The 144,179-nt window shown below is 40.2% G+C and overlaps 1 protein-coding gene across 3 annotated transcripts; it reads left to right on the forward strand.

Moving 5' to 3' along the window:
* Positions 1–21,684: 21,684 nt before the first annotated feature.
* Positions 21,685–118,542, forward strand: RAB28 (RAB28, member RAS oncogene family). 3 transcript variants are annotated; one of them, XM_050948065.1, is made up of 7 exons: positions 21,685–22,081; positions 32,272–32,368; positions 37,979–38,067; positions 48,150–48,279; positions 106,690–106,793; positions 109,203–109,280; positions 116,411–117,873. In XM_050948065.1, exons 1-7 carry the CDS (start codon positions 22,007–22,009, stop codon positions 116,504–116,506), a joined length of 669 nt encoding a protein of 222 aa, XP_050804022.1. In that variant the 5' UTR covers positions 21,685–22,006; the 3' UTR covers positions 116,507–117,873. The 3 variants fall into 3 exon arrangements, with proteins under 3 accessions (XP_050804022.1, XP_050804024.1, XP_050804025.1); XM_050948067.1 differs by lacking the exon at positions 116,411–117,873 and adding an exon at positions 117,880–118,542 and having other exon boundaries at positions 21,687–22,081; XM_050948068.1 differs by lacking the exon at positions 116,411–117,873 and adding an exon at positions 113,812–116,404 and having other exon boundaries at positions 21,687–22,081.
* The last annotated feature ends 25,637 nt before the right edge of the window (positions 118,543–144,179 follow it).

Genomic DNA, 144,179 nt, shown 5'->3' on the forward strand with positions numbered 1-144,179 from the left:
AGACACTGCAATTCCCTTTCAGGCACCTATAACAACTTTTATTTAGGTTATTAAAAGCCAAGGGAATGCCGCAACACCATTGCTAAAACAGGGTGAGGCTGAAGTGCCTCTCTGTGGTTTGGGCATTCAGAGGGCCTGTAGGAAACCCTGGACCAAGTCCTCAGGCCACCTCATCTGGAGCAGGGATTTGAGCTTGGATCTTTCACATTGTAGGGGAGTACCTCTAAATCTCTCCTTTTGGAGCTGTTCCACTACATCAGTGGGTCTCAAACTTTTGTATTGGTGACCCCTACAGCAAACCTATGAGAGTGATTCTCCCTCCCCCTTATAAGTTAAAACCACTTTTTTATATTTAACACCATTATAAATGCTGGAGGTAAAGCAGGGTTTGGGGGTGGAGGCTGACAGCTCATGACCTGCCCCCCCCCATGTAATAACCTTGTGACCCCCTAAGGGTGACTACATCATTAAGTATTTGCTGGGGCAGTGACTGGGATCCAGATGAGTCCCCAAATACCAGACTATAGAGTCATTCTCACTTCCTGATCCATGTATATTTAATTCAGCAAATTGACTATGCATGCAGAAAACTTCACACAGCTGGTGATCTAACTGGGTCTCTCATTTCTATGCATGCTGAGAAGCCAATAATCAAGCCTTCTTCATAGCACTGGATGAGATGCAACAACCTGGGTGTTTTCTGCAGCACCTAATGACTTACGCATGCAAATCCCATTTACTTTCAATGTGACGTGCCCCTAAAGCTCTTTGGCACTTCTGAAAAGCCCGATCTCGATGTTCACTCCAAATGGAGCTACCAATTTTAAGATAATGGAATGTGTGTATTCACATGAGCAAAGTCTGCCAGGTTCTCCTTCATCGGAAACATCAATTTTTCCCTTGCACCCACAAGAATGATCTGCAACTGCACCTCCTGGGATTTGTCCTCTTTCAAAGAGGTCCCATAATATTGGGAAATCATAGCCCAGATCCTGAAGCCTTCGTGGACTGAGGTTGGACTGAGTAAGGAATGACTATAGTGTTAGCAATCAGGACCTACAGCAGAACAGTCTCCAGGCAGCTTCATTAGTACAGTGGGCCTGCAACTGCCTGCCTGGCTGCAGAGGCCAGCAGGCCAGCTCTTATACCACCAGCAGCAGCTCTTATACCACCAGCAGGCCAGCTCTTATACCACCAGCAGGCCAGCTCTTATACCACCACCAGCAGCAGCTCTTATACCACCAGCAGCAGCTCTTATTCCACCAGCAGGCCAGCTCTTATACCACCAGCAGCAGCAGCTCTTATACCACCAGCAGGCCAGCTCTTATACCACCAGCAGCAGCAGCAGCTCCTCACTGGTTTCTCAGTGTTCATGCCCTTCACTGTACCTGCTCCTATGTTACCTTGTTCTGGTTGTTCCTGCCTTGCATCCAGTGTTGCATACTGCCTTGAACCTCTCCCTGCCTGATACCCTGCTTGCTCCAGTTCATGCCCTCTAGACCCTTGGCTCTGGCTCCTGATGATGGACTCTGGCTCAACTCTTGGCTCTGGTATCCAGTTCCTGCCTTCCAGTTTGGCCCTTGGCTCTGGATCCTCACTACTGACTGTGGTCCTAATCCTAGCTACTAAGCCTGATGCCCGCTCTGACCTCTAGACTAAATCACCCTCATCCCGGTCAGCTGACATATAGGTGCTTTTGGACATGGCAAGATATGGCTTTCATGTATTTATCTTGTATCCTCTTCATATTTAAACTCTAGGCATATGCCAATGCCTGAATTAAATGATGTCTTGGCAGATGTCTGACAGACTTGTACGGCAGGCAATTGAAATGGATATGATTTGCAGTTAGACATATACAGGGCCAAAAGGTACATCAGTGGGAATAGTCCCAGCAAAGTTTGGCCCTCAACCAATAACCAGCTACAAAGTTATTTTAAAAGGATTAAGTCTCACTCTTCCTAGGTTTAGGAGCAGTCTAACTTAACTCAATGTCTCTGTTCATCTGAGTGAGGTTTAACTGCACACCTATTGTCTGATTCAGCAAACTCTTGCCCAGTGAACCCTCTATACTCACAACTGCTAGTCTACTGACTTCAGTGGGAGAACTGGTCTACTCACCAATGAATGGTTTGCGGTATGGGCCCTGGAGTTTAAAAAACCAACTCTTGTACTGAAGGCTATAATGAGTGTGCGCATGGTGTTGGTGGAGGAATACTAGGAATGTCTAGGCAGAGAGATAGATCCTTGGAACAAACTACAACAAAAATCTTTGCACTTAGCATTCTGAAAAGCATGGTGAGATACAGTATTTTCTAATAACCGATTTCTATTTAATTTAACTGTTCTTTATTATTGTAAAGCTTATATATATCTATATATAGTATGTATATTGTATATATTACATAGACATGCACAAAAATATGTCAGATTCCTATGTTTAAAATACTGGGAAGCAGCTTTTGCTGTGTAAAATAAGTATCTGGTGGGGTTCCTTTTTCTGTTACTTACACGTTTGGGTCAAATCAATGGGACTATATTCAAGAGTATAAGGATTATTCCCCTTAAGCTGCCTGTATTCAAGAAATGGAATTCAATAGAAATCATACTTCGGTGAGAATAGCAGGATTAAAGGCCCAGTCCTGCACCCACTGACATCAACTGGCATATTGCCATTGATTTCAATTGGAGAAAGACGGGGCCTCAGGTCCATTAAAGGGCTAGAAAGATAAGTGCACCAAGTGCTCACTGGAATGGCACTAGTTAATTTCTTTTCCTTGTACTGAACTTCATGAAACAAGTAATAAAACTAAAACATGGTGTTTAAAAATTGTAAACATATTTTCTATGTCTTTTAAGGGGATTTGGCCCTCAGTTAGTAAACTTATTGCTCCCTTATTCTGATATTGAAGATAGGTGATTTATAGATCTGAAGAAAGTATGAGTAAAAGCGCGTCCTTCAAACAATTATGGAAGAGTAGGGTGAGGATTCTGCCACAGAATTTTCCTACATTTCCTCTCTTGGTGGGAGGAGACTGTGGGGCAAATGACTTTGGAAGACACATACCCTCCCTAGCCCTGCACAGAAACAAGAGATGTCCTGTAGGGAATACTGCTTCTCTGTTAGCCTACCCTTCTTCTGCAGGATCCATTCTGCAAATGACTGCGAGCCCCTGCAGCTGCTCAGAGGGAAGTAATGGACCACAGAATTGGACTACCTCCTACCTAGATTTGCATGGATAGTGTCATGAAAAGTGCTGTGCTGCCTGCTCCCAATCCTGTTCCTCAAATGTTGAACTGAACCAACTTCTGGTACCTTGTCAAGTTGGCACTGCTTTTCTGTGCTTGCCATCTTGTGCTCTAGAATTTAAGCTGCTATTTAAAAACTGAAAATCTCCAGCCCTTTGTGTTACAGACAAAAATTTCTAAATGTGTAACTGATGCCTGAGTCTGCAGATTGCCCAAAACAATAGACGTGAGAAAGGTATTAAGTCGTTCATTTCAAGGGGTGTTTATTTTGAAGCATAATAACAACTTAAATGTCAACTTTAAGTGTCTTGTTGCAACATATGGTATGGCGACATTCATCCTGGCTCAGAAGGCCTATTCAATGTCCTCTATACAGCTTATTGGAACCTCTGATACAGACACAGCCAAGCTAAGTCTTAAGCATTGGGAAACCTGTCTAATGGGCCAGCAACACGGTAAAATGGAATTAGACTTTTGGTTGGGGGAAAAAATTAAAGAGTATAGTATAATAGTAGTAAGAGATTCTAGGTTATTGTGAAGGATTTACTAATGTATTCCTAATGAGTCTGAAGCATGAAGACACAACACATCCAGGTAGAACAGGCATATTTATATGCTGTAATCATCATTCATGACTCATGAGGCAATCATATGTAATATCTAGTCTCCTTTGTGTAATGAATTTTAAAATGGTTCATACTAATCTATTGCACAGCTCTGTCCCCTTTGCCATTAAGTCTATGCTGAATTTGGAGATGCAATATTTACCACTGAGGAACTTTAGAAAACACAACGTGTCCTTGCATAGACAGCTGCTGCAGTTCATACAATATGTAGTGAGTTGTGCCTTCAGAAAAGGAAAGAGCTCGGAAACTCTGTATACAATGATCTTTCAAACAGTGTGAGCATTTTTCTGGAGAATTGCATTGAGACACTGTGCCTGTGATACTGGTGATACTAACACAGTTTTGAGAGTTCTGTGGTTTTGGACCTAATTGTGTTATCAGTTGGTTTGATAGGTTACAACAAGGTTTTGTAGAACACTTTATGACCTGGTTGGACCCACTCTCCACTGATTTCTGAAGCTTTCTGAGAAGCACGTTTTTCACAAATTGAGTTCTTCATGAAGAAGCTAACATGGTTTGAAAACTTGTAGACAGAGACAAGACCGTGTTCACAGTTTAAAAATATTTCCACCCTTGCTCCTATCAATGGGACTCCCTTGTCCATATCAAAGTGGGAGCGCTCGTTTCGTCAGGGTAAAATGCCATTTAGCCAAACTCGAGCAACTCAGACAACACAGGTTAAAATGCCAGCAGCCATCTGTGGCCTGTCCACATTTGTGGCTCCCAACATTGCTCCTGCCAGCCAAGTTGTACCAATGAGACATGTTAAGAAAAACAGTCCTGTCTACACTAGATGACACATATAACAAAGCTAGACTCCTGTCCACGCTATAATGACAACCATTTTCAACACTCACATTGGGGGAAGTGAGGGAGCAGCAGTGTTTGATATCCAGTATCAAACACAGGAGCTTCTTTACTGTAGAGCCTCAATGTGTGCGGAACTGCAGAATGTCTACAAAACCATTACTTTATCTTTAAATAATTTCACTTTCTCTCAAATGCCAGGCCCAGTGGTGTGTAAAGAATGGTGAACCAATGTTTATTTTACATTTCCTGTTGGGTTTTTTGGGGGGTGGTTGAGGTGAGGCTGTTACAACCTCAAGGTTACTTAAACAATGTTTTGTTTTTAATTAAACAAAGTATAGACTGTAATTCATTGTATTCTTTTTAGAGTAGTAGAAGACTTTGTAATTAGAGTAAGTGATGACAAATTTCTGGTAGGGATTCCAAAACGTATGAGATTGTTAGTGAAAACACGAGGGAAGTGTTGCAAATAGTGTTAATTTAAAAAGTCCATGTGTAGTCCCTTCGAGGGCATGTGAATAAATAATATCTAATACAGTTTCTATAGGAGTCTCCGTTTATGCTGAAAATGAGGAAGTCCTTGTAATACATAACTATTAGGAAGCCTTTATGAAAGGTATTTCTCACATTTCATCCTGGAAACCATTAAATAACCTGTTTTTATTATACAGAGCCAAACATTTGGTTTGATATTTTATTTTAGAAAAGACCACAAATCATAGGGATATTAGCCCTCTCATAATTTTTAGGGGTGTCTTAAAACCATGTTCGTTTATTCCTGGCTTGAGAGTTTCCTAAAGTTACAATCTTTGATCCTTGTTCTCCAAAAAACATTACCCAAGATGCACATAAAACAGGCATTAAAGGGGTTTCCTACCCTATGTTTCTTCATTAACCATCTACCTTACCACCCACCAATGCTGTGGATTTAAGAGAGTCTACATAATTGAGTCCATAAATTAACAAAAACCCAGACAGCTGCTGAAATGAAGCAATAGATGGGACATTGGCCCTAATGTTCTCGTATTAGCACATTAAACAAGCAAAAGGGGAACTCTTAATTACACCTTACTTTATGGGAACATGATAAATTCCTTTTGCTGACCTTTCTGCAAAGTCAATGGATTTTTGTGTGCCAGTGTTGAATTAATAGAGATAACAAAAGTGCTTGAGCTGAAGGATTATTTTGAGTATCTGAGAAACATTATAAGTAGGTAGTAATGAACCTCAAACACAACCCAAACTGCTGTTCACCCTTCTAAACTACCAGTTATTCAACATTTCAAACTGACAGCTTGTAAATGTACATTTTATTAAATGCACAGCAATAAAAATTTGTAGGTTTCTGTCACTTTGAATTTTAGTGGCTCAAAATGAGGCCTCTAGCCTTTTAAATTGTAGTTTGTATAAGCACAGCTCAGAACCATTCACCATTCTTAAACTGGTGCTTTTTAAAGCTCCATTATTTACATTTGCTCACATAATATCCTTGTCAGAACCCAGGTAAGCATGTCTCATGTCACTGATAGGCTGACTGGCTTGTGTTTTCAGTTGCTTTTATATTGTAGACTATACATATTTTTTCTTACAAAGTTCTAGAAAGTCAAAAAATAAAATAAAGCAAGCAGTGATGTCACACAGTCCAGTCTACTCTGCTCTGGAGCCAAATGTGGCTCTGTTGATCTCAGTGGAACTCCTTTCTTGAGTAAGGTGAACAGGATTTGGCCCAAGGGCCAGCTGACTGAGCTTGATATTGATGTTGAAAGTTGCAGGCTGAGTGAAAATGTTGGCACATGGCAGTTAATACCACAATACAGCAGGAAATGTTTTGGAAAAATTCTTGTGGAACTAAATGACAACAGGTGTCTGCTCATATTTGAATGGCACTGTTGGGCCTGATGCAATGGCAGTTTTGCCTGAGTGAGGATTGCAGGAAATGGTTCGAAGGGTACATACATTTCTTTTTGCCAGATGTTTTAAATCAGAGTTTAGTTCCCACTTTGGAACCTAAGAAGTGACCAGATTTTCAAAACTGCACAGCATCCAATACATCCCACTATTGTCAGTAGGCGCTGCTGGGCATTGAGGATAAATGAAAATCTAGCCGCTTCATTTAGGTGCCTAAATGAAATCTGTGCTCTTTTGAAAATCTGGCCCTTAGATACTAAATTCAGATATGACTGTAGTGACTCTGTGCTTTTAACCTATAAACCATTGAATACATATAATTTCTCTACCACGTAATAAATATGATGTTTGTAAAAATGCAAAGGAGCTGATCTTTTGGACATGAGAATTTTTTTTGCAAAAATGCTGTCAACTGTTTAGTATTTATATGCATGCATACAAACACACATACCATTATTTTAACTTACTGAAAAAAAATCAGTCATTTAGCTGTGATGTAAACTCAGGTCATGCCTATGCGTGGATACTAACATGTTTTTGCCAGAACAGTGGTTTTACCCTTGTGCTCTGAATACATTCCAGTTTGGTAGCTATATTTCTGTCTTAAATTCTCCTTGTAGTTCTAATTGAATTTTGAATTCTTTGTCACTTTCTATCCTAAACTATTATGTAGCATTTCAAGAGTTTTTTCTATTGAAAAGTTGCTACATTTCAGAGGTGGGTGGAATAGAAGCACTCCAACCTCTGGAAGTGTGATGATGTCAGTAGGCTTCAGAATACTGGCCTTAATCCCATCATGTACTTTGCTTATTCTTGGCAAATTTAAAAAAAATAATTTTGATGGATAATATAAAATTTTATTTTAAAGCAGTTAAAATATTTTTACTGATCTTAAATTTTTACAGTTGTGCGAAATTATGGGGGAACCAGACAATTATTTAATGACAGTAGACATTGAGATTCTAAAAGTTAGAGCTTTATAAACTGTTAAAACACAAATTGTTCGCATCTCATGTCAAAATATACAAAGTAAATATCCTTTAATCAACAAATCATACCTGTTTTTACTACTGATTTGCTAGTCCCCTTGTAACAAGCCTCATTCAAAATTTTAAATAAGTGGATTTGGACTCCAATTAATTCTTAAGCAGTGTTTTTCTTATTTTGCCTACCTCTAAACTTTGATTGTAGTTGGAAATACTTTTTTTGTTGGTTTGTGTGCGTATAGCGAAGCTGATTTTTACTGACATTTATGATAAAAATCGAACCCTTCCAAGCCTAACTATGCTGTACATGTATGTTTTTAAAAAGACACTGTCAACTTGAAAATTATATTTACATTTGCAAAAATGTGTACTCTCAGTGATTACAAGTAACTATAGCAGTGCACTCCAGCCAATGCACCATGGGCTGCAGCGGGGGAGACTCCAGAGTCTGCAAAGCTAGTTCTATGCTTGCATCTCAGTTTTCATGCTTTACCTGACAGAGGTGTATTTTTAGTGGTATTCCACCAGTTTAATGGCAGATGAAGGTACTTAAGTATTGACACTGGTTGTGAATGCTATTTATTTTTAATATATGACTGGACCAAATCTGAACTCCTCCAATAGTTTTTATTAAGTCCGTACCTAGGTCAATGGGACCTTTGCCTGAATTTGGACAGAGTAAAAACTTCAGGGATTTGGCCCATTATTCAACACCCATATAGTATGTGATGAGTGCTTTGATTTATTAGATATTTCATTAAAATTAATAATCTGTTTAGTCACAACATTTTTTTAACGTAACTTTAAAATTGCAGTTATCAACTCCATTTTCACTTGTAAAATCAAGGGTGTTAGTAACAATGGCCTGATTCTCCCTTCACTTTCCCTGGTGTAATTTCACTGATTTCAGTGGAGGTAATCCTTGTTTACAGAAGTATATGATTATCAAAGTTATAGAGATGCATTTTTAAAGTAACAGAGGCTGTTCTAACATTTTAAGATGTGTTGTTCCTAACAATATTTTCTTTCTTCTCTCTCTTTATTCTGTACATCCATCAAACTGCTAACTCTCCTCTACAGGTTAGATGCACATTAGGTCTACATGCACAGCCCACTGAAGACAACCCAATCTCTGTCAAAAATGCCTGAAATTTTGACTGTTCTAAATTACCCCCAAATAGATCCAAAACTTCCCTGGGAAAATCAGTTTTTTTTATACACAAAATAGCACCAAAATAAAACGCTTAGTAGGAGTTATGCTATTAAATCTTCTGATAACACACCCAAACAGATTGAATGCAAGTTTTGACAATGAAAGTTCATAACACTTTGACTCAGACATCTAATTTTGCAAATCATATTTGCTTAGGAAGTAACTACACATAATCCCTATTTTAGTTTCTTTTATATAGCAGGGAAAGAATGGAAAATGTGCCTTAAATTCTAGCCCTTTACCATCCAAGTCAAGAAACAATACCCATTGCATGGTGAGCTTTTACAATATTAGTAAGAATTGTTCAGTAAATGCTTGCAAATGCAATGTGCTTGTTCGTAACACTGGGCAGTGACAAAAATAACCATCCAACATAACACTTCAAAACGAAATAATGACAAGTTACACACCTGCATCTAGTTATTGAATGTCTCTCCTATCGCTGATCATCTCCTGACAATGCACATTGACTTCTCTGGTACTTCTGTCATCTCTGCCTTATGCTCTGGCATTTCGAGGTGAAGCGGCCCAGCTGATATGGAGCTTCTTGGGATGGTGGAAGAAACATTGGGCCTGATCCTCCATTCCCCTACACCAGTGCACAGTGTGTAGTGAAGGATACTAAATCAGAATGCATTTCACATTCATTTCATATTTACCTTGCAGTAGGGTAAATGACCACACAAGAGAATCAGATCCATGGTGTCCATACTCAATGCAGTTTTTCCTCTTACTGAGTGACAGGAAATGCTGCATTCAATGGAGTGGTTTCAGCTTGATGTGCATCAGTTAGATAAACAGATGGAGCAATGAAGCCTCAACAGTGCTTGGGAGGAGAGGGGCATTACTGTCTCACCTTTGGGGATGTGAGGATTGAGATTTAAGGAGCTGTGACCCTGGTAGCAGATATTTTCCATAAGCTATGGGGTTCAACCTCAGCACACAACACTACATGGATTCGCTTCAGAAAAGCAGCTGCTTGGCCAAAGGCTCATTTATCCAGTGGATCATGGCTCAGAACATTTTCCTACCCCATCTATAGGCTATTTAAACAAAAGTGAGGTGCCTGGGGAGCTAATTAGGAAGGAATGGCCCTTCAGTCTTGATTTTAACAACTCTCAGCAAATACATGATTTACTGGGCTCAAGTCAGGACTGAACTCAACAGCATGGTAGCATGCACTGCAGCAGAGATGGATTAGCTATATATTGGGCCAGAAATAAAAAGACTGTAAGATAGTGTGTGACGCTATAGGCTGGTAGTGAGGGCTCCCACATGGGAGATGCAGGGTCTAGTTCCCCTACTACTATGGCTCTTTAATTATATATCCACAGTGAAACAGTTTCAACAGAAGAGATTAATGGATGCCCACATCAGAATAATTCAGTACTCAATGGCTAAAGCACTTTCCTGAGACCACTGTTCAAATCCTTTTGACCATCAGGCAGAAGGAGGAACTGAATCTGGGTCTCCCACGTTCCAGGTGAGTGCTCTGCCCATTGGGCTAAAAATTATAAGGTGGGTAGTGGCACCTCCTCTTCCATCCAGATTTTGAATGGGAACTAGTCTGGTAGGAAGCTTCAGAGCACACCTACCAGCTCAGACCCCACAAATGAAATAGGTACTGCTTTATCCTTCCCCAATTTGTGGATGGCATTGGGGCTTAGGTGGGAGACAGGTCTTTGGATGCCTAGAGTGAGGCAGCAGCATGCATGTTCAGAGGCAGAAACTTAGGGGCTGAGGGAACTTTTACAGTGGAGGTTTAGGCACCAAGTGAGTTCAAGCAGCTACAGGGTTAGGTGGCAGCTGAGCAGTGGTGTGTGGATCATAATGGCTCCTAATACTAGGACTTAGGTGCCTAAGGTACCTTTGTGAATCTGGCCCTTTGTCTTTGTAAAAAAGGATGACAGTACTATGATTTCTTTCACAGGATGCTAGGTGAGTCAGTTATCTCATACTTGTACAGTGCTTTGGGTATGGAAATTATAAAGAATTACTATTGCTGCTGTGACAGATATAGCAATTTCCTGCCATATCCTTAGAAGAGTTATTAAATTAATATAAGTATTTTTGGGGTCCATTGTATTAAATTAATTGCTTATGCATCTTGGCATGGGGTTATACTAGATGACCTTTGTGGTCCCTTGTAACCCTATGATTCTATGTATTTTTGTGAGTCAGAATTGCATGAAACCCCTCAAGGATCCGTGTGTGACAAATGTGAGACCTAGGAGTTCAAAGTGCTATTGTGAACAATGCGCCAGGCAAGAATGTACTTCTGGAACAAGAAGTCGTAAGTGGTTTTTCTGAGGGATATCTAGTGGGAGGTGAATGCAAAACTAGCCTTTTGAAGCTATGCCCTGAGGAGTGGGTCATTGTCTGCTGATCACCTGTTACATGAGGCCAAGATTAAAGGCCCAAATTGTATAAGGGAAAGATTGAACTATCCATCGTTGTTCTGGTTCTGAATCTGAGACAGTTATGAACTTGTAACCATTGGGAAAACCCAGTTATGGATTTTGAAGCAGTGACACGTACCAGAGACCAAGATAGGAGTTTGGGTGACCTCTGCTAAGCTTTTTAGCTTGTGAGAAGGTTCTTTTATTGTTTTTAATGTGTTTTCTATAATGCTTTCACCTTAAGAATAAATGTGCTTGCTTATAAAGAGCTGTGTGGTAACATAACTGTGGGTAATTACTCTGTTCATAACTTCTGAAGAGAAATCCAAGTATAGATGCTGGCCTTTTAGGTGATCTGGCATGCTGGGGATATCACAGTATAGGCAGGCAACTACGCAGCCTGGGGAAAAAACAGTCATGAGGGAGAGAGGTGTGGGTCTACGTCCAAAAGAGGCAATGGTTGGGAGCCAGAGGCCTAAAAGTAGGTGTCCTTGGTAGACCATGGAAGGGGAACACAGGTGCAGTTGCCCTGAACTCTGACAGCTGCAAAAGGTGATCATAGAAAAAATGACTAACCTATGACCCATTATCATGACAGCTGGGTAAATAATACATAATGAATAATTCATTCAACTGCTTTTGCTGCTTTTCCTTTTAGTGAAATGTTCACAAACAGATCACTATTTTCTCAGATTGATTTATTATTGATAGGAGATATTCGGCTTGTTTGTCTATCTACACAACTGTAGAACAGATGTCCAGTGTGGGTTCTTTATGGTATCTCAGATTAGAATTGCTGTTTCAGTCCTAACTATTGGCCCTGTGTTATCCAGTTACCAACCTGCTGTGTTTTGCGCAGTGCATGGAAGATTTCAGTGTCTTGTACAGAAAAAAGCCACCTCCTGTCTTTACATCTGTAACAAGTAATTCTCTTCCATTTCCACTCAGTTGTCAATCTGGTCAATTTTATTGTTTACAATATTTAATTTAATATCAAAAGAATCAAATTACCCCCCCCCAAATGCGCACAGATTTAAAACTGATTCAGTAGAGACGTTAGAGATGGTAACTGATGAAGTGGAAACAGATTTTTTATATATGCAAGTCTCTAATGTACTGAGAGTTAAGGGAGAAAAGGGGTTAGACCAACACAAAACCGTAAATGGATCTGTGGACTAAGGGAGTTTTCTAATGGAGCTCCCTCCCAATTTTTCTGTTTGGGCTTTGATTTTTTTCCAAAGGTGAGAATACCATTGGTGAAACACATGTAGTGAATGTTCTATCTGCCAGAGGAAGAATGGATATGGTTCCCAATGGAACTTGTCAACACTGCATTGAATGTCCCCTTGTGGCCTCAGGGTCTTCTATGGACTTTAAATCAGTGTCTAGCTGCAGAGCGAAAGAGATCATTATGGAGCAGCGGGATTCTGGTTGAAATGGTGAGTGTACTAGCTCTGCAGAAAAAACTAGGGAAAATAGCTCAGGACTGAAATACTGATCCCCTGACTCAATCTCTCTTTGTTCACTTTGAATGATGAGCCAGATCATGACTACTTTGCACTTTCTCTAATAGTGGTTAACTTATCCCACACATGGAGTGTGTATCATTCTGCTTTGATGACCCTCTTGTTGCGGTGAGGTTTGTGGAAGGACATCTAAAGTAGAGCCAGATGGAATGGGGACACAAGTGACTCATTCTTGTTACAACCACTCCACATGAAGGATGTGCTCATACCCTGTTTATATATGTATTTTCACACTGAAAATGCTTACTTTGTACCCTGCATGTTCACACACAAACCCTGATTTGCTTGTGACCACCTAGTCATGTGTTTTCACATGCAAAGTGTATGCATTTACTTATGAAGAAATACACGTCTAAATAGATAGCAAGGATTGAAAATGAGCCCTAAATTGTGGAAGCCGCAATCATTTAGTGTAGCTTATTTAGCATGCAGAAATGGGAGACTAGATATTTTAGAAGATTGGTATTCGCTCTTCCTCCTCTGGCCCCTCAGATAAAATCCAGACAGGTCAATAGTCACTGGCAGTCATTACCATTTAAAGGTTATTTGGTGGCCTGTGTGAAATAAGATAGTCTTAATTCAACTGGTAGCAGAAAATGTACACATGGCAAAATCAACGATCATAGGGGAAAACAAAGTTACAGGCCAAAGACTGAATGAGAATGGAGACTAAATTACCCTCTCACATGGAGAGCTGGTCACTCCAGGTTAAGGCTAAGGCATATTCATGGAGTTTACACTTCTGTCTTTTCTGTGCATAAACAGAGGTTTTTCAGGACTATCAATAAAGCCCTTTTACAAGGAAATTCAAATAACATTTAAACAGAGAGTAAAACAAAAATGGAACAAGTATCACAATTAAGACTGGATTTTACAATAAACAAAACACTTGTAAGTAAAAGTTCCATTCAAGCTCTCTCTTCTGAGATTCTTCCCTAGTGTTCGCAAAGATGCATAAAATGAGTTTGACTATGAGGATTAGGTGTACCTACCAGACATGAGAAAAGACACTTCTGCAAAATGTACTCAGTTTGTTAATTTCAGTTCTTCTCAGTATGCCCTATATTTTCCTTTTCATCTTTTAAATAGCAAGTTATTTGGGGCAGACACTGACTTTACTTTGTGTCTTATGCAGCATTCTTGATGCATAGAAAATAATAAACAGGATAAAAGGGTGAAAAATGATGAAAACATTTCAGTTCCAAAGTTACCCTGGAAGGGACACACTGATAACAATAAGTCACGCAGTACAAAACTTAATTAGTTTGCTTAACATGAACAACTAAGTTGCATAAGGATTTGGAGCTTGCTTCTCCACTCCATTGCACTAAAGTAAAATGTAAAAGGAGTGTAACAGAGTGAAGAATCTGTTTTTGATTTTATTAAAACTTGTTACCACTTTAACATCATAATGCAACTTGGACATTTGTATGACATACTCTTTCGCTGAGCCACATTTTGTTTGTTTGTTGGTTTGCTTTTTTAATTTTATGGGCATGTTTTAAAATGCAAAATGAGGAATTGAGCATGTCACCGACTTTCACGTAGCTAGTAATCATAATAGGTCTATTGAGATGTGAGTTGTCTAGTTGTATCCATATTGTATGCCTCCTGCTGCCAGTTTTCACAGGTCTTTAGAGGTTACTAATGAACGGGTTTGCCTTTTAACACACAGACTAATATATTGTTTTCCCAGTATTTGCATAATATTGATTTTTAATCCTATTTTAATTACAGCTATTAAGCAAATCAGAAGTATGTACTCAAGGCACTGTTAAATTAATGAAGATGGTAAGAGTTGGGGCTACATGGTTTTTCTCACTCTGTTGTTCACTTTCTTAGAGCAAGAGTATTCATACCTTAAATATACTCAAGCTAAAAGAACTCATAAAGGAAACTGAAAGAAAAGGAATGAACTACAAAGGAAAATTGTACGTGTAAGATCTATCTATTGTGGTATTAAGAGTTATGTCATTTTTTGGTGTGTGTTTTCAATACTGGCATTGACCCTTTTTTCCCCTGTCTGTTCCTCTATCCCAGATCTACGTATTCACCTGCTTCCATTCATTCTCTCTTACTGTCACACACACACTGTCTTTGGTTGCCTCCCACACCCTGCTTCTACTCTTCCTATCTCTCACCCCTCTCCTTGTTTCCCCTTTCCGTTACCCTTCTCTCATGCATGGCAGAATATCTTCTCCCCTCCCAACTGGTCCATTCCTTTCCTACCCTGTCCTCCCCTCCCCTTGCTGCTCCACTGCTTTTCCCCTATTCCTGATTGAAGTAAAGCACCTAAATGAAAATAAACAGCTGTTAGCGGGTAGTGGGAGCACTTCAGTGTTGTCTAATTTAACTCTCCCTATCTCATAGTGCAGGAACAGACCATGGAGTGAAATTAACCAGCTGAGGTGGGCTTCCACCAATTTCACTGCTGCTTATCTTAAATTAGTTGCTCTCATCTGCACAGGAGCATGCAAAAGGAGGTGCAGTGTGCAAAGAAGACAGTCATACCATGCACCATCAAAGTCTTCCATATAATGTTTCTCTATTATACTTGTGGTAGTAAACTTTATGGTTAAGGCTCAGAAGTATTTCCATTCCAGTCCCCTGTATTTGTTCACACACTTTCTGAAATCTCTTCTCTAGGGGCTCAAACCTTCTGTTCTCCAAAGGTGAATTTTTTGAGAAATGTTGAGCAACTGTTTTTCAGTTATTTAGAAGATGGGGAAAGAAGAACCTGTGTAGTTAAATTGCTGTGCACATGTGTGTTGAACACAAGATAACTGTCCATGTGAAGTTCACATTTGGTAGGACCGTAATCCTCAAGGAGGAAAAAATATTAAACTAATCATTTTGTGGAAAAACATTTCAAAAGTAATAAAGGTTCAGAAATCTGTGTTGTGCATGAACAGTATAAGCAGCTATGCTACGTTAGGACCATACTATTCTTTATTAACAGTTCTAGTATAAGAAAAAATTATTAAAATATGGTTATGTAAACATATTCTGGGAAGTATATTTTTCTTCTTCTGATCACTAATCCAGAACCAGTGTTCAGAAAAGTTTACTGGACCCAAGAACATTTGTACTGGTCTGCCAGACTGTTTCTCAGTCCTGGGTGAGTCATGAAACACTTGCCTTATAGTGTAAGTGTTAACTACCTTAGTACATTCATTTTCAATGTTATTTAGTGTTAATCATACAAAACTTCAATAAAGTAGCAAAGCATAAAAGAAAGTCCATGTTTGTCTCAGTTCCTTTCCTTTCCCTGTTTAAGTCCTATTCAGATACTGACCACTCAGAAGTTGGATAGGTCAATCAGAGTCACCACAGCCCAATTAAGTTAATGGCGACCTGCACAGGAAAATAGAAGGGGTATGCGATTTTTTACTTCTTTCTGATGTATGAGAAAATTTTCAGATTTTTCTCTGCTTGTCTTTTTACACTAAAAATTCAGGTCTTGTCTATCTTTTTTTTTTTTCCCCACGTAAACTCTCGATTATTGGAGAACTAGTAACTATTAGCTCTGATTCTGCAAACACTGGAGTATATTAATAACTTTATCAGCATGAGTAGTCCCCTTGAACTCACTGGGGTTATAATGTGTGTATATGGAGGATTGAAGCTTTTATGACCCCACAATTACCAAGGAAAGAAGAAATGATTTTTTATTCAGATTTTTTAAATTTTGGTTATAAAAAGGACATTGTCAACCTGTCATCTCATTGGTTAAAAAATATAACTGTTTAGTTTCAGTTACTATACCTGCCCTTGAGTCCCTCTGCCAATTTTTGTTTTACAATTATATTTTCCAATTTTTTAAAAAAATGTTTATCGTCTCTGTTGCTGTGTGAAAGACCCAAACAAACAAGGGAAACTAGCTATGACACTGAAATCACTGAGGCAGATTCCTGCAGTCTGTGTGATTGCAGGACTGGGGCCTGACAATCCAGGAGACATGGTGAAACTGTACAAAATGTGCTACTCAGTGCACAAAATAAAATAAATATACATTTTCTCTAATCTTCCACATACAATAATTTTAGGTGTTACTTCTAATAGGAAGTAAAACAAAACATCAGACAAAACTGTTATTTTTAAGTTGACTGTGTCCCTTTAGCATCTGTTTAGTTGGGTTCCTGATTCTCATTTAGAGATAAAGCTTTTTTGTCAAAGACTGAATACTTTAAATTAAGGGTTGAGATATGCCCCAGTCCACATCCCTGAGTCCTTGAAAGGAATCCATCCAATACAGCAGGAAAGACTAGACGATATTCCAGATATTATTTTAAACTCTACAGGTTACCTCCCCCATCTTAAGGCCTTGTCTAATGTTGTTGTTGTTTGTTAGCCACCAAGTGGCTACATGAATGTAACTGCATCAGTGCAAGCCCCTAACATACACGGTGCAATGGTGTAAGCACTGACTTGTTCTGATGCTGCTTACATCAGTACACTACACTGACAATAAAGGTTGGTACTAGTACAGCAACATCGATGTGGCTACATAAGTGGCTAATAATCCCAGTGTTGACAAAGTCCAACATTTTTGCCAGTTAGCTAATTGGGCAGTTGTAACTCCTCTTGAAGAGGCAAACAAGAAGTGTTTATGTTGATACCATAACAGAAAGAATCATCATCCAGATACAAATAGTGATATAAACAAATGCTACATAACATTAACTGACAAGAAAACAGCTGGGGAGGTGGAGAATTAATTAGATGGTGCCTATACTTAAAAATCAGATAATTTTGATTACTGATTTTTTTCTAACCAAAATTTGTTATTCAGATATGATTTCACCAACCACTACTCTCACAAGCCCAGTGTTAGAGTAATGCATAACTCCATTTGAAATATGGCATTATAAATTTCAAATGGTATACAGCATTAGGTCTATTTCTAACAGTTTTCAAGATAGTGGCTGCAGAAATCAGGCTGGAATTGAAGTTGAGAGAAAGAAGCAAGAATGTAATTGGAATAATGAGAAGTTAAGGTGTAGTATGTTGTAAATTGCAAAGTTGATATGGCATTATAAGGATAAACACATGGAAGATTATGAATCACTTTTGTGATCTATTGATGAAGAGCACTACATAAGACCTCAGTATTATAGAATCATAGTCTTTAAGGTCAGAAGGGACCATTATGATCATCTAGTCTGACCTCCTGCACAATGCAGGCCACAGAATCTCACCCACCCACTCCTGTATCAAACCTGTGTCTGAGCCATTGAAGTCCTCTAATCATGGTTTAAAGACTTCAAGGTGCAGAGAATCTTCCAGCAAGTGACCCATGTCCCATGCTGCAGAGGAAGACGAAACCCCCCCAGGGCTTCTGCCAATTTGCCCTGGAGGAAAATTCCTTCCCAACCCCAAATATGGCGATCAGCTAAACCCTAAGCATGTGGGCAAGACTCACCAGCCAGACACCCAGGAAAGAATTCTCTGTAGTAACTCAGATCCCACCCCATATAACATCCCATCACAAGCCATTGGGCATATTTACCGCTAGCAGTCGAAGACAAATTAATTGCCAAAATTAGGCTATCCCATTATACCATCCCCTCCATAAACTTATCAAGCTTAGTCTTGAAGTCAGATATGTCTTTTGCCCCCACTACTCCCCTGGGAAGGCTGTTCCAGAACTTCCAGGAAACTCAGATTCCCAGTCTTCCTGTGGAGGTTAGCATTAGTTTATCTCTTTGGTGGTTTGCAGGGTACTGTACCATGAAGTGGTCATGTAAACTAGGCAAAAATACAGGCCAGGCCATGGACAATTGCCAGCTAGGCAGCATCCCATGTATTCTGGGCCAATACATCCTTGCCACTGAATCTTCATTATTGGTAATAACATACAAGAACCCAGATTAGCTCTCAGATCCTAGGCTGAGTCTGCAGGAGCGGCAGTAAGAAAAAAACCTTATGTAAACTGAGCAAATTTTTACTGGAAATCATTGTGAGATGGAAAATGGGACCCTTAGATGCCATTTTAACCATCAGTTTTCAGAAAGGAATGCTTTAAAGAAGTGCACAAATGTGCTTCTTACAATGCACACAATGGGAATACCTCCTCTTTGAACTCCATATATGCAAGCTAGCCGCTTGCTATGCAAACTCACACAGAGGTCTAGAGACAGGAAACATCCTTTATTCTGTTTGTACAGTGCCGAAAATAGGCACTGCCATAGTCTATATAAAAAGATTCTGGGATTGTAACTGAAGCCTAGAATGTCTGTTGAGTCAGTGTGAAGCAATGGAAATACCTACACACAGGGCTGAGAGCTCTTTTTGTTTAGAGTATCACCATGTTAAATAATCACTAGGATTCACAGTCTGTTAGCATCCAATTTGTCAGTTCTCAGCCATTTTTGACTTACACTTATATGACAGCACAGATGATTTCACTAGTCCCATAAAGAAAAGAATCAAGATAGATATTTTGAGTATTTTCCTCATCCATGTTGTGTATGTATCATCTGTGATGTTGCACTCTGTATGATTTTATGAAAGTATGCTGAATGTGAATATAATGTAACTAAAATATACTTCATGCAAAAGGTCTCTTGTAAGGTATCATTACAAAGTTTATAGTCTATTGAGTGTGATCATCCTATTTGTATAAATGTATCACTCTTGTGTCTGAAACTAGAAATATGAAATATAACTCTGAGGTCCTATTGTAGTTATGCAAAGTGTGGACCATTAAAGGTGGTTTGGAATCTTAATGGCTCCCATTAACCAGGATAATTGACTGTTGATGGCTCTGTTTTACTTTTAAGTCTTCCTGTATATGTGTGTGCTAGCAAGTGGGTAATGAAGTCTTAGGCCTTGGCTACACTGAGGCTTTACAGCGCTGCAACTTTCTCGCTCAGGGGTGTGAAAAAAACACCCCCCTAAGCGCTGCAAGATACAGCGCTGTAAAGCGCCAGTGTAAACAGTGCCGCAGCGCTGGGAGCATGGTTCCCAGCGCTGCAAGCTAATCCCCATGAGGAGGTGGCCAGCGCTGGCGCTGCGACCACACTCATACTTCAAAGAGCTGCCGCGGCAGCGCTCCCGCTGCAGCGCTTTGAAGTTTCAAGTGTAGCCAAGCCCTTACAGTGGCATGTGATCATGTCATCTGAACTGGAATCTACCTTTAACCTGGTGCATTTCTGTTGAGGAGTGGGAACCCAGAGGGACAAAGGATTTCCACCTTATGCAAAAGATATATAAGTGGGTGGAACAGAACAAATTAGGTAGCCATCATGAGAAATCCCCTAGCTACCACCTGAGCTAGAACAAGGGCTGTATCAGGGGAAAGGATTGTGTCCAGATTAGGAAGCCGTCCAGTCTGTGAAAGAAACTTATTGAGGGTGAGATTGTATCTGTATTCAGTTTTATTACTGTACTAGGCTTAGACTTGCATGTTTTATTTTATTTTGCTTGGTAATTCACTTTGTTCTGTCTGTTACTACTTGGAACCACTTAAATCCTTTCTGTATTTAATAAAATCACTTTTTATTAATTAACTCAGAGTATGTATTAATACCGGGGGAGGGAGGGAACAGCTATGCATAACTTTCTATCAGTGTTATAGAGGGTGAACAATTTATGACTTTACCTTGTATAAACTTTATACAGGGTAAAACGCATTTATTTGGAGTTTGGACCCCATTGGGAGCTGAGCGTCTGAGTGTTAAAGATAGGAACACTTCTTAAGGTGCTTTCAGTTAAGTCTGCAGCTTTGGGGCACGTGGTTCAGACCTTGGGTCTGGGTTGGAGCAGACTGGCGTGTCTGGCTCAACGAGACAGGGTGCTGGAGTCCCAAGCTGGCAGGGAAAGCAGGGGCAGAAGTAGTCTTGACACATCGGTTGGCAGTTCCCAAGGGGGTTTCTGTGTTCCAACCCGCCACATCATCATCAAAGAGTGTCCAGTCAGACCTTAGTGAGCAATTCACATAGCTGCCGGACATAAGGGAGGGGGGCACCTCTGTGTGAGGTGAGGACCTTTGGCACCTCTCCCTTTTTTAGAACAGAGCCAGCCATGCCATGACCCCCACATCTGAGAACCTACTCTGCAAGTGTATGGTGAGGGAGGGGCACCAGCAGGCCTCCCCTTGGCCTCTGACCAGAGCTGGTTGAGTACTTGTAGAGCCCCTTCCCTGCTGGCATGACAGAGGGAGTGGCTGGGCTAAACCTGAGCCAGAGAGAGACATCGGGACCTGGCACACAGGGTCACCACGCCATTCGAATTTGGCCCTGTTTAATGGTTTCCCCCAGGCGGAGTCCTTAACCCTTCCTGTGTGCAGGTCGCAGTAAGGGCCGGCCCAGGCTCTCAGCTGCGTTGTAGGGGAGCAGTGCCTCACAAGCACGTTAGTCTTTGGTGGCTGGAGCCAGAAACACAGGGCCTGAGCTCAGGCCCTGGAGGGGCTTCTTCCTTTGGGGGGGGAGGAGGCTGCCTGCCTCCCTGGGAGCGCTTCAAAGCAGGGGGCCGCGCCTCTGAACCACTGAGACAAAGGGGAGAAGTGATCTTACAGCCCCAGCTCCTCAGCCTGGGCAGCAGTACAGAAAGGGGGGTGAGTGGGGAGGGTGGCGCTGCTTGATCTCCCCCGGGGCAGCTCCAGCCCCGCTCTCGTTTGGACTCCGCCAACGGCAGTAGCCTGGGGTCACCGTTGCTTCCACCGCTTCCTGGGGGCCTCTGCACGGCCTAGGAAAAGGACCCGCTGCTCCCTCTCTTCGCCCAGCGCTCGGCTGGAAGGGAGTAGATGCCGCCACGCCCCTGAGCGGGGGGGGGCGAAAAACTCCCATGCGCCGCCCCCGCCGATCCACCTCCAGAACAGAGGGCAAAGAGTCAGCGCGCTCTGCTGGGGCAGCAGAACAGAGGGCGGGAAATCCCCTAAACCCCGCCCCCCGGGGAAAGGAGAAGGAGGAGCTAGTTGTGGCGCTCCCAGCCCTGTGTGACCTTTCACCCCACGGTCCTTAGTTACCACGCAGGGCGTCACTAAGGGATTAAACCATTGAAGCTCTCAGAATTCCAGGCCAGGCCACTATCGCGCTGGGAGGGGGAGAGAGGCTGTGAGGGTGCAGGGACGCGGAGGGCCCAGCGAGCTGATTCCCTCGCCGGGGAGCGGTCGCTGGGTCCGCAGCCCCGTCTCTCTCGCCCTCCTCCGGTTCGGCCTCGCGGTGGTCTTGCCCAGACTCGGCCTTAGCGACAGCGGCCGCATCAAGGGAAGATGGCGGCTCCGGCCTCTGTGCCGGTCCAGGTGTCGTGAGAGCGGCACTCGCTCCCCGCCCCGCCCGGCGCAGGGACCATGTCGGACTCGGAGGAGGAGAGTCCGGACCGGCAGCTCAAGCTAGTGGTGTTAGGGGACGGCACCTCCGGCAAGGTCAGTGCCGGGGCCCGTCTGCCCCCGCTCCTCGCTGCCGGGGCTGCACCCCAACCCTCCCCGGGATGTTCTCTGTCCCCTCCCGCCGCGGAATGTCCCCGCACCGGGCCCGCCTACTTCGCCCCCCAGCTGGCCCCAGTCTGTGCTAGGGCCCCAGCCCCGGCTAGCGGCGCGTGCAGCTCAAACAGCCGAGGCCCTGCCCCCGTCACTAGTGGCTGTCGCGCCTGGCGTTGTCGCCACATCTGGCCAGTGACTGACAGGCGATTCTCGGTGGCTGCCGGACCGGCAGTTGTCCCTAGCCACGTCCCTGGGAGACCAGCGACCTCGGACTCGAGGCCGACAGCGCGGTGGTGCTCGGGGGTGGAACAACCGCACCATGAGCGGCCTCTCCGTCGGGTCTCCAGAGACCTTTGGAGGCAGCGAATGGCAGAGATGAGGGTTCCTCGCTGTCAGACAGCGCAGCCCCCCAAGACAGACAGTGGGAGGGGAGGCTGCTGTGGCCAACCCCATCTGTCTTGTGGGGCGCAAGGTGCCGTGGCCCTAGGCTGCCTCCTAGACCCTCCTTCCCGCCCCCCCGGACTGGCACCCAAACTCTGGCAAGGTCCCTGCCTCCTGCTGCCCTCTGGTGCAGCAAACTAGGAATTCTGAACTGGCTTAACATCAAGTATAAAAGTCCTTAATAAAGGTAAAAGCTAATAATACAATCACTACAGGCCTTTGTGGTGTTTATTTTGACATTAAAGCCAATTTATCCTATGTTGTTCCCATATTTTAAGTGTTTTGCACACTTTGTGTTGGCAAGGCATAGTAACAGCATAGAAGTTGTATGGGGAAGCGGCAGATTTTGGCATCTGGACTGGCATTGGGAAAGGATTTGGGGCTCTGGTAAGGCAGAGGGAGGGAATGTGGGTTTCAGGGACAAACATACTAGCTGGATGTTGCTGCCGATATAATCAAAAGTGACCTATGTTGCTATTCAACTTGTGTTCTTAAGATTTCAAAAACTACTAGACTACTGACACGAACGAGGCAACTTTATATCTGTCAGAACTATTATTTCAGAGTATGGGAAGTCACCAGTGTGGTGTTTTAATTTTGCTTCACATTTTCAAGGTTTTCTTTCTGTGAAGGTTAGGAATGTAATTAACAAACACCATGGTTATAGAATTGTGAACTACATGAAGTCCATTACTAGCATAATGCTAAATAAGGCAAAGCAAGGGTCACTATGTACCAAAGAAGACAACAAAAAGTAATCATAATGTATGTATTCAGGTTTCAAAAAGGAGTAGCCATGTTAGTCTGTATTAGTAAAAATAACAAGGAGTCCTTGTGGCACCTTAGAGACGAACAGATGTATTTGGGCGTAAGCTTTCATGGGATATAACCCACTTCATCAGTTGCATAGAGTGGAAAACACAGTAGGCAGGTATAAATATACAGTATGTGTAAAGATGGGAGTTGCCTTACCAAGTGTGTGTAGGGGTCAGTGCTAACGATGCAAATTAAATTAGGGTGGAAGTGGCCCATTCCCAGCAGTTGACAAGAAGGTGCGAGTATCAACAGAGAGAAAATTATTTTTTGTAGTGACCCAACCACTCCCAGTCTTTATTCAGGCCTAATTTTATGGTGTCAAGTTTGCTAATTAATTCCAGTTCTGCAGTTTCTCATTGAAGTCTGACCCATGGGGAGGAGGCCGTTGAGGAATCCCACCTGGATTTCAACAATTTCCACCCCACCATCAACCTCAGCTTGGACCAGTCCACACAAGAGATCCACTTCTGGATGCTACAGTACAAATAAGCAATGGTCATATAAACACCATCCTATACCAGGAACCTACTGACCACTATACTTACCTACATGTCTCCAGCTTTCATCCGGACCACATCACATGATCCATTGTTTACAGTCAAGCTCTCAGATATAACCACATTTGTTCCAATCCCTAGAGAGAGACAAACTCCTACAGGATCTCTATCAAGCATTCTTAGAACTACAGTACCCACCTGGTGAAGTGAAGAAACTGATTGACAGAGCCAGAAGGGTACCCAGACTACAGAACAGGCCCAACAAAGAAAGTAAAAGAACGCCACTAGCCATCACCTTCAGCCCCCAACTAAAACATCTCCAGCACATCATCAAGGATCTACAGTCTATCCTGAAGGACGGTCCCTCACTCTCACAGACCTTGGGAGACAGGCCAGTCCTCGCTTATAGACAGCCTCCCAACCTGAAGCAAATACCAGCAACTACACACCACAGAACAGAAACACTAACTCAGGAACCAACCCCTGCAACAAACCCTGTTGCCAAGTCTGTCTGCATATCTGTTCAAGGGACACCATCATAGGACCCAACCACATCAGCCACACCATCAAGGGCTTGTTCACCTACACATCTACCAATGTAATGTATGCCATCATGTGCCAGCAATGCTCCTCTGCTATATACATTGGCCAAACTGGACAGTCTCTACTCAAAAGAATAAATGGACACAAATCAGACATCAAGAATTGTAACATTCAAAAACCAGTAGGAGAGCAGTTCAGTCTCCCTGGACACTCAATAACAACATTCTTCAACAAAAAAACTTCAGAAACAGACTTCAATGAAAAACTGCAGAACTGTAATTTAATTTGCAAACTTGACACCATCAAGTTAGGCCTGAATAAAGACTGGGAGTGGCTGGGTCACTACAAATTTTTTTTCCCTCTGTTGATACTCCTTGTCAGCTGCTGAGAATGGGCCACTCCCACCCTAATTGAAATGGCCTCATTAGCACTGACCCTCCCACACTTGGTAAGGCAACTCTCATCTTTTCATGTGCTGTATATTTATACCTGCTTACTGTATTTTCCACTCCATGCATCTGATGAAGTGGATTATATCCCATGAAAGCTTATGCCCAAATACATCTGTTAGTCTCTAAGGTGCCACAAGGACTCCTTAGTGTATGTATTATTACACATATTTTGAATGTGTTAATGAGACATACCTGATAATCTCCATCATGAATGTGAATCTCAAAAGTACAATTTCTCCTTTGTTACTGACTTTTTAGTAGGAAATTTAAAAATTCGGTCACAGAATAACTGGTTTACATATGATTCAGGTGAAAAACCAAGACTTCATATAGTTTGCAGGTGTTGGAAAATCTGCTTTCCATTGATAAGTAGGAAAATTCTCTGTGCTGAAAAAGGCATGTGGCTAAATATAGACTTTACTCTTTTCTTTAAATTAAAGAGATCTAGCTCTAATGGTTGTAAAGAAAACCTTTTATGCCGTGAAAGTGGTGTTATATTTTAATCAATGGATCAATGATTCCAAGTGGCAATCTAAGGAGTGTATTATAAATGCTCAAGATAGCTCTAGTCTTTTGCTCTTAGCTTTTCCAGTATACAAATCAAACTAAGAAGTCCTTTTCACTGCTGCTGTTCAGCACCTTATGGCAAGACCTCTTACCATATCTGGAATTACAAGCATTGGTGCATTTTGATGTTTTTTCCTGGTTGCATCCCTGAATCCTCAGTGCAGGTTACATTGATTGGGGGCTGCTTTGCTTTCCTCACACTCAGGGCTTTGGAGCGGAGCTGGAGCGCAGAGCAGTAGGTTTTTGCCTGGAGCTGGAGCGGAGCAATTCAAAAATTTAATTGATCTAAATCCCTGCACTCCCTCCTAGCCTAGATAGTGCTATTAGAGAGGCTTCTTCCAGCCATATTGGTGCCTAGAAGGCCCAGTTGCACCTTTGGGCCTTGCAGGAAAATCTTGCAAAAGTAAAAGAGGTCTGACAACCTGAATGGGTCGGGGGGGATACAGCTTTGGGGCCAGTTCAGGTGCATTTGGAGACCTCTTAAGACCAAACCATTTGAGTTCCCTCTCCTGTGTTGTCACTTGTTCCCCTTAGTTCTTAAAACAGTGTGTGTATAAGCATAAGTTTCTTTTCCCCCACCCAGCCTCCCTCTTGTGTATGTTTCTCATCCAGCCTCCTTTGTGCACATACTCAGCCCCCATTCACTGTACACATTCCCCTCTCTGCAGGAGTTATGATCTGTCTTCAGTCAATGGAGAGGAATAGGAATAGCGGCAGAAGATATAGTCTCCCATTCCCTTCTGAGATCCAGAGCTTCATATTTTCCTTTTCTTCCTCCAGGCCAACCAATGGCAACACTGGTCTCCTGCCTCTTGAGGAACAATGGTTCAGCCAGCTTACAAGAAGGCAGCAAACTTGCATGTCTTCTGGTGTCACGCCTGGGAGAGAGGGGGAATGATTTAAACTCTATGGAACTGCTTGCAGTAGTTTAAAAACAAAACTGTTCAGACAGCTTCATGGCAGTTCCAGTCCAGGACAGTGTTTCCATTTCTCTTCCCGAGTAGTGGCCCCATTCATGATGCAGGGAGCAGTGCTTCACTCCCATTCACTTTTTTAGAAAATTTCTTGACAGAGATGTGGGAAAAAACTCATGGAAGTCATGGAAAGGTCACTAAGTGTCTTTTGCTACATAAACATCCACAAGAGTAGAGTGGGGGTGCTGAAAGATGAGACTTGGAGGGGAGGGTTGGAGAGTGAGCCCATCTAGCACTCAGTGCACAGCAGTGGCATTGAGACCTGTAAGATGGTGTCACAGTGCTACTCAGATTAGGACCGTCAACCCCTCCATAGATGGAGATGGAGGGATGGATGGGCTAAACCTGACTGGTGACGTGGCAGAGTGGCAAGGGAAATGGGAATGATTCAGGTTAGCTGTGGAGTCTAAATCAGGTTGACCTGAGTGGAAGTGCTGCTCCTGGAGGAGAGGAGTAATGGTAACAGCATAATAGAAATGGAGGAGCGACTGATAGAAATACAAAGACACAGACCAGAAGAAAAACAATATACTAAAATGGAGAAAATAAAGAAAAGATTAAAATTTTAAAAAAATGCTAAGAAAATATTAAAAAGGAAAAAAATAGGAAAAACAGTGCACAACCTGAGGAAAAAAATGATGATTAAAAAAGGGTTGGAATGAGTTAGACAAAAATAAGGAAGATAGATTAAACCAGATGATCAAAAGAAATCTGAAACAGAAAAGGAGGATTGAGTTAAGCAAAAATAAACAGAAGTATAAAAGAAAAGGCTTTCTTTTATAGGAAGGAAGAGGAGGGAAAGAGAGAAGGGAACAAACTTCAGGAACCAGAGTTTTTGTCAAACCCCTCCCTTCCAGACACTAAACCAAACTTTTTTTAAATTAGTGACATTAATATAGATTGAAAAAATGGTGTCAGTCTCTGGATGTTGCTTCTACATCTTTCCACACACTCATTGGTTTGCATGTTGAGAAACTTGGCAGTAGTGAAACTAACAAAAACCACACTAGTTTTGCTCTGCTGCTGCTCGGGAAAGCTGTCCTTCTGTGGAACTAGGTTCTGGAGCTATTCATGGGCAAGGAGGTCTTGGAAAAATAAAGGTCATGTGGGTGGGTAGAGCAGCAGAAATGTACCATCCCTTTACCTACTGGGAGGTTGGAGGAAGAATAGAATAGCTGGATTCCCCCCCCCACCCAAAGTTAGAAGGCTTCAGAGCTGGAGATAAGGGGCAGTGCGCATTCCTTCTCTCCCTTCCAGTTGAGTGTGGGACTTGAATTTATCGGACATGTACTCTCGCGGTTGATACAAAAGGTGGAACTTAACTGTGTCTTGCCCCCGGTAGGAATCCTAAAACCCTCTTTCCCTACATCAGCTTTGAGATGACCTTCTCAAATGTGTATTGCTCCTGGATCTTTCCCCTCCCCCCCCTTTTTTTTAAATTTTGGATTGATCTGTGGGTAATGAGATGCTATTTTCAAATTCTACAACCTCAATGATCAACATAATTTCAGACTTCATTATTGTTGATCTCTGAGGAAGTAAATCTTTGCTTGCTCATCACATAACTATTTTCAGCCATTAATGAACTGGAATTTCCTTCTCTGGCTAAAAAGTATTTAGCATTTATAGCCTCGCTACCCACCTAATACTTTGTACTTCTATAGCACCATTCATTTGAAGATTGCAAAGTGCTTCATAAACGTTAATTAAATTTCACTTCACCACTATCATTTAGATTACTATCGTCTTCTCCATTTTGCAAATGGAGGAGCTATTCAGAGATCCACATTCAGGCTTGCAAACCTAGATAATAAAAATAAATAAGTTGTCTGTAAACATTTATCAGCCACTTTTTCTTTTAAAGGACAGTTTTTCATTATTGAGTTGCGGTGGAGTGGGAAGGCCAAAAAATCAAAATTATAAAATTATTTGCTTTGTAAACTAGGAATAAGCAAAATTTTAGATCAATGTGTTTTTATAAACTAGACTCTTCTTTGAAAATTTATCCATATTTGAGTTACTCCATAACCAGTACAAAAATTAAAGCATTTTCTGCCCTACAGTTTCCTATCATTTTGTGCACCTAAGATTCTTACAATTTGGTGCTGGTGCAGATTGTGGTCCAGTGTGGATTGTTACTATAAATAGAGAGTTGACATGATAAATTGGAAGGGGTGGGGTGAGAGGGGATACAGATTAATTTTTAGATGGCGATAGTAAATTTCTCAATGGGTTTAGTAAAGTGGAAACCTTTGATGGAAAACCTTATTGTTGGATCCAGAGGTAACAGCCAAAGTCCCACTGGCACTTCTGAAAAATTTACCTCCTAGGGAGGCAAAGGCAAGTAGGGCAGCCTTTGGGAAGTTCCTACTCTTGCTCTACAAATACCCACAAAATGGCTAGTAAGAAAGCATGACTGACACTGTCTGGATGTCATTGCATATATCATGACTTGCCATCTAACATTTGACAGATGGCAACTTTTTTTTCAGACATAGTCTGATTTTTTGTTTGTCGGTCTGTAAATGAATGTTTGCAGTGGTGGTGTAGCCTTGTTTGTCCCAGGATAGGAGAGAGACAAGGTAATATCTTTTAATAGACCAAGTTCTGTTGTGAAAGAGACAAGCTTTTGAGCTGGAGAGCTCTTTTTCAGGACAATTTATGGACAATTTCCAGCACAGCTGATAGAACTAGTTGGTGATTGATCTAAAATTATAAGCAAGCAGTCTTCTCCTCTGCTTCACTGCTTACATGAAACTGTATCCTGGTTTGTAGGGAATTCCCCCATAATCACTCATTCTTAAAATTGCTGCTTTGGCTTTTAAGCTCTTTGTGGTTCTTATACTTTTATGATTTCATTAGATTAATTGCTAATTCAGCACCCTAAGAACTTTAGCTGAAAGGGGAGGGGCTGGGCTGCTAAATAAATATTATCAGGCATATGCATTAAGACCCAGATTCAGTCAGCCATCCGTATTCAGCAAAGCACTTATGCATATGCTTATATTTAGGCAAGTGCTTAAATGCTTTGCTGAACTGGGGCCTAAATAGAGAGAGAGAGTCTATCAACACAATGGTTGGCAGTCATAGTAGAGAGGTCATGTAATGAGACCCAGTCTGTTACAAAATTGTTCTCCAGATTCATGAAACTTTTTGGATGGGGAAAATCTTGTTTAAAACTATCACAGAAAATGTTTTTTTGAGCTAGAATGGCTTTCATCAACCATTGGAATGAAAAATAATTTACCTTGACCACACAGGCTATGGCTGATGCCAAAATTGTTACCTAAAACTTTTCTCAAGAACCCTTCTAGAGAGCAATTTTAGGATCGTAGGGAGCTTTTGCATTGTGGATGGACCTGAATGGGCATGGAGACAACTTTTCCATGTGTAGAGGACTTGAACTGCTGCTGTCAGTGTTCTTGTGGATAAATACTTGTTCTGTGAATGAATAGAGAACTCCAGTCTTCAGGGCTGGCAATCTTACACCTTTCGTGAGCGCTAACGTTCATTTAAAAAAAATTAAAAGAGTTAGTCAATGATTTTCTGCAATAAATTCCTTTGCATTCAGGAGAGTGGAGGAAAGCTATTTAAGAGAACTTTGCCATGCTGTTGATTACTTGTTGCTCTTATTGGTTGGCTGTTAATTGAATGTGTTGTTTATTTTTATTAACACCCTTAGAAACCTTTTGGGAATATCAAGTGTCACAGAGTGATGAAGTTAGTATTTACTGTATCCTTAAAACGGGAGCGTTTGCTTATTTATCATGGATCTAAATTAGGATTTTATATTTTCCAAAACTGACCATATTATAGGGTTTATAGTTTGTTCTGCATCCCAGGTGCTAGTTATTAATCACTAATGAAAGGGGAAATTACAAGGGAAAAGTTCCTATTTTGTAATTCAACATTTAGTTTACAGGAAAAGAGGCCTACCTATATGGTGCACTTCTGCACTTTGTTTATACTTGCCTACATCTGAGGTGGTGGTAGATTTTTTTTAAAATGATCAAATGCTCAATGTTAGATTACAAAAATAATGTGAATGAGTTAGCGGTATGCCAATCAACATTTTTACTCAATTTTATTTTGAACATGTACTTAAAAATAATTGTCAGATAGCTTTGTGGTGGCAGATGGATTCTCATCCTCTGTGATCCTCAACCTTTTCACTGCCAAATGTGGTACAGATGGCATGAATATGCTTATTTAATTATAGTTTGCTTGTTTTCATTTATTTTCTTAATTTTCTATGGGCCTGAGTCCACTAGAGTAAATTAAACGATTCTCATTAATTTAATTGGGTTTTGGATCTGGTTTAATAATATCTTCTGAGTTCAAGACACCTATTAATCCCTGATAGTGATGGGAATATGAATGGTACAATCAAGCAACTGTTAAGTCTTGTATTATTTCCTTCACAAATAACTTTCTGGATCAGTATTTCCCTATTCATGCTTGATTTTTAATTGTGGAGTCCTTTGGTGGTGGTAGTGTATAAATAACTTCTCATGAAAAGGGGTACAAGCTGTTGTAGAAAAAGAGCAAGCATTACAGTGCCCCCCCCTCACATTAGTAGTGTAACATGTCTGTTTACAGTAACAGGACTATTTGTATTATTGTAATGTATTGTATGTTAACTGGATATCCTCTACTACTCATTTTTAATAATGCTTGATGTCATTCAGTGTTTTATTAAAGATTGGCTAGATTCCTATTTGCTCACTTTGGATGTCAGTCTCTGGCAGTGTAGGGGCTTTGTGGAGCTGTTACCTGATATTTTTTTTTCCTTACCGATAGAGGCAGAAATATGGCTAATTTCTGCAGTTTGTAGATGTCATGTTAACAAGAGACTGATAAATGCTTGGCAATTATTTGATATAGGATACATTCTTTTAGCAACATCACACTAATTTTTAAGGCATCATGTTATTTTTTTCAACAGTTCTAGGAATTCATATAACTGGTGTTTTCTGTTCTTTTGTATCCTTTTTACATTATATCATATATTTTTATTGTCTTTGATAAAGGAATTACAACTGGTCATGAAGAAACAGAAAATACATACTTCGTTACTTTCTGCATATTAAAGTCATTAGAAGCATGCCCTTTTTGAGGTTCCTAGTAAAAAGTGAGAGATCTCTGTTATTTCAAAAGGCAGCCCAATGTATCAGTGTACATTCATGATGACATAACTTTGTGAAATTTAACACTAGGAAAACAATTTCCAACATACTATTTGACACAATACATGCAAAACTTCATGTGTGTAGCCTCAATAGGCATATAAATGCAGGATCAGGCACTAGGTTAGTCCCCAGGTAGGCCCTTATCCTGCAGTTCTTGTGCTGGAAGTGGATCTCTGCAACCATACAGAGTTGCAGTGTGGATCTGTGTGAGAGTAGTCGTCCAGTGTTGAAGGTTTGTGATTAGTGATGTATACATGTTCCCATGTTGTAGAAATCAGGACTTTCTTTTTAATAATTGTAAACCCTATGGGGTAAGGACCATATCACCTTATGTTTGTATGGAGCAGAGTGCACTATTGGCACTGAATTAAAAATGTAATACAATTCTGCATTTTTAATATCAGAATATTTTTTAAAATATAGAGGAAGCATGCTGAATGTTTTACTCTTTGTTTTTTGCCGACATAACTTGCCGTTATCATCTACTTCTATTATATTTTAAGCTGGCCAGAAAGCTTGTCTGCCATCAGAGAATATTGTTAGCTGGCATTGATTAAAAAATTGCTTACCTTTGTTTTATAAGATTTAGGACTGGTTTAAATTGGGTTTGCAGCCTTTAAAATACCAAATAATTTGATATGGTTCTGTTTTTAGACATCTTTAGCCACACGTTTTGCCCAAGAAGCTTTTGGGAAACAGTACAAACAGACTGTAGGACTGGACTTCTTTTTGAAAAGAATAACATTACCAGGTAAGAGAATAAAGAGTCTTAGATTGAAAGTGGTGGCAATAGTAAAACTTACAGAGACAAGGTCTTGAGAATGAAATACATAACGTAAGCTAGTGCTTTTCATGCAGATGTTTTTAAATAGAACAATTAATTTGGCTATGAGGGTAGTTTCTCTCAGAATTTTTTATTATGTAGACACCAAGTGAAAAAGGATTGTGTATTGGTTGTTTATTTCTTTAAAGATAAAACATTATTTTCCTAGAACCATTATTAGCCACATTTAAAAAAAATATTACTTAAGATTAACCTCTTCAAGTGGATAGTAGTACAATACATAACATAAACAAAATATAATTATGTATTAACTGAAAATATCTTTGCATTTTGAAATAAATCTAATTTTTTAGCTAAAATACACTGAACTTGTATTTGGGTTGTCGGGGAGAAGTATAATGTACCTATGGAATCGCTGTGCTCTAATATGTGAATGCTGTTTTATACAAGGCAGCATGAAATTGCTGGCATTTAATAGACCACTAAAATTTAAGGTCCCTCGGCACTCATAAAAATACAGTTTGAGCATTCAAGATGTTTCAGTTCACGACGGCAAAGAAACTATTTAGATGCCAGTTGCACACACTGCATGGAAAATGCAAAAAATAATAAAAAAGAATGGTTAGTGCTTAAAGTTTGTTTCTGAACAATTGGGGGTATAAAAAGAACCATTCATTCATTGTGGCTGTTCAATTTGTAAGCATGAAAGTATTCCATTAAAAGCAATTTACCATGGTGAGCTTAATAAATGAAAGCTGGAAAAAGCGCTTTTAAGTATTAAGTTGCAATCAGGTATGATAAAGTTGATGCAAGTTCTATATTTATTTTGGTAACCTACTAGTAGCAAACTAGAAATGAAATCTGCAATCTTTCATGAAAACATGCAGTGTTCTGAATGTTATTTTGTTGAAACTATATTGCCAATTATTTCTAATTATTATGTTATTTTTCCCCCAAGTTGTATAGAATGCAGGAATACATAAAAGGATTATGTTCTTTAAGATTATTTTGAGTTATTCCACTGTACTCTTTTGTGTATGACTTGACACATGTTCCAACTCCGTGTGCTTATTTTTGTATAAAATGGATAGAGTATTTTTTTATTGTCCTGCCTGCTCCTCTAGAAATACAAGTATGCAGAATACTTACAGCAGCACTTGTCAATGGAATGTGTACACAAATCCTGCAGCATGTATGCTCAGAACTTGTACTTTTGCAAGTTTTTTTCCAGCTGTTAAACATACAGAAGCTATTAGCACATTATTAGGTTTCTAAATATTCTTTTTGGGTGAAAAACTTCGAGAAGTGTCATACTTTTGTCCCCATTCATAATTGTTATGTTCCATAATTATATTTCATTATAAGAGTGTAGGTGTAAATCACACCCAAACATATAGAATAGTGACTGCCTATGTATATTTTCTTATTTCTGTGTTTGTAAAATATAAATACTTCTTATATCAAGAAAGATGCATTTCCTCCTGGATTCCTCACTGTGTCCCTTTGTCTCTAGAGGGATAAATTTGTATGGAAAAGTCAGATTTTTGGGGGGAAGAGTTTTAAAGTTCAAAAAGTAACTATGGAATGCACTCCCTCAGTAAATATATTCTTTTAATTTGTTGATTACAAATATTAGTTTTGCTTATTCAAAGTTACTAATATTTCTCTAAATGTGAATTCATATAACTAGACAAAAGTATGCAAATATCAGTAGAAAAACATGCACTAGTTTGCATTTTTTAGTAGGACAGGTGGTAGATAACTGACTTTGGAATAGCGCTAACTTATGTTTTGATTTTAAATGTAAGCAGATTTTTCAAAATTGAAATGATAGTTTAAAAACCAAACAGAAATATATATTTTTCTATCCTCATAAAATATATTAGGATTTATTTATAGTACAAATAGTAACTTAATATTAGTAGATAAAAATGAAATGTTGTTTTGGAATGTTTGTATATCCAGTATAGTCTTATACTTTTCAGTTTTTTTAGTAACTGGTATAGTTTTACAGTAGGAAGTGGAATATCATTTTACCAGTTGATTAGTCCAATAAAATAACAATTTAATACACATTGCAAGTATTTTTGACTAGTTTAATTGTGAACAATATGATTTTTAGTGTTCAGCTACTCAAATTCTCTCCATGAAATTTTTTCCAGGTAATTATTTTCCAAATATTGATCCATTTCAGTATATTTAATGATCCAATATGCTGTAAAGTCGATGCAATCACTCTTCAGATTTTATGGCTTAAAATAGTGTATCTGCTAGCCAGAGGTTCTGCTGATAGAGCTTCTTAAGAGCCATAGTCAAAATACTTTCAGGGAGGTTGGGTACAGTTCACTAAACAGGGTTCTACTGTGAAAATGATTTTTTAAGTCTTCAGTACAAGAAGTGGGCAGACTTGTGTTTTTAGTTTTATCTTGACTGTGCAGCACTTTAAGTAAGGTTAACCAATGCACCAAGCGTACTTTTATAAACGTCACTGTTGAATCCTCTTAGTGGCTTCAGTTCAGACCAAAAGCAACCTATATACTAAGTTCTCATTTACTCATTTTTTGCATCCCATTGCATGCCATTTTCTACTATGTGTGTGTAAACCAAATGAATAAACAAACAGAAAAACTCTATTCAAATTTTCTTGTTTGTCATCAATGGACTGTATGCAATTTCTCTGGAATTCTTCAACTATAATTGTTTACTGGTTCATTAATTTTGGTGCATAGAGAAAGGATACTATAGCTGTAAAAAGTGAACTGTTGACATTTTTCTTCATGTGTAGTTAAACTTTTTTTTTGCTATTGACATTCAGAGTTAATATACACTTCCTTTAAATTGGTCAGTAGATAGAATACATTTTATGCCAAAAGTAAAATTTAATGTTACCATATCTAATATTTGAATTTTAAATAGTCATATTGTTCAGATTTTTTTCTACTGTCATAGCTATCCTAAAGAGTTGATCACAAAATAGATACTACACAACATGGAATAATCTTGCAAAAAACATATGAAGCAGTATAGGGTTAATACTAATTTATCACTTAGATAATCAGTATGAATTTCAGTAACTGCTCTAGTTTAATTTAAGATAGGAGTCCCCTTAACATGAATGAAACAATCAAGCTTTATTTAGACAAACAAGATTTTATTTTCTATAATCTTCATAGAAGGGGAAAACTTCATATTTTTTTAAGACTATAAGAGACCTAGATCATCTAGTCTGACCTCCTGTGTAACACAGGCCAGAGAAGGTCACCCAGTTACCCCTATAATGAGCCCAATAACTTCTGTTTGTCTCCAACGTTGGATAGTAATCAATTTGGAAACATTTTAACACACACACGATTCTAAAATTTCTTTGTTTTAAAAAGTTATACTATTTCTAATATATTTTTCCATATACCTAGCATGAATGAAATGGTAAATTAGCAATAGAACAAATACAGTGAAGTTAGATATGGGACACTGCAGAATGCATTGTTTGGTGGGCTTTTGGGTATGTTTAATTTGGTTAGCCTCTGAAGAAGAATAGTTGCTTCCTAGTACTGATTCGCTAGTTTGTTCATGCCACATATATGTTTATGAAAGACTTATTCTTGTGTTATCTGTAGTCACTATAGATTTATGCTCTAGGTTTTAAAAGCAACACTTAAGAATTGGTCAATGCCTTGTGAAAACAGATATGTTTCTTATTACAGGTGAAAAGTTATTTTTGAGTATTGAACAGAAATGCACTGTTTCCATAAATATTCTTTGTTTTTAAGAAGGGGATTTCATAAATTTAAAAACAGATTAATAAGTAAGGCTTGTTTTTAGTAGTCTGCATAGATTGAATCTTTTAGTAAGTACATGAAATATTCATGTACATCTGAGACATACATACCAATTTAAAAAGATTTGGTTAAAAAGTCAGAATACTTAACCAAAAGAAAACAAAATGTGTTATAAAAATGTAATTGTTACACTTTGTAGCCCAAGCACAGTATCTCCATGTATATGTTTGTAATTTACTATGTACTGTCACAAAGCGGTAGAATAAATTTTCATCGAGAAGTGGGGTTTTCACTTGTGTAACTCATTTAATGCGAATGAAAGTTCTACATGTAAATACTCTGTTTCTTTATGGGTGAATAGATAGCATTTTGCTCAAGAACATAAAGTTTGTAATATAATAATAAATATCCAGTTTAAGGGTAAAATTCTCTAACCAATAATATTTTGCTCTTTCCTCCCCCATTACCTACCACACTATTAGTATGAGTTAAGAAATGTCAGATTTAAATTTTATGACATGTGAAATTTGTCACTTTATTGCATTTTTGTCTAGAAATAAAAATTAATTGGAAGTTATAGTTTTGTATACATACAAAGTATTATTAATGCATGCATTGTAGTTAGATCGGTGAAAATTTGTATTGAACTTTACTGTACTAGAGTTTGATGCTTCCTGACAATCAGTTTTGTACTGTAGAAGTTATCTGATCATAAAAGATGACAGTCAAGTTATGCGTGTGTGTGTGTGTGTTACAGTTTGGCATAGATCTATGTGTGTATATATTTTGTGTGCTAATTTGGATTGTTTGCTCATAGAATACATCTGTTTCATTACATCTAAAAATGACTCAGTGGACAATTGAGTTCTTTAGATGCAATGGACTTTAACAACTATATGAATGATTGAATTGGCAGGTCTGCATGGACTGTAGATTTTTTTTTTAATGTCTCAGCATATTTTGGTATTTCTGTTTGTTGGGTTTTTTTTAGGGGTTGTGGAACAAACAAACAATATTATCTACAGTATAGAGTAATGGTCTTCAAAACTGAACGTAAAGTTACTTGGAGTTGTGTACCAAAAAGGATGGTCTGTTGATTGATTTAAAAAAATAACTGAGGCTGAGAATTTGTAAGCCAAGTCAGGTTTATGGCTGAGTGCCTCTTTGAAGTGGGGAGGGCAGAGGAGGAAGGATTTTGTACCCTGAAAATAGGATTGTGTTAACGTTTCCATTATACTCACCTAACTGTACAGTAGTATTGGTAACATCTCTCCCAAAATGCAGTGTTACTCTGTGCATGTATCCCAGTTTTAAATGTTTAAGACAGTTGAACAGGCGCATGGGAGTTAAAATATGTGGTTAGGTTGATATTACTAGAAATAAAGGACAATGCAACTATTATGGTATAAAGATTTGTTTTGTTAAGCTTCTTTTCAGATTACTTCACTAAAATACATTATTAAACTTTGACTTAGGAAAATTGTACCTTATACCATTCTAATTCTTTTCCTCCAAAGAACACTTACAATGAGATGCAGTGCATGTCTAGCTGTATTCTTACTAGATCTTAATGAGTGTAATTTAAAAGGGATTAACTTTTTTTCCCAGTTGATTTGTTCATCTACGTATTTGGACCAAATATTTATTAGGTGTACAAGAAAGTGTTTGCAAAAGGTATTTACAGATATGCTGGAATTATATCAACTGCTTTAATGTTACATTTTGAATGTAGTTGCATCTAACTTCATCAAATCAGTGTCTTCAAAGAAATCAGCTTCTGCATATTTTTCTTTTTCAGGAAACTTGAATGTTACTCTTCAAGTGTGGGATATCGGGGGGCAAACAATAGGAGGCAAGATGTTGGATAAATACATCTATGGAGCCCAGGTACAGTAAAAACAAATAAAAAATGATCAACTTTGCTTTCATAATCATACTCTTTCAGAAAACACTTTTAGTCCCAAAATTAAACATCTGCTTAATTTAAAATTTATTTTAGCATTGATTTATGTGCAAGTTTTATTTTTGGATATAGTGAGGTTTGAGTTGGGCTTAAAAAAAAAAACAGCAAAGGTGCTAGTTTGCAGATCCCTAACAACTCTCAAAAAACAGATGTATGTTTCCGTGCATTGTGGCTTGAGTTGAGAAAAGCAATCACAGTAAACAGTAAAGGCTGTTGGATATCCACATGGTATAGCAGATATACTGGCTGCTTCGAGAGCAGATGCCCCCTGAGGGGAAAAAGTAGAAGGAGGAAATTAAGAGCAATCCTACGCCATTAAGCTCATACAAGCAAGTGTGGTTATACGAGGGCAAACAAAAGGAGGCAACCAGGTAGCTAAATATTTTTTGCAGAACTTGCATACAGTGAAAATTAATTTTGTGCCAAAAGCTTATGAAGCAACTTTAATTGAATGCTAGGACTAAACAAAATATTGCAACAACATGTAGATGTATGAGATGCAGTTTTGGAATGATGTGCACATAATTGGGCTGTCAAGCGAGTTAAAAAAAATCATGATTAATCACACTGTTTAAACAATAATAGGATACCATTTATTTAAATAGTTTTGGATATTTTTTACATTTTCAAATATATTGTTTTCAGTTAAACAGAATATAAAGTGTACAGTGCTCACTTTATATTTATTTTTGATTACAAATGTTTGCATTGTAAAAAACAAAAAAAATAGTATTTTTCAATTTACCTAATACAAGTACTGCAGTGCAATCTCTTTATCATGAAAGTTGAACATACAAATGTAGAATTATGTACAAAAAATAACTGCATTCAAAAAGTAAAATTTTAGAGCCTACAAGTCCACTCAGTCCTACTTCTTGTTCAGCCAATTGCTCAGACAAAGAAGTTTGTTTACGTTTGCAGGAGATAATGCTGCCTGCTTGTTGTTTACAATATCACCTGAAAGTGAAAACAGACATTTGCATGGCATTGTTGCAGCCAGCGTTGCAAGATATTTATGTGCCAGATGCACTAAAGATTCATATGTCCCTTCATGCTTCAACCACCGTTTCAGAGGACATGTGTCCATGCTGATAATGTGTTCTGCTCAATAACCATCCAAAGCAGCGCAGACCAATGCATGTTCACTTTCATCATCTGAGTCAGATGCCACCAGCAGATAGGTTGATTTTCTCTTTTGGTGGTTCAGGTTCTGCAGTTTATGCATTGGAGTGTTGCTCTTTTTAAAACTTCTGAAAGCATTCTTTACACCTCGTCTCTCTCAGATTTTGGAAGACACTTCAGATTCTTAAATCTTGGGTTGTGTGATGTAGCTATCTTTAGAAATCTCACATTGATACCTTCTTTGTGTATTGTCAAATCTGTAGTGAAAGCGTTCTTAAAATGAACAGCATGTGCTGGGTCATCGTCTGAGACTGCTATAACATGAAATATATGGCAGAATGCTGGTAAAACAGAGTAGGAGACATACAATTCTCCCCCAAGGAGTTCAGTCACAAATTTAATGCGTTATTTTTTTTAATGGGCATCATCAGCATGGAAGCATGTTCCTAGAATGGTGGCTGAAGCATGAAGAGGCATACGACTGTTTAGCATAACTGGGACGTAAATACCTTGCAATGCTGGCTACAAAAGTGCCATGCAAATGGCTGTTCTCGCTTTCAGGTGACATTGTGAATAAGAAGCAGCCAGCATTATCTCCCGTAAATGTAAACAAATTATTTGTCTTATCAATTGGCTGAACAAGAAGTAGGTCTGAGTGGACTTGTAGGTTCTAAAGTTTTGCATTGTTTTGTTTTTGGGTGCAGTTATGTAACAAAAATCTACGTTTGTAAATTGTACTTACACAATAAAGAGATTGATGCACTACAGTACTTGTATGAGGTGAATTGAAAAATACTATTTCTTCTGTTTGCCATTTTTACAGTGCAAATATTTGTAATAAAAATAATATAAAATGAACACTGTCAAGCATTGTAATTGAAATCAATATATTTAAAAATGTAGAAAAACATCCAATTGAATAAATTTAAATTGGTATTCTATTGTTTAACAGTGATGAAAACTATGATTAATTTTTTTGAGTTAATCGCGTGAGTTAACGGCAATTAATAGCCCTAGCACATATTTTTATTTTTGACTTAGTAACATCAAACTAAGTACTACATTCTTTTATTTTTGGCAGTTGCAATAGGAACAATAGACAATGTATACAATAAAATGTATTGTTTTCATGTATTTTTTCTTTTTACTTCTATTTTCTGCTCTCTACTTCTCATATTAAAGGGAAGAATATGGCTCTAGGACTTGGACAAGAGCAGAGGCGTGGCATCACACTAATAAATATAGAGCAGGGGCTGCTAATTAAAGTGACTCTAGGATTTGCAAATTCATAGAGTAAAAAAACTGACCTCGTTGTCTTAAAATTTAGTCAATTTCTAAAAAAAGCTAAGTAGTTTAAGTATTACACCTGACATCAGAGTCACCCTGGTAATGTCTGTGGTTTTACAACCACACTTACTTATTTAAAAAAAAAAAAAAAAGATTTTTCTCTCTCCTTTGAAAAACCTACCAAGGAACAGGTGAAACTGACTATTCAGTGCTCCCAATGAACACTAATACTTTTTCTTCTATTGTTTTCACTGATGATTTTAGGAGTTTCTTGTAGCAATAGTAGGTCCAAAAAATTCAGACCAAAGTGTGATTTTTATAAAGTTGATTGTGTTCTTTTAAATCATAGTAATCTGTAATTTAGCAGCATTGAGTGATCTAGTAACATTTCCATTAAAATAACTAAGAATGGCAAAAGCTACTTTTATTTGATAAACAAACAACACTAGTTGCAACTTTCTAATAAATTAGTGTCAGTTTCCCTCTCCTTAATTCTAGTAAGTGTTATGCCAAGATGTCTGTCCTTCCAGGGCTGGTCTGAACACTTTCTTAGCATTCGCTTCCCAGCAGCCTCCATGACGAACGAATGAAACAGAATGGATAATTCTGGAAGAATCTGTAGTCTGTTCTCTTCCAGACTAAAAGTTGCTTCAGTGTAGGGAATCTTAAGATGTAATGGAAACAAAAAAGGGGAAGATCTAAATAGGGCACCATGTGGAATTTGAAGGGAAGAATCCTAGTCTAAGTACATAGCAAAATTCTTGGGAGCAGGCAATATAGTGAAGTACAAAGAAAGGGAGTAGATAGGCAGAGCATATAGCTGCATACACCTGCATTCTAACACAGCAGGCAGTTGAAATTGCTGGTGTTACTCACCTTGTCACCAACAACTATAAGAAGTCACCTTAATTCAGACCCAAAACTAACTGCTCTTTAAAGATACAATCAGGTTGTTCAGAGGGATGAAATGGGCAAATCCATCTGCACTCTGACTTGATCTGTTTTTGCCTAAAGAGATTTTTGTACTTTGGTAACCTGCTACGAGATATGCTAAAGTCTAACTTTAAAAAGTGCAAATAGAAATACTGCATCCTGATCAGTTGCTTTGTTTGTTGGACCCATGTGTATATCTTGGAATTAAGTAATGTGAAAATATAATGCATATTGAATATTAAGGTAAGGTTTCAGCCCTGGATCTTTTATTTCATAGATAAAATGATTTAATTATTGAATAATGTATTTGATCATTATAATAAGCCAAAGCTAGATATTTAATTAAGACAAAATATATGATGATATTTGTGAAGCAAAAAATTAATAAGGAATTATTACCTACAGGGCTTTGGAGTGGAGCTTGGAGCTGGAGCGCAGAGCAATAGTTTTTTGCCCAGAGCTGGAGCGGAGCAATTCAAAAATTTGATTGCTCCAAATCCCTGATTACCTACTTACTTAGTGTCTTTAAATATGCTACTGCTCCAGTTTCCATTTACTAGAGGCAGATTAGCAAAAGTATTTAAACGCCTAAGAATGCAGATAGGTATCTAATAGGATTTACAAAAGTATGTAAGCAGGGTAGACACCTAATTCCCATTGAAAAGTCAATGGGATTCTGTCTCCTAAGTGCCAAAATTATTTTTGAATAAGTGACTTAAGTCCCTAAATCACCAATGTGGTTTTCAAAATGTTGCCGTTTAGTTCTTTTAATCTTTCCTCAAGTCAGCCCCTTCACATCCAATCACTTTTATGTGTGAGTTCATAAATTCCAGATCATTAGGCATCAAATTTACAAAGATTTACGTAAAGATGCAGATAGGTGCCTTGTAAATCTCACTAGGTGCCTATATTCATCTTTACGTGCCTAAATACCTTTGAAAATCTGGCCCTTAATGCCTTGTTAACTGTGAAATGGATGTATGACCTAAGCAATCATATACTGCATAAATATCTATCCAGAATATTATATTGAGGTTCTATTAAGTGTGCAAAAGGCAATAATTTCAGTTCTTAAGGCAGATGATGTAATGTGTCATTTGCATAGAACTAATTATTAAGTATTGGTAGTTTTCTTGTTGCTTTGTCCCCTTCCCCAAGGAACTTAACCATGTCAAGCTCTGATTCTTCAACTTCTTGTACTTGAATGGACTATTTTGCCTGTGTAAGTCAAATGGACGCCACATGGGTGCAGAGGTCTACCCATATGCATCATTTTCATGGATTGGGGCCTATGATAGATACAGATTCTATACAAGCCATTGTAAACAATATATCCTGTACCTATGTCATCTTAATCTGTGATCTGGTCAGATGACATAATCAGACAGTTGGGTGTGCTTAATACTTGGATGAGGAGCATCCAAAGAAATTCTAGGCGCTGCAGAAGATGGCATTAGTGGCTCCCTTCTTTCTGAGTCAGAATAGAATCAACTTTCCAGGATGGAAGTTAGGGTTATGGTACTTTTAGAGATGCCATCTTGTGGCTGAGGCATAGAACAGAGCTCCAGGTTTCCTATGTCACGTTTTGCAATCAGAGTGGTATTAACCTTGGTGTCTCAGTCTATTTTCAATGTAACTACCTAATTTCCCATGTACTTTTAGCTGAAAAAGTTTGTAATTTACTTCCCCTCCTAAAACTGTTGTTTTAGTGTTGCTAGCCCAGAATGATGTGGTTGCTGCATTCCACCTCAGAGGTGGCTGAATTTTGTGGTGGCTGAAATGATTCTAGCAGACAGTAAAGAGCTTTGGGATCTTTCTGAACGAAAGGTGCTATGTAAATATTATTTAAACAGCCGGGTTGAGGCACCCTTTAAAAGCTAACTTAGATTTTTGTTTAATGTATTATTGTGATAATTATCACTATAAGGAACTTGTATGTACCTATGTTAACAATGGGAAAACTTATTAAGAAATTTACAAAAGAAGGTGCAAGTAGATAAAGGATATTAGCTTAGATTGATTGGCTGCTTTTTGTCCTTTTGTGAGCTGTGTAGTTTGCATCTAGTCCCTAGTGAGAATATGGCCACATCACAGAATTGCCAATCTTGGCAACCTTTTTGTCAGTCTCTCCAGAGAAGCTGATGATTAATAGGCATAGACATGAACTACGTTCTTACCTGTAAGCATGAGTGTTCTCTGCATGTTTGTAGGGGGAAGCTGCCGCTTATTGAACTATGTATGTTCTGTGGCTAGAAGATTTCAGTGTCTATTACTTTTAATCTAAGGCATTTTATGAGCATTAAATTAAATTTAATAATTTCAAATTAAAATTTAATCGGCTCTTTCATAATCATACCTATCATTTGGATAGGGCTATAATTTAAAAGCATTGAGAATAAAAATATTTAAACTATGAAAGTATTGGATTAGCATTTTCTTTAATCTTTTTAATATTAGGGAGTAGCTGTGTTAGTCTGTAGCCACAAAAACAACTAGGAGTCCGGTGGCACCTTAAAGACTGACAGATTTATTTGGGCATAAGCTTTCGTGGGTTAAAAAAACACTTCTTCAAATGTACTTCTCTTCATGTGTCATTATATAATGTCTGTATCAGTAATTTTCACTCCATGCATCTGAAGAAGTACTTTTTTTACCCATGAAAGCTTATGCCCAAATAAATCTGTTAATCTTGAAGGTGCCACCAGACTCCTTGTTGTTGTAAATATTAAAACTTCTTAACTTTTGGTTTTTCTAGTGTCAAATTATGTATCATTCTATTTAATACTGTTATAAAACATTTAGAATTGCAGTTCTACCATTTATGCTGTAAATATGTTTTAGACCAACTCCCATCTCTGAGCTGTAAAACTGAAGACCCTATCCATATCTCTAGTGTAAAGTATCCTTCAGAGTTGGCATATGCTACTTCATAAATTAGCTTGTTAATAGAATAAGAATAGTGCGGACCATACCTTCTCTAGAGACCAGCAAAACATTTCTGCAGTACACTCAGCTTCCAGTGGACTATTTTTGCAAATATTCTACTATTCAGAAACAAAAAGCACTCACATGTACAGTAAGGTAGGCATAATGTCTCAATTGCCAGAATGTTGTTATGCAAGCAGGGAATATGTGCTGGAGAGTAGAGAATTAACATACTGTTCACATCGTGGTATCCTCTGTCAGTTCTCAAACATTTTTCTTTTTCATGATGGGGCAATGTGCTACTTCTGTGTTACCAGGCTAATTTTTAATTGTTTTTCTTTCTAAATTTGTATCCATTAAAAATGCCTCCTTTCTAAGTATCAGAGGGGTAACCGTGTTAGTCTGGATCTGTAAAAGCAGCAAAGACTCCTGTGGCACCTTATAGACTAACAGACGTTTTGGAGCATGAGCTGACGAAGTGGGTATTCACCCACGAAAGCTCATGTTCCTAAACGTCTGTTAGTCTATAAGGTTCCACAGGAATCTTTGCTCCTTTCTAAGTGTATTTCATGTGCATGTTGGGGAAATAACAATTATTGAATTTTATATCTGTTCTCTCTGTACTTAAAGTATTGTAAATTTGGGGAGGATACACTGTATTCTTTCAAAGAAAATGAAGGTTAAATCTCTGCTTTAGTAGAAAACAGAACTAAATCTTAAATATGAAGTTGTGACCAGAACTTTCGTAATTGTAAAGTTCAGAATAAATCATTGATAGAGTATTTTACATCATCTTTTGGTTGGGGCCAAAAATAAGATTACAGATTAGTGTTTAGTGTAAAGGCCATAAATGCAGTCTGTCCTTGTCTTCTATTGCATCCCTCCCAGCCCAACTCTCAAATAATAGTTTCATTGATATAAAACCTGGGTAACCCATTGTGGAAGCAGGCCCAATGCTGTCTTCAAATATCAATTTGTGGATATCCTGAGTTGCAGTCAAAGTAAGCCCCAAGTGATGAAAGGAGAGAGTAGTAAACACTGTCAATCCTATATAATTTCCATTAGTTCAGACAGCAGCATCTGCTTCTGTTGTTTAATTAAGAAGAGGGTGTGATCTCCTAGTTCATGCATACGGGGTAACCTGGAAAAAAGTCTAAAGATTAGAGTGGGAGAAAGAGAAACAGCAGGGAGAGGTCGGTATTGTTAGAGGTGTGTGTGTGTGTGCACGCGCGTGCGTGCACGGGCAGGTAGGCAGGCCATAGCAAAATTGTGCAGGACCTTAGGAGTAAGTACCAAGAATTTAAACTTGTTGTGTGGGACAATCATTGAAAGGATTCAAAAACAGGGAATGATTGAGGAAAGTACATCATTTTTAAGGCAGTGTTGGAGATGGCCTGGAAGGTGATAGTAAGGTCACTGGGGAGTTACAGTTGCTAAAACTCACTTCAAGAGTATCTTCCATGAAACCTCTGTGGTGGGATTCCTTTTCTCCTAAGTGGGAGCAGGGGCTAATGCTTGGCTTTAAGCCCTGAAACAGCACAATGATGGTCTGAAGAGATACCGGAAACAGCCAGCCCATCATGATAGGTATAAACATTTTAAAAATATGTTACTCTGCATTAATTTTATTTTACATGCCGCTGTTGCCCAAGTGTCTTCTGAACTCTGGAGCTATCTGAGATAGGGACGGTCATGCTTTTCTGCTAAATGGGGAAGGAAGCAGTACTGGAGGTGGAAGGAGCATGCCACATACTCCTTCTCATTTTCTGTTTTCCTTACTTAAACTATCTCTACACTTGTGCTCCCCTTTTTCCATTCCCATTAGACATGGCACAACACTGTATTTTGCTCACAACAAAGCTTACACTAGTAAAACAAAAATTGGGATACAGTGCAGTTTTTGTTGTTTTAAAAATAACCAATAACTTTGTTGGCATCCCAACTGTCGGGTATGATAATAGTGTTAAGCTTTCTGCCTTTACTAAGATGCTGCCTTATTGGCCAAGTCAAGATGGAATAAAGGTAGGTCTTTGCCAAGGGGGGGTCTATCTTTTGATTTCAAGACCTTATCTTTCTCCTTTATTTTCTGCCACTTTGTTTTTTTAACAGCCACAAATTGCTCAAAAATCCATTTGTGTAGAATAGCCACTTGGTTAGTAGGCAGTCTGCATCTTTTACATTCTTCTTGGTAGTTGATGGCTCATCTCCAGTTCACAATGATCTTTATTTTGAGTTTCCATGTGAACACCTTCAGTAAACTGTTACCTTGATTGATCTGTTCATGGGTATGCTTTTTTGAGGGCAAGGCTTGTCCCAGTCTCTTAGTACTCCCTTGCTTTCCGCCCCCCCAAGTCCTACTGTATAACTGATGTTCAAAGTTAGGAAAGTAACTTTACTGTATACCTGCTACTTTCCCCCTGCATATTTTCAGAAGGATGAGTAGAGTAGGAGTAAGGAGATCAGTAAGTGGGAGGAATGGAGTCAAGGAGCTCGTGATGGAAGAGTTGGAAGGGAATGGTTGGTGCAAGGCATTAGATTTAATGAGTGAGATAAAAGAGGAAAGGGTGTTGTGTGGGGAAGAGCGTGAAAGGGAGGTCATGCTAGTTCTTGTCAATCTCTTTGAAGAAGCTGACGCTACTGTGCAGAGAGGTAGGTTGTAGGTTATAAGCAGGCCTTTTGACGGAATGGTAAAACCATTTTGCAAGGAAGTTGGTGATACATAAGGAGAAAAGGATGGATTTGCAGTGGATGAACACTACATGGTCTTTGTGATTTTCTTTAGAGGTATATAGAAGGCTGGGAACAGGAGCAGCAGAAACAGATTTTGGATGTGAGTCTGGGCTAGGGGATATTGAATTGGATGGAACAGTGGGAGAGAAGGACAAAGGAGTCAATAATTGAGAAGAGAATGAAGGTGAGAGCTGACCATGGAATCCATAGAGGAAAAAAGAAGAGACAGGGTAGGCTAAAGACTGTGGAGAAGTCAGGATGTCGAAGGACTTTCGCTACAAAATAATGGACTTTATGGGACACCTGATTAATATCTGTCTTTTGAATATTTCTCACTTAGGACATGACCTAAAGTCCATTGAAGTCAATGCGAGTCTCTCCATTGACCTATGCTGAGCTTTTGATCAAGCCCTTAGAGTTTTGTTAAAAGCCTGCCAATACTTGTCTTCTACAACAGTAAGGGAATGGAGCTGGCTTTTGGCCCCAGCTGAGAGAATAGAAGCAGCAGACAATAAGAAATATATGATTCACAATTTAAAAAAAAAATAAATCAAATCTGGAAACCTGTGGTGAAAGCTAGATAAGTAGCAGCCCTTTTACAACTTAGTTTTTACAATATTAACTTTCATTTTGAAAAGTTTTTGAGGTTTTTAAAAGAAATGTAAATGTTGGACAATGACATTCTACTATAAGCAATATATTGTTTGCTGTTTTTCTTTGCTAATTTCCATTATGTTTCTATGTGGTACCTTTAATATCTGAGTAATAAAGTCTGTGTACAGCTTTGTATCTGTCATCTTCATAAAGTATTTATTTAGTGGAGTTGCTTGAATTCTAACTGTTCAGTTTGGATTACAATAATAAGTAATAATAAAAACGTTTATAATTAGTGGCATCTCAGCTTTTGGAGAATCTTAAAAAATAAACTTAATATGAATTTAAAAGTAACTTATTGCAATGAATAACTTTTGTCAATGTGTAATGTTTCAAATATATCTTTTCTTCTCAGGGTGTCCTTTTGGTATACGACATCACCAATTACCAGAGCTTTGAAAATTTAGAAGACTGGTATAATATGGTAAAGAAAGCAAATGAAGAATCAGAAATTCAGCCACTTGTGGCCTTAGTAGGCAATAAAAGTAAGTTATTAATGCATAAATACCCGTTAATTGAAGCACTTTGGCTGTTTGTTTAATATCGAGAAATACCATAAGACACATCTTCAGTTACAATGGAACATGGGTTTCATGTGTTAGGCCTTCCTAAATTCTGTATTGTAACAGTGACTATTTTTCTTTGCTAGGTGGAAGTCAGTTAATAAAATAATCTGCTTCCATAATTTAAAAGCGTGGAATTAAGTTTTAAGCATAAAATGAGAGGTTTTTGGAAGCATTTTTATTTTCTTGCATACCATCAATAATTTAGAGGTGGATTATTCTCCATAGTTCTGTTGGTATTTTTCTATTGCCGTAACCCCCTTTTTGATCATCAGAATATAGTTCGATACTTTTCTTTCTTCTAATCATCAAAACCCTTCTTAAAAAATTGTTTCCTATTCATAAAAACATCAGCTGGATTCTAATTTTCCACTGGTTTTAACCAGTCCTTCAGAGACTCCCTGATTAGCAAATCACAGGGCTTGATCCCACTTCTCGTAATCTTTTTACCATTAACTTCAGTAGGAGCAGGATATGCCAAGTTTGGAGGGAAAAAAAAAAAGCACCGGGCAATGGAAAAGTTCTAATAATCTTTAGAAATGAACATATATTTGTTTAAATAACGCCAAGGGTAAAACAGATTTTTGTGTCTTTCTCAGATAATTCATGTTCATGTCAGGACCAAACCTGATACATTTCATCCAGAAAGATAATTTTTGAAACTGTTGCAAGCGACTGAAAGTAAAGTTGAGATACATTCATTCCTAGCCCTTAACTCTAGAGTTGCAGCCACAGTGCTGTAACTATTTCTGATGTTCATTATGAAAGACTACTTTTGTTTTTCTGGGAAGAACACAGAGCAACACTTAGTTACAATATATAAATAGCACTTCTGAAAGTATAACATAGACTCTGTTGTACCATAGCACACCAGAGCCAATAATACAGATTCTGTTGAAATCCAAATGAAAAATATTTTTCACTGATTTATATTCTACCTAGAAATTGGACTTCCTACCTGGAGTTGTGCAAAGCTTGTAAAGTATTTACAAGAGGATACACATGAGTAATGTTGTTTTGCTAGAATGACACCATCATAGACAGAAAATCAGACATTGATTTTCAGTTGCATTTAGAGGAGAGAACTGTATCTCTGTTATATAACTTGAGTCAATTTTTTTTCTTAGTTATGTACATGAAACCTCATTAAACTAGTGGAACTCACTGAGCACAACTGAAAGTAGAATTTGGTTTTATGGGTCTGTATGAATTTTTGAATAGCAGACTGACGTAGACCAAGAATAGGGCCTGTAGTTCATAAATATATCAGTTGAAGGCGTGGGGTACCTCTTATCTGTTTTGGAGAGCCTCTAACATGTATCTGTTCTGTGGCCAGCTGGATATGAAAATAAAGCAAAATATAACTTTCTTGTGATACTAAAGAATGTATAGTGCTGTTATGGAAATCTCTAGATGTATGTCACCTCTCCAGAAGAAGGCAGCAAGGAATGCTACATAGATGAGTAATTATTTTATATCCAAGTGCCGTATTGGTATTAAAGCATGACAAGAATCAAGCATTTAGAAATTCATTACCTTTCCAAACTTTACAACAGGAAGAGGAAATCAAAGAATTCTATCTCAGTATTACCTGAGTACTTTACTGTATTCATGCTCCTGTTGTGACACAAGCAGGCAGATAAGAAGATCAGTGTTCACAGAAGAAGTATGGTTTTGATGCCTATGCATCACAGGGGTAAAAGCTAACACCACTGACAGCTGCATCTAAATAAATGCATTCCATTCAGAATGGCTCAGCTTCTGCAGTCAGAAGATGATGATAGGATACCCTGTTGGGAGCTGTGACCTATTTGAAACATACAGAGTCATAGATTTAAAGACTGCGAGTGGTGGAGAATCCACCATATTCCTTGGTAAATTGCTGCAATGACTAATTACTCTCATCAGAAGAAAACTGCAAAAAATGCTGAGCACCAAGCAGTTCCCATTCAAGTCAATACTTTTGAAAATCAGGCCAGAATTTAGGTAACTAAATATTGATTTAAGAGCCTAACTTTCAAAAATGTATGGTTAAAGTCTTGGCATATATTTAAAGGTGATGGTGTCCCTTTTAAGTATCTTAATGTTACTTTGCTTTAAACTCCATTTGTCATATTATTCCACATATTAATACCACCTGTGAAGGAACAGGAACATTTCTTGATGTCAGTTAGTCTACTTGTGAAAGTGTTTAACTGAAGTGGGAAATAATTCTCATTTAGATAATATTTTAAGAAGGGGGAAAAGGTGATATCTTAAGTCTACATTTCCCTCCTTCACGTTGAACTATATACACACATGCATTACAGTATTTGAAAATAACTTTTCCAAATAAATGCTGTTTTTAAATGGTGGAAGTTATCATCGAGTAGTGTAGAACATTAATGTAGTTGTGTACTGTATCATAAGCAGATGCCAGGCATAGAAGAACACAGTTGGGAAAAAATAACTCTTTACTAACAAATATGCTAAGAAATTCTCCTTTCTCTGTACTACTAAATGATTTAGAAGTGAACATGTTGGTAAAAGTCATCTTTTGGAATGACAAAGTGGGTGAGGTAGTATCTTCTGTTGGACCAACTTCTGTTACTGAGAGAGACAAGCTTTTGAGTCTCACAGAGCTCTTCTTCAGGTCTGGGAAAGGTACTCAGAACCTCACAGCTAAATACGGGATGGAACAGATTGTTTAGCATAAGTAGGTAGCACATATTCTAAGGACCATTCAAGGTAGAGTCGTCCATTAACATCTCTGCAGTTTTAGGACAAAAACAGGGGTTAGTGGATTACAGATTGTTGTAATAAACCATAAATCCAGTGTGTCTGTTCAGTCCGTGATTTTTGGTATCTAGCAGATTTATTCCATTATGAATTTAAGTTCCCATGCTTGTCTTTTGAAAGTGTTGTACACATTTCCTTTGAGGATGAGGACTGATGGTCAGATATAGAGTGATCGCTCTGTTCACCTCTAACCACCTAACCATACGTGATATAGGGTTGGGGGTGACCATATTTCCCAAAGGGAAATGGGACACCACATGGGGCTAGCCTGAGCCTTTACTCCCCACACAGGGCTGGCCCAAGCTGCTCACCCACCCCCGTTCGTCCTTGCACGAGGCTGGGGCTGCCCTGCCCCACACTTCCCATGCAAGGCTGGGGCTGGCATCACTGCTCGCCCAAACCCTGCCCCCTCTGTGTGGGGGTGCCATTGCTGCAACCCCCCCATGTTCCTCCGCACTCCACTTCTTTTGACTTGATCAGTTGGCAAGTGTAAATGGAACAAATGCCCATTTTTATCCAAAAAGTCGGGATGGCCAGGCCAGGGCTTAAAAAAAGGGACTGTCTCTGCCAAAATGGGATGTATGGTCACCCTATATATGGTGTTTTTGTCTCTTATCATTTTCCTGTGTGAGTTCATTTGAGAGTGTGATGATTGTTTGGTTTCACCCACATAATTGCTATTGGGGCATTTAGTGCACTGTGCTCTCATATGAACTCTCACAGGAAAATGACAAAAGACAAAAACACCCTTAAAACACGTGCTAAGTACTTATACTAAACAAATCTATTCTATCTTGCATTTAGCTGTGACGCTCAGAGTACCTTTCCAAGACCTGAAGAACTCTGGGTGGCTCGAATGCTTGTTTCTCTCTCCAACAGAATTTGGTCCAATAAAAGATATTCCCGCACTCATCTTGTCTCTCTAATGTCCCAGAACAGACATGGTTACAACTATATCTTTTAGAATCGACAGAAAAGGCAGATGAAACTTTTGTATCAATTGGCTTTCATCCCCAGTTCCTTATAACAAGGTCTATTAGTACTTTGTTACGCTTACTTCCAAAGACTTTTATTACTTGTCTCAGATACTTTTCACTCTGTTCTCTGTAGCAGCCAATTGTAGTTGTGTAAGTGGAGATATCATCCAAATTCATAATTATGACCACTGTGTATCAGGCTTGTGGGGTCCTTCATTGAGATAAGACATCAAAAAATAAATAGTGATGATTGCCAAGTCCACGAATGATCAGAGTTTCCATGGATATATAACATCACCAGGAATCCTAGTTTTCCATGATTAAAATCACCCAAATTCTTTGATTTAAAAAAAACCCATAAAAATATTTTTTTCCATGATTAAAATGTAAGGCTGAACTTTAGTTTCCCTAGCCAGAGATATCAGTTGAACACAGTGTTGTACTGATACACTGGAACCCCGTTTATCCAATCTAAATGGAACCGGGGCCACACTGGTTAATCAAAAATTCGGATAATCCGTAGAGCTTCAGCCTCATGCGGCGGGACTCTTACTGTCAGCAGTGTGTGGTGGAGCTTGGGCTTCAGCTGACAGCCCAAGCCCGGATTTGGGCTGTCAGCCCCAGCATGGTTAATACGAAGAGACGGATAATGGAAACTCAGATAAATGGGGTTCTACTGTATATGTTTTTATTTTTTCACAAAATGTAAAAACGAAGAATTTGCATTTTTACAGAAAATCTTTAGTTTTTTCCATAGCAAATGGATTTATTGGATTCCTAAATATCAGTCACCACAAAATAACAAAGGACATACTGGAGGGCTAGATGAGATTTGATATCCTGCCTGTACATATCAGGCATTCTATAAATTGATGCAGTTTTGAATGCACTGTTGCAACATTAGCAAATGTAATTTTAATTTCAGCTTATTTAAAATGTTTTTTTTACTTCTCTAAAGACCAAATTTTCAAGTGTGGATGTTTGAATTTTGCCAGCAAAACCTGCGTTTTTGTGTAATATCCAGGTATGTTAACAGCATGATACTTAGAATCTTGATCTAGCAAAGCACTTAAACAAGTAGTCAGTGGAATTACTCTTGTTCTTAAAATTAGGCATGTATTTTCTGTTTCTTTCTTCTGACCTTTAATGGCTTCTTTTGTCAATATCCATAAAACTACTACTTGAGGACAAATGTATTTGGTTGCCATCTTCCAACTACCTGTCTTATAAAGCTGTGTTTTCTTCTCATCTGCTTTTCAGTTAGCTTTTGGAGATTATTCCAGTCATGTTTGTTTCTCCATTTCTCCCTTGCAGTAGTGAAATTACAAAGACTGCCAGTGGTGCAGGTAGAAATCATTTCTTGCCATTAGGCTGGGAGGGACACAAAGGAGGGGAGGGGGGGCATGTGACTCCTTCCCGTCCAGGGCCCCCTTGCTCTTCCTGTCCCTTCCCCATAATCCATATCCATCCTATGTTACCTGAGAGGAGGGTTCTGTCCTCTTCCCACTGCACCGAAGACTTCTGCTGTACATACCCCAGGCAAGGGAGGACTCAGGAGATGCAGCTCGTGGAAAGACTGGGGGCTGGGCTGGGGGTGATACAGCTGTGCAGAAGAAGCTACTGGTGTGGGGCCACTCAGTGGCCCCACGTTCTGCTCCTTTTGCTACTTTGGTTCCTGAAGAGCCCTGAACCGCATGGCTATCCCAGGAACCACAGCAGCAAAAGGAGCAGAACATACAGCTCCTCCAGCAAAGCTGCTGTACAGACCCCATGCAGGAGGACTCACCTGACACAGTTGCGTGGAAGGGCTGGGGGGCAGGATCCTTCTGTGTCTTTCTGGTATGCTCTACTAGCTATAAACATCTTACTGGTACAGCGTTACCGTACCACTGTACTTATACCACTGAAGGCCGCCATTAGACATTATTTCCACAGTGGTTATTCTGCATGTTTAATTGCAGTCCTATTAATTAGAAGTTTTCTTTGTGACTTCTAATGATGTTCAATCTAGCATTTGATCATTTGGACAGAAAGCCTTAATTTGGCCTGCCTCATATTTCTTAGGCACTTAGGAACTGCATGCACCTGCATTGTTGCGTTTCTCTAATGGCACATTTGATGTTTTGGGTATGTTGACAAAGTTACAATATGCGTCTCTCTCTTTCATTTGCAAAAGGAAACTTAATTGTTCAGCTGCTCTGCAGGGTAGAAATTGGGAAGAAATCCAGCGTTCCATCCACTGAATACTGATAACGGAATCCATACTGAGGATTTACCTGGCGCTGTAAAGAACTGCTTGTATCTGTCTTTCTGTTTAGGAGTAGTTACGAATGTGTATGTGTATGTGGTGTTTGTGGTATTTTTTTTATATAACAATTGCAACAAGGTTGTTTACATTGCTGAAGTTTTTCATCCTAACACCTCTGGCATGTTTTGCAGATTGGCTTCACAAATGACATGTACTCCATTCAGCAGCATGTGTGTTAGGCTTTTTTTCCTGTGACACTTACTTACGTATGCACATTTGTCTGTCGTGCACATAAACACCTTTGTGTAAGGAATATCTGACTCAGTAGTATTTGCTGCATTGCTTTGGAAGCAGTTTTATCATATGTGGCTTCCATCATTACACATCATCAGTATTAACATCTTTGAAATCATAATATTAAGTAGTAGTTACTTTAACACAGAAAACTGCCAAAAACTGTGTAGATAACTTTGTTTGTTTTACGAATAGCCTGCTAGTCAAAGACTTTAGGTAGACATTCAGAACCCAACCACTGACATGTTGGTGTGAACCCCATTCCCCAGTAGAAGTTTGTTTTGCCTCCAGGTGGGGATGCAGAATTGTGTTATTCAAAGCACTAAATACCATATTAATTAATGTTTTCATCAAATTTAAAAGAGCTACTTTTCCTGTTTAGCATAATCACAATACAATAACTTTCATAGTCTCATGGTTTTTTCCCATAGAGCAGGTTGCAGAAGTATCTAACTTTCTCTTTTCAGTACAGTACAATATTATTAGTTGACAGTCACATGAACTTTTCTCTTATAACTATCTGGAATATCTCTGCTTTATATTGCAGAGATCAAAATTAGGTAGAAAAGATTTCATTAAAAATTTGCTTTAGCCCCTTGATATATGTTCCCTGTATAGTTAGTTTCTTTGAAGTCTTTCAGGCTTGTCTTCAGAAGCAGATCCTCTAGGCAAGCAGGGTAACCTGACTTTGCTTAACTTCCAGAGGATTAAACCATTCAGGAGTATGAGAAATGGAAGAAGCCCCCAAATTTTGGAGACACTCCCTGCCTTTCTTGTCCCTCTCCTTCTGCTTATACCAACCTCACTTTGAGAGAACTATACTAATTGTTAATTTAGTACTGGCTTTCTTAGGTGTGTTGGGATGAGTTGAGATCCCTTAAGTTTTTCATCTTCTTGCTTCTGGAGTATTTCTCTCTTCTCTGGGCATCAGGAAAGAAGGAACTTGCCCTGCAGATTAGATTGTTAGGAGCAGGAGACAGAAAAACACACAAGAATTTACGGGAACAGTCCTTCTATGAGAAAACAGTACTGTTCTCTTCAGGATATATGGTCTCTTTTTTCCTAGTCTTCTGTTATGGTAGGTTTTTTTTCCTTCATCCTCTCTTCTTCCTTTATTTTCTCACATCATGTTTCAGTGGTCTCATTAGGCTCAGTCTGAAGGCATGTCTACAAACTTAAGTCGACCTATGTTAGGTTGTCTTACAGACACCTCAGCAATTACTGCAGTGGTTCATGTCCACACTACCCTCCTTCTAGCGGTGGTGAGGGTCCTCACCAGGAGTGCTTCCAGTGACTTGAGAGGCCATGTGAGGAGCTCCCTGCCTAAAGATCAACTGCCCCCCTGCTTGGAACGCAGCAGCTGCCCAGGCTCCCAGCGTGGAGTTCCATGCCTGGAGCTTGGGTGCAGGCAGGTTCCCAGCAGGGAGTGAGGAGCTGAGTGCGGGGAGCTTGGGAAGCAGCGTGGCTGGGATTGGGGAATCTGTACCCCAGAGGTAGCTTTGCTCCAGTGGGGAGCCAGCGCAACAGCCTGGTTCTGAGCAGGGAGCCCAGTGGGCAACTGGGCTCTAGTTGGAGCCCCCACCCCATCCCACAGTGACAGCCCAAGATGTGAGCAGCTGTCTTGTCAATTTCACAGCTCCAGCATGGAGCCCAGCAATAAATAAGAATGACTGCCAACAGCTGATGTAAGTAATCCACAATGTCTGTACAGACTCTGCGTCGCCCTAGCTATACCAACATAAAGCCCACACCTCTCATGGAGGTGGAGTTATTATTTTTCAACGTAGTAGGGTGCTTACATTGGTGGAAGCAAGGCTGTAGTGTGTACCCTGACCTAATTAGATTGACTTAAGCTGCCCAAATATAGATTGTAACCAGGGTCCACCCAAATCTGCCTCCTTCATTTGCAGCCCATCATCAATTAAATCAGTTGCTCAACCACATCAGCACTTCTCAAGCTTTTCTTTTTATTTAATCAGTAAGCAACTAATTAAAATTTCACATTTATTTTCTGACAGCAAAATTAAATACTGAATTTCACATTTGTTGTCAAATCTGTGATGACTGTGATAATACTGCTTTTCTAAAGCAGGAATGTTAACAGCAGAAGTAAAGAAGTTGTTTAGTATTGTAATTGACTTTAGTAAAGTTATATTGTATTAAATATGAATCTGCACACCAGGGAATGGTGAGATAAGTTCTGGTTCTCAGCAAGTATTTCAAAACAAAAAGCAGTGTGGGTTGACTTTATCCTTCTATGATATTGCATTCTACAAGTGTATTAAGTATTATCACAAGCTAAGATAAGAACATTTTGTGCAATAAGATCTTTGCTTTTTTTACTTCGGGTGTTCACTTTCTAACAATTGAGTAATTCACTGTAGGTTTTCTAGTCATTAGTGTGAGTTAGAGTGGTTCTTCTATATTTTATTTGAGTGGTGTTTTGCTTTTTTATCCTGACTAGTTCTTTTATATTTTCCGTATCTGATCTATAAACAGACTCCTCAAGTGTCAAACCAACATTCTCTGTTGATATATTGTAAACAAAAATTAACCCAGGTTGCATGGGAGCTACTCTCTTTGTGATTTATAGCTGCCTAGATGGTCTCAGGGCGGTGGTTATCTGTAAATTATATTGGGGGTAGAAATTATCAGGCACCAGTGTATGGTGGATGGATGAATGATGTCTACTCTTAGAGATATTAACCAGATCCTCTCCCCAATAAAGACTAATAACTCAGATTTTTAAACAGTCTTCATGACAGATGGGAGCATAGAGGAGAGTGCATCAACACTAATTAAGAATGTTGACTCTATGTTCGCCTTAGCTGTGATTAATTGATCTTGGAGTGCTATCTCTGAGCAGGAAATGATGTGCTGTTATATTGTGAAGTTTAAAGGTTATATTTTAGTGTACCCTTTAACTTGCATTCACACAAACCACAATCTTATTACCTATCTTATCCGACCATAGAAAAAGAAACATTTTCCAGTCTACATATGAATGTTTGGCTTTACAGTGCACTCATGTGAATCCTTTCTGTGTCTGGGCTTTCCTGGTCTGCTTCGGGTCCAGTTATTGCCTCAGTTTCCCTTTCTTCCCCAGCTAATCAAACTTCAAAATATAGGTATTTTCTCAATAACTTTTCCTTTCTGGGAGCCTGGCTTGTTTAATATAAAGTTCAAAAGAACACAATTTTTCCACCAACCTTTCGAGCTGGCTCCTGCTCCCTGTTGCACTCTGCAGATTCTCTGCCTGGGAACCAAGGAGACTCTCTTTGTAGAGCAGTTCACGCAATCCTCCTGCTCATTTAGTTTTTCCTGAACAAACTCAGCCTAGTCTTATACCCCACAGCAGGCCTGTTCTTAGGCCAGGTCTGCAGTGACCAGATCTGCACTGACAAAGTTTTGTCAGCTTAGCTCTGTGGGTCTGGGGTGCCAAAAAATACCCCAGCCAAACAGAATTATGCCAGCAAACCCCTCCAGTATAGATGCAGCTATGGCAACAGAAGAGTGCTTTTATTGGCGTAACTAATGTTTTTTTCGGGGAGGTGGTATAACTCTTCTTGTTGGCATATGTTGTGTTTGCTCTGCTCATATAACTATACTAGTATAGCTGTATCAGTGAAGCACAGATAGTGGAGATAAGCTCCTATTCACATGCTTCCATCATATGACCCCTGGACTGAGAGATCAACTAGCTAAAGGTGAGGCTAAACCCATGACTCCCTTAAAGGTCCAGCTTACCCTATGATATAGCCCATCTGACAAATTGTTTGTGTAGATCTAGAATGTTTTAAGTTGTGTTGAATAATTATTCCTACACAGACGAAAGCTTATTAGGAAAATCCCACATTCCCTTCAAGTTGTTTTGTTTTGGTGGTAAGTTTGCTTTTAACATCTAAAGAATCATTCAAGACAAAAAAAAATGTCAGATGAAAGTAGCCTTTTATGCAAAGTTCTAAAATATTTGCAGCTCAGTTTATGAATACATTGTTGATTAGGTTAAGGATGGGGGAAATTAAAACCATATTTTTAAAACAAACTTCTTTGTTTATGTTACCGAAAATGCATCAGAAGGGACGCCTCAGTAGCATGGTCCTGACCCTAAGTTCTACTTGGTGCAGCAAAGGGGGATAGATGTTGTGAGACTGCTGGCTGACTGCAATACCAAAGCTGTCATGGTACTACCAGAGTTAAATTGCCATTGCTGGCAGGACAGCTTTGGGGGTGCTATTTGCAATGTGTTAGAGGTAATAGTTGCCTGGCTTCAACCACCCCTTTTGGAGGGACTGGATCAAGTGCAGTCTGAACTACAAGTTTATCCCTTCATTAGCTAGCCAAGCGTACAGCTTTCCTGGGGGTATTGATGTATAGTTCTGTAATGTCTATGTAGATATACTCCATGAGCTGTGAAGTGGGAATATGATAGGGAGAGGGCCCCCAGGGTGTATCAAAGAACCTGGATGTGTGTACCAAAAGGGTAATCGGGTCCTGGACTTAATACCTACACATTCATCTATGTGGACAAAGGTACATAGTGCATCTGATCTCATGTGGGAGCCCAGGTTCTACTCATACCCCCATCCAGAATCCTTCTTGATATTAGTTGGGAAGCCAGAATGGAGATATATCTGCTAGACCATACAGTATGCTAAATAGGGATTTCACTTTCCTTTTAGTCTCTTCCAAGGTCGAAGATGATTCTAGGGCAGTTAGCTATGATGGGTTGCGATGGCAGATCCCAGAGTTTTGGCAGTTCTTTGCCTGTGGAGGCCCCATGATGTGGCAGCAGCCATAGCAAGAAACAGAGCAGCATAGGGATGCATCATAGACTCATAGACTCTAGGACTGGAAGGGACCTCAAGAGGTCATCGAGTCCAGTCCCCTGCCCTCATGGCAGGACCAAATATTGTCTAGACCATCCCTAATAGACATTTATCTAACCTACTCTTAAATATCTCCAGAGATGGAGATTCCACAACTTCCCTAGGCAATCTATTCCAGTGTTTAACTACCCTGACAGTTAGGAACTTTTTCCTAATGTCCAACCTAAATCTCCCTTGCTGCAGTTTAAGCCCATTGCTTCTTGTTCTATCATTGGAGGCTAAGGTGAACAAGTTTTCTCCCTCCTCCTGATGACACCCTTTTAGATACCTGAAAACTGCTATCATGTCCCCTCTCAGTCTTCTCTTCTCCAAACTAAACAAACCCAATTCCATCAGCCTTCCTTCATAGGTCATGTTCTCAAGACCTTTAATCATTCTTGTTGCTCTTCTCTGGACCCTCTCCAATTTCTCCACATCTTTCTTGAAATGCGGTGCCCAGAACTGGACACAATACTCCAGCTGAGGCCTGACCAGCGCAGAGTAAAGCGGAAGAATGACTTCTCGTGTCTTGTTTACAACACACCTGTTAATGCATCCCAGAATCACGTTTGCTTTTTTTTGCAACAGTATCACACTGTTGATTCATATTAAGCTTGTGGTCTACTATGACCCCTAGATCTCTTTCTGCCATACTCCTTCCTAGACAGTCTCTTCCCATTCTGTATGTGTGAAACTGATTGTTCCTTCCTAAGTGGAGCACTTTGCATTTATCTTTATTGAACTTCATCCTGTTTACCTCAGACCATTTCTCCAATTTGTCCAGATCATTTTGAATTTTGACCCTGTCCTCCAAAGCAGTTGCAATCCCTCCCAGTTTGGTATCGTCCGCAAACTTAATAAGCGTACTTTCTGTGTCAACATCTAAGTCATTGATGAAGATATTGAACAGAACCGGTCCCAAAACAGACCCCTGCAGAACCCCACTTGTTATACCTTTCCAGCAGGATTGGGAGCCATTAACAACTACTCTCTGAGTACGGTTATCCAGCCAGTTATGCACCCACCTTATAGTAGCCCCATCTAAATTGTACTTTCCTAGTTTATCTATAAGAATATCATGCGAGACCGTATCAAATGCCTTACTAAAGTCTAGGTATATCACATCCACCGCTTCTTCCTTATCCACAAGGCTCGTTATCCTATCGAAGAACGCTATCAGATTAGTTTGACACGATTTGTTCTTTACAAATCCATGCTGGCTATTCCCTATCACCTTACCACCTTCCAAGTGTTTGCAGATGATTTCTTTAATTATCTGCTCCATTATCTTCCCTGGCACAGAAGTTAAACTAACTGGTCTGTAGTTTCCTGGGTTGTTTTTATTTCCCTTTTTATAGATGGGCACTATATTTGCCCCCTTCCAGTCTTCTGGAATCTCCCTCATCTCCCATGATTTCCCAAAGATAATAGCTAGAGGCTCAGATACCTCTTCTACTAACTCCTTGAGCATTCTAGGATGCATTTCATCAGGCCCTGGTGACTTGCAGGCATCTAACTTTTCTAAGTGATTTTTTACTTGCTCTTTTTTTATTTTATCTTCTAAACCTACCCTCTTCCCATAAGCATTCACTATATTAGACATTCCTTCAGACTTCTCAGTGAAGACCAAAACAAAGAAGTCATTAAGCATCTCTGCCATTTCCAAGTCTCCCGTTACAGTTTCCCCTTCCTCACTGAGCAGTGGGCCTACCCTGTCCTTGGTCTTCCTGTCAGTACTGTAGCAAAACGTGGCTATGTCAACTCATTGCCATCTTTATGGGCATTGCTTGTGAAGTCCAAAGCCATTTCTGACAGGAGTAGGTGGGATGAGTCTATAGTAAGCCTGCTCTTTGGCCTGCTGGGAACTGCACTTCAAGGTTCAGCCACTGAGCAAATTTGACACCATCAGCTCAGGATTGAACAAAGACTGTGAATGACTTGCCAACTACAGAACCAGTTTCTCCTCTCTTGGTTTTCACACCTCAACTGCTAGAACAGGGCCTCATCCTCCCTGATTGAACTGACCTCCGTATCTCTAGCTTGCTTGCTAGCATATATATACCTGTCCCTGGAAATTTCCACCACATGCATCTGAAGAAGTGGATATTCACCCACGAAAGCTCATGCTCCAAAACGTCTGTTAGTCTATAAGGTGCCACAGGATTCTTTGCTGCTTGAGCTGAAGCTGACATATATATTTATAGCTATATAAATGAGTTGGACTCCAGAGATATAGGTATAATTCCATTCAGGACTGTGGACTTGCACTCAACCCAGGTTGAATCTGATTTATGGAATATAATATTTCATAGGCTACAAGTGGAAATGAGTGTCTTCTAAACCTATTCCTATGTTGCTATTGGGGGGCCAGGGGCACCAGACCATTTTGGGAGCAAGAGAGGAGCAAGACAAGACTAGAAGAACTTTTGTAAGTCATCACTGAGATGCATTAACAGAGTTAAGTGAGGAAGCTTGCACACTGCTTGTCTGCACTAAACTCCAGACAGTACGTTGTTTTTTGCTTTCCCTCAGAATTTAAGAGGAAAAGAGTAGGCAGTTAAAAGAGTGGAATTAAATGACTGGCGAACGACTACCATGTTACACTTTCTTTTGCTTACGAGGACAGAAACAACAAACTTGATTAATTTTCCTCCAGTTAAAAATCTTTAGGTCAAAGTATTTGTGCTGTTTTATTTGTGCACATATGTTCTGCTTCCAAAGAACAACATAAATTAGATAACCAGGTTCAATGTTTAACAGAATACTGTTACTGTAATTGGGAGCTCAGATACCACTGTGGTGAGTGCTACAAAAATACCAATAAATAAAAAATTACCATACACTAATAGTTACGCTTAAATTTAGAGAACATGCCATTGAAAATTGCAAGTAGCAATAAATTATTTGAATACAAAGGTTAGAACAGTATGCATATCCTCTTTTTATAATAATACACAAATAAAATGCTGAGAGATCATGTACTATTGCCACGGATTCTGTCTATAGTTTATTTAGCAATGTGGACATATGTCTAATAAAAAAAAAGATGCTGTATAAGCCATAGTTCAGGCTGAATGTGCTTCTGTTTTTGGTTTAAGTAGAAATGTTTTTTCTGGCTACGTCCTTCATACTTAGGTCTTCTTACAACAAATGGAAAGCCCTTAATTGTACCTCAGGGAACAGTTAATGTACAGTGGACATATGGTGGACAAAAGCTGAGTCTAGTAAATGAAATAAAATTATAAACAGAAAATAATGTGAATGTCTGCACAGTCTGACAGCTATGGAAGATATTGTGCTGTCTGAGTAGCTTATTTAAAATTAATTTGCAATTCTTTCCTACTAGTAGGTTAGTGTAGTCATACAGTTTAAAGTGCATCAACGTAACTTCTAGAAATTAATTTTGTATGTTTTATTTGATTTAAAATAAAGATGCTAAGAAGTTTTTCAAAGGCATTGAGTATGCACAATCATTCTTTCTAAAGTTTGTCTTCTCTACCATGTGACATAAATACAGTGTGATTTCACCAATGGAAATTAGACTTCTTGCATTTATGAAAAAGTTACAACATTTGATTGGGGGCATCATCATTAACCCTGAACAGCTCTTGGTCTTTATGGATTCAAGCATTATATGTGGTTGCACTGCTCCAGCAAAAGGTTAAGTATTAATGGAAAATGTTCACAGCTCTTTTACTCAAAGAAAACATGTTACTTGTAAGTTTTCTTTTTATTTTACTTTTACAGTTACATTGAATGTCTTCATTCATTTAGCCATCCATAAAGCAAATATTGTTGCACATGCAGTGGATAATAAGTCTTTTTAGGACTACTTGTGTGGTATGTCACAGATCATTAACTGCAAGTAACCACCTGACTTGAGGGAAGTCTGGAAGCATCATTACAGTGAAATAACCTTTTATTTCTGTATCACTGTAGCACATTGATTTGTAGGAATATCCCCATTAGCTACTGTGGAAATATATTCTCGTATATTATCAGTGAGGAAGGCTGATGATAGAGGATAACCAATGTTCAAGTGTGAAAAGGACGTTAATATCAGACTTTTGGACAAAGTAGGAAAAAACTGCTATTATAGCATTTTTTTATTCAAGAACTAGATATCATTCAGTAAATAATTGTTTTTGTAATTATTTCTTAACCAGTGGTTAAAATCAAGACTTGTAATAAACTATAGAAGGAATGGTACAATGTTTATGCATACACTCTAACTTCATCTGATTTGTATATGCTAAATGATTGTTTACTATGTGGTGGGCAGACTGGGAGAGGGTGTGGGGGGGAAAGATGGGGGAGGGAGAATTACCATCCTGTTCAGTGAGGAAAACTTAAATTTCTCCCAATTAGATTTGACTCAACTGAAAAAGTTAAGAATTTTATTTGAGATGTTCTTTAAATTAATTTTATCCTAGTTTTGAAGCAACTGAATGTAACTGACGGAGGTTTGGGATTCTGAAACATGAGTTTGGCTACTAAAATATTTTAAGCATACCTCTGATCAGTGGAGATTTTGTGGCAGTTAAAACCAAGGTAACAGATTTTTGTGTGTTATCTTGCCGAACTTCACTACTGTTTTTCAAAGTAAAATATGATTTGCTATCAGATTCTTGAGGAGCACAAGACAGCAGAAGGGCAGCTAATCTAAAAGAAAATTGGAATTTGTTTCTGCCAACTGGAAAACATGAACTAAGACTTGCAGATTCGTGGAGAGGGAATTAAAAAGTTAAAAGGGTTGGTAATTAGTTTCCCTTGAACAGCATCAATCTTGTGTGTTAATTTATTTATTTTTTTAAATTCAGAATTATATGAGACTGGTTACTTTTTTAAGAGAGAATTACCATTGCAATCTCTGTATCACATAGTATGTATGTCACCACTGAAGTATAATGTGATTTATTAAAAGAACTTTTATTTGCCCCAGTGTGATATTTATCCCCAGTGTACACAACACATTTTTAAATAGTTTTATTATTTGAGGGAAAACCAACCCTTACAATAAACATTTTTCAGGGTATATTTCAAACTCTTCAACATTTTGCTTGATTTTCTATTATATATGTGTATGTATATATATACACTAGTATACATTTTATTACATGAATTGTTAAGGGGCAAATTACAGCTAAAATTTTAGCATTTTCAATGTGCATGCACTGGTTCATTTTGTGCTTTCTGTTGCTAATAGCCAAATTGTGTAGGCTAATAGTAAATATATTTTTGTTGGATTTCTTTTGTTTTGTTTTCTTTTCTTTTCAAATTAAAAGTGATAGGCAATTCTGTACAAAAATGGGTGAACATTATGGTCTCAATCTTGCAATTTGGATTTGCATGGAGTCCCATTGAAACCTGAACAGATCCAGTTGTGGATCAGGACCTAGAGTTGTAGAGTGAAGCTCTCAATTCAGGAGGTGCACCATCTTATCTTTGTTCCTTGTGTGTATGTCTTATGATCAAATCCTTGATCCCTCTCATTTCAATGTGCAGATTAGATGTTGTGTAGCTGGGGCTCTAATTGAAGGAAAACAGGGAGGAGGTGGTGGTGGTGAGTATTGGTATAGTTCCAGGCTCCGCTCACAAACATAGCTCCATCCACCTGGTACAGTAAGATGAGATGTCACTCTCAATAGACTGTGCATAACTTCACAATATGATCATGTGTGCTATTCTAAGCTTTGCTTGGCTCCTCCTCGGTGGATCTTGAATGTCCTCCTGGGCTTTATGAGCTTGGATCCCTTTGGGTGGGACTTTCATGCCTCACTGAGTTCTCCATATGCTGTGGGGTGGGATTTCTCCTAGGTGAGGTTCGGATGCTAACAGATAACTCCCCCTTTCTTATGCTTTGTTTACTTCACAGGTCAGATTGAGGAAAAAAATTAAGTGGTGGTATTTTTCCATGCACTACTCATTTGTGAAACAAACAAGCAAAAAAAGATAGTACTCTCTAGATTTTGCTGATCTCTATAGTATGGTTATCCCTTCCTTGTTTTAACACCTCACTGATATGACTGGGGCTGTTCACACCTCTCTGCTATTGTTTCAGCATTATTGGCAGATCCTCTTGTTTTAATTATGGTTGCTTTATGTTTTTCAAGGATATTTTCCCAGTCATAAGGGCTGGAAAGCGTTTTTTTTAAATGAGGGAGCTGAGATTCTTTAGCTCATGATGCTAATCTCAAAAATAAATATCATTTCACTGAACCTCCACAAGCTGGGCCAGTTTGATCTCTGGTGTGTAGTGAATGAGGAAAGGGTCTGACTCTAATTTAAAATAATCTATTAAACAGAAAAGAGGAATCCTTCAGATAGTGAAATTCCTGTTTCTAGAAGTATGAAAATATATTTTCTCTACTGAAATTTCATTATATATTTTACCAATTTTATAATAAATAATAAATATTTTTGTCTTTTACTGCTTAATGAGTGTACTTTGCCTAATTTATGGTAAAATTCCCATGTAAGTTGTACATAAGCTTTGTGCTGGCCCTTGCTGCACACTATTCCATCCATGAGCAGTAACCACTCTGCCTCATTCATTGTTTAGGGACTCTGTGATACAGTGAAGAGTCATATCTCATTCACTGCACCGCTGGGCCTTGTTCCTGCACACTTGTTGAGCCACCAATCTGAAGGACAAATTTTGATCTTGATTATACAGGTGTTAATTTGGAATAAAACCAGAGACTTAAATTGAATTATGTCAGATTTACACTGATGTAATTGTGAACAGCATTTGGCCCAGAATGATCGTTTGGATTCTTGCCTCATGCATCACAGAACCCTAGCTCATTTGCTGGGCATCATGCAGTCTGTGCACTGAATGAGGCTTAGCAAATCCAATAATTTTATTGATATCATCACATATTGAGTCTTTTGTAATATGTATTTACACAGGGGAGCAGAATTATTGTTAACGTTGCTGCTCTTAACTCTTCAACCTAAACATTTGTATTTGTATTACATTAGCACTTGGAAGCACCAACCAAGATCGCTGCCCTCTTGTGCTAGGTGCTATATAAACATGTAGTAACAGTCCGTCCCAGTTTGAAAGTGTTTATAATTTAATAGGCCAGACAGCTGGAAGTGAGAGGAGACAAGAGTCACAGTGAGATGAAATGATTTGTGGAAGACTTGCTTGTGGAAAAAATAGTATGTGACCACGTAAATAAAGATTGTATCATAATACATTTGCAGAAAGATGCTGAATTAAGATTGCATGGGCAACCTTAATTATGGCAGTCTTAACTGTCACATTTCTTAACTTTTGAGTACTTGATTTTGCAACCTTAACTTTCTTTTAATATATATGTATTTTTATGTAATAGATGTAATTTCCTCATATAAGGTCAGATTGTTAGGGACCTTGGGCTTTTTTCCTCCATACAGCCTGGAGTGTGAATTGCCTGCTACTATTGGTTGAGGATATCCCACCTAATCATTGCAGGGTCCTTGGACATTGGTGGCACCTCAGTCTCACATCTTCTCTGGCTATGGCACACAAGAGTTTAATCTCCTGAGGTTTGAAATGCTTTAGTCTATCTTCTCATTGGGCTCAATGTACGGGTACCTGGGTGAAATTTAATGATCTGTGATAGACAGGAGGCCAGGCCAGATGATGTAATGGTCCCTTCTGGCTTTAAACTGTATGAAATACGTTTGAGTCTGTTATACAGACATAGTGTAAAAAGTGAAATTCTAATATATATTTTTCCTTTGTTATCAAAATAAAAGAGCAGAGACCCTCAGTTTTAAACATCTACTTTTAAGAACTTGCAAAAGAGAACTCTTTGAAATGTTCCCACTACTTCATTCTCACTAACTACTTGATTCTGACCAACAGGGAGGAATTGGAGTCAAAGGAATGTGGAATGCAATTTGGGTGAAAGTGATCACGAACTGTTAGATTTTATGATTCTAAGGAAAGAAAGGAGATGAAAGCATCAGAATAAGGACAATGGACTTAAAAAAGCAGACTTTAACAAACTCAGAGAACTGGCAGGTAATGTTTCATGGGAAGAAAATCGAAGTGATAAAAGGAGATCAGGACAGCTGGCAGTTTCTCAAAGAGACGATATTAAAGGCACAACAACAAACTATCCCAGTGAGAAGGAGAGATAGGAAGAATAGTAAGAGGCCAGTATGACTCCATCAGGAGCTCTTTAATGACCTGAAAATAAAAAAGGAATCCTACAAAAAGTGGAAACACAGAAAAATTGCTAAGGAGGAATACAAAAGAATAGCATGGAATCATAGAATATTAGGATTGGAAGAGATCTCGGGAGGTCATCTAGTCCAATCCCCTGCTCAATGCAGGACCAACACCAACTAAATCATCTCAGCCAGGGATGAGCATGTAGGGACAAAATCAGAAAGACTAAGACACTAAATGAGTTATACGTAGGAAGGAACATAAAAGACATTAAGAAGAGGTTCTTTAAAATACATCAAGAGAAAGATGAAGAAAAATGTAGGTCCTCTGCTTAGCCGGAAAGGAGACCTAATAACTGATGTCTTCAAGAAGGCCAAGGTGTTTAATGCCTATTTTGCTTCAGTCTTCACTGAAAAGCTTAATTGTTACCAGATACTCAACATCATTAGTAAAAACAAAGGGTAAGGAACACAAGCCAAAATAGAGTATGAACAAGTTAAAGAATATATAAATAAGTTGGATGTATTCAGGTTATCAGGACCTATTGAAATTCATCCTAAGTACTTGAACTAGCTGAAGCAATCTTGGAACCATTAGCAATTATTTTGGAGTACTCATGGAGGATGGGTGAGGTCCCAGAGGATTAGAGAAGGGCAAAAATAGTTACTATCTTTTAAAATTGTAACAAAGAGTACCTGGGAATTATAGATCAGTCAACATAAATTGGATACCTGGAAAGATAGTGGAACAGATTATTGAATAGTTGCTAAACATCTGAAGGATAATAGGGTTATAAAGAACATAGACACCAACACTGTGGGTGCTCCAGCCCCGGAGCACCCATGGGGAAAAAAAGGAGGTGCTCAGCACCCACCAGCAGCCCTGCAGATTAGCTCTTTCCCCTCCCTCACAGCATCTCCCACCTGCCACAATCAGCTTGTTCAGCAGTGTGCAGGAGGTGCTGGGGCAGAGGGGGCGGAACAGGGTGGGAAGAGGTGGGGTGGAGCTTTGAGGGAAGGGTTGGAGTGGAGGTGGGATCTGGGGCACGGGGGGGGGGGGGGGTTGAGCACCCCTAGGAAATGAGGAAGGAATAGCCAGCATGGATTAGTCAAGAGCAAATCATACCAAACTAACCTAATGTCTTCCTTTGACAGGGTTACTAGCCTAGTATGGACAGAGGGAAGCAGTGGATATGATACATCTTGATTTTAATAAGGCTTTTGACACAATTCCACATGACATTCTTATAAGCAAACTAGGGACATGTGGTCTAGATGAAATTACTGTAAGGTGGGTACATAGCTGGCTGAAAGACCATAATGGATCACAAGTTAAATAGCAGCAGTATGGTGCTGTTGTGAAGACGACTAATATCATTCTGGGGTGTATTAACAGGAGTGTTTTCTTGCTGTACTTGGCAGTGGTGAGGTCACAGCTGGAGTACTGTGTCCAGTTCTGGTCACCACACTTAAGGAAAGATGTAGATAAACTGGAAAGAGTCCAGAAGAGAGCAATAAAATGACTTTTGAGGAAAGATTAAAAAACTGAGCATGTTTAAACTGGAGGAAAGAAGACTGGAATGGGAACCTGATAAGTCTTCAAATATATGAAGAACTGTTAAAAAGAGGATTGTGATCAGTTCTCTATGTCTCCTGAAGGTAAGACAAGAAGTCTAATCACAGCAAAGGAGATTTAGGTTAGATATTAGGAAAAACACTCCAACTATAAGGAAGTTAAGCTCTGGAATAGACTTCCAAGGGAGCTTGTTCAGTCCTCTCACTGGAGGTTTTTAAGAACAGGTTGGACAAACACCAGTGATGGTCTGGGTTTACTTGGTCCTGCCTGAGCATAGGGAGCTGAACTTTGACTTCTTGAGGTCCCTTCCAGCCCTACATTTCTATGATTCTGTGATTCTTCCCTCTCTAATGCTACGATATATCGGAGATGTTAGTCAAACTCTAAAGTGCTGCTGGTTAGAAAATGTCTTCCCCTCTCCCTCCCACCCCAACCCTTCCCTCCCACCCCCGCAGAAAATGTTGATGTTTTGATAGAAAATCAAAAGCCAACATATTTAGATCATGAACTGAAGTATTTAGGATTCAGATATACCACCACAATGTCTCATGGGAATTGTAGTTCAAGTGCCTTGTGTACTCCGTCTACTCCATAGGCTAAACTCCTTAGGCTGGACTGCTCGGACTACATCTCCCAAGATGTATCACAGTCCCCTCTCTTAGTTGGGGAGATGGTGCAACCTGAGAATTGCTGTCTGTGATTCATTATGGGAGATGGAGTCCAATGGGGGAGCCCAACCCATAGCTGAGAATGGGAATATGAGTTGGTGTGATAGCATTTCCAAACCAAATTGTTTTTTGATGAAAAAATGCAAATTTCTGTTGAAAGTAGCCTCTTCTTTTCCCTCCGAATTGTTATACGTAGAACTTCAGAGTTACAAACTGTCCTCGTTTGGAATTGGAAGTACGCAATCAGGTAGTATCAGAGGCACACACAAAAAAGGCAAATACAGTACAATACTGTGTTAAATGTAAACTACTAAAAAAAATAAAAGGAAAGTTTAAAAAAAATTTGACAAGGAAAGGAAACTGCTTCCATGCTTGTTTCATTTAAATTCAGATGGTTAAAAGCAGCTTTTTTTTTCTGCATAGTAAAGTGTCAATGGTCAGTTGTAAACTTTTGAAAGAACAATCATAACAGTTTGTTCAGAATTATGAACAACCTCAGTTCCTGAGGTGTTCGTAACTCTGAGGTTATACTGTAGTTGAAATTCATTTTCAGCTTCAGAGAAAGTTTTGACAGAAAGATTCTGATCTGCCCAGCTCAAGGGTGTGTGTGATAGATATTGCAACCACATACACTATCTTTGGGGAGCATATTGTATTTTATATTTAAAACTTGAAAACCTCAAAAACTTATATTGAAATGGACCAGATAATAGGAGCTGTAGAATAGTCATAGCCCTTTGTACCAATACAGGAGATGGGTACTTGTGTGTGACAGTGTTAAATCATCTGTTGGACTGAATTAACATTAGAACGAGTAGGCAGTGTTCATGGTAGAGCCATTTGACTTAGATCCATTGTTCCATTTAAAACATAGTATCACGTTTGCAGATGTCAGAATCCAAATACCCTGTACTTGCTGATAAAGATGGGGGGCAAGGAGGAGGAATCAGCACATCCATAGGTGCTGTATAATTCTGTGTTGTTAATATAAGTACTGTCTCAAGTTCTTAAGTATTGTCAATAATTTTATCATAGTACCATTTAGTAAATGTTCATGGTGCTGCAAAGAGGTTTCTAGAAGCCCTACTTCTGGAGATGCAGGATGGTATTCATTTACTATATCATTGCATACATGCAGCTCCATGCTGTCTAAGAGTATCTGGGTTTTACTGGAACTTGTTCATTCCATCCCTAACTTTATTAGTTGTAACTTTTCTAAAGAAAAGGGAAAAGTTTTTGAAATAACTTATTGAAATAATAAACCTTAACTTTTCTGAGAGCCTATAATTTGAACTCCACCACATTCACCATTTGTTCCTGATGAATATCCATTGTGATGAACTGTGAGGTGAAAATCATAGTTTGTTTTTTAAAGGAAATTAAATAGAGGAATAGTCTTTGTAAAGAGGAATTTGAATTGCCAGATAGTACTCCAATTACCAAATCATTAATTTTCATATGTTGTCTTTCTGGTAAAAATCTATAAACTATAGTTTAAGAGGAGACTTCCAGTTTGAGAACAGAGTCAGGCAAAACCTGTTTTCAGAGGATTGAGTAGTTATTGGAGTAGTTGCATATTTCAAGTGGTTGATCACTAGGGCAATAATGTAGGTTTCTGAGCACAGCCAGTACGTTTTCCAGCTGCTTTATAGTGATATCTTGAAGCTTAAAATGTAATCTAGATGGGTAAGCCACAAAAGCCACTCTATATTAAAGCAGACTCTGACCATAAATCAGTTGAACAGCTGGCAACACTACTAACTCATAAACCTATTTATTAAAAAAACTAAACAGGAGAATTATATTAAAAAGAGAGGAGTATGTTCTACCAGACCAGTGGATATATCTTAAAACCTGGAAAGTGCTCTAGATTAAGGGCCCAATTTATGAACAGCTGTTCTGGCATGAGATTCTCATGTTCTTTACAATAAAAGTGTGAAACGTGTTTTTCCCCCCATACTAATCATGCTTTTATGCAGTTCATAAAATGCTTATTCAGCCCTGTGCAACTGGACCTCTTTGCTTTACACACTTGCTAGAGTAATTACTCTGCTGAAGAGTAAGTACTATAGCAACTTCATAATCCCATGATATAGTTATCCTCACATGTTCCAAGAAGTCATATTGGCATACAAAGCAGTAAGTGAACATTTAATTTTCTTTCACGTGTTTAAATTTAAAGGAAAGTGCTGAAGTAATAATGGAAACAGGTCACTGGAGAGCAAGGGGAACAGATAAATGTCTTTAAATAATCACAAAGTCCCTTAAAACAGAAAATATTCAGAAATAAGTTACATTTTCTTTGAATCATACCCTTCCTTGGACAATGACTGTTAACTCATTGTTTATCTCATTCCTGTTGGTAAATTCTCATATCATGCTTATTCAGGTTAATTTTTAACTTTATATTTTGATGATATCCACATTGAACTTTTTTTTATTAGTTTTTATTTTTTTTAAACTATTGGTGCTCTGGTTGCATTCTGGTTTGGAGCAAACCCTGTGTCTTGGTGCATAAATGAGATGGAGCTTTTCAGGGCAGCCCAGTCATGGCCTTCCAGAGTTGTAGAACTAGTTGTAATCTGATGCAGTGTGTCTCTTAGGCAGCCATATTGTGTTAAGTGGCCACTTAATATTTCACTGTATGCAGAGGATGAGTAAGAGGCTATATCTTCTCTGAATGTTGGAGGATGCCTGTGAGGTACTGAGCATGCAAAGGGCCTCCCTCACTCTGGAGAGATAATTGACACTTTTGAAGTCACATTTTGCCATTGACTTCAGTGGAGACAGAATTTCACCTGCAGATTTTTTTTTAACAATTTATTTATTGAGAACGTTTGAACAGGTTTACAAATCCATACTATGTGAATATCATACACAATACGATAATATTACAACTTTGAGCTTTTGTTTAGAGAAACAGTATACAGTAATATAATATCAAATCTCTGACAGGGTGTAACCAGGTTACAGAGGGAACATCTTAACACTACCCATGCCATGTCATTTCTAATAATTTTATTACACTGAGTGAAATCTGTGATTACACACATTTAACAAACCAGGCATGTCTATGACATGTTAATATTAAAAAACAATTGGGCTAGTTGTGAAGTAGGTTTGTTTGTTTGCTTGTTTGTTTTTTTGCAGGTGAATCTACTTTGAATAAATGGTAACTACATATCTAAGTATTTCCTTGTCTTCTGTCTATTTTTCTGGGTATGTAACTGGTGTATTAATTTTTCTGTAACATCATCACATGGTTTTTGAACCATTCCTCTAGAATTTCACCAGCAGATTTTAAGGCTGAAAGAAACCACTGTGATCATTTAGTCTGACCTGTGCAATGCAGATCATAGCACTTCACTCTGTAATTCCTACTTCAAGGCCAGTAATTTAGGTTGAATTTAAAGCATTTCTGTTTTGAAAGACCAATCAGTTTTGACCAAAGATTTCAAGTGATGGAGTATCCATCACATCCCTTACCCTCATTGTTATTTATTGTTTGTATTGTGCTAGCACTTAGGAGACCAAATTATAGACCAGGAAGCCGTTGTGCTACGCACTGTGAACACATTACAAAAAGGTAAGTCTGTGTCCTGAGGAGCTTACAGTCTAACTGTAACACATCACTTGGTAAATTATTCCAGTGGTTAGTTAAACTTACTGTTAATAATGTTTGCCATATTTCCAGTTTGAATTTTGTCTTGTTTCAGCTTCAGGCCATTGGGTCTTGTTATGGCTTTGCTACATTAAAGAGCACTGTGCTATTAGATATCAGATGCAGAATGGCCTGAAAGGGCAGCTCCCAGCTGACAATCTTCAGAGAGGAGATATATTCTCTCCCTCTCTACTTATCTATAGGAGAAGAAATGGGGGTGGGGAAGGATGTGACAGAACCCTACATTCTTCAAAAAAAAATCCAATGATATCTTGACTCTCCCCCGGCTTTGTTTTTTACCCCATGTTTCTTTTGGCAACGGCGTGTGGCTTCCTGTACTACAGGACCACTGTGCCTTCTTTGGGGTATCAGAAGAAAAGGTAAGAATTCATAGATTCCTCTTGAGGGGGTATCTTGCATGAATGAATTCCCAGTCCTCCTCCAACTCGCCTGCCACCTTTCTAAAGTATCATGTATAGTGGCCATTCCTTCTGTATGGTCCCATTTACATTGAGCCCAACTGTCTTCAAGATGCCTTAGTCAGCTGTCAAGCTAGTATACACAGTGGTAAGGAGCTTTCATGTCATTGCCTACCATGTATGGATGGGTTAACCTCTCCTTTTCCTTCTACCTTGAATGATACCTCTACAGTTAACTTGTGTGCAAGACTACATAACAAGAGTTAACTTATTTTATATGAAATAACGTTTTTACATAGTCACTCTATAATTATGTGGTGGAATTTCACCTCCTACAGTGCAAAGTGTTAGACTTATTCCAGACAATAGTTGGCACAGTATGAGTTGTTCAAAGTATCTTTAGCTGTCATTGGTGAACTACTGTGCAAATAGTTCTCAAAACACAGTATTTTATTCTCAGAAGCTTCAGAAGTATGTTAAAGTCATATTTACCTTTTTCAATGTGACCTTTTTCTGTGATTAAATTGTTTTGTTAGGTCTGGTATACTGAGATGCTAAGATATAATTTGTGTCCCTCTGCATATAACTGGTTGCCCTGTGGTCTAAGTTTCCCTTGCAACAAAGCCTTGAATCACAGAAAGAGCTAGTTTGATAGAAGATCAAAATACAGTTAACTAGCTGGAGGTTTATAATGGACAATATGTCAGTCTTCTTACAGCAGTAATATTTTAGCTGGTTTATTACTTTAACATAAAGTTTGTTTTAGTACTGAACATGACATCCCATAAACCATTGTATCCCACCCCAGTGGGGATTGGTATTTTCATATTTAAGAACATTTGTGAGGATTCAGACTGATGGAGACACTGGTTAGGGCCTCTTGGGTCCCTGGTCCCACTTAGACAAGTAATCCTACTTTCCCTCCTCATTCTGGATCCCCTCTCTCCCAGTCCTTGGCCCCAACTTGCCCCTTCCTCCATGTGTATGTGCATGTAATTACCCTATCCCCTGCCTCTGTTCCACCTGCCTTCTTGCACTAGCCACTGACCTTCTCCAGCATGGATTTCTCTTCTCTTCTCTTCCACCCAGCCCTCTGTTGGGCGTATTATAAGGGAGTGCTTTTAATGTCGTTGGCTTTGCTTTCCCTTCTCAGATCTTCAGGGAATACTGCTTTAGCAGACCAGTGTGGATTCCACTATTTTGTTCTTATTTTTTTAAATATCCTAGCTGTGTTTTGAGAAGTGTGGGTTACCCTACATGCACATATTTTATTATTATTATTTTGAACAGTAGAAATCTTATGAGGATTTACAGCAGTTTCTTTGGCTGAATTAACTTGATGGATGAGCCATTATGGTTCTTTGGTTTAAATAACATGTGCACTAGGAAGGATTTTCTTTGGAGCTGGGTAAATAATCCTTGTGAATTAATGTAGAACCCCCTTCATAATCCTATCAAATTCAGCCTAATAAATGCTCTTTTATATGTTTCTTTTTAAATGCTTTAGTAGCAAAGACTCTTCAAGTACCCTGATGACATGTAGTTCTACCATTGTGTGCTTTCATACTCAATTCGTACTGTGACGTTACAGCCTATATGATTTATAAACATATGCTACTGCAAAATGCTTCATGCAAAAGGTCACTTGTAAGGTATCATTACAAAGCTTGTAATCTACTGAGTGTGATCATCCTATTTGTACAAATGTAACACTCTTGTATCTGAAACTAGAAATATGAACTGTAACTCTGAGGGCCTATTGTAATATTATGCAAAGTGTTGGCCATTAGTGGTGGTTTGGAATCTCAATGACTGCTTTTAACCAGGGCAATTGACTAGATGGCTCTGTTCACAGGCAGGCCATCCTGTGAGTCAGGCTGGGAGTAATGAAGGCTTGAAGTCTTGCAGTGACATGTGATCATGTCACCTGAAGTGGAATCCATCTTTAACCTCGTGTCTTGAGAAGGAGGTGGTGGGAACCCAAAGAGGGACAAAAGGATTCCAACCTTATGCAAAATATATATAAAGGGGTGGAACAGAACAAAGGGAGGAGAGGAGCCATCATGAAAAATCCCCTAGTTACCAGCTGAACTGGAACAAGAGCTGTACTAGGGGAAAGAATTGTGCCCAGGCCTGGAAGGTGTCCAGTCTTGAGGAAAAATTTACTGAAGCCTCTCTGAGAGTGAGATTATCTGTATTCAGTTTGTTCAGGCATAGATTTGCGCATTGTATTTTATTTTGCTTGGTAACTTACTTTGTTCTGTCTGTTAGTACTTGGAACCACTTAAATCCTGCATTTTGTATTTAATAAAATCACTTTTTACTTATTAATTAACCCAGAGTGTGTATTAATACTTGGGGGGCAAACAGTTGTGCATATGTCTCTATCATTGTTACAGAGGGCAAACAATTTGAGTTTACCCTGTAGAAAGCTTGTACAGGGTAAAAATGGATTTATTTGGGTTTAGACCCCATTGGGAGTTGGGCATCTGAGTGTTAAAGACAAGCACACTTCTGTGAGCTGCTTTCAGGTAAACCTGCAACTTTGTGGCAAGTAATTCAGATCCTCGGTCTGTGTTGGAGCAGAGGGGAGTGTCTGGCTCAGCAGGACAGGCTGAGCTGGCAAGGAAGGCAGGAGCAGAGGTAGTCTTGGCACATCAGGTGGCAGCTCCCAAGGGGGGTTCTGTGATTCAACCCGTCATATGTACCTATAAAAATAGGTGTAGAAATTTGAATTCTAATTCCACCTTTCTTTTTAGTTTTATTTCTCCTATCCTTAGCTCTATGTCTTGGCATTTAGGGTCAGATTTCAAAGGCGTCTAGAGATGCAGATAGGCACATAGTGAGTTTTTTCAGAAGCACCTAATCAGTAGTGCCCTGTGTGGATACAAAATTTGTATCTGCATCCAATCCACAAACATGGTCTGTGGATTTAAAGCGGATATTTGCAGATTTGTAGGACTCTACTAGTCAGGTCAGGTGCCTAACTGCTAGGGAGTTAAAAGCGCCGAAGCAGGTAAAATGCTTTTTAAATCCCACTAGGCACCTATGTGCATCTTTAGGCATCTAAATACCTTTGAAATCTGTTCATTGATGTGTTTGTTTTTAATATTAAGATTTTTTTAAATAATATTGGAACCTGTGAACCAGGAATTAATTCTGATGGGATCTGACTAGAGAGCACTATGTCTGTAGATCAGCTTATCACATTTGTCAAGATTTGGCCAAACCATAATGAAATTCATTTCCTTTTGAGAAAACATCTGAGATAAGTCACACAGGGTTAACTTTCCATTAGCTAAAGTAAAATAGAAATGCATCGTGAAAACTTAGTTTTGTGGAACTATTTTGTGTATTTACTCTACCTCACTTCTAGTTCTGGACTTCTTTCCCCTGGCATAAGCACAGCTGCATCACCCATTGCCATGGCCCTTTTAATCTCCCCCTTTTAATTAAAAAAAACTTAAATGGTGTTTAAAGCTTCTAGTTTAGTTTTGGGAAAACAGAAGTTCAAATCTAGCCCAGGCGTGGGTGAACAGCTGTTAAAAGCCACAAGCAAAACAATACTTGTAAAAGGGGGAGAAGGTTTTAAAATTGTTTTAAAAGTGAAGTTGCCAGTTGGGCTGCATGTTTCAATAGCTATTCACTTTCAGTCAGCTGCTTTTAACTTGTTTTCTATTAAAAAAAGCTGTGTTTTACTGAAGCAGCAGCACAAACCATTAGACTGGTGGTAGTAGGAGGCACTTTGCCATTTCTCTTTAACTTTTTTATGAAATTTCTGTGAGTCTAGGGAAATTGCTTGTTAGAAATATACAAAAGATTGAGAGGACGCAGGTCCCCCTATGCCTTCTGTTGGGATAGGCCCATAACCATCTGATGCTTGGTTGATCCTGATCATTGCTGTGGAGGAAGGTGATACTCCCGAGGTCACAGAGGAAGCCTTAGGGAAGAAGGTAGCTTCCTCACACCACATTTTTGGCACATTTTATTCCTATGCATCAGTAGAGGGAGGGATAGCTCAGTGGTTTGAGCATTGACCTACTAAACCCAGAGTTGTGAGTTCAGTCCTTGAGGGGGGCATTTAGGGATTTGGGAATTGGTTCTGCTTTGAGCAGGGGGTTGGACTAGATGACCTCCTGAGGTCTCTTCTAACCCTGATATTCTATGAAACATCTAACACCACTTATTTCCCAAGATACTGTTGGTTTCTAACTAACTGTTTTTCTTGAATCTGGTAAACCAGATTTGGCCAATATCTCTGAATGGGATTAGAAAGAATGTATGAGATGCTAAGTACTCCATATTGAGTGGAGCACTTTAGAATGATCCTTGTTCTGTCCAAATCCTGCCCATCTCTATCCTGACATAGGGCTAAATTGTGGTCCTACTTGCAAGCTGCCCTGGAGAAGAAGGGGGCTATAAAGCACTCCTTCGTCCCTGGAGTGGGTACATGTACTTGGGTATCTATACATGAGGGAGAGCAGTCTCTGTGCCCTACTATACTTCTCCCAACATACGTGGGATGGGAAGGAGTGGGAAGTCGATGGAGCCTCGGCCATGTCTCTCCAGTCCTCTTTGCAGCATATCTGTGCTGATGCGCTGGGAAATGTACGCTGAGCCAATTATAGATACTTTATTGTAGATTATACCTCCTCACTCCCAGTTCCTCCAGAATAAGTGGGGAACCAGGAGACATATTATTTCTTGATTTGCTCTTGGGGGAACACAACAATGCACCTGGCAAAGCTACAGTTTAGTCCTTCGTTTTCTTGCATGGATGCAAGCACTTGAGCTAACTGTTTTCTTTTAATCCTGCATAGACAGTAGCACAGTACAGATTGCATTTCTTATGCTGACGTTGAAAGAATCTGGCTTGGTATTTACCTGCCCAGTAATGCTGTTGAGTTCCCTGTACTTGTGTCAATCTCTTTACCAAATCTGGCTCCAGAGTCTCTTTTTGCCTCAGCATCACTGTTGTATGTGCAGTCTAATGTGGTACAGTCTGTTAGGAAATTTCAGTGCATTTCTAATTTGCAGAACACCTTTCTCTGTTATACCACAGTCAGGTGGGGAAGATAAATTAGGGGGTAAGGTGAATTGTTCACAAGTAATAGTGTTTGTCATAGTCCTCTCTTCCCTGTCTGTTTAAATACCTATCATGAAGATTTTAGGACTCCATTTCATCAGAAAGCCAGAATAAAAAGCTTCTCAACCACTTCTAGTAAATAAACATCATCCCTACCCCGACCCAGTCCATCAGAAACCTGCTAACAGGTTCCACAAGGCAGTCTCATATCTCTGAGGGAAAGAAGAGGCAACTGTAATAAACACAAATACAGTTAAGTAATTTATTTTTGTTGTAATGACTTCTAACTTCATCTTGACATTTTTTAACTTGACTATCAATGCTGGGATTAGAATTTTGTGTATAATTTACATAATTAAACAAAGTCAGGAATTGAAAAAGTTAAGGTACTGATTAGCACTAACTTGTATAAATTGCACATACTTTATGTTCTTAAGTATAGCTTTGAGAACCTAAAGAGTAGCTGAAAATAAGTGCAATATGTATGAAGTAATTTTACTATTGAGCTTTAACATTTTACCTTTCCTGATTTTGCCATGTTAGCTTTTTCATAGATTCTGGTCTGATCATCTAGTCTGACAACCTGCATAACAGTGGCCAATGACCTCACCCAGTAGTTTCTGTATCAAGTCCATAAATTCTGTTGGAGCATTAGCTTATCTTTTAGAAAGACATCCAGTCTTTTAAGCTGTCCGTTTGGTTAATTATCTTCAATATTAATTTTTTTTGCCATATTTCTTGTCTGAATACAAGTAGCTTCATCTTTCGACCCCTGGATCTCATTATGCCCTTTTCTGCTAGATTAAAGAGTTGTCTACCGTCAGAAATATCTTTCTCTCTCTCTCTCTACCATGATCAAGTCATCTCTTAACTTTCTCCTTGATAAACTAAATAGATTGAAAATTAAATGTATTGAATTACCACTGTGTTTAGCAGTTAACTTTTTTGTTTATATTATAATAAAGAAAACAATAAGTAAAAAGATGTATGAAAACCTTTCCCATTCAGGCTAGTATTTAAATTCTCCCAAATAGCTTTGAAGAGCACATCTCACAGAGGGGTACTAGGTAGAGGAAGAGCACGTTCCTCTGTTGCTGTTAGGTTGGAGACATTTTTCTACTAAGTTGAATTAACAAAGAGATACACCAGGAAAGAGCAACATAAGGGAAAAGTGTCCAGATTCTCACCTGGTATAAATTGACATGTTCTCAGTCAAGTCAGTAAAGCTATGCTGATTTACACTAGCTGAGGATCTGGCCTAAAAATCTTAATTAGTATCATTTAAATCTTGGATAAAGTTTTCAAAAGCACCTTAAGTGACTTAGGCATCTAAGTTGCTTAGAAACTTTTGAAAATCTCACTTACCTAGATTATATGACAGGTTTGTTTTAAAAAAAGTTAGTTAACACATTTTAACAAGTGTGTTTTAAGACCCTAATGAAAAATAACAAGTTTTATTTTAACATATGTGGCTGGTTGAGATGAACCTTTAATGTGGCTCAGTGTTGGCCTAATTTGCTCCCATTGAAGTCAATGGGAGTTTTAGCATTAACTTAGTTGGGTATAGATTTAGGTGGATGCTGAGCACTTCTGTAAATTCCACCTGCCTAATCCTCCTGCAAATTGTCTCTGAGCAGCCTTTAGGCCTACTAGGCTAGATTGCATCATAGTGCATGCATTGTAGGGCCACAGAGGAACCATTAGGGGTCTACTGAAATCTTAATAGAGGTTTCCTGAGCATATTTAGAAACGGCTTGTCAGTCCCTTACAAGTTTGATTTTTAATTCACTACCCTTTCTCTTTTCAAGCATAGCAAAGGAACTGTTTCTCCTCATTAAAGATTATTTAACTGCAAAGTTTAGAATGTGTTTGTTGAGCTATTTTGAGTTATGACTGACAAAAGACTCTGGAAAAATACACTTTCAGGATTTACATTCTCTCCCATACCACAAAAATGGCTGAAGGGATTTTTCTCAAACATAAAAAAATTACATTGGTGATGAGATCAAGCATGTGAGGAGGGAGTTTTTTTAACACAAGTCCAAACTCGGCCTTAACCTTAATAGTTCTACATTTTCAAAGTTTTACAAATTAATCCTCACAACAATGAAATATATAGGCTTAGTAAATGTTGGTGTATGTTGATGAAATCAATGAAAAATATTATCCATCCATGCTAGAAGAAAGACAGAAGGCCCTGGATGTGGTTTAATGAGGCCATAACTTTATTCACTTATAATATCTGGGAATACCCAGTAACAAAGTGTACAGTGCAGGAAGGAGGTGGGGAAGTCGGTTCCCCTCTGATCCAGATGTGGGACCCCAAAGTCCCCTTCTTCACCTCTGTTGAAGGAGGGTCAGGAAAAGAAGGGGGTTTGCTCCCCTCTGACAAAACTCTAACCTCCATTACTCAGCTCTCATAAGGAGGCTTTCTTTCAAATCCTTTCCCAATCCATTCGATCTAATAACTGTATCCCTTCCATACTGGATACCTGCACTGGACATATGCCACAGGTTTTACATATTAAGTTGCGACATTATAACTTGATCTTCCTATTCTACTCCACCGGCTCCCAGACCATCTTTGGGGGAAGCAAAAAAATCCATCCACCTCAGCCAATCTAGCGGTGAGGGAAATATTTCTTCACAGCTCCCCTTCCCCCCCAAGGAAAAGGGGCAACAAGCATAATGCCCACAGCGGGTCAAATGGAAAGTTGTCCTTTTGCCAAGTTCATCAGTGGGTGGGCTGGGTGCTGCCAGCCTGATCCTGGTAAAAATGGCCTTTTATGGCTGCATGAAGTTTAAATACCTCCCCTGCACACAGTCTTCTGGATGGTAGGAAGGGCAATGCAGATGCCTTGTCCTGACCTGGCTGCAATTGCTTCCTGTCCATCCCTATAAGTTTTCATCCTTTTCCCTACCTGCTGTAAGGGAGCCTTTAAAGGGGTCAATGTCCATCTTCTTTCAGCTAGCTGGACAAATACCCACTCACATAGAGGTGGCGGGAGCACATTTCCATCCACAATAATGGAAATTTACAGATAGTCAAAGTAAGAAAAATGCAGTTTGAGAACTTATTAGAGTTTAATTTGAGGATATTCATTTTTTATATTTTGATGTGATCCTGACAATTTGTGCGTTAATGGTTACAAAGCTTTAACGTTTTGAATCTCTGCCTACTGTAATTAAATAATTGTTTGATTTCCCCCATGCTTTCATGCAGCTTTGAAAATGTCAATAGATAAAAATAGAAAAAAATGCTTAAAATAAACATCTATTATCTGTCAAAATTAAAGAAAAATAATAAATTGAATTCTTCTTTGAGTGTTTGTTCACGTCCATTCCAATCAGGTGTGTGCACATGCATGGTAGCCGGAAGATTTTTCCCATAGCATCCTCTGTCAGGTTGGCCTGGGTGCACCCTGGAGTCGCACCTTCATGGCGCTCAATATAGAGCCCTGCCAACCCACCACCCCCTCAATTCCTTCTTACCGCCAGTGATAGTTAGCTGGAGTGTCCCATAGCCCTTGCTTAGCAAGTGCTTTTATCTCCATTTTGTATATAGTTCTTCTTTAATTAGTATTGTGTAGTAGTTATAATTAGTTAGAGATAGTTTGGGGGGGTGGTTCTTCCCCCCTTCTTACTCCCTGGAACCAGGGTATACCGTGGTCCCCAGGGTTTAAAACCTGTGACATATCCACTAAGCACATGCCAAAGAGTGACCCCCATGCTTCTTGTTTAAGGTGCCTTGGGGAAGGTCATCAAAAGGACCGCGAGTTCCGTCCCAGAGCTATTAAAGAAAGAGAACAGCGGCTTAAGGTTCTCCTAATGGAGGCAGCTGTTTGCCCCCACTCAGTCTGCAGGTTGAGGGACCCCACACCCCGCACGTCCTCATTGATACAGAGTGCCCGGCACTGATATCTCAGGAGTCGGTGCTGAAAAAGGACTCCTCCCGAGATGCTCAGCACTGGCATGGCTCCTCTTGTGGCCAGTCGGTGGCCAGGCACCAGTCTCAATTGCCGGTGCCTCAGAAGAATAAGAAGCTGGAGAGAGAGCGTTCTCCCCTGGCTAAATCTAAGGAGCTGATGGCTGTGAGACCCCAGTTGGGCCACAGCACCAGGTCCCTGGGCAGGGCTGCGTCGACCCTACTGGTCAGCAACTGCTGCTCCCCTTGACACTGAAGGCCTTTGAGGCAGCTCAAGACTTGCTGTACCTCACAACACCATTCTTGCCCCCTACGACAGAGGTGGCTCCGTCTCCGTCTGCACCACTCTGGCCCCAGGTGCAATCAAGAGGGAAGCCGGCAATGATGTCCCAGCATTCTCCTTCTCCACAGCATCGTCCGGCACCGACATCTTTGGAGAGAGAATCCAGTCGGTCCCTGAGTCCACGATATTCAGTGCCCCCAAAGCATGGTTCTTCAGTGGTCTTCCTTTTTGGAGACATTGGAGTCAGACTCCTATCACTCCAATAAGAGCAAGAGGTCCAGGTCATGGCTGGAGAGATGGGCTTACCTGGCGTTGTGGCTGCCACAGTGGCAGAACCCTTCTCAGTGACCATTCTGGACTCCCTGAGCCTTTCACCGGAGCCAGGGAAGGAGCCAAAGGTCCCACTCAGGAGTGACTTCGGTGGCTTTGGCCACCTTTATTCCACTGGCTGAGTGACCAGCCACTGAACCTTCGCCACCAACGTTGACACCTTTGACTACGGCACCATCTCCGGCACCGAAGCTGGTGCCGGCATAGACTTTGGCTTATGGTGCTATTGCCAGCATCGGCTTTGACAGCGGCTCCTGCAGCAACAGGGGCACCAGTGGCGGCTCCGGCACCAAGTTTGGTGCTGACAGCCCCAGCACTAACCATGTCTCCCTCCATGTCGGCACCTGCATGGGATCCCCAAGAGTCACGGGATCCCTTGGGCGTCAATGGCAGGGAGCAGCCACCGTTCTTTTGGGATTTCCTCCTTGTCGTTACCGGACAAGGTGCTGTCTGTCACCGCCATAACCCCAGCATTTGAAGACAATCGAGTGTTGCAGTAGTTGCTTCGCCGAGTTGCCCAGGGTCTGCATAGGAGGTAGTAGAGGACTCCGATCCCATAGTGGATATCCTTGCGCCCTCTGCACCTTCCCGTATTGCACTACTGCTCATAAAATCTATTGTGGACACCACCAAAACCCTGTGGCAGACATCAGCCTCATTGCCACCCACTGCCAAGCACAATGATTGGCGATATTTTGTGCCTTCTAATTGTTATCACATCTTTATTCCCACCCACAATCTTATTTCCTTGTTGTGGACGCTGCTAACCAGCGTGAGTGGCAAGGTTTCCAAGGCTCCTCCCCGCAAAACAAGGAGGCTAAAAAAACTCACCTTTTCTGGAGGAAGGTCTGTTCCACGAGTGGATTGCAGCTTCAAATTTCCAACCAACAGGCCATATTCAGCTGGTACTCTTTTAATACTTCTATGGCAATGGCAAAATTTGCGGAACCACTCCCTCTAGACTCCCGTGCCGAGTTTTCGGCCTTGGTTGAGGAGGGAAAGCTAATCTCCTGAGCGTCCCTCAAGGCTGCTCTGGACAGTTCTGATCCAGCCATGAGAATCATGGCTACAGGGGTGGCCATGAGAAGGATCTCCTGGCTCCAGGTCTCTGGTCTCCCATACGAGGTTATGCAGACAATACAGGACCTCCCCTTTGACGGTGTGACTCTGTTTTCGGAGAAGACAGATAAAAGGATACATAGCCTGAAATGCTCTAGGGCCACCTTCAAATTCCTGGGCCTACATACTCCCACCACGCATCGGAAACATTTCATGGCTCAGCCTCCTACATGATTCTACCAACAGGACGGCTCCCGGAGAGGAATAGGAACGGCAGAAAAAGGTCGCACCCGTTCTCAGGCGAGGGCTACGGCCAACCCAAGCCACCCTCTGGGCTGGGGAGCACATTTGGGAGAACTCAGAACACAAGGCCTCTTGTCTCAGGTGGAATTTGCTCTCCATATCAATGTCAGAGAGCTGTGAGCGGCACGCCTGGCATGCCAGACATTCCAAGCCCACTTGATAGGGAGATGCGTATCAGTTATGACAGACAACTCCATGGTAATGTTCTATATCAACAAACAGAGGGGTGCACATTCCTCTCCCTAGTGCCAGGAAGCCCTCATGCTGTGGGACTTCTGTGTAGAGCGTTCGACACATCTTCAAGCATTGTACCTCCCCAGAGTACAAAACGAATTGGCAGACTATCTCAGCAGGTCGTTCCATGGCCATGAGTGCTCCCTTCACCCTGATGTTGCGAACTCAATCTTCCATCAGTGGGGCTTTCCCCAGATAGACCTGTTCACCACGTGATGCAACAGGAAGTGCTAGCAGTTTTGCTCTTTCCTGAATCACAGTCTGGGTTCCATCGTGAACGCATTCCTCCTCCCATGGAGAGACCATCTCCTTTACACATTTCCACTCATTCCACTTGTTCACAAAGTACTCCTCAAGATCCAGAGGGAACACACTTCGGTGATATTGATGGCTCCAGCCTGGCCCCACCAGCATTGGTACACATCACTCCTTGAAATGTCCGGGGAAGCTCCAGTCACCTTGCTGCTCTTCCCAGACTTACTAACACAGGATCATGGCCGTCTCCAACACCCAAGCTTTGAGTTGCTGCACCTTATGGCATGGAAGCTCCATGGCTGAATCCAATGGAGCTTTCTTACTTGGACCCAGTTAGACAAGTCCTCCTTGGTGGTAGAAAGACTTCCACTAGGGCTACCTACTTTGCCAAGTGGAAGAGATTTTCAGTCTGGTCAGCACAGCACCATTCGTCCCCGTCACTTGCCTCCATGCCACTTATATTGGACTATCACCTCCATCTCAAGCAGCAGGGGCTGTCCGTGTCATCAGTAAGGGTTCATTTGGCCACCAGCTCCTCCTTTCACCCTGGAGCAGAGGGCAGCTTGGTCTTTGTTAACCATATGGTCAGTCGCTTCCTTAAAGGTCTCAACAGACTATACCCACAAGTCCGACAGTCGGTTGTGGCTTGGGACCTCAATCTGGTCCTTTCCAGACTCATGGGACCACCCTTTGAACCTTTGGTGATGTGCTCCCTGCTCTCTCTCTCTCTCATACAAAGTAGCATTTCTAGCTGCAATACCCTTCTGGCCGAGGTTATCTGAGCCCAAGGCCCTGACATCAGCGCCCCCATACGCTGTGCCCTTTTAAGGACAAATTTCAGCTCAGACCCCACCCGGCTTTCCTCTTGAAGGTTGTCTCCCAGTTTCACATCAACCAGGACATCTTCCTCCCAGTATTCTATCCTAAGCCACATTCAAGCGGCACTCATTGGATGTCCACAGTCTTCACTCATTGGATGTCCACAGAGTGCTAGCCTTCTATGTTGAGAGGATGAAGCTGTTCCAGAAGTTGGTCCAGTTATTCATGGCAGTGGCAGACAGGATGAAAGGTCTTCCTACCTCTTCTCAGCAAATTTCATCACAGATCACGTCCTCCGTTAGTGCTACAACCTAGCGAAGGTACCCACTCCTCCAATCACTGTGCACTCCACCAGGGCTCAGGCCTCTTCAATGGCTTTCGTGGTAGAGGTTCCCACCCAGGAAATCTGCAGAGCAGCAACGTGGTCCACCATACACACTTTCACCACGCACTATGTGATCACCCAGCAGGCCAGAGACGATGCGGCCTTTGGAAGAACAGATCTCCAATCAGTGGATGACTCCAACCTTGCCTCCTGAACTTGGGCTTGTGAGTCACCTGATTGGAATGGACATGAACAAGCACTCGATGAAGAAAAAAACGTTACTCACCTTCTCATAACTGTTGTTCTTCTTCGAGTGCTTGCTCATATCCGCTCCAGTTAGGTGTGCGCACGCCGCGTTCACGTTCGTCGGAGATTTTTACCCTAGCAACACTCGGTGGGCTGGCAGGGCGCCCGATATATACCCCTGCCGGCCCATCCGCTCCTCAATTCCTTCTTACCGCCTGTGTCGGTCATTGGAACAGTGGAGCGTGGCTTAGCTGATCTCCACCTCCCTAGCTCTTCGCTCGTTTATATAGTTTCCAGATTCCTCAAGGGCTTGGAGCGACTTTATCCCCAGGTCAGACAACAAGCCCCTACCTGGGACCTGAACCTCGTCTTAGCCAGGCTCATGGGGCCCCACTTTGAGCCTTTAGCCACATGCTCGCTGCTGTGACTGTCCTGGAAGACAGCATTCCTAGTTGCTATCACCTCGGCTAGACGAGTCTCGGAACTTAGAGCTTTGACTGTGGATCCCCCGTGTACGGTGTTCCATAAGGACAAGATACAGCTGCGACCACACCCGGCGTTCCTCCCTAAGGTCATCTCCTCCTTTCATGTTAATCAGGACATCTTCCTGCCAGTCTTTTTTCCAAAACCGCACTCATCACGACGGGAACAGCAGCTGCATACTCTGGATGTCCGCAGGGCTTTCGCGTTTTACATCGAGAGGACCAAACCCTTCCGGCGTTCACCTCAGATATTCATAGTGGTGGCAGAATGTGTGATGGGCATGGCAATCTCTTCCCAACAGATTGCTTCTTGGGTGACATCCTGTATTCGGACATGCTACGACTTGGCTCATGTTCCGACTGGCCATCTTACCGCCCACTCTACGCGGGCTCAAGCCTCATCTGTTGCGTTCTTGGCCCGTGTTCCCATACAGGAAATCTGCTGCGCGGCCACCTGGTCTTCCGTCCACACCTTTTCATCGCACTACGCATTGGTCCAACAGTCTAGAGATGATGCCGCCTTCGGCTCAGCAGTCTTACATTCCACAACGTATCACTCCAACCCCACCGCCTAGGTAAGGCTTGGGAATCACCTAACTGGAATGGATATGAGCAAGCACTCGAAGAAGAAAAGACGGTTACTCACCTTTCTAACTGTTGTTCTTTGAGATGTGTTGCTCATATCCGTTCCACACCCGTCCTCCTTCCCCACTGTCGAAGTAGCCGGCAAGAAGGAACTGAGGAGCGGATGAGCCGGCAGGGGTATATATCGGGCGCCATGGCGGCGCCACTCCAGGGGGTACCCTGCTGGCCCACCGAGTGTTGCTAGTGTAAAAATCTCCGACGAACATGCACGCTGCGCGCACACACCTAACTGGAATGGATATGAGCAACACATCTGGAAAAACAACAGTTACAAAGGTGAGTAACCATCTTTTCTATGAGATGTGTTCTTCATGTCCATTCCAATACCTGCCCTCCTACCTCTCTGTCGGAGTAGCTGGCAAGAAGGAACTGAGGGGGTGGCGGGTTGGCAGGACTTTATATTGAGCGCCATGAAGGGGTGACTCCAGGGGGTGTCCAGGCCAATCTGACGGAGGCTGTTATGGGAAAAATCTTGTGGCTACTGTGCATATGCACGCACACACATCTGATTGGATTGGACCTGAACAACACATCTCAAAGAACAACAGTTACGAGAAGGTAACTTTTTTTTGTCAGGCCTATAGATCTATATCTAGATAACACTTTGAAGATCTTTGATTGTATCCTTCCACACTTCATATATCACTTGCCTTCTAAGGTTTAGAGAGAGTCCTAGTGTAACCCTTGTATAGCAACTTTCCAGCTGGTCAATAATTTTTTGGACTATTGATACATTTGTCAATAACATAAAAGTATTTCTGTTCGTGTAAACTTTATTCAAGCATTTTAACTTAGGCTGAAGGCTAGAAGCAGTTGATCTGCTGAGAACAAACAAGTACACAAAAGGTACGATGTTTATATTTAATAAAACTCTTAAAATTGCCAATTTACTGAATTTTCAAATTACAGAGTTAGCATCCTGAAGGAGAATTAGGCGAAGGAATTAAAATATCCAGAAGAGACAAACTGCACATCACTTGAAGGCAAGAAAAACTGAACATATACATAGTAGTCCAAATTCAGCCCTTCAGGGTGGTTTCATACACATAATTGAGGGCAGAATGTGGCCATGTGTGTATCTACCAGATGAGTGTTAGAAACATGTAAACTGTACATTTAGTATATTCACTGTAGTCTGTCCGAATGTGCTTGTATTCCAGTACATTCTTTCTCTACAGTCAATCAAAATTTGTTGTAATTTTTACTGAGAAGCCCTGGTTTTATATATTTAAAAAAAACCCTATCATTTCAAAACAATTGGTGATAATTAGTCACAGAAGCTTTAAGGTATCAGAAAAACTAGGCTGTTAAGTAGGATTTGATGCACATGGAACAATTAAACAGCAATAGCGCAGTTACTCTGAGTAATTATGTCATGTCACCTCTGTGCACCTCAGTTTCCCCATCTGTATAATATGGCTAATTATATTTACCTTTCTTTGTAGATTGGTTTGATATCTAAAGATATGAAGTGTGATATGAGGGGGTTTTGTGTGTATAGGAGTTGTTCACATGAGCAGTTCATACTGGACAATCCATGGAATGTGTTACTCTGAGATTTGCTCTTAATGCATTTGTTTCAAGTGGGCATATTTTAATAAATTGGTATGTAAGGATAAAATTTCTCTATCACATCAAATCCTATTTTACATTACTTTTGTGTACAGATGCCTACAAGATACTTGGCATGATGTTTGTATTTCATTATAGCAACAGTTACAGCAGCTGCAGCCCTTTCAAAGGGGATACTTTTCTGTTTGGGATATGCCTGTATTTACAGGCCAGTATCTAAACCTTAGACCAAAAATATTTATCTTTACTAACTTTAAATATTTAATTAATTCTTCATATTAATTTAATAGTGAGATAATTCCAAGAGACTGAATAAAGTCACTCTTGAACTCTGAGGCTGAAATCCTGTGTTGAAGTTAGTGGGAGTTTTACCATCGACTGCAGGGATTTGGGAGAAGTAGGATTTCACCACTAAACACTTATGAGTTGAAATTAGTGCTTTGTGTTATTATAAAGACAATTTGCTCTAAGTTTTCTGTAAAATTCTGAGATCCTGTGAAGTTATTAAATTCTAATGATCTTTATACAGATAATATACAGACAAATAATTATTTCTAGATTAACTAAAAATTAATGATTGTTTCATAGTAAAATTCATTAGTATGACACGCTGCTTACTAGCATTTAACTTGTAATGAATATACCTGTTTGTTGGGCAAGTAAATTAAATTATATTGTTTTAGATGCATCCAAATTGGGGAAAATGTAGAGAGAGATGTTGAAAGAGAAGCTGATCCATCCTTGGCTCATAGCTATATTGGACTAGCACCATCTTCTGATTGTTTAGTACATTACATCTTTCATGCCTTTGACTAGAACAGAAAGAACTCTACAGGAAAATATTCATTCAGTTTGGGTTGACCTTAATATATTTTTCTTCTTGTAAGCTACACTGTTTTATAAAATAGCTAAATATTGAATATATATTATTAGCGTTTGCATTGGTTTTATTGTAGTAACTGTAAATTCTGTATTTCATTATATTGTTTAATTTATGCAGTATAGAGAAGCCTCTAATGTCAGTTCTTACAAAGAAACATTGCTTTTTGCACCAAATAATGTATTTATTAATTGTTTATCAGTATATCATTAGTAGATTAACCAAACCAAATTAATTTAAACTCATCGATGGTGTCTGTGATGTTTGAAATATATTTTCACTGTAGATTACAGAGAGGATTCTGATATTCTTTCTGCCAGCCAGCTGTGTTTCAAGGCACATAGTGATGGTACTAACTAGGGAGCAAGCCCAGTAAAGTTGTGGGAACAGCTACTAAATTTCTTCATTCTGGAGGAAAATATTTTTTCTTGAATTTATATTTACTGGAACAGAGCATTTATTGTCCAATAGGTTAATTTTAATTAAATTGAAAGAATGAAGTGCAATCATCATGGAATTAAACAGCAATTTAAAAGGTTTTGAAACCAGCATTTCCGTAAAGTAAATCCTCCCCTCCACATCACTCAAAGAGTGGGTAAGAAAATGTGAATATGAAATTGTGTGATAACTTAAGTGTTTTGGAGATGGAAACAAATGCTCTTGTACTAGTTCATTTACTTGAAAAATTGTTTGTTGTGTGACTGTTGTGCTTGTAAAAAGTTGACAGTCCTCAAGATGAACTCTTCTGTTTATTCATTGAAAAGACACTCGGAGAGGAAATATTGTGCAAATAGAGATTCAGACAGCCACAAAATAATCACCACAGTTGTCCTTACGCTGTATTGTGATGCTTGTTAGTTGTGTGCAGTGATTGCCATTTGTCTGATACAGTTACTATTGGTGTCTGAGAGGCTGCTACGTTTCCCAATATTTGGTCTAGCGTGCCTATGATAGATCAGATTGTACCTACAGTAACTCCTCATTTAATGTTTAGTTATATTTCTGAAAAATGCGAATTTAAGTGAAACAATGTTAAGCGAATCCAATTTCCCCATAAGAATGAATATAAATGGGGGAGGGGGAGTAGGTTCCAGGGAATTTTTTTTTCCATACAGTGCAGTATTGTAGTTGGGAGGTACCCCTGCCTTACCCCACACAGGTACAGCCCACTGGTACTGGAGATAATGAGGCAGGCAAGGAGGCCGAAGGTGCTGTAGGCTAGGGGAAGCATGTTGTGCAGCAGCAGCGGCAGTTTCCCGACTCTGCAAGCACCAGGGGCAAGGGGCTCAATCCTCGGCCTGCCCATGCCACCCCTTCTCCTAAGCCCCCACCCTTAACGTTTCTCCTCTTCCCCTCCTCTTCCCCCTTTACTCCGCACGCTGCTCCACCTGTCTCCCTCCCCTGCCTCCTACCCGCGGCAATCAGCTGGCTTGCAGCGTTCAGGAGGGACGGGAGAGAAGCAAGGGCTCCTCCTCCCTCCCCTGCCTCCCAAATGCTACAAGCCAGCTGATTGCCGTGGGCAGGAGGTGGAGAGGGAGGGAAGAAGTGTGCCGGGTCCTTGCTTCTCCCTGCTCCCTCCTGCCTGCGGCAATCAGCTGGCTTATGACGTTCAGGGCGCAAGAGGGATGGGGGAGGAGCGAGGACATGGCGCACCTCTCTCCTCCTTCCCCTGCCTCCTGCCTGTGACAGTGAGCTGGCTTGCAGCATTCGGGAGACAGGGGAGGGAGGGGGAACCTGTGCACTGAATCCTCGCTCTTCCCCCCTCCCTCCAGAACGCCACAAACCAGCTGATTGTCACCGGCAGGAGGCAGGGGGACGAGGGGGAAGGCGCTGATCTGCAGGGTCTGCTTGCAGGTGGGAGGTGCTGGGGGGGGGCATAGGGGAGCCGATAGGGGAGCTGCCAGCTGTGGACAAAGCAGGCAGCCAAACGACGTTATAGCGAAGCATTGCACAACTTTAAATGGACCATGTTCTGTAATTGAGCAGGGATGTAAGACTGAAACGTTAAGCGAGAGGAAGTTAAGTGGGGAGTTGCTGTAATTGGATGCCCAAATTTTATAGGATGTGTTGGTGGGTATCTTGGATTTGCTGTTTTGGTTTTTTTTGTTTCATTTAAATATGGCATAGAAAATTGTTTTACTGACCTTGACATTTATACTGCGGTAATCACTGTGGCATCTTGAATGATTTATATAATTATACAAATCCAGCAAAAAAAGGTTAGTCTTGGGTTTTCTTCTTTCATCACCAGCACAGGTCATGTTTTCTTTCTTTCTTCCCTCCCTGCATAAAGTTATGTTTAAAACTTAGTTGTACGTATATTGATGTTTGAGACAGAAGTAACAGTTTTAATTTACGCAACTAACTTCCATTGGTCAAGTGCCTTTATCACAAAGTAACCAATAATCAGTATTTACTGATTGTCACCATGGTGCGAATCTGAACACAGGTGCCAAGGAGTCGGTGGCAGGAAGGACAGTATGTTGGACAGAGCAACAGACTTGGATTCAGGAGAACAGAATTCAGTTCTGCCTCAATGAGAGGCTTTCTGTGTGACCGTGAACAAGTTAATTCATCTACTCTATACCTCATTTTCCAATTTGTGAAATGAAGCTATCAATTCCTTACTTTGCAGGGGTGTTGTGAGGAAAAAATCTTGTTAATAATTGTGAAGCACTCAGATACTCTGGTGATGAAGGCAATGTAAGTACCCGGATATCTAGGTAGACTGTAATGGAGATTGAACAATCCTCTCCACTACGCAGTGGCAGTCTCTCCCGGAGATTAAGCTAAAGCATACAAAGGCGACATTGCTTCTGAATGAGATTGTCTACACAACAGTTTAATATACTTGAATTTCATATCTTTAATTAATTTGTCTTAACTTTCTTGAATGTCCCTGCGTTAATAAGCTCTTAGTCACGCTAGGAATTGAGGAGCTCAATGGCTGGCGATGGGACAAACCAAAAACCAACAGAAAGCTGTAAGCTTGAATTCTTGTCTCCTTCTCCCTCACTCACTCAGAAAAGTGAAGGATAAATCATTGTTCCTGTGATATGTTTGAAATTAAAATATATTGCAATTTAACTTAATTGATCTGTCTAATTAATACTGTCTTCTTTTTTTAACATCAGCCTTGTTTCTTAAAGCATTTGTGTTAATGATAGGATTAAGAACTAAAGATGTGTCTGACATGAGGGCAAAGCAAAACACAAAAGAGATCAAGTTCAAATTATCTGTATAGACTTAGTCTGTTCAGTCAATGACTCTATGGTGCCTGTAAAATTTTCTGCCAAGAATATATCAAAAATGAAATAAGAGGGAAATGTCCAGTTGAGAAAAATATCTTTCATCTACACTATGTAATGTTCTCTCTTTCAGTGCTTCTAAGTAAATTGTTATATAAACTTCTTGTATCTTTTTTTTAGTTCTGAAAACAAATTTAAGCATATTCTTTTCTCCCTTTTAGATCCCCTTAAAAATGCTATGAAGGTTGTTTTGCAAGCAATATCAACATATTTCCCGAGGTACCAAACATTTGACACACATGTTGGCATGTCCATACTGAAGCCTGCTTGCTGAGGGTGAAAGTAATGTGAAACACTTACTGGTACGGGGGCATGGCTCTGGGCCCCCGGAAGGGATGGGACCTTGAGTAGAAGGAGGCTGGGCTGGGGGACAGCCTCTCCCAGCCAGCCCATCCATGCTGTCTGGTCCATGCCGCCTGAGGCTCCGGCAGTGACTTAAAAGGGCCCAGGGCTCTGGACGCTGCTGTGGTAGCAGTGACGGTGGCCAGGAGCTCCGGGCCCTCTTAAATTGCCAGCCCTGGGACAGCTACCTCTTTTGTCTCCCCTCCAACCCCCGTCGGCAGCCCTGCCAGTATGGTCTCTACCAGCAGGACTGCCGACGGGCAAAAGGGGCAGTAACGTTAAAGCACTTCTGCGGCAGCACTTTAATGTCGACTGCATACGGGCCGGTACTAGCTTCTTACCGGTACACCATACCAGCCTACTTTCACCCCTGCTGCTCGCAGATATCCTCCAGAGATTAACACAGTTGGCTTGTTGCTTCTCATTGGAATCTGCTCTTACTATTTGATTGATGCCAAATTTAAATCCTGGAAGCCCTGTATTTTTCAATATTGTCTTGTTGCTTACAATGTGCAAGAACTAATATATTTTTTGAAGCCTTAATGAGAAAAGAATGCTGGCATTTCTTATATATACACCACTACTTTGATATAACGCCACCTGATATAACACAAATTTGGATATAACGCAGTAAGGCAGCACTCCAGGGGGGCAAGGCTGCGCACTCGGGTGGATCAAAGCAAGTTCAATATAAGACAGTAAGATTTTTGGCTCTCAAGGACAGCGTTGTATCGAGATAGAGGTGTAATCTGTTTAAATATGACATGCATGTCCTTATTACATCTGATTATTTTCCTTTCAGAAAATTAATCTCTAGATTAAAACCATTACAATGAACATAAAAAATACAATAAAGGAAAACTTTCCCCATTATGTTTAACTTCCACTACTTTATGTCTTAGAAACAACTATTAGGCCCATTGCATGAATGACCTAATACATATGTGTACATATGTTGCCAAGCTAATTTACTGTGTGCTTTATTCTAAGAAACCCTACCACAGATCCAAAACCTTGGTGCACATTACTTGTTTTAGAAGCAAGAGTAATCTTCATAGTTTTTATATGTTTATGCTGGTGCCATGCTCAGGAGGTGTATCTACAAAAGGAAGTCTGTGCACAAAACCATGCAGATCTCACCTCTGCTCTCAGAATACCCTTTTGAAGCTCCTGTTATCAAGCCTTTCTGGTTTTAGAGGAGCCAGGATTGTGATGAAAAATTTCCACCTTACATTACCTCTAGTAGGCATAAATTTTCTTGTGCCTATGTCTAGCACTCTGCCTGAATTTGGTCCTTGGTTTAAAAAGAGTTAAAATTATAAAATGAGCTGTTTTTCTTGATTTGTTCTGAAATGCATATTTTTGATACCTCTGGTTTCCTACAGAGAATGAAGCTTTAAAAATATGTTGTGTAGATTACTGGAGTTTTTGAGCTATCAATTTCTAGTATTCTGTAAAAAAATAATTTTTAGATATTTTCATGGTTTTGTAGGAGAAAGAGGCAAAGTAATCGCTCTTCTAAAATGCTAAAATATGGCACACACTATTATTACTCTGCCTTAACAATTCTTCTAATATGGCATCTGATTTGTTACTATGTCCTCATAAAGAAGCATCAGCATTAGAGTGTATATGACAGTGAGAAAGTAAACACATGCTTGCAATCAAATTAATGTATTTCATCTGTCTTCGACTAATAACAATCTGTCATGCTATCTATCTGAGCAGGGGCATAAACAGTTTATTTTGTGTTTGGAATAACTTCCTGGAGGTAGTTAATGTGACATGTAGTTTGTCTGAAATGAGTATAACCAGATCAACACTCTAGATGTTTTCTCGATAACCTAAAAAATTACTGAGAAAATCTGTACTGGAACTATATTTATATTTCACTTTCAGCTTCCTTAATTCAGACGGGTAGTATACGTTTCACCAGGACTTCACTGAAAGTGTGTTCTTTTCTTGGCATCTGATACAGTTTTAGTGTGAGAAAAGGATTACAGGCGTTAATAGAAATTTAGGTATAAAAGGTTGCAGTTCCCATTCTGACACTAAGGTTCCATTGTTTATCTTGTGAAAGAGAGTGCATTATATTAATGCTAATTTACAAGTGTCAAGTCAAAGCTAGTTTTTTAAAAGCAGTGTCTCTCTCTATAGGTGATAGACAGTGTATAACAGTAATGAGAAGAAATGATCTAATACTGAAATAATGCAGCGAGGTGATTGATTAATGCATATGACTCCTGCATATTTCATGTTTACCCGTTTATCTAAATATCGTAGATAAGTTTTGTTTTTTAAATGAAGAATTACGTTTAACCAGAAAATGACAATGTACTCAGCCTGAAAATCTTACAAAATAAAACTCCTCTATCTGGCGCATCCAAATAGTTGTTAAATTTAAGGGCTAATTACTAGCTCCTGGACTTAGCTGGGGAGCAATAGGGCACAGAGTAATAGATTCAGGCAGAAGACAGCTATAACTTTGGGGTGCTGGGAAATACAAGGGGAGGAACCAGATAGCACTAGTGGCCTAGGAGGGACTGTATCTGGCCAGGACTTTGGGCCCTGCCAGTCAGCAGCCTGGTAGGACATTGCTAAAGAGCATGCCAGCTAGACCTAGTAAACTGGTGCAGTAAATCCTGTCGCCCAGCATATATCTCCTAATACCCCAGTGGCATCATGTCTTAAGGCATGATATATTAAAGCACTTCTGCTATGGTGTGCCCCTTCTCCTTATCCCTACTGCATTAATAGCTAAGCACAACAAAACATGAACCTTAAGTATCTGAGGTGAAGTTAAAATGACTGTAGTGTTTTAACTACATTGTTTCATAGAATCATAGAATATCAGGGTTGGAAGGGACCTCAGGAGGTCATCTAGTCCAACCCCCTTCTCAAAGCAGGACCAATTCCCAACTAAATCATCCCAGCAAGGGCTTTGTCAAGCCTGACCTTCCTACATTGTTTTCCCATACAAACCAGAAAGAAGACAATTCACTTCATCACTTTATTGTGTGATTGAGTTAAGATGCTCGAGTTTAAAAATTTCTAGTGAAAAAGGTCATCTGACACTATAGTAAGCAAATAATATGAAAAAGAAAAAATATTATATACTGGCCATTTAGATAGTGACCCAGGAGTATTTTAGAAGAAAAAATATGTACATAATATTAAGCACATGTAAATGAAATTAATAAATTATTAGTGCATTTTACTTGTCATGTCTGTGTGGGCTAATTCTGATAGCTCATTGTTTATACTTTGTGTAATTTTATAACTTGTATGAACAGCTGCAAATACTTTGCAGAAAGATTTATATTTCATTTTCCACAACATACTCTATAAAAGAATATACTTATAAGCAGGGCTATAGATTAATAAGAATGTGTATTCATAACTTAAACTATCCTTAATTACAGTTAAATATGAAATTATGAAATTGTCCATTTTAATGATAAAATCAGATAGTTGTAAATGCATGTACTATATAGTGCATACTTATACGCCAAATAATGTAACATTGATATGTGAAAGTTTAAGCATAAATATGAGAATTGTCTATTAATGATGAATGCCCTCACAATACAGTTAGCACAACTGTACATTTTTAAATTAAAGACGTATCAGATTTAGACTGGGGAAGCCCTTGTGAAATGACCTTTACAGATCAAATGTGTTAATGTATATGGTTTTTAAAAAATGGGTAGCCTAGCAATTAGTGGTAGATACAATATCTTCACATAAGCATAGTTCAGGTTCTCTATATGGCAGTGGTGCCATATAGGTTAGATGAATAGTCTGGAGATCCATAAGAAACCCTAGCAAACCATTGAATACACACATACAGTGGTCTTGCCTAAAATGCATAGTGCCTGATCCTTTCCACTGCTCCTACCACCCAACACAAGCATCATGGCAGTTTTCAGAGCTGCCTTTAGATTGCCTTGTGAGCTGTATGCTCCTGTTCCCTCCACTGTTGTGTGGCATTCATGCAGAATTGTAACCCTGCCCTGCCCTAATCCAGCAAACTCTCTCATTCCCTGTGGAGTTCTGGGTAGTGTTGGTGCAGAATGCTGGCAGCCATATGGTGAGTGGAGATTACTACTATATGTAGCTACTTTTCCCCGTCTGTGTGGGCCTTTGAACCGTATTTCTGCATAATTGCTTCTCTCTCTGGCATAGAGCCATTTGAAAGTATGTGTAATTATTGGTTTTTGTAGGTTTTTTGAGTTGTTACTGTTATTCTCAGAACTTGTCATTTATCAGCCGTGAGATGACTATTTTTGAAATATCTTTACCATAACATACAGTATTTTACTGATTGCCCAATAAAACATCTTTTGGCACTTATTGGCCTGTCACAGTAGTTACTAGCTTTGTTACAGCTCTATTACATTAAACAGGTTTTATTACTAAGTCTTATTTTGAGACAATAAACATGTCCCTACTGGATTTGTTGAAATCAACTTCTGCTAAGCTAGTAAAATTAGTCCCTGTTTTATTTTTTTGAAATCAATGGGCTAGAGCTAATTAAACTGTTCTGATTATTAGATTTTTGCATGTTTACAGTGGATTGGAATGTAAATGAAAGACAGTTGGTAACTGGTCTGCTGCAAGTTTTTTTTATTTTGGTATATTGGGGTTGCCACCTAAATGGTGCAAACAAAATGAGTTTAGGATCAGTTTAGTTTCTGGTGTCCGCATCACAAAGCTATGGCTGATTTTAATGCAGCTGGAAGCCTGTGCTTGGGAGAGGCTCAAGGCGGAAATAGCAGAAGGATTCGATCAAGACTGAGGCGCTCTGGAGATTGCACAGGTCTTTTTGCGGTTCATCTGACATTTACCAGTGTTTGCCTGTACCAATGCACCTAACTTGATTTAACCTATTAATAGAAAATTACTGTGGCTTATTCCTAATTGCACTTATAAAGCAATGCTGTGATGACTGAGAAAATACTCTGTTAACTTGTTTTTGCTCAGTATTTTTCATACTCTTGTGTGATACGTACTATATGTATAATATATTCTCTACTCTGCTTTCCTTTACTTTTTGAGGTTCTGCATTGCTTTTCAACCTTTTCACTGCAAATAAATGTGACAAACCGCAATATTTTGGAGGAAGATTTAGATGTAGTTCATCACCTACAACCCAAAGTTGTGATCTTCTCAAGTCTCCCAAGTTAAGTAGCATCAGTTGAGATCAGAACTAACACGGCTACCCCTCTGATAAAAGGAAGCCTAGGTGTTTCAAGAAGTGGTATTGGTAATTTAGCAGTTGTTACTTTTCATTTTGAATCATTTCTGAGCCAATATCTTCACCATGATAAGGGAGCATAACTAGCCAGTCATCTGCGCTGTCTCTGTTGCTATTAATTCAAAGAAAGATACACTCTCAAGATAAAGAATTCTGGGCCAAATTCTGGCTGAAGCTTGCTCACAGATTATAGCGGACCTCCAAATGGGTGCCTACGTCCAATAGGCTGCATAAGTAGTGTTAATATACATACCTTATTCAGGTCAAGACCAGCCCTGTGCGTAACCCATTTATGCAGTCTGTTCCTGTCAACTATAACTTGAAAAGATATTTAAACAAAAGTCTTGTTCTGTTTACTTCATTTTCGAAGTCCATATGCCATCTGATTTAATCTGAACTAGAGTTTCCCATTCCTCAAAATGCAGATATAGTGTTATTTATTCTAGCAAGTTTTTAGTTGAAACTTTGGACTGAATTGCTCTTCTAGAGCAGGTAAGCCATTCCTTGTGTGCGAATAACATGGCTTTTGCACAGCAAAATATCATCTTTGCAGGGCTGGTGCTTCCATTAGGCAACCCTAGGCCTAAGGCTCCAGGATTCGGGGGGTGGCATTTTGTGCACTCCCCATGGGGTGCACGGGAGCTTCTGGTTCCACTCCCATCGCGCCGTCGAAGAAGGACCTTCTGCCGACGTGCCGCGGAAAACAGCGGCAGGTAATTGAGCAGCTCAATGACTGCCGCTGTCGCCTGCGGCATTTTGACGGACTGTCCTTCTTCGGCGGCGCGATGGGAGTGGAACCGGAAGCTCCCGCGCGCCCCGTGGGGAGTGCACAAAATGCCGCCTCCCCCCCCCCCGAATTCTGCCTAGGGTGCCAGAAACTCTGGCACCACTCCTGCATCTTTGTATATGAAAATTCAGAAGTATTGCTTGAATTCCGTCTTCCTATTATACGTTTTAAGAAATTATCTGTCTGAAAATACTTTTAGTTCATCTATCACTGTATGATGTAGGAGCAAGCAAGCATAGTTATTCCCCCAAATAGGAAATATTTCACAGCAGGCACTTAGGAATAATGGTTTCCAGTATGACGGGGTACTTCTTCCATTATGCTGAGTAGTAACACACAAAAGGAGTTTTGAAGACAAAAATGTAGGGTTGAAAGGGACCTTGGAAGGTCATCAAGTCCAGCCTCCTGCACTGAGGCAGAACCAAGTAAACCTAGATCATTCCTCAGAGGTGGGTTTGTCCAACCTGTTCTTAAAACTTCCAGTGACAGAGATTCCACAATTTCCCTTGGAAGCCTATTCCAGAACTTAACTACCTGTGTAGTTAAAAAGATTTTCCTAATACCTAACCTAAATCGCCTTTGCTGCAGATTAAGCTCATTACTTCTTGTCTTGCTTTCAGGGGACATGGAGAACAGTTGATCACCATCCTCCTTATAACAGCCCTTAACATGTTTGAAGACTGTATTCAGGTTTCCCCTCAGCCTTCTTTTCTCAGGATGAAATGTGCTCAGTTTTTTAATCTTTCCTCATAGGTCAGATGTTCTAAACCTTTGATCATTTTTGGTGTTCTCCTCTAGACTCTCTTTAGTTTGTCCACATCTTTCCTAAAGTATAGCCCTCAGAAGTGGACATGATACTCAAGCTGAGGCCTCACCTTTGCCAAGTAGTGCAAGACTTTTATCTCCCATGTCTTAGATACAACATTCCTGTTAATGCACCCCAGAATTATTAGTCTGTTTCAAAATTGCATCTGACTGTTGACTCATATTCAATTTGTGATCCACTATAACTGCTAGATCTCTTCAGCAGTATTACCACATACCTACTTATTCCACATTTTGTAGTTGTTCATTTGATTTTTTCCTTCTGAAGAATAGTACTTTGCACCTGTCTTTATGGAATTTCATCTTGTTGATTTCAGACCAATTCTCCAGTTTGTCTAGGGTATTTTGAATTCCAAACCTGGCCTCCAAAGTGTTTGCAACCCCTCCCAGCTTGGTGTCATCTGCAGATTTTGTAAGACTACTCTCCAGTCCACTATCCAAGTCATTAATACACATATTGACTAGTACCAGCACACATCTTATAGTAATTTCATTTAGACTACATTTCTTTAGTTTGCGTATGAGAATGTAATAATGGACCATGTCAAAAGCCTTACTAAAATAAAGGTATAACATGTCTGCTGCTTCCCCCAACCCCACCAATTCAGTAGGCTATCCTGTGCTTGGTACAGTAACTCCTCACTTTGTCGTCCCAGTTAATGTTTTGTTGTTATGTTGCTGATCACTTAGGGAACATGCTCATTTAAAGTTGTGCAATGCTCCACTCTTACGTTGTTTGGCTGTCTGCTCTCTCCACAGTTGGCAGCCTCCCTATGCCCCCCACCCAGCACCTCCTGCCCGCTGGCAGACCGTGCAGATCAGTGTCTTCCTCTTCCTCCCCTGCCTCCTGCCCATGGCAATCAGCTGGCTTGCGGTGTTTTGGGGGCAGGAGAGAGGGGGGAGAAACAAGAACTCGGCACGCAGGCTCCCCCTCCTTCCCCTGCCTCCTGAACGCCACAAGCCAGCTGATTGCCCCGGGCAGGAGGGAGGAGGAGGAGCAAGGACTCAGCACGCCTCCCCTCTCCCTCCTCTGCCACCTGCCTGCGGCAATCAGCTGGCTTGTGGCATTTTGGGGGCAGAAGGGAGGGGGGAGGAGCGAGGATTCAGCGCGCAGCCTACCCCTCCCTTTCCTGCCACCCAAATGTGGCAATCAGCTGATTGCCCCAGGGAAGGGGGGGGAGCAAGGACTCTGCATGCAGGCTCCCCCTCTCTCCCCTGCCTTGTGCCCGGGGCAATCAGCTGGCTTGTGGCATTTAGAAGGGAGGAGGGAGGAGCGAGGACGCAGCTTGGGAAGTAAAGGGGGAGGAGGTGGGGGAGAGAAGAGGCAAGTCAAGGATGGGGGTTTGAGGGAAGGGGGGAAGTAGGTGGGCTGAGGGTTGAGCCCCACCCCCCCCACCCCTGGTGCTTGCAGAGTAGGGGGAAGCTGCCGCTGGTGCACAATGTGCTTCTCCTTGCCTACAGCACCTTTAGCCTCCTTGCCTGCCTCATATCCAATGCCAGTGGGCTGTGCCTGTGTAGGGTAAGGCAGGGGCACCTTCTAACTATAGTGCAGTACCTGTATTAAATTGCTTGTTTAAAATGTATATAATGCCTTTTGTCTGGCAAAAAAACATTTCCCTGGAACCTAATTCCCCCATTTACATTAATTCTTATGGGGAAATTGGATTCGCTTAATATCATTTCACTTAAAGTCACATTTTCAGGAACATAACTACAACGTCAAGTGAGGAGTTACTGTACTGACTAGAAAATTGTCCGTATCATGAGAGAACAAGTAATTTCTATTTACAGAATCAGTGACTGCCATAATACATTCTTAAATAACTTGGTGTGGAATCAGATCTTTTGTAGAGCGAATGTAATTTTGGTTGTTAATGTAACAATCTTACTTCTTCAGTACATTCCAACCGGTGGGCATAGAATGAGACAGTAAATGAGCAAATAGTTAGTTATGGATAGTTACCTCCATGAACAGTGTGGAATGCATCACAGATTAAAACTGTCCTTGGTAGTAGCCACAAACTCTTCTCTGGCTTCAGGGATCCATTTCCCACCCCTCTCCTCTCACCGTGGAGATGTGGCCACCATCTGATCTTGTCTCTTAACTTGTCACTGAACATGTTGCAGTTAGGTGCTATCTTCTTCCTGCTTTAATAATTTCATTTCAGTGACTTCGGATACACTTACTCAGTGTTTTATCTACCTGGATTAACTGTATGGATTAGCCAGCCTTCACAGCTATGGATGATAGTGTCATGCTACCCATTAGGTACATAAAATGGAAAAAAAGAAATTCAATACATGAGAAAGAGAGAGAGAGAACCAAAGATAATCTGCAGTTAATTGGAATTCTGGAGGGCTCGGAAAGATTTGAACCTGTGGCCTTTTTTTAATCTTGTATATCTCAAAATGGATGTGAACATACTCAATGGTAATATTGTAATTGATAGATCACACTGGGAACACCATTGAAGTTGCTTCTTCCAAGACAAAGAGAAAATACAACTAGCAGCTAGAAAGATTAGGGAGAGTAAGCTGGATAATAACATGGTTTGGGTTTTCCATGATTCATGGCTGGCATAATAGCCAAGTGTACGAATATGTAATTATGTTTGCACAAAATTATGTACCAGAGATATTAAATTCATTATTGGGTAGACTTCTGCTTTGAAATTATTGGGCCCCTCCATTGCACCTTCACTTCTGTATCTGAATAAGAAGCAGGCCAGTACCTGCTGGAGGATTATTCAAAGGAAGATAAATAATAATAGTTCTAGTTACTGCCTTTTTTTTTTTCAACATGTTATGTTATGCTAAGTCAGTTACATTGCTTACTGGTTGCTAGTGACCTCCTATTATGGATCTCACTGTAGGCACTGCTTTCCCATTTGTTCTCTCTGTAACAGACATACCCCTTTCCTCCTCCTTCCCCATGTTCTTCCTCTGTTAACCTTCCTCTTTCTCATTTGTCTAATCTGAGATGTAGTTTATATTGTTCTATTTTTCATTCTGGGCACAAAGCCATATGGTATCTTAACCTTCATATCAAGCCACCTACAGTACCATTCTTATACTGAAATTAAGCTTTATGCAGATAGTATGTTACATCCTTGCCCTACGATCTGCATTGGCTTTCACATAGCATAGATTTTAAAGTGGTGATGAAGTGGGACTACTTGTGTGCTTAAAGTTAGGCCTGTGCTTAAGAACCGTGCTGGATCAAGGCCTTCGACCCCTTACCCAATACCTTACGTTTCCTGATTAAACTAAGTAAAAACCAATATAGAAGTACCTTGCTGAACTGAGGCCTAAATGACTTGGCCTTGGCTACCTGAGAAACTTCTCTCTGATGGATACCATGGCAGTTGCAATCAGTGGAGCTGCTTGAACTGAGCTCTCCTGGTTTAAAAGAGAGAAAGGGCTGCTGCAGGGCAATTTTTGTGAAGGGGCTGCCACTGACTTCGGAATTTCTTCCCTTGGACCAACAGATCCTGAATTTGTCAAAGCATGCTGTGGCACTTCTCTATTCTCTAATATTTTTGCGTGGAGAGAGTGCTTATCACTCTTCTGGGAGTCACTGGCCGGTTTAAATGGCATCAGTGGCAGAGTCAATGTATTAAGCAAATTTTTCTTGTGTGTTCAGTATTTGTACAGGTGCATAGCATTTGGATATACACTTTTAATAATACATTTAAAGAAATATAATAAAATAAAATTGGAGGCTGGGCTGAGGCCCCTCTAAAAATTTGGCCCATTAAGATTGAATTAAAATAAACAAAATCCTTTCTCCCTCCCCTTCCCCCCCCCCCCAAAAAAAAAAAAGTTCTCCACCAGGTATGATGGTGTAGTTCCCTCCCACACAGCTACGTTACATCTAAAATGTGAAGACTAAGAATAGTGAAAGAAAATATTCTATATTTTCCATCTAACAGTTTTCTTGGCACAAGCCACCTCTTGTAGTAGATGTTCTTTTCAAGAGAAAAAAAAGGCAGTTGCTATATTAGCTGTCTATGTGTTTTTTTTTTAAATTGGTTATTGACTTCATTTGAGACTTAACTGTATTTGTTCTATTTTTTTTGTTAAATAAGTATTCTAGCTTCAATATTATGATAAACCAGTACTATAAACATAACTGTTAATAGCTTAGTATTTTAGTCCTCCACAAATTAATGCCTGTGGTAGATGGACGATTTTAGGCCTGGGCTTGTAAACAAGGCCTCAGTGATGTATAAGGAAAAGCAACATGTGGCAAAAAGCTCCACATTAACCAAGGTAAGCTGTATAAATGGGGTATAGGAATCTCCTGTTAGATCAAAAATCTTGCAGAAAAAATCTCCAGAGTCTACAAATTAAACACCTCCAATATCATTTTTAAATAAAGCCTTTTATGTAGTATGCGAAAAAATTTTCAGTTGATAGTCAAATGACACTATTATGCAGAGTTACTAGATTTGCAAATTTACAAGTTTTTACAAGTCAGTTGGGTCCCTTCCTCAGGAAATCAGTTTAAGTTTTTTTTTTCCTATATTGACTCAAAGAGCCTAGTTGTCCTTAAATCCTTGTGAATATATTTGCCTTATAATTTGACGGCATTGAGTCAACACCCTTATAGGGGCTGTAGTGCAATAAAAAGAGAAACTGTTCAATATAGCTTCCAGTAATCCTAGGATCAAATTTGGAGAAATTGGAATGTACACAATAAAACTTGTACAAGACTTGAGTTCCATATTGTGTTTTAAGCACCCAGTGCATTTCAATGAAACATATTATTTAACAGCTTTGCTCTACTTCCAAGAATTATATAATGGGGAAAATGAAAATAATGCACACCTCTCTTAAAATATGTATTTTTATGTTGTTTAATACAGCTTTCTGAAGTATATCTTTGTAGAATTGAAAACTCTACTTACAAATAAATGAATGTCAATATTTATTCAGGTTTCAGAGTGGTAGCCATGTTAGTCTATTTTAGCAAAAAGAACGAGAAATACTTGTAGAACCATAGAGACTAACAAATTTATTTGGGCATAAGCTTTCGTGGGCTAAAACCCACTTCATGAGATGCATGCAGTGGAAAATACAGTAGGAAGATATATATGCATGCATCTCATGAAGTGGATTTTAGCCCACAAAAGCTTATGCCCAAATACATTTGTTAATATTTATTCAGTGTGATTTTAGTGGATTTTAATGTAACAGACATTTTTGCTGTACCACTTTGTATTAACATTCTTTATAACTCATTTACATTTTTAATTTGGAAGCAAACTATATGGAAGCAGACATGTATCTGTAAACTTTACCTTTATTTTGCAACAGTATTTGAAAAACATTAGAATTTTCATAGTATATCACATTTGCATGCAGAATATTTGGGGCTTAGTTTTACCCTCAGACTAACATACATGGCTCTTAATAGAGACAACGGGAACTGCATGTATGCGCCTGAGCATGGAATTTGGCCTTAATTTTTAAATGAGTTTATTGCATTTCACAGTTCAATTTTTATTGTAATTTATTTTTACATGTACACATAGAAATTTCAAGTAATGGGTTATTTTTCCTTTAGCAAATAATTATAAAAACAAAAGGTTTTCATTTGTATGAAGGAAAGATTGTATCTGTTGTAAATATTTTCAAGGAATAACTGCTGAGACAGTTATCTAAATAAATGGGCTCCATTATAGTAATTTCTCCTTTGAACCTTTTTATAGTTGATTTGGAGCACATGCGAACAGTGAAAACTGACAAACACCAACGATTTTGCCAGGAAAATGGTTTCAGTAGCCATTTTGTGTCAGCCAAGACAGGTGATTCTGTAAGTAAGACAAATCAAATAATTATAATTTTTTTTTGAAAACTGTAACTCTGGAATGTGATGTGGTAATTTCACTGCACTCCAACTATCAAGCAATCCAGAACTTCTAGTCACTGCAGAGTGCACTTGCTTGCTTAGCGGAGTAGATCATTGGTATAGTATGTTATAATGATGCTTTGTTAATTACAGTGACGTCTCATCTGCTTTGAAATTCCACATATTGGCTCTACTCTATAAATGGTTTGATATCTGGCTACCTTGCACACTGCCTCTTTGTCTTCCGTGCATAGCATGACAGCTGTGGTGAGCTGAATCTCTCTTCGCTGCCAGTCTAATCTCTAGGAGTATTGTCTTGAGGTCTGAAGACAGTATTTTCAGTAGAGGGTCCCTAGCCAACGGATACACTCCCTCTGGTTGTTCATTGAAGCTCAATTTACTTGTCTTCAGAACACAGTTAAAATGCATTTTTGGTTCATTATTTGACTGTGAACCATAATAGGGCTAGTGTGGTTGGTTAGATGAGACAGGAAGGACTTTTGTGCTAGCTATAACAGGCAGTTTAAATAAATATACTGTTGTGTTTAACTTTTGTTACACACCTTGATGTTATGGCAGTGGGCATGAAAAGCCATAAAAACAATCTCACTGTCTCCTTAGTGGAAGTCATCATATTTAATAAATGATTTACTACCCTGGCTAGATCATTGAATAATAAAAAATACTTTTTAATGTACAAAATGAATTGTTTTAAAAATGGAGTAATTAAATATTGTGGTTTAAGATTCTTATTCAAAGAACATAAAATTATAATAAAATTCAAAAATTAATCTTATAGGTTTCTGATAGAGGTTAAGTTATGACTATCAACATTTCTGTTATAAACACAGATTATCAGGGGTTTCTAAATTGGCCATAAAACCTGGTTCTCAAAAAATTTTGTATAAAAGTCTGTGCTCCAAGCACTTTGTCAGATTTAGTTAATTTTTTTAAGTGTAACTTTTTTTGTTTTAGAATAAATAAAACTAAACATTTTGCAATTTTAATGCCATACTCACTATAGTAGGTACATTCTATAATATGTTCTTTTTCAAATAGTCAGCATCTCCTTTTCAAACTGATTTGATATATTTTCAGTGATGAGCAAATTAACAGTTCTTTTTTTTTTTTTGTAATTGATATTGTTAATGTTGAAATCTGTGAAAGAGCTTTTCTAGTTTTCTTTTTCACTGATCCCCACATTATGGAAGTGTTTCATAGAGTTTCTTTGAGTTTTTTAACTTCCTGTTGAGAAACATACGGATACTTGAACGTAAAAGAAATATTACTCGGAAGTACCTAGTTCTCTTGTGAGCAGCTACTTATAATGTTAAAATGAAAGCTTCTACTCCATTCTTAAATCTTCTGGGTGAGTGTATTCAGTCTAAAAGTGTTCAGTATTACCCATTTTAATGTCAGTGTAGATATGCACTGGCTGAAATATTTTTACTAATTCTTTTGCTACTGTCCCACAGCAGAACAGAGGACTTTCCAAATCTCCTAGAATCCATTCCTTCTGGGAGCTGTGCTGGGAACTGGCAGTAGATATCCACAGACCATTGCGAATTAAATGGTATAGATCAGAGATCTCTTGTTGCAGGGCAAAAGTGCAAGGACTTTTAAACCGACTCTGTGTGGATGTGATTCAGTTCTTTAACTGGTTGTATCCAACCAATTCAAGGACAAAAAATATAATATTGTAGCATAGGCTCAGCCCAAGTGTCTGTCAAGGGAAAGTTTAACTTTTTAAAAGGGGTTTTATGCAACATGTCCGTCTTGTTTTATTGTCCAAGTCGGATTCAGTGCCAGGCTGCCACATATTTTAAATGCAGCATGTTGTTAATGAGATAATGCTATTTCTTAAAAGCCATTATGGATTTAAGACACTGTCTTGCAAACACTTACACATGTGCCTAACTTTAAGTGGGGAACTAATCATATGCAGGATAGGGGCCCCAGTGGTCTATATGCTAAACCCTATTGTTCTGAGGTACAGAAACCCACATTTCTGCTGCACAATACACTGGTAGAATATTTTTCAAGCAAACATTAGTGAATACCCGTATTCATATTTTGCAGCACTAACCATCATATTTGAAAGGGGTTTTGTATAAGCGCTTGTTTAAACTTTAGTCTCTGGAGACAAAGTAAAAGTGTTGCCTAACAATCCAGCATGCTGTTCGTTCCCTTATATCATTGCTGAATTATTTTAAACAGCATTGAATTTACCAGATGAAGTTATTTTCAGATCTGTTTTGCACAGGTCATATTTATGCATATCTCATTGTTTACAGTTCAGGAAAGGTTTGATGTATTTAAAAGTAACTTGAGGATGTCTGTTTTTAATCATTTACGCTCTATTTTTTTATGTAGGTCTTCCTGTGTTTTCAGAGAATTACTGCTGACATCCTTGGCATCAAATTAAACAAAGCAGAAATGGAACAATCACAGGTGATTGTCCTGCATACCTTGCTTTTATTAGATATTTTCTTGGTGTTTAAAAAAAAATCTGAATACAAATGAATAATAAATTTTAGTTCAAGGTAAGTTGCATCCCATTTGTGCTTGAGTCAGTTGTATGCTTCTATTACTGCCTTCCATATATGTTCATTCCTTATATATGTGTAGTTTAAAAACATTTTAAACTTACAAAATTTGTGTCCTACTAAATTAGAAAAAAAAAATTTCAAAAGCTTTTTCTGGTTAAAAATAGCATAACTATATTATATACATTCAAGTGTGTGTTTATATACCTATATATAATTTTATTGTATCTTTAAATTATGGTGCCTGACAAACTAATTGCATTTACAGTGTGCTCAGTACTTTACATGGTACAAAAACATACAATTCCAGTCCTCAAAAACACAAGTCAGAACACACTGAGAAATCCAAAAGCAGAAACAAACTTGGAGGGTTTAATTAGATATAGATATAGGTATATAGTTATAGATATATAGAAACAGAGACATTGTCAATTGTACATATGCTTTAATTAAACACTAGGTATGATTATATGGCACTTATGTCCTTATTAGTAGCTCTGTACTTTTTTTTAATAAAATTTATTTTAGAGAGTTATAGGTTTAAAAAAAGAAATAGAGAGTATAAATTTATATGGATATAAATGTTGCACATTTACATAATTGTAAACAATATTTTGTTAAAGTGGAAAAAGATCTTGCATGTGGTTCACACAGTTAGAAAAAACTCATCCATATAGAACAGTATGTTAAGGCCAGATTTTGGTTCATTCTTTGTACTCCACAATGAAGTGAGGGGGCACAAATTTTTCCTTTTTGCCTCTGTGTTGACTGCCCATCCCAAAGAAGGAAAAGCAGCCTCTTCCAAGTAACTACTCCCCACCCTACACAGGTGGGTGGATGGGGAGTGGTTGGAGTTTTGGCACCAAAGCCTCTAATGCCAATGCATTAGGCAACTCAGTTGTACTGGCACCCTAGGTAGGATTGCCACCTGTCCAGGTTTTCCCCGGATCATCCCTTTTTTGAGGGAACTCCGTAAGGGTGCTCAGTCTAAACTGCCAGCTGTCCCTTTTTGTGTGTTCAGGATCATCCAAGGTGTCCTGGTCTTCTGTACCTCAGCGGTTTCAACCCTAACCCCAGGGGACATGTGCTGTGCTAGGTATAGCATAGTTTTACTGAATTCAGTAAATCATCATAGTTCTATTAATGTGACACTGATTTATATCAGGTGAGAATCAAGCCCATCATGTTCAAATGGCTGTGAAGAAATTGTTACTTATTCCTTATGAAGGGTTTGTGATATGCATTTTTAATTAGCTTCCTGGAAGTACCAATCCCAAAAAATCTTCATTTAAAGATATTTCAGTGTTAAACTATCTCATTGCATTCAGCTTCTCTGTGTGTTAGATTCCTCAGTGCTGTGTTTTGTAGCTAGTCCTATTAATTAATTACTGGTGTATCGGACACAACAGGAGAATTTTGGTGGCAAAAAAGCCCATCAAGAACTAACACTAGATGTGTTTCACATTTGGACAATTTGATCTTAGTGACATTCTCCAATCACGTGGGGGATTGTCTTCTGTTTCCTCTAATTTCAATAGGGACTGAGAGTGAGAGAATAGATCTCAGCAACAGTTGTGAGCTTGATCTCCTAAGGAAGCCCTTGTCCACACTCCTAAATTGATAGCTAGGGATGTGACTATGGTGACTTCTGTATGAGCACATAGTTCAGCTGCTGCAGGCCCCTTTTGGGCTATGACTGTATTTAAAAAATACGGTGAACATTTTGTGTCGTTCTATGTTTGTCACATACACAATAGCATTAATTGAGAAAAAAATATATTTTTTTCCATTTTTTGTCCCTGGAATAGGAAAAGCAGTTAGTTCACATTAATGAAGGAAAACTGTTTAGGAGAAAAACGTTTAAAAGAATGTCAATCCTCTCATTAAGAACATTCCTATTTTTTCTAAATTCCATTTTAAAAAAATAATTTCCCTTTCAGGTTGACTCTGTGCACAAACATCCAACCCAAAAGGATTTTGCACACACAGTTTCATAAACCACTGAAAATAAGGATTAAAATACAGAGTTTAACTTTTATAGTATCATGATGTTATGAGATTATAATACATATATTTTTAATTTACTTCTTATACTCAAAGCAGTCTCTTCAAGCAGTTCAAGGGGCTGCATTGTTGGCCACTGTTGAGTTAGTAGTTATTTAAAAAAATCAAAAAAATGCAGTAAATTATGTTTATTAAAAATTTACCCTTTTATGAACAGCATGCTCTCTAGTTTGCTTAAATATACAATAAATCTATTTTCTAATCATATAATAAGAAAATAAGTCTTTCCCTAAGGCAATTTACAATCTGTGTTGAAATATATAGCTAGAAATTTTTTTAACAATAGAAGAGCAAAATATATTGTGCAGTACACACCTAACAAGCAAAGCAGAACAGCTATGAAAAACTTTTGTGTGTATGCTACACAAAAATAGAAAAGATCAGAACTATGTCCTTTTGTCTTTATATATAATATATATAGAGAGAGAGAGAGTGAGAGAGAGAGAGGTGCGTTCTATTTGCTTTTCTTTGGCCTGGTCTACACTGTGGGTGGAAATCGATCTAAGTTATGCAACTTCAGCTATGTGAATAACTTAGCTGAAGTCAATGTACTTAGATCTACTTTCCGTGGTGTCTTCACTGCGGTAAGTTGATGGCTGACACTCTCCTGTTGACTCCGCCTGTGCCTCTCGCCCTGGTGGAGTACCAGTGTCAATGGGAGCGCACTCGGCGGTCGATTTATCATGTCTAGATTAGACACAATAAATCAACCCCTGCTGGATCGATCACTGCCTGTCGACCCAGCGGGTAATGTAGACAAGCCCTAAGTTGCATAATGATTTGTGTATAAATAATACTTTAGATTGGAAATCAGTTATTCTTTAACTCTACAACATTGAAACACCATTCTTATCTCAGATCTGCGCACAGCAGTACCAAAAGCAGCAATATATTCCTACTTTTTTGATAGTCTAAGTGTGAATTCACTTTGCCTAGAACTATGAAATAAATCCTAAAACATTGCAAATTAAAAAAGATATGAGAAATGAGCCAAATATTATATAAAATGTAGATTTCTAAAATAAGCCCATCAGATATTCTGAAGACCTGTACATAATGCAAACCCATGCATGCATAGTTTGCTATTTTGGACCGAGATCAACCTTACAAAGGCCTTTTCCTACCTCAGTATTATATTTATGGTTTGTAATTCTTCTGGCCAATTCATTGGAACTTATAGTTTCAGACAAAGATGGTTTATAATGTAAATTTCAGCTACTTTTCTTATCTATTATATTCGGAAAATAAATGGCTCAGCAACCTGTCTTGGATTGGTCAGGCAGAACGAGGTAAATGGCAGAAGTAACAGCGTACGTGAGTCTCATAACTATAAGTTAAACATTGACCATGGTCCACATACTACCTTCCAGTATGAACCCAAGGTAGAGGGGAGGCAAAGCCCTGAAGTAAATAGAGCAGCAGCTCCACTGTATTTTCCCATGATTTCAAGACATTACAAACTATGTGGTGTTATGACTTTGGGAGCGGAGTTGAGGGGTAAGAGCTCTAGAGCACTTGCTGGATCTGGCAAGGCTTCCACCTACATTAGGTCAACAGCAATTCTTGCTAATATTATAACTCTCATTGATGGTTGTTTTCTTAGATAAGCATCAGTGGGGTCCATATGAAGAAAGTAAGAGAGGAGCCTTGGGAGCTGTGTTGAGGCTCGTGCCTCCCACTGGTATCTTGAAATCTGTGGGTCTAGGAGCCAGAATACTCTGGCTGCTACACAAGATTGGAGTGGGGAAGGGACAAGCCTCAACCTTGTGTTCACAAAAGAATTGGAAGGGAATTTCATAAGAGGAAAATTGTAGATTTCCTAGTCCCTGTACTGGAAAACTCTCAAGGGACAGTATGTGGCTTCATATTTTCTAGAAGCATGGATCTGGGCTCTTGCCAGGGAAGAAAAATGATCTGGATGCTAAGGCACTGGAATGAGATTCAGGAGCTGTAGATTCTCTTCATGGTCTACCACAGATTTCCCGTGTGACTTTGGGCAAGTCCCTTAATCTCCTTCATATCTCCATCTTTAAATGAGTATGAAACTTCCGTATTTCACAAAAGAGTTGTGAGAATACATTCATTAAAGTTTCTGAAACACTCAGATTCAAGCAGCATCTGGTGGAAGTGGTTTGCCTGTATAGAAACACAGATACTACTACTATTTGAATTTTTAAACAAAGATCCGAGCTGGGTTCTATTTTTAAAAATGTGCATTGTTTTAAATACTGGAATGATGCCTTTGGAATTAGTCCAATGAGTGGAATACCTACTTAGGTACATTGCTAAAAAAAGCAATAGAGTGGAATTGCTGCTTTCCTATCATTCTGACTCTCAGAGAGATTGAGATTATTTTTTTAAAAATGTAATAGATCCACTCTCTGTTGTAACTGCATATATCGAGCCCAACATTGAACTCGGATAACCACCAAAAGTGAAGAAGCTGTGTGTCTGAGGAACACAAAGCAAAACAGAATCATGAGGTCTGAAAAGTTGTCTGATTACTTAACACTAAGTGTACACTTTACAAAAATAACATTGCTGACTTCCATGATTTTATGCACAAGAATATCAGCTTTCATTAAAAAAAAGTTTCTTACCCTTATGATTATGGATAAAAACCTCAAAATGTGACTCCAGTGCATCCAGAAGGTAAATAAAAGCAACTCCAAATGCTTTTTTTTTAAAATCATAGTTTCTAAGCCAATGTCATGATTTTGCAGGACTTGACACAAGTTTTGAAGGCTTAGGTTAGCCATATAAAACACTTGTGCCATGATGGAGGGAGCTCTTGGTCCTATTAAAGTCAACAGCAAAACTTTTGTTGACTTTACTGGGTACAAGTGCAGTCTTTTAGAACCTGGTGCCTCCTAACCAAACCCATAGCCAGTCAATGACCAGATAAAACAAAAGTAGATAGCTATTTACATAAGACTGGAGCTTGGAGCATGTTTTCAAGGTGAAAGAGTTCCAAAACAAAGAATTTACACATTACATCTTATTTTCAGCCCTCAAATTCCTCACTCTTTTAAAACACAAGGGGCTGTTGAAACTTAAGGAAATGGCTCCTTTACTAATTAAATGTTTTTCTTTCAATATTTTTTTACTTCCAGTCATAGTATAGAAACTGCATGAGGTACAACTTTGTTTCTGGGCATTGGCAAGAATTAACATTTTTCTAAGTAATATATGTTTTTCTCTTGAACTAAATGCCAATTTAGCATGGTAGTGCTAGTGTGCCAGCCCGCTACAATAAAGTATTTGGCATTAAGTAAGGTCTGGAATTCTGAGCACCTGCACCAAATAAACAAACATGTGGATCTGATTGTTGATAGAAACTGGAGCCTTGGATAATACTTCCAATCTAATATAGAGATGTCTCAGAATGCATAATGTGTGTGTAATGGGTGTGAAGCTAGCAGGAAAAATGTTGCATGCTGTTTCTTCTCTTCTTATTTAGCTGAAATTCCTTTAGAAAATCCAAGTCATTTATGTTAGTCAGTCTCCTGCCACAAAGTGACTTAAACATGGGTCACTAACCTAGCTATGTTTACACGATGGGATTTAAACCAACATTTGTGGGAACAATTAATTGCTTACTGATTGCAAGGATCCTTTTTCTTCAGTCTAGCATAGAGCTTGGTATGAAGAAATTAGGTCCTGTGAGGTCAGATAACACTGTTTAATCCTGAACCCCTACTAGCGCCTTACATGGGATTTGGCAACCCTTCCCTTGATAACATCAGGCCAGAAGTCTAGTAAATCATGACTCTTGTCCACCAGATAAGATATGAAGTTGATCAATTAAAACTTAAGCAGAGTACTTCAGCAGCTAATAAATCTAAACAGTCTACTGTCTAGTTCAATTACTATTGCTTGTTTTACATATATGCTTTATTTACAAAGGTTATCTTCAGCAAACGATGTTTATATATTCGTGTCCATATTAAATGATGTTTCCTTTAGAAATATAAAATTGTTTCCCCCCCATTTGTGCCTCACTTGTAACAAACATATATATTTCAATTATAAGAACTGAAATAATCGGACAGTAGATGCAGTCCATAGAATTGCTGTTCTAGGTTCCCCCTGCTATTTTGTATGACTGTTTGATTTGTGTATTTATATTTTTCTCCCGTAAGCATAAATATTTTTTATTCTGAAGACTCTTTAATTACTTTTTTTGTAAAGTATAAGAGAGGTTTGGGCACAGGATTGATTGCTTTTGCTAAAAGCAAATATTTGGCAAAGAACGTTGAAGGAATTTTTTTATTAATCCTGGGTGAAATCTTCATTTGGAGTCATTGGAATTCAACCATAAAATGCAGATATGCACATCCCTTCTACTTTTGCAAGTTGTATGTCCCAGTCACTTCACCGAAAGATTGCTTCAGCAAAACTTGCAAGTGATTAAGAAGAGTTGGAAAGTAAAACATGTACTAACAAAGCATTTGGATGTGAGGTTTTATGTTTATCACATTGGAATTGTACGACAATTATGTAGTGGGAATGATACATGCATATCTTTAATACAGTTGTTATAATTGTGAATAGAAGTGGATCTATGTAGCATTTACATTGATTAGAGGCAAAGAAAGAGTCTGTCCTCTTCTCCCCTCCCCACGTTTTTTTTCAATCCCTTTTCATGTCTGAGCTGCAAAACATTTTTATTGGTTGCTTAAACTGATTATTTTGTGTTGGTTGTGGGAGAGGGCATGATTGATGATGAATCTGAGAAGCTATTCCAACTCCAGCTATAAAACTTCCTGCTAGGCATATCTCTGTCTGTTATTCAGCACAGGGCCTGGAGAGAAATGCATTTTTGTTTTGGTTAATTGTTTTTGCTTTTGTGCTGTCATTTGTGTCATTCATTCCTTCTTTTCAGCTATTGATCTGTCTCTCCATTTTCTTCTTTTTGTTTTTCATTCTCCTCCTTGCTATTTGTCCATTATATTGACATGTGGTTGACAGCATGTTGTCAGGGCAGAACTAGTGAAGTATCCTGAAGAAGATAACCAACACTACAGCACTGCCAACTGTCAGAGTAAAATCTGTTCAGTGCAATAGTTCAGGTATCATGGTAAAAATCAATGTGTTTTTTTATTACTTTGCTTTTCCATGAAGTAGTAAGTATGACCATGAATACCACTCTCAAATGTTCTGTACTGTATGTCTATTAACAGTGAAGCTATGTTGTATATCACTTCACAATATTTACACAGATTAAATCAAATTTCAAATACTGATTAATTCCTAGCAGCTCTGTAATAATATCATGTATTAATATTTTGGGGACAGTTTTCAAAGCTGGGTAGTCAAATTGACACACAGCAGCACAAAATGAACACCTGATTCCTTATTTGAGCACTACACATGGAATCGGGTACTCTAGATTTGTTGTCCAGATTTGAAAACTGAGTACGCTCGTTTCATGTTTATGTCTTAACTGGTTACATGTCCTCAATAGTAATCCAAAAATAAAGCTTATGGGCCAGTTAAAATGGGATGAAGTTCAAAAGTTAAAGTTTTAGGTAGTTCATTAGTGGTTTGGTAGAAGTTATTACTAATGGCAAACATGCTGATAGCAAACTGAAACTGATTTTGTACAGATATAATCTCGGATAAAATGCTAATGTGGTTTGAATCTTTAGTGTACAAATACAGAATGAGATCCGTTTAGAAATTCTTTGTAAAGTACAAGGGTTACACAACATACAAAATACACCAAAGAACCCCCATCAAAAGTTTATTAAGTTTTTAAAGAATAGATTGACTAATAGATGTGTGAAGTACATAATATGGGAGATATCTAGATTTTATATTTGTTTTGCTCCTTACATTTTCTACCTATTACAACTTTGCTGAAATGTCATTTTGTTAACTCAGAATCTTGTTTTGGTTTTTAATTTCCTATGAGGGCAGCAAGAGTGAAAAATTTCCATTTCATGCTAACAATATATAAAATAATTTCCAGTTAAGCAATAGACTGTTATTCAAAAATACCACATACAGTATTCTTATTAAACAGATACTTTTTTATTATTATCCACCATCAACACTTAATACAAAAAACTTGTCTCATGAAAGAAAATACTGTTTAATGATTGTAAAGCGAGTTATGTTAATACATACGGCAGCCTTACAAAATTGTCATGAAAACTTAGCAACCAAGGCACTCTTTTTCCATCTAGTACCAAGAAATCAATATTTATAATGAGACTGAACACCTAGACAGGTCTTTCTGCATAATTTCCAGTAAGAGAGTACTACAGTATATGTCTGTTCGTACTGATTCTTTATTAGCACAAACATATTTCATAGTAACACATCTGTGTTCTAGGTTTCGTTAAAATAATTGCCATGTTAAATGTTTTTAGTAGCACTTTGAACAACATCTGCTTCTGATATCTTGATAATCACTGTGTTTTCTTTTATGACAGAGGGTGGTGAAGGCAGATATTGTAAACTACAGTCAAGAGCCTGTGGCAAGAACTGTTAACCCTCCTAGAAGCTCAATGTGTGCAATTCAGTGAACATATTTTCCTTTGTATTGATACCATTGGCAGCCTTTCTTCCCTTGAACAGGCCTAGAGGTTGCCAGGAACTTTGTTGGAACAGTGACCATCACTGTAGTGCAGTTAGAGGTTTCGAAAACTTGCTATGCCATTGTGTGTTGAAAAGCAGCAGGCATTTTGTTTTATTGGCCTAAATTCAAACAGTGGACCACACACTTTGAAAAATTAAGATATATTTCTGAATTATATTCCCATAAAGCAGTGTAACTGTGTATACTTATGCCCTACTATCTTTTTGATTGATGTTGCGGTAAAATTGGATTAGAATTCCTGTATTCAAAATAGTTTTAAAGGCATTACTGCTGTAAGGTATTTTGCCAAGGCATTTTGTCTTTTTTTTCCTGTGATCTAAACTGACACTCAGCAAAATGTAACTTGGAGATGCTATTGTCAGATTAGCATTTGAACCAGTAATATATTTTATGTAGGAATAATTTGGAAGATATTCCATTGTTATATAGTGCAAAAAATGTATAAACTGTATCTAATGAGAAACAGTCCTTGAAATAAAGCTATAATAAGAACATACTTTTTTTTAAGGACCCAAATTGTCCACATTGCTACTTGCAAGATGCCACTAATGAATAGTAGTGTACCATATCAATGTACTTTCTTGTGTTAGATGTAATGCATGTATGTGTTCATGAATTTGGATGAACCTCTATCAGCAGTTTGGACTGTTTATGATGAGTGATGTATTAGGATCAGTCATTTTCAGTTGGTTCATAACCTCCAGGGATGTTATGCTCCTTGGCCAGATGGGGTGGATTGGGTTTGGCCTGGCACTTTTTTCTTTCCCTATAACCCAGTCTCAACAGCAATTCTTGCCAATACAGTTCAGAGTAAAAGCCACAAATAAAAAGTTAAGTCACTCAGTCTTATCCTCTCTGTGACCAACAAAGTTCTTCTCTGCTCCAATGAATATTACTTATTTCTGGAGAGTCTCTTTCAGACATAGTGTACTCTGGGGCAAATCTGAATGGGAAGCCCAAGAAAGAGGTGAGATTTAAGACAGACTGCTTGGTTTCAGCAGAGATGAGTAGATTGAGTCTTTCTTAGCCTTCTAAAGGTGAGGAAAGCCAGTAGGACTGGCAGGGGAATCTTGTTTAATGTCACAGGGAGAACAAGTTGAGAGAAGGTGGAAAGGTAATTGGAGAGGAAATGAGGCAAATAATAGGAATGGACAATCCCAGTGCTTTGCAACCAGTGTATGAAAGATGAGATTCCAAAAGAGAGTTACAAATGACATGAATGTGGTGTCGTTTGTGTGTGTTATTTGGCTTTTTTTTAGGGCTCACTATTATTTTGAAACGGATCAATATGCAGTGTGAATGGTAGCTTTAACTGGATGGTAGAAAATGAAAAAGGGCTGTGATTTATTATTTCTGAGCGCTCACAAGTGTGCTAGGCACTTCACAGAAACAAGCTGAGGCCAGTCCCTGCCTTAAAGAGTACACAACGGAACAGGCAGATTTTCAACATAAGCACGCTCTATTTAGGGTCAAGTTGAATAGAGATTGTTTGTTTTCTGGGCTGGAGAGGAGTAGGTTGGGAAGCTCAGTCCTGTTTCCCCCAACAAATGTACGTTTGAGATATCACCATCGTAATATGATGTGGATGCTGCAAGGAGCTTTTGTTGAATTGTCCCCTTTTACAAAAATATTAAGTTTGCACTAAATCATGGTCTATCTAGTTATTAACCCCGTAACTGCTGGGTTTCCATATCACTTGCTGTTCAATTAAGGAAGGAGGAACAGTGGTCATATGGCTGAAGCACAAGACTGGGAACCAGGAGATCTGGGTTTAATTCACAGTCTAGCACAAACATTCTGTGTGGCCTTGGATAAGTTTTTGATGTTTCATTTGTTGAATTAATTTCATTTTGTGCTGCTGTTTCCTATCTGTAAAGTGGGATTAATGTTTCAAAGTGGCCTCTTTGTATTCCCACCTTTGGGATGCCCCTCTCTGCATGGTTTCAAAGCTTTCTGGAAAGTTTTGAAACCATGCAATGGACAGGGGATATGCTGTGACCCTCCTCACTTGCAATAACAAATATTCATTAGCCAAACTTATTAAATGGGCTGTGTGGCCAATCTCAATCTCTTGTTCTAAATTTGAGTTCTTAGAACTCCCAAGAGGACATGATGGTGGGTGGGGATTGTTAATATACAGAGGCAACACGCTCCGAGAACTACAATTTCTGGTGGTAAGTAATCTGTTTTTTTTCACCTCTGTACTTACAAATCTAATGGGATGCTGAGGGTGAGTTTCCACTTTTTTGCACTAGGCCTTACAAGACATTGAAGTCGGTACAGCCGCCTATTGACTTAGTTGGATTTGTCATAAAAGGGTGATTATTTTTCTATATATTTAATATTTTCATGGCTTGTAATAGCAATAATGACCTGCATACTGGGCTTTTCTTGGCTGGTTAGGGGCACAAGGGTGAACTTCTGGCCCCATTGAATTCACCTTTGGAGTTTAACACCTCCAGTTGCTCGTATAAATACAAAGAAATGTCTAGCCATCTTACGGCATTTAACTAGCAAACATATATAAATGTTAATTATTCTTTTCCCTTCTTCCAAATGTTATGTAATAAACTTTGCATAACTCTTAGTATTGTTGCTCCCTTCTGTATAAACTAGATCAAAAATAAAAAATAACCCTTCTAACTGCTGTGCCTGGAAAAAAACTCTCCTCACTTGTTCCTCTTTTCCCTTTTTTGCTCTCTGTCCTGTCCCTCACTCCCTGCTGCCAAACAGTTAAAATAACAAAGCAAACCTTTACCAGCCCTTTTCTCAAGTGAAAGGGACATTGCCAGTTGTGTTCAAGTAACTTCTTCTTAGCCTATGCGCAAAGGTGCCTCAGGTGGCACATCACCATAATTCATCATCGAATTTGGTCCGCTGGTTGGATCATTAGCTTCCCTGGCCCAGGGAAGTAGAAATTCGTTATTAATTAAAAACCCAAATGCTTTAGCTTTTACATTTAGAAAAATCTGTAACACTAATACTGTGGTAAATGATGATTTTATAGAACAAGCTCTTTTGCTGCTGTATACAGCTGCTCTCCCGTAGTAATCTTGTGTTCTGCATTTTTCTGTGGGTCTCTTAGTCCTCCTTTCTGCCCCTCCTCTTTTTTTGTACTTTCTTCCTGTTGATCTTTTTCTCCTCCATTCTGTTTTCTCTTCCATTTATATTTTTTAGTCTTTATTTTCTCCATACATGTTTTTTTTATATTTCCAAAACTGTGCCCATTTATGCATCTTAGGGTCCATGTATATTATTTACTGTGCATCTCTTGTGTTTTTCCATGTCCCCTTCCCTTCCTTATGTTGCCCCTCTTAACCTCTTCATATTTCTCTTTATTGTGTATTAACTCTCACCCTCCTCTACCTACGCCCAGCCTAGCAACCCCATCTAGCTCCATTACCTGTCTACTGTTTAATCCTTACAAATGAGCTTTGTTCTTTTCACTCAGCCCCTGAGGCCCCACCCTGAAAATCAGATTCCAGCTGCAGTCCTAAATCCTTAGTTGTAACCTCCTTTGAAGTACTACAGCAGCTGGTGTTAAGGATTCTGGGGTGCATTTGGGATCTTTATAGCCTGGGTTCCACAAGCCAGAGCAGAGAGGCCAGAGATAATTCTTGAGGGTTAAAGGACACAGAGAGGTGAATCGGGGGGGATGCTGTGCTATATGGAAGTCAAGGATATCTGGAGTCTGCGGGGATATATAGAAACAAATTGTTTAGCAGAGATTGTGTGGTGGGAGAAGCAGTTGGTTATTGATTGCATTGTAGATGTCAGCATGCAGGTGCATATTATTTACTGTCATTCAGCATGACATGACTTCCATGCAGTTCAGGATAAGTGATGGTTCCCTGTGCCTTCTTTCTAAACCAAGGTCCGATTCAGAAAAACATGTAAGCACATATGTATCTTCCACTAACATCAGTGGTAGTTCAGCATGTGCTTTCCTGAACAGCAGCACATTCCTAATCAAGGCCTGACGAAGGGGAAAAAACATGCTCTGTGCTGGTGTAGGGATCTGTCTGCTCAGAACTTGGCGCAGGATAGGGTCCTCTGTTGTTAACTGATTATGTTGATGATAGCTCTGTAGCTTAAAATCACTAAAGAGGTCTACTCATTGTTCTATTTAAATCAGCCTCTCATGATGTCATAGAAATCAGTAAACTTACATATCTCTCTGTTTTATATGCAACAAACCAGTGTTGTTTTTTTTTAAATACTGGAGTAATTTAAAATTCACAGCGTCTTTTGTTTTGTAATGTTAAAGTTTTGTTGGGGTCAATTCTGCCTTTTTCACGAACATACTGTTAACACCTTGGTTCTCATGATCATCCAATCTTCAAGTGCTTGGACATGTCCACTCCATGTTAGCTGTGCATGCGCCGTATGCACAGTGACCAAATATTTTTTTCCTTAGTGGAATCTGCTGTGTTGGCTCTAACGCCCTCTTGTGCCACGTGCTCAAGCAGTGGTATAAGTGGTCCGACTGAACCTGTACTCTCTTAGTTCCTCCTTACTGCCTGTGATGGTCGCTGGAACTGCTCATCTTGCTTTGGCAAACTCTTCTCAGTGGTCTTGGTTTACTATCTTTCCCTTTGTTTCTTTCGTCCCAGTTCTTTATTTCTCATTTGGACTGTTGAAAATTTGTTATACATTGTTAGTAGGCATTTTTCACTGTGTTTAGCGGAGTTTTTGTCCACTGCTGGTGCTGGGGCATGCCTCGATGTCTGGGTTTCAGTCTTTGTGCCTCTTGTGGCAAACCTATGCCTGTGAGCAACCCACACTCCAGTTATCTGAAGTGCCTGGGAGAGACTCATATCAGGGATCGCTGCCAGGTATGCCGGGACTTCAAACCTCGGACTAAGAAGGGTGAAATCCCTCCTGATGGAGCCAGGCCTGTTGGACTCGGCACTGAGTACCTCAGCATCAGTGTGGAGTGCTCCTCCTGCCATGAGAGTCTCTCGGCACCATTCCCTTTCACTGGAGCCAAGGAAAAGAAACATAAGAAGCAGCTGGCTGAGAGGGGGCATTCCCAACTCTAAAGAAAGCCAAGCACGAGGAGCACAGTGGAGTGCACAGAGTTTGGCTACTCTGCTGCCCCTGCCCCGAGAGCAGTAACATTGACTCCAAACTGTACAGGCTCCATTGAGTCTGGTCCCGGACCAGCCATCGGCATAGGAGGGACAGTGCTGCACCAGTTGGATCACGGTGGCATCTACCTCTAAGGCATTTGTTGTGGCTAGGGACTTGCTGGCGCTTCAGTACCGCTGTCACCAACAGTACAAGAGTCAGCGGCATCAGTGCTGGTGAGCAGAAGACAGAATGTTGCCCCAGGCTCCCATTCAGTACCGGACCCCTCAGTACTGTCTAGAGGGAAGCTGGCCCTGCTAGCCTCAATGTAGATCTTCCCACCTCAGCGCCGTTCCCCGGCAGTGATGGGTACTACTCCTTCATGGTCCCCAGAGGAAGGCTCATTGTTGGACTTGGAAGTGGAGTTGTATCCCCAACGGAGGAACCATTGCAAGTACCCTCCCATCCTGGTTATCCTTATTTGGTTGTCGATCCGGATATGGGGCACCCCTGAGTACTTGGCACAGTGGGCATTGGCCTATGCAGATGCAGTGGCCATTTTGGAACCCATAGGGTTTTCCCCCAGTGCAAGAGCCCACTTTCAGGAGCTCATATTCAATGGTCTCAGAGAGGAGAACACCTCCATCCCTTCGATGAGAACCTGACCTGGACTCCGGTACCGAGCTCAGTACAGATCCTCAGGACCTAGACCTGCGGGGACCCAGTCAGTGCAGAAGGAGAGGAGGACAACCGCTTGCTGATGCAGGCATCTTTCTCCCTGGATGAGAAAGTGTCAGGAGCATGGACATCACCTCCTTACAATGACTTCACAGCTCATCAGGAGCTGTTGAAAAGAGTGGCCTCAAACCTCAAGCTGGAAGTGGAGGTAGTCAGAGTCCTCCCACAACCTGGTTGATATTCTGAGCACAGTGGCCCCATCAAAGGTGGCTCTCCATCTCAATTAGGCCATCATGGGACCAGTTAAAGCCCTGTGGGTACTTTGTTCCTGCTCAAGGATGGAATACAAATACTCATACCCTCCTATGGGGTCCCTGGTCATCTCAGTGGCCAATGAGGGACAGGCAGGGGCATCAAGGAATGACCACCAAGGCGAAGACTCAGAGGCTAGACCTTTTTGATAGAAAAGTTTATTCTACAGGGGGGCAGGGCCAGCTTTAGGAACTGTGGGGCCTGATTCAGTGGCGGTCCGGGTCTTCGGCGACACTTTGGCAGCGGGTCCTATTCGCTCCGGGTCTTCCGTGGCACTGAATGCCGCCGAAGACCCGGACCACTGCTGGGTGAGTAAAAATTAAAAAGTTGGGTGCGGGGCCCAAATCGGGGGAATCAGCCTAAAGCCAGCCCTGCAGGGGGTCTGCAGCTCTACATCTCCAAGCAGCAGGTTTTGCTGGGGATGTACGACTTCAGTGTCTGAGAGTCAATGTTGAAATTCAAGGACTTACTTCCCCGGAAGTCCGGGCAGGAGTTCTCCACTTTGGTGGACGAAGGGAAGTCTGCAGCCAGGATTTCCCTTCAGGCTGCCCTGGATGCAGCAGAGTCAGTGGCCAGATCAATGGCCTCTGCTCATATGCAGGCGTTTTTGGTTCCTGTCCTGCCAATGGAAGTCCAGCAGTCCATCCAGAATCTTCCAGTTGAAGGCGCTTCACTCTTCTCCAGAGCAAATGGATGCGAAGCTCCATGGCCTGAAAGACTTCAGAGCCAGCCTCAAGTCCCCGGGTCTCTATGCCCTGGCACCTTTGAGGAAGCACTTTGGGCCTCAGCACTCCAACCAGTTCTCAGCTCCACCGCCCTCTCAGGACCTGCTAAAGAAACTAAGCAGGGGGTTTAGACACAGGCAACTGCCCTCGTCTGCCTCAGCGTCCCTACCTGCCCCACTCATATACCCGGGGGCAGCCACCTGTGGGAATTCTGCATAACACCCTTGATCCATCTCGAGCTTCTCACCTTCCAGAAGCCCAAAATAAGCTGGCAAATCACCTCAGCAGGTATTTCTCCAGTCACCACTAGTGGTCCGTTTGCTCTGATGTAACAAGGGTCGTTTTCCAATGGTGGGGGACTTCCCATGTAGACCCATGTGTGACCAGGCAGAGCAGGAAATATCATCAGTTCTGCTCCCTGCAAAGCCACAGCCCGGTCTCACTCACAGATGCTTTCCTGCTCCCTTGGGCGAGGCACCTGTTCTATGCTTTCTCCTGCCATTCCTCTCATGCACAAGGTCCTGCTGAAGATCAAGCGGGACAGAGCGTGAGTCAGTCCCATAGCTCCAGCCTGACCTGCCAGCACGGGTTTGCTGTGTTGCTAGGCTTTTCAGTAGCTATCTGATGTCACTCCCTCTCGTCCCCACCTGATATTGTTGGACCATGGTCAAATGCTCCACCCAAATCTCATCTGACATCTTGGAAGCTCCATCATTAAGTCCCGAGGAGTTGACCTGTTCAGAGCAAGTTCACCAAGTTCTGCTAGGTTGCAGGAAACCCTCTACTAGAGCTACACACCTTGCCAAGAGTAAGCGTTTTTCCATTTGGTCTTTCTAGCAAGGTCTCTCACCCATCTGGTCGTCTCTACAGACTGTTCTGGAGTATTTGCTGCATCTGAAACCACAAGGTCTGGCAATTTCAGCAGTTAAAGTCCACCTGGCAGTGATTTTGGCATTCCCGATGGATAACTGATTAATTTTCTTGCATGAGATGACCATTTGTTTTCTCAAGGGCCTAGAAGGATCATACCCACAGCTTCAGGAGCCTATTCCTTCATGGGACTTAAACCTCGTCTTGTCAAAACTCAGAGGCCCCACCATTTGAGCCTCTGGCAACATGCTTCTTGTCATACCTTTCCTGGAAGGTGGCCTCTTCAGCCAGGAGGGTCTGAGAGATCAGGGCACTTATGTCAGAACCTCCATACACGATTTTCTGTAAGGACAAGCTACAGCTTCATCCTCACCCTACATTCCTCCCAAAAGTGGTTTAGCTATTTTCCTGCTGGTTTCCTTCCCAAAAGCACATGCAAGCAGGGAGGAGCAGTGTCTCCACACACTGGACATTAGAAGCATCCTGGCTCTCTATATTGAGAGAACGAGACTGTTCTGTAGATTCACACAGCTCTGTGTGGCAGTAGCAGACAGAATGAAGGGCCTTCCTAATTCAGCTCAGAGGATTTCATCCTGGATCACATCGTACATCCACACATGCTATGAGCAGGCGGGGGTCCCACCACCGGCTATAGTAATAGACCATTCTATGAGGGTGAAAGCTTCCTCAGCAGAGTTTCTGGCCCAGGTCCCAATCCAGTTCATCTGCAGAGCAGTGTCTTGGTCATCAGTATGTACATTTTCATCCCACTACACCTTCACACAACTAGCTAAAAATAACACCGGGTTTGGTCAAGCTGTGTTGCAGTCAGCATGTTCGTGAACTCTGATTCCAGCTCCTGTGGTACTGCCTGGGAGTCACCTAATGTGGAAGAGACATGTGCAAGCACTCGAAGAATAAAAGGTTACTAATCTTTTTGTAACTCTTGTTCTTCAAGATACGTTGCACATGTCCATTCCACAACCAACCCTTCTACCTCTCTGTCAAAGTTGGCCGGCAAGAAGGAACTGAGATGGTGCGGAGTCGGCTGAACACCTTATACTGGCACATGAGAACACGGCACCAGAGGGCGCTAGAGCCGACCCAATGGATATCGCTGATGGAAAAAATTTCCGGCAACTGTGAACATGGCATGTGCACACCTAACATGGAATGGACATGTGCAATGCATCTCAAAGAACAGTTAGAGAGAGGTTAATAACCATTTTTATGAGTTCCAGCATGCTTGATGGTTTCATAATCTTTCTAAGTATACTGTTCTTCGACAGTGCAGAAGAAGTTGTAAAAACATGAGCTTTTAAATTGAAATATCTTAATTTATGTTAATAATGTTTAAGGAAATCACAAGGTCTTTAAAAGAACAATTAATTTTAGTGAATGTGCTTTTTTGAAGGTGCTTTTGGAACTCTCACTAGGTGCCTAAAAACTTCTAAAAAAAATTATATCACTGAGGATCTTAATTAGTGATAATTGAAGGAAATGGAAATCTTTCGCTTGACTCCAATGGGTTTTGGATCAAGCCCCCCAAAATTAATTTGGATTGTCTAAATGTGAGCAAGTTCACCAGGTTCTGCACCATTATCTTCCTCAGCAAGTCAGCCCTCAGTTTATTTTTATCATCTACTAAGGATTTGACAATCTTATGTTGGTGCTGTTTAGTCAGCATTCTTTTTATTAATAATCATGTCAAGTATAATTTAATGGAAAGCAGGTTTTTCTTTATAGCCTGATCTTGCCCCATTGTAGTCAATGGGAGTTTTGTCGGTGATTTAACTGAACAAGGGGTCAAGCTTTAAGTGAGAGAGAATTGGACACACCTCACACACCTTCGTAGCTTAACGTTAAAATTATCTAAAGCAGGCCTGCACAACTCGTAAAGCAGCGAGGGCCACATTACTCCAAAGAAAACAGCTGAGGGCCGAAACTTCCCAGCCCCGCAGAAACACCCCGCCCCAGGGCCGCCCAACCCTGTGGAAACAAACCCTCCTTCCCCTGCGCTGCCCCACCAAAACAGCTGTGGGCCAAAAAGGAATGTTGGGGATGGGGAGGTGATACTTTATTTTAAATCAACTGGGGAGTCCCAGCTGAAGAGGTGGCTGGGAGCCCTCAGGGTCAAATTAAAGGGCCTGGGGCTCCAGCTGGGGGAACCCGGCAGGACCTGCTCTAGGTTTTTTGCTGCCCCAAGCAAAAAAAAAAATTTGGCTGCCCCCATCTCAGCCCTGGGCTCCCCCCTGTACCGCCCTGCTGCCCCAGTCCTGGGCTCTCCTCCCACTGACCACACCCCCTGCCGCCCCAGCGCTGGGCTTCCCCGTCTCCTCCCCACCAGTGCCCTCCCCCCACCCCGCTGCTGCCCCAGCCCTGGGCTCCCCCCCCACCAGTGCCCCCACACACACACCTCCTGCCGCCCCAGCCCTGGGTCACTGGTATCGCTCCCAGGGCAGGTCGTTCAGCAGGACTTTTGGATGTGCACAAAACACAGACAGGATTGGTTCCCATATGGTTACAGAGCTGCAGTAAAGTGGAACAATTTTCAGCTTGTGTGATTGGAGGATATCTGGATGCATATTATAAGACTGTCCTCCATAAATGAGGAAAAGTGGAGGTGCCTTTATTATTCTTTTGTTCCACTCTTTCTTTCTATGGGGAATTTGCCAATGCAATATCACTGTCTTCCTTTTAAACAAACAAAAAGGCAATGGCTGTTGAAAATAGCAATTCCAGTCCTAATAAGCATTTCTTGCTCAATTTTATCCTACTTTTTCTACAGCAAGTTACAGTGGATCAGTATATACGATTTGGGAGAAATGAAGTAACAGCTGCCCAAACTGAGCTTGAGCACTCCTGAATTTTGAGGTGTTCAAAACTGGAAGGCAGGTGCTGCGGGGCGAGGGCCTGTGGGTTCCACAAGGGAGCATGGCAGCAATGTATCTGGAGCTGCATGGAGCCAGACACGCTGGTCTGAGTGGCATGGTAAGGGGGCTGGGGGTTGGAGAAGGGGTAGGGGGTTCCGGGGGGCAGTCAAGGGACAGAGAGCAGGGAGGGTTGGATGGGGCGGAGATTCACGGGGGCAGTAAGGGGACAGGCAGCAGTTGGATAAGCATGGGAGTCCCAGGGGCTTATCGGGGACAGGTAGGGGATGGGGTCCTGGGGGAAAGTTGGGGAGGTCTCAGGAGGGGGCAGTTGGGGACAAGGAGAAGGGAGGCTTAGGGGCAGGGGTCCCAAGTTGCAGTTAGGGGCAGGGGTCTCGGGAGGGGGCAATCAGGGGATAAGGAGCAGCGGTGTTAGGGGGTGTGGGTCCTGGGGGGCAGTTGGGGCAGGGGTCTGGGGGAGGGAGCAATCAGCGGCCGCGGGCCAGGATTCAAAGGGCTCTGGGCTGCCCGCAGCCGCAGGGAGCCCTGAGCCCTTTAAATCCCAGCTGCGGCTGGGAATCTCTGTGGGCAGCCCAGAGCCCTTTGACTCCCGGCCGCGGCTGGGAATTAAAGGGCTCTGGACTCCCCGCCGCTGCGGGCAGCCCAGAGCCCTCTGACTCCCAGCCATGGCTGAAATTTAAAGGGCTCTGGGCTCCCCGCGGCTCCGGACAACCCGGAGCCTTTTGATTCCCGGCCGTGGCTAGGATTTAAAGGGCTTTGTGCTCTCCGCCGCTGCGGGCAGCCCAGCACCCTCTGACTCCCAGCCACGGCTGGGATTTAAAGGGCTCAGGGCTCCCCGTGGCTGCGGGCAGCCCAGAGCTCTTTGATTCCTGGCCGTGGCTGGGATTTAATGGGCTCTGGGCTCTCCGCTGCTGCGGGCAGCCCAGCGCCCTCTGACTCCCAGCCGCAGCCGGGATTCAAAGGGCTCTGGGCTGCCCGCAGAGTGCCATGTGCGGGGGATTTAGAATCCCCCCGCGGGCCGCACAGTGAGACTAGGCAGGCCGCATGTTGTGCAGGCCTGGTCTAAAGAATGTTGGATTTTTTTGTATTAAAGAGATTATATAAACATTATTACATTTATTTTATACATTAACTTTTTATATAGCAAGTTACACAGCACGGCGTATTGGGACTGTACCAATTAGCAGGGAACATATAATTTCCTGTACTCTAAAATACATTTAACCACTGATGCTGGGTTTAAGGTTTGATCTGTGAAGGTACTGAGTACTTTGTTTTCATTGGCTCCAGTCTGGCAAGATGAAGGAAGATTGCGAGGAACTTCAGAGGAAAGTAACAAAGTTAGGTGATTGGGCAGCACAGTGGCACATGAAATTCAACAAATGCAAGATAAAGCACTGAAAAAAGTAATTTGAGCTACTCATACAGATTGCTGGATTCTAAATTAGCTGTAATGGGGGGGGAAAAGTATGTTTCTCTGTGATGAGTCTCTTTTATTGGCCACTGTCAGAGACATGACAAGGAAGAGGATGGACCACTGGTCTGATCCAGTAAGGCAAATTATGTGTGCAATTAAAAAATAAACACAAAAGCCTTAACTCCATCTCCCTGTGTGCCAGAATAAAGTCTGTGCTGGAACTGGGAAGAAGACAAATGAGAGATGCATTATAGATCCCTTATAATGGTAAGGTGATGCGAATGGAACAAAGCCAACAAACCAAAAATCTCAAGATATGTAGCCAGAATTGTACATCGTTTGTTTTGGCATCAATATAAGATAAAATTGCTGTGCCTTAAGATAATGACCCATTTTTAGTAACTAATAGGACTTTTCAACTAGAGTACTTCATATTTAAAATGCTTACCTTCATTGTCTCATAATATTTTATGAGTTTCCATGATGAACTTGTAGATGCTAGGCTTGTGTACTGAAGTAGTAATGCAAAATATATGCAGATTATCTATATGCACATTGTTTACAGCTTCTATTATTAGATATGTTCTGTTTTTTCAGATCATTTCCCAACAAGAGGAATTATTTTCTAGTGCTATTCTTTCATTCTTAATGGTCTCAGTCCAGCAACTCTTATGTCGCTTGAACAAATCAGCTGTGGTGCTGGCTATATGTGTGAAACACAACAAATGATCAGATGGTTAAAGTATCAAAACATTGGAATGTTGTTAAAGAAGCAAATCTAAAGTTTTCCCATGTTTGTAAGAGACAAATCACATAATTATTAGGAGATTAAAACACCAGTCCAGCTATTTACCTCTAGGAAGCAAGGCTTTTACTCTGGCTTTGGCTACTATGAATAGAATGTGATTAGAATTTAGTGTAGTTAGGTTTTGTTTGTACAATACATGGGATGTATATAAAGCCCTTTTTGTAACCAGTTTCCCACATACCTTGGGTATCCCGATTTAACTTGCAAATTTGGAAGTTTGATCTTCCCCAGATAGAAGATAGTGAAGCTCCTGACTTCCACGGGCTCCTTTCTATTTTCAGCTTCCCATAGAGAGCAGACTGTTCAGCCAATTTAAACTTTTTTTTTTCTACCCTACTTCATCTGCGTTCATTTTGGCACAGAGGAGATTTTAAACTGGAAGGTTTCCAGCTAGCTAATTGGCTGCCTGCCTCGTTTTGTGTGGGGGTGATGTCAAGTGCTGAAATAACCAATTGACTGAAAGCAATCTCGTTTCAGAGGCCTGCCAGAACCAAAGCTAAGAAGGTACCAATTCAGGTTTGTTTTGTATTTAACCACTACACAGAGTCTCCTATCCTGCTGCACAAACCTCTGAGAAGAATATAGCGTTGAGGTCAAGTGCTGGTGTTTGCTCAGATACCACATTTAGAGCACTGAATTCTGGAGGAAATAACTAGGAATCCAGAATATTTTTTTTAATTTGACTTTTAAGTAAAGACAAATTACTATTTTTATAAACATATCAACAGCAAACGTTTTAAGTCCCTCTTTAAAAAATATTCTTAGTAATTATACATTTATTATAGAAAATGTTTATTTCTTTTTAAAATAAGCCACATTTTGCTCTCAAATCTACGACATCTCAATGCAGAGATCTTTACCTTCAGGTTTTTACTAGTCATGGCCCACCTGATGTTTTTTCTCTTTCCTGTTTTCCCTGTGCTTCCAATCAATAATGGAAACTACCAGTGCATGTGAAAACTGACCGTAGTACATTCGCGCCACAAATCCTTCATGCTGTGAACTGCTCCAGACAAGCAGGTCTATCTGTCTGCAAAGAATTTTATTGTGGTCCATGGCTGAGGTCCAACCATACGGAGTAGTGTACAGGATCATGGCCCACATATTTAATCCTCTTTTGAGTTCTTGCAAGCTTCCAAGAGGAAGCTAAATAGAAACAATTAAGCAAAATTCAAAGGCTCACAACTAGCTTTGAAAAACAAACGTTGCATTGGATTGGAAAGATGTGAGTACTTTAGTCCATCCCTTTTCAGCAAAGAACTTCTACTCAAAGTCCTGAACATGTTTATGTTTAAATTCCATCGAAGTCAATAAGACTTACCTGCGAAATGTTAAGCACATGCTTGCATGCTTTGCTGACTCAGAAATCTTGGCCCCATTGAAATCAATGCCATTGACTTCAGTGAGGCTAGGATTTCACCTAGAAACTTAGGCCCAGACCCTCAAAGGTATTTAGGCACTGGAAGCCCCATTAATTTCAGTGGGATCTAGGCACCTAAATGCCTTTGAAGATTTAGGCCTTGGTGCTTTATCTTAAAATTGCATCCCATGATGTAGGACAGAACTTAAAACCACACCCACAGTAAAAAAAAAAGGATGTCAGAAAGATGGATTGTTAAGTGGGAAACGCTTTTCTCTCTCCTAGCTTAATCTAATCCTGATTAATATAGAAGTTGCTAATGGTGAAGTACACTTCAGCTTCACTTGTATGGTCAAAAAGTTGGCTTATTATTTGGGTGGGGTCACTCTTTTTGGAACAAATGTTGTTCAGATCCTTAATGAAGCAGAAACACAGAGAGGAATGTGTGGAGCTAGTTGGTATTTTACAAGTTGGTTAAGAACTGAATACCAGACTGATAGAGCAAAACATATCAAAATCTCATTTGTATTGTCTGGATCAGAGCCCTGACATGGCGGATAAACAAGAACTGGTTCATCTTGCTGGGATTTGGGGAGGTATTTGATCACCATCTAGGAAAAAATGAAGTGTGATTTCTGGATATATTCCAGTGTTTGTTAAAGAATGGTGAGGCAATGTTTAACTGCTTAATGGAAACTTTAGAGAAATTTTGACATCCCACTCATCAATCCAATAGCTTTTTTATCTCCCCGCTGTCTTGGAAAGAGAGCAAAGTGTAAACCAACGTTTGGCACAAATGGGCTGCCTGTGCCATTTAGCAGCAATTTGCATGTAATTGGTAACAATTGTACAGACAACCCATTCATAACAGTGAGTGAGCGCACAACCCAGCATAAACTAGAGAAAAGCTAAGCACATCCCCTAAGAATCACTCATTGATGTAAGGAAAGAAAATGGAAGCCTTTTAGCTTGACCTCTTTCCTAGCATTGCCACCCACAGATTCATAGATGCAAAACAGGTCATATCAGGCAGTTCAGACTTTCTCAGATTGAAAGTCAGCAATTTGACTGTGTGGCGTTTACCATTTTAAATCCGTTTTAAAGAACACTAAGATATTGCTCAGATTTGTTTTTTTCAGTGTGGTTTCTAATAATTCTCCCATTTTAAAACTCTTTGGTTTCTACTTCTACCTTGGGAAGGTCAGACTTAGATCTATTTCAATACAGTTATCAGAATAGGGATTAGTAGATAGCTTTCTCATCTCGGAGATGAACCAGGAGGAAATGAACCAGGTCTATATCAGGGTTTGGGATAATACCCAGGGCTGACACTGAAATGAGCCAGATTCTGAACTCACACAGTTGTAACTCTGGAGAAACTCAATTGGCTGCAGAGCAATTACTTTGATTTATATTGCTGTAACTGAGAACAAATTCTGTCCCAGCGTTATTTGAATGAGACATGACACTGGGTCCCTTTTGGCCAGGCAGTGATGCTGGAACAATTTTTATAGTGGGGGTGCAGAGCGCTATTGAACCAAACTAAACCCTGTATATAATGGAAACCACTTCAAGCCAGGGGGTGGTGCAGCACTCCCCTGCACCTGTAGTTCTAGCACCTGTGTGTCCAGGTATAAAATTGCCATATTTGCTTGCGAAGACAGGTCAGATTCTCTGCGCTATTCAGGGTCCATGAAGGCCCATATCTCCATACAGCCAGCCTCCAGCAGCCCTGGTATAAAGGACAGGAAAGTGACTGGGCCAGAGTATACTGCTCTCTGGCAATCCTCAGCTGGCAGCTAGTCCATGGGGGACCTTTACCAGACAGAGGAGTTTAGAGCAGCCCCACACGTCTGTAAACTTCAACAGGATTGTGGTAAGTATAACACCTCCAAGAGAATCAGGGAGCCATAACCAGCTCTTCCATTGGGTGAGCAGAGAAGTTGGGCCTGCATCCCTGTCTTTCAGTCTGTTTGTTAGTGGGCCACTGAAAGGTAGTGGCTGCCACAGCCCTGTCAGGGTATGTCTACACTGCAATTAGAAACCTGCGGCTGGCCTATGCCAGCTGATTTGGGCTCGCAGGGCTGTTTAATTGTGGTGTAGATGTTCGGGCACAGGCTGCTGCCAGAACTCTGGGACCCTCCCACCCTTCACGGTCCTAAAGGCCAGGCTCCAACCCAAGTCCAAACATCTACACAATTAAACAGTCCTTTAGCCCCAGCCCCGCGAGCTGGAGTCACCTGGCACGGGCCAGTTGCTAATGTCTATTTGAAGTGTACATGGAGCCTCAGCCACCTGCAGTCAGTGCTCTCTGCAAGAACCATTTAATTTTACATTCATTTATCTACTGTATGGTGAAAATTCTACTTTATTAAACCAGTGTAAATCTAAAGTGACTCCAGTGTGGTCAGTGGAGTTGCACTGCTTTTACGTCAGTTATTTAAACTAATAGTCCCAGTTTATGCCAGTAGTTCTATGAGAGAGCTGGAAGGGAAAAGCCATGTGTTCCTGATAAAGTGAATTAAATTTATATTTAAGAATATTGGAATCTAGGCAACAGGAGAAATCAGGGTTAGAAGAAACTGGTTCATACAATCTCCTTGCCCCTACCAAAATCAGAAGTTTTCCTTTAAATGAACAGCTCTTATCAACCATTTTACTTCTAAGTCCACAAGACAAGAACAACGTGACCTTTTGTGCGATGAGTTTAAAGGGAGCTGTTGGGAAATCCTCTGGAAATGTTCCTGGCAAGAATTATACAGGTAATAAGCACAACTCCCATGCAGTTCATTATAATAAATTTCATGCAGTCTGCTTTTGTTGCTAACTCTGACATGAACCAGAAAGACACGGTACTGTATATTATATTTAACATTATGCAGCAATTTGCAAAGAGGAATGCTATGCTCCATCAAAACATTGAATATTGTGGAACCTCACACCCTCCAAAAACCAAACAACCCAGCTCCTTAGCAACAACATCACCTTAAAGACAAGGCAACAATTCCAAATGAAAATGCAATCATGCACTGTGCAGATAGGTTTGTGAATCTGCACCGTGCATGAAATAAACCATAGCCCTGGTTGAGATGGCCCTTCATGCCACAGAATCCCCATATGACTGGGCTATGTATGAAAGAGCAAGGAGGCTTCCCCGGATCAGGTACTGGGGAATGGGCTATTGATTCAATGGTCCAAACCCCTTTGCAGATGAGGGGTGGGAACAGAGTAGCTGCCTAGGGTAGACACCATCCCACATAACCCCTGCATTGTTTCCTGCCAGAAGACCCATTATTCAGTGAACATTTAACTTGCAGCATGTACAGCTTTAGTAAAGTACAGTTCACATTTTCAAATCATGCAAATAGCAGTTTCATCTATATACGCAGGGCCCTACCAAATTCACGGCCATGAAAAACGCATCACGGACTGTGAAATCTAGTTTCCCTCCCGACCCATGAAATCTGGTCTCTTTGTGCTTTTATCCTATACCATACATATTTCATGGGGGAGACCAGCGTTTCTCAAATTGGGGGTCCTTACCCAGCAGGGAATTGCAGGGGGGGGGGTCACCAGGTTATTTTAGGGGAGTTTCAATAATGCCACCCTTACCTCTGTGCTACCTTCAGAGCTGAGCGGCTGGAGAGTGACGGCTGTTGGCTAGATGCCCAGCTCTGAAGGCAGTGCCCCACTAGCAGCAGCGCAGAAGTAAGGGTGGCAATACCATACCATGCCATTCTTACTTCTGTGCTGCTACCTTCAGAGCCTGGCACCCAGAGGGTGGTGGCTGCTGACTTGAGGGCCCAGCTCTGAAGGCAGCGTGCAGAAGTAAGAGTAGCAGTCGCAACCCACCTACAAAAACCTGGTGACCCCCCACAACTCCTTTTTGGGTCAGGACCCCTACAATTACAACACTGTGAAATTTCAGATTTTAATAGCTGAAATCATGAAATTTGTGATATTTAAAATCCTATGACAGTGAATTTGGACTGTGAATTTGATAGGATCCTATATATAGGGCTGGAATAGCAGGTATGAGGCCAAGTTGTGTCAGTAGATAAGAATTTTAATTCTAGAGGGAGCTATTGGCACGGAACAAAATCTGATTTAATATGCTTTCAGGTGCTGGTCTTAATAAGTTATCTAACTAGCATGCGCAGTTTGGATCTGCTGGCAAGTGGTACTGGGAACCAGCATAAGATGCATCAGAATATTTAACACTACTAATAAATAAATAACAGCTAAGCCTTATTCCAACATAAGGGAGCAAGTTCAGGCAAAATGTTTATTCCTATGAAATGGTAGAAATATGCTTGATTGTGGTAACCTCAGCATGAATGAAGCCTCCAAATCACTAATTGCTTTAACCACAGCCCAAAATCCTCTTTGTCAAAGTCAGCACACAGAAACTAAACTCCCCGTGGTTCTGCAGAGGGCTAGGAACAGCCTCTTAGAAGCATCAGTGTTTTTGCTGGATTTAAACAAAGCCACTAGATGCCATCTAAGTTTGGATCTCCCACAGGGAATTGAACTGCAAAGAAATCAGAAAATAAAAGGAGAGTTATTGGATATTAACTGATGTACTGATACTGTGTTTTGCGGATTGTACATTGTATTTCTCGTCAAAAGATTTCCAGCGTTGGGGCCCCTTTACCAGAGCTGGAGAAGAGCCAAGAGCCTTATAAATGTTTACCATTAAAGCTTGGCTCGTGAGTAGAACAGGGTCTTGAACCAGACCACTGCAACCGACCCACTTCCAGCTTTGAGGAAACTTGAGTCCAGATCCTTACCTCAGCATCTCTGCACAGGCCCTTCTCACCTTATAAAGCCACAGCCATTTTGATTAGCCCCACACATGGAGTGGCCTGACTGACTCTGGCAAAGTACTGGTAAAGTGCAAAGTATTTGTCCACTGAAAATATATTTCTGAAAGAATATAAATGCACACCGTGTAGAAGTCAAGCATAGGAGTTTATTACGTACAGCACTGACGGAGTGTCACCTCGCTTATTAGGCTCAGAGACACTGTCAATCACTTGATTACAATGGCATATATGGATTTTCCCTGGGCAGGGAAAAGTGATGGAGTAGGCAGTTCCACAACCCCGGATAAGTCTAGCGGCAAGACAAGCTAGCACAGTAGCCAATGGTTAAAAGGTTTCATAATGTCTCCGCCCATGGTCTCAAGTTAACGAGTTAACATTTAATTAATACTTTGATAAATGTATTACTATAATATATATTTATGTTGAATTCTGATTTGGGGTCCACAGGAATGAAGCAACTCCTCTGATTTGTCCAACAGATACATTCCTAGGGGTTAAAGCAAAGAAACAGTGAAAGTATATGGCAATAAAGATTGTCTCCTTTGTGTCTTAAGGCAGGCATTGGTCCCTGGGAAAGGGAGGTGGGAGATGGCCATATCTTATACTGACATGTTCCAACTTTTCATAAACTCAAGGTTGGATATGTGGGAAGAACATCTCCCCACAAACGAAACTAACACAACAGAAACAGGGCTTCTTTGTTCAATTTGCAACTCTGAATAAGACACAATTATTCAGTACTCAGCTCCAACACCTGGCAATTTACTGGCTAGGCTTATTTTAGCAAAAGCAAGGTTATCTGTTTACCCCAGCTTTCTCTTAGCTGATCACTATTTGCTAGGCCTCTGGTCTCTTGACCAGACTCTGGACATTGGGCCTGGAAAAGAGCTGGCACAATCCATATGCCAGGTCGTTATATAAAATGCACATGAATTTTAACCCTTCATTTTCTAACTCTCTCTTTTAAAAAGAATGAAAGTACCAACCAGTCTTACTACTGTTAACCATCTGAAATCCGGGTATAATACCCACATTTTAAAGATTATGCAGAATTGTATTGAGCAGATCGATATTTCAAATATAAAGAGTGAGGTATTATTGTGATTGGTTCAGAGTGAACGTTTTAGAGTCAGGAGAGAGAAAAATTGGTCTTAGAATCATAGAATATCAGGGTTGGAAGGGACCTCAGGAGGTCATCTACTCCAATCCCCTGCTCAAAGCAGGACCAATTCCCAACTAAATCATCCCAGACAGGGCTTTGTCAAGCCTGACCTTAAAAACCTCTAAGGAAGGAGATTCCACCACCTCCCTAAGTAACCCATTCCAGTGCTTCACCACCCTCCTAGTGAAAAAGTTTTTCCTAATATCCAACCTCAACCTCCCCCACTGCAACTTGAGACCATTACTCCTTGTTCTGTCTTTTGGAGAGTAGGACTCAGGAGAGGTGATTTCAGCTAATAGCTCTGCCACAGACTTCCTTTATTGCCTTAGACAAGTCACTCACCTTGTCTCTGGGTCAGGATCCCATCTGCAAGGGGGATTGTAATGCTTCTTTACCTGACTGAGCCTGTGTCAGAACTAGTCCATTCATATTTGTGTAGCACTTAGATCAGTGGTTCTCAAACTTTTATACTTTTACATAGCAAACCTTTAAGTGCGACCTCCCCCCCTTATAAATTAAAAACACTTTTATATATATTTAACACCATTATAAATGCTGGAGGCAAAGCAGGGTTTGGGATGGAGGCTTACCTCTCATGACCCCCCATGTAATAACCTCATGACCCCTTTGGGGTCCCGACCCCCAGTTTGAGAACCCCTGACAGATAATCTGGCAGTGGGAGCCATAGAAACATGTAGATGATACATTTTAATTTTGCTGAGACACAGGTAGATTAAAATAAACTAAGTTATATAGGACCATTATTTTTTAGTTATTTCTGTTGCACTTCCCAGATGTCTTCAATGTGGTCTGAATCATGTCACTTTAGAGTGGTGACTGAGTGGCTTTGCAAAGCAACCTGGGGAGGGTTGTACAGCATCTGGATGAACTCTGGCCCAGATCCTCAAAGGTCACCAAATTTCCAATGAAATCACTGAGTTAGGTGCCTAAATATCTTTGATGATCTAGGCCACTGTGCCTCTAGTGATACATTAGTCCTGTACTTTCCTCACCACACTACACAAAATCAGATTGGATCATTCTGGCCAAAATAATGGATTTTTTTGTCTTCAAAATGGAGTCATTAGAGCTTTTGAGCTCTGAGGCTTTTAATCTCTTCCTTAGGTACCGCACTGCAGCTATCATCTTTCTGGCAAATACAGGATGCCACTCACTCCCTTTGGAGCCTAGCAGACCTACTCCTCAGTCAGCCACAGGAGCTGCGGTCAAGTAGCACACCAGCCTTTTCTTATTCTTAAACAGGGCTTGAGTAAAAATTTCTACTTGGGTCCAAAGCCTCTGCCAACCAAGGGCAAAACCTAAGGCTAGAACTCTAGTCTTTCCCAGGCCAACTCAGCTCTGGAACTTACAAAAACCTATGTCATACAAAGTCACTTCAGTACAGGACTGAGCCCCATGTTCTTTTCCTTGCTCAGATTGCATTTGGGAAATTGTATTGCTCACAGAAATAAGGGTTCATGGCCTTGGGAATGGTAGAGAGACTGAGTTGATCCTTCCGCTTGCACTCTTTTGGCAATATCCCAATTGCCAACAGTCTTAATATTGGAATACTATGGAATGCATGTATCTCTCATGCAGCTTCAGGCCAGGCATACCTGCTGTTAATGGTTCCACAGCAGGTAAAATGCCTCTGGGACCCGTTATAATGCACTCAATATCTTCAGTTATTAGTAAGTACTCTAGCATTTTATAATGCGGAGGTGGCTCCCTGTAGACTGTATTGAGACCTATTACTTATGACTTAAACGCAGTAGGAATCCAGACCAATATATATTCTGGCATATATTTCTATTATTTTACTTATAGTATAGCACCAAAAAGCATGGTAAACATAAAGGAGAGCAAAGTCCTGGCCCAAAGAGCTTGCATCCTACTGGTAAATATGACCACAATGGAGAGCTATAAGAGGAAGAAGATAAATGGGAGGAGGGATAAACCAAGGTTACAAAAATTAGGTTACGCAGTTATTTAGTTATTATGCACAGCTTGTTACCGTATATATTCCCCAATATTCCCCAACTCCCTTACCTAATCAAATTCCCCTATAAGACAAAGTGCCTGCTTTCTATCTTCCCATACATGCACTCCCCTTCTCTTCCCCCATCCCTCATCCATTCTGAACATCCAACTTCACCTTTATCCTAACTCCAGATGGTAATGCCTGGCAAATCATCCTGTGAACACTCCACACCCTCCCTTGTTGACCAGAACAGGTCCCCTTCCCTTCACATCACTCAATGTCAGCAGCTCCCAGGTTTATGGAAGGCATTCCCATTCCGTCCTGTCAGCCCCTCGTGGTAATGTTGCCATAATGCACAGACAGTTGGCAATGTGTTCCAGGCAACAGCTGGTTTTTCTCTTTTTTGCTCCATCTGACGACGATGGTGCGTTGGAGGAAGGAAGTGCAGTTTAATGCCAATGCACTTCCTCTGAGCTGAATTAGAACTTGTCCCATGCACTTCCTCTCACCAACCAGGAAGGCTCTTATCTGAAAAAAATGTGCACCTGATTCAAGCGGGTGCGACTTTATTGAAGCCAATGAAGTTATGCCTACATATACCTAGCTCTGATGTTGGTCCAGTGTCTAGAAATTAGAACAGACACTGAGTTGATTTTGTGCTTTATACTAAAAATAATGCACATTTATGGACTGTTGTGCCATTTGTCAGGGCTAGTCCAAGCACGTATGGGGCCTTCCTTGTGAGCAAATGGTGTGGGGTTATTTTCAGAGATTGGGAGCAGGGGGGGGGATCAGGGTTCTCTATTAAATGGAAGGACAGTATAACTTGTAATGTGACCCACCCAAGGTGAAGGCTGAGGGAGGCATTCTGATTTCCCATGGATCTCAGGGTATACTAATCTTTATCCAAAAAGAGAGTAAGCACGACTAGTTGATAGGGAGTCTTGGGGTCTATTTCAAGCTCTGCTACTGACCTTTCTGTGACCTTGGGCAAGTCAATTCACTTCTGTCTCTCTCTTTTCCCTCCCATCCATTGTCTGTCTTCTCTGTTTAGATTGTAAGCTCTTTGGGGCAGGGATTGTCTCTTGTTCTGTTGATACACTTCCTAGCACAAAAGGGCCCACACCTTGGTTGGAGCCTCTAGTTGCTACTGTAATATAAATAAAGATAATAATAAAAATGCTTCATTACTGGGTCCTTTAGTTGTCTGTTGTTGCAGCTGATTAATCATTCATTTGGAAATGGAATTTTTTTTACCATTGACTTCCAAGTGTGCAATAAAAACACCCCCGATGATTGCTTAGAGCATAGTGTAGTTTGCTGTTCTCTTCTGCAGTAGCTGGAGATCTGTTTTACAATAATTTAACACCGCTGAAACCACTGCATCTTACAGTGGCAAAAATGTGGAGCTGGTATGACCTTCAAAACAATCTCAAATTGTTAATAATGACACATATTTGAAGGACTAAGGACTTCTTCATGTAGCTGTACAGCACTTAATCTGCTACTTAACTTAATAGAGTTGGGAGATGGAATTAATAAAAAGCTGGACTTCTGCCCTCTATTACTGATTGGTTGCCATTTACATGAGCAAAACCATTGACCTTTCAATTTGTAAGAGAGTCTTAAATATGAGGACACTTCAAAATATTTTGGACATTACTTTTTATCCAGACCAGCTGAATAAATGTTGTGAAAAGGCACTTGGATTTGATGTTCTTAGATGAAGTAAACCCAGGCCTGTTATTTTGTTGTCTGTGTACTACAAAAGGATATGGTCACTTTTTTGGATAATATTGTTTCTTAGGACATTTTACTTCCTGAAGTGAATGGGTTGTCTGCCTTTCCAGGTGCTGGGCACTTCTTGATGGGGCAAAGTATCCTCAGCTGCTGCTGTGGTCTCTGAGAACTGAAGTTGCTCACAGTATCTTGGAGGATCTCCTAAAAATAACGTTGGATGTCCTTTTAGCAAAGGAGAAAAATTGATGGAGGAAAATAAATAATACTTTGATCTGTGAAACCTTCACTTTTTCCTACGTGTGCTTCACACCGTTAGTGATTTTCTATGTCATCTGAAACTGACAACGCTGACTTTAAAGCATTGAAGTCCAATACTTCTATGTAGTCTTAATATCTTTTGACATTAGATGAGACCATGTCAAACTTCAGTGAAACTGCTTAGGTCCCAATATCATGCACCCATGCTTAACTTTACTACTGTGAACAGGTCCACTGAAGTCAATCTTGAACACAAGTACACAAAAGCTTAACTTTACTCATTTGAGTAGTCCCAGTGGTTACGTCTACACAGCCTGTGGCAGTAAGACTCCCACCTGGGTCGACAGACTTGGGCTCACACGACCATGCTAAAAATAGCTGTGTAGACAGCGCTTTGATGTTGCAGGTGGGACTGGAGGTTGTGCGCTGAAGGGCCCGCCCCTAGCTTCAGAACCTAAACTCCAGCCAAAGCCTCAACATCTACATAGCTATTTTTAGTGCAGCAACACTAGTCTGACGCTGTCCCTTGGAGCTAGGAGGCTTGCTGCTTGTGGGCTATGTAGCCATACCCAGTAGAGACAATGGGCCAAATTGTTTTAAACTTGATGGGTAAACTTTGGTCCTCTATGTGATTCAAAGCATGAAGAACACAGGTGACAGGATTTTAAATGTGTGGCATATACTTCAAATAAGCCTAAATACTGTTGGGATTGCCTAAGGTGACCTGAAATTCCTGAATACACAGTCATGATTAGACTTAGACAGTAACAGAGTCATTCTCTATTAATGCCACTTTATCAATATGAAAGCTGAATTTTGATTGTGAGTAACAAAGGACTATTATAAAATCTCAGTTCATATGCATATTTGATGTATAACTTTGTAATAGTACGAATAAAGCCATTTGCTGCCCTCGATCCATGCACAAAGCTCCAGCTTTTCTATAGTACTTTTCATCAGTAGATTTCAAAGGAGTTAAGTGTCATTTTTCCCATTTTACAGAAAGAGAAACAGGCATAGAGCAGGCAATGACTTCCCCAAGGTCATGCAGCAGGCCAGAGGCTGATTGGGAATGGAATGCAGGGCCCCTGAGTCCTCGTCTAGTTCTCGAGTCACTAGGCAATACAGCTTTTGATAGCACCACTAGCTGCTACTCTTATAATATAATTGTAATTTTATGAAAAATTGTTATCCTACAAACGCAGATTATAGCAGAAATAATGGTAGTGTGAAATAATTATTAGATAAAATACACGGAAGTCACATCTTTCACTACAAGTGCCTTCCTTTATAATTGTCTGAGCTTTATTAATAGTCCATACTGCTGGATTGACCTTTGATAGGATTTTGTTCCTCCAGAACATTTTACTGGGGATTGCCCCTTTAAACTTTGCTCAGTGAAGCAGCCATTTTGCAACCCTAAAGTAACCCTAAAGTAGCCATTTTGCAACTGACTGTTGTTTGCTACAGCTTCCTATCTTCCACTAGGTAAGTACTTCTAAATCTTGATATGTTTTCTTCCAGTTTTCAATTTCTTGTTTCTTAGGGGATAGCACATTCTTACATAATACTATGGCAGAGCTTGTAATGTTTCCTATGCTTAAGTCACCTGACACTTCTCATTATAAGACTATGTTTTCAGTTCCTTGTAACTTAGCAAAGTTTAACCAGTTGGGCTAAAAGTTTCTATGCTTAATGGTTACTTCAGGCTGATTTTCTTGGGAAAGTTTCAGCAAAAATTGTTCATTTCCAAGAATGAGATTAGGTAAAAATACGGTTTTTGCCCTTTTCATGATTTGGACTGAGAGCTAACTGGTTTGTGTGGGAGAGAGTGAGAAACTGAGATCAGCCAGTGTGTTGGGAGGGGGTGGAGTGGGACTGGCAATAGTCTGGTAATTAAGCTAGACCAGGAGCTAAGAGGGTGCAAACGGGCAGCTCCAGGCACCAGCACGTCAAGCGCGTGCCTGGGGTGGCAAGCCACGGGGGGCGCTCTGCCGGTTGCCACGAGGGCATGCCTTCGGAGGGTCCACTGGTC

This window comes from Gopherus flavomarginatus, chromosome 3 (genome assembly GCF_025201925.1).
Source record: "Gopherus flavomarginatus isolate rGopFla2 chromosome 3, rGopFla2.mat.asm, whole genome shotgun sequence".
Taxonomy (NCBI): domain Eukaryota; kingdom Metazoa; phylum Chordata; order Testudines; family Testudinidae; genus Gopherus; species Gopherus flavomarginatus.

Excerpts from the sequence above, each read along its gene's own strand:
- RAB28 (XM_050948065.1), top strand. The coding sequence starts at position 22,007 with ATGTCGGACTCGGAGGAGGAGAGTCCGGACCGGCAGCTCAAGCTAGTG. Across the intron at positions 22,082-32,271 it reads GGGACGGCACCTCCGGCAAG|ACATCTTTAGCCACACGTTT; the intron begins GTCAGTGCCGGG and ends TTCTGTTTTTAG. Across the intron at positions 106,794-109,202 it reads CAGCCAAGACAGGTGATTCT|GTCTTCCTGTGTTTTCAGAG; the intron begins GTAAGTAAGACA and ends TTTTTTATGTAG.